The sequence below is a fragment of the Phyllostomus discolor genome, chromosome 1 (assembly GCF_004126475.2).
Source record: "Phyllostomus discolor isolate MPI-MPIP mPhyDis1 chromosome 1, mPhyDis1.pri.v3, whole genome shotgun sequence".
Classification (NCBI taxonomy): Eukaryota; Metazoa; Chordata; class Mammalia; order Chiroptera; family Phyllostomidae; genus Phyllostomus; species Phyllostomus discolor.
In genome coordinates, this window is record NC_040903.2 from 148,976,160 (window position 1) to 149,120,338 (window position 144,179).

The 144,179-nt window shown below is 42.1% G+C and overlaps 1 protein-coding gene and 2 long non-coding RNA genes across 8 annotated transcripts; 1 reads left to right on the plus strand and 2 right to left on the minus strand.

The window, feature by feature from the left end:
* Nucleotides 1–5,801: 5,801 nt before the first annotated feature.
* Nucleotides 5,802–99,940, minus strand: LOC114492624 (neuroendocrine protein 7B2). Of its 6 annotated transcripts, XM_036031409.1 has the most exons (15): nt 99,091–99,904; nt 95,928–95,998; nt 94,166–94,262; nt 91,549–91,802; nt 90,812–90,975; nt 90,285–90,431; nt 85,210–85,284; nt 84,282–84,455; nt 72,603–72,724; nt 65,852–65,860; nt 62,264–62,495; nt 20,915–21,064; nt 16,997–17,109; nt 10,467–10,520; nt 5,802–6,392 (listed from the first exon to the last, which is right to left on the minus strand). In XM_036031409.1, the coding sequence occupies exons 1-15, from the start codon at nt 99,217–99,219 to the stop codon at nt 6,297–6,299; spliced, it is 1,887 nt and encodes a 628-aa protein (XP_035887302.1). In that variant the 5' UTR covers nt 99,220–99,904; the 3' UTR covers nt 5,802–6,296. The 6 variants fall into 6 exon arrangements, with proteins under 6 accessions (XP_035887302.1, XP_035887295.1, XP_028362846.1 ...); XM_028507042.1 differs by lacking the exons at nt 5,802–6,392; nt 10,467–10,520; nt 16,997–17,109; ... (1 more) ...; nt 62,264–62,495; nt 65,852–65,860 and adding exons at nt 67,611–69,244; nt 69,636–69,774; nt 71,783–71,891 and having other exon boundaries at nt 72,595–72,724; nt 99,091–99,940; XM_036031386.1 differs by lacking the exons at nt 5,802–6,392; nt 10,467–10,520; nt 16,997–17,109; ... (1 more) ...; nt 62,264–62,495; nt 65,852–65,860 and adding exons at nt 67,611–69,244; nt 69,630–69,774; nt 71,783–71,891 and having other exon boundaries at nt 72,595–72,724; nt 99,091–99,925.
* Nucleotides 35,620–50,678, minus strand: LOC118501785. Its single transcript, XR_004904441.1, has 3 exons — nt 50,665–50,678; nt 45,365–45,370; nt 35,620–35,828 (listed from the first exon to the last, which is right to left on the minus strand). It is a non-coding gene; the product is annotated as an uncharacterized LOC118501785 (long non-coding RNA).
* A 284-nt stretch (nt 99,941–100,224) lies between the features above and the next one.
* LOC118501787 lies at nt 100,225–102,784 on the plus strand. The gene is made up of 2 exons (XR_004904446.1): nt 100,225–101,324; nt 102,390–102,784. It is a non-coding gene; the product is annotated as an uncharacterized LOC118501787 (long non-coding RNA).
* The last annotated feature ends 41,395 nt before the right edge of the window (nt 102,785–144,179 follow it).

The following is a 144,179-nucleotide window of genomic DNA, read 5'->3' on the forward strand; positions in this document are numbered from 1 at the left end:
TGTCCCACAAACTGAAAGGACAAAGTGGCACATGCCTGGGCTGCAGGTTCTATCCCTAGTTGGGGCATATATGGAAGGCAGCCAATTGGTGTTTCTCTCCTTCTTTCTCCCTCCCTTCCCCTTTCTCTAATGTTGAAAATTAAAATGAAAAAAAAAAAGAATTTGACACCTAAAATAGTTTAATGTAAGTTATTGCTGAACTAACAAGTGAATAGTATTGGGATGGTCCTAGCAAAGGAAGTGGCACCAATAGACAGAAGCTCATCTGATGGTCTGTGTAGGGGTAGGTCACTATGGTTGCTAAACTGGTTTTATTGAGATGTTTCTCACTCTTCAAGCCTTTAATTGCCTCTGCAATTACAAGTATTTTTTTACAAAGTGATCACAAACATTTTTCTGTTTCTTTTGCATATATTTTTGGTTTCTGTTGAGAGGAGTAGTTTATTGACAAATTCTACTGCCACATTAAATTCATCAAAGAATAGGACATTCAGGCAGTGAGGATGGCCTTTTAGGTCTATCTCATCCTATCCTGTAGTAGCTCTTCTCTGAGTCTTTCTGTACAAATTTTAAGGTAATGTTTCCAAACCCAAATTCAAGGACACACTTCTACTAGAATCTTTGCAAACATCTCGCCTTTGCTTACAGATTTTGGGAGCCATGGTGTAACATCCACGGTTCTCTCACTAGTTTTCTGCAGGGTCTCCTGTGTGCCGGTTAGCAACCAGGTTTTCCATTTGAGTAGCCCGTCTTCTCACAGGGCTCGCAGCCACCGAATCTGATATATCCCTCACGTGTGTGTTTTAGGAGGAAATTTGACACATATGTTTCTGATTCACCTTCAGAGAAGTCACCAAGCGGAGAGCAGAGAAAGTTCCAGTTATTACAGCCTTTTTTCCCTTTAGAGAGAGGAGTGAGGTATTTGAAGAGCAAGCACCCGGACACCGTGTGCTGAGGCTGCCGGTAAAACTGAGTCCCCAGGAGGCTTCAGGGAATGTTACTTTTTCAAGACCTTATCCTCTTCCTGTAGCTCTGTCAGTGGATGTCACGAATAACAAACGTCCTGGGTGTTGCTTTGGGAAAGTGGAACTGACCCCCTCTGCTGACTCTTTCTTGGGGCTCTCCTCCTGTGCTCTAAACAAGCTCCCGTTGACTGGCCAGCATTTCCCACAGTCTCTCTGTTCTAATTCCCAATGCTGTTGCCATAGCACCTGATATACTTAAAGGCTGGCATATGCCCTGTGAGCCACCCACATGCCTACTGGATATTCCCTTGGGCAAGAGGAACACAGGCAGACAAAAGCCCATGGCCTAAGCCACTCCGTCCTCGGGGTGAGGAGAACCCCTGCACTGGTCTGGTCTATTTCCCTAATAAATAGGTCCTGCAGAGACCTCCTTGGAGTACAGCAAGCTGAAGTATTTGGCTGGACACTTTCTGAATGGCCAACATTTGGGCAGTTACTCAGGGAAAAAGGGAAGAAGAGGGTTCTGTTGGCTAGTTTTAAAGGGACCTGGGAATCATACACAGAACTTCAAGTCAATCTGTGAAGCACACCAGCCTAAGAAGTAATACCTCCCTTCCTTCTTTACACGTAGTCTAAGATGCTCAATCTTTCCTTGTTTCTTTAAAAAGTTTTTTTATGTTCATTCATTCAGCAAGCAGTGATTGCCTTTGTCAGACCCAGGCAAGGTATCAAGGTAGAAAGAGAAATGAGACACAGCCCATGGCCTCAAAGAACTCATAAGCCAGTGGAGCCAGGCAGACACATAATAAGCAAGTACAGGTAGGTATCAGGTAGCAGTGTGGTACAGGGTTGAGAATCAACAGTGGAGATCAAGAGACTTAAGTTCAACTTCCAACTCTGGCTCTCACTAACTGTGGAATCTCGGTTGCATCATGCAACCTCAGCCTCAGTGGCCTCATCTAGCAGGGATGGAGGATTAAATAAACCCCGTACACGGAACCTGTTTTGCACATATAATAACTTACTATTATACCTGTTACAGGAACTGTACAGAAGTGAATGTGAATCCCAACAGGAACACAGGGGAGGTGATAAAAGAATCAGGGACACCAAGTTTGGGGTAAAGAGGGACCCCTGAGGACCTGACTGTATTACTAGGTGAAAATTGCTGGGAATGATATCTACCCGATACATTGGAGTTTTTTTCTCCTGAATTGACCTCCAATACTCGGACATAATGGGATGGAGACTGCACACACACCCAGCACTGAGACCAGCTCGCTTTACAAATAGCTCTCAGGGCTCATAGGACCTGGAATTTCTATGTGCCCTGAAACTTCAGCATTTCTAGTTTCTTTGCCCCCTCCTCCTATTCTTTCTTGTCTAGATTATGAACTTGAACAGATTTTGGTCTGGTCTGCATCCTGTTACCAGTGCTTTTTCTAAAATTTGAACTTGATAATGCCCCTTCCCCATGTGAAACCCTCTTGAGGTTTCTGATCTTTCAAGGTAAAATCCACACAGTTCAGCAAGGCCCATTCGGCTCTGGCTTTTTTTTGCCATGGTCTCCGCCTCCTTCACCAGACTTACCTCTTAGCTTTCCAGTACATGTTACCCTTAAAACTATGTCGCCATAGTGGACATTCCCATGTACTGTTGTCTCTCTCTCCCCCATAGGCTTGCACATGCATTTCTTTGCTTGAAATATTCTGCCTTCCACTCTCCTTCCTGATTTTGAAAAGTTCTTTATGATTCATCTTGGGTGTGACCTTCTGGCTTCCTTTCCCGACCCACTCACTCTGGGTCAGCTGCCCTGTCTTCCAAGTCCTCATCACACCTGCACAGGTTCTGCCGTGACTCCTTTCTCCCTATCAGCCTCTCTGCATTGTAGACTTCTTGGGTTAATAAGTCATTTGTCTCCCCACCTGGCTCAGTCCTGACTCACACAATGTTTCTGAATGAATCACAGAAACTTAGACACAATCTCAGCTATCCCACTTGTAGGTGCATGAGTGTCCTTTGCAGAGACTTAACTGGGTCCCCAGTGAAAAGGCTACTTCAAATGCCATCCTCTTCCCCTGTGTGTAGGGGCAAGTGGAAGGCCATCTGGAGCAGAGACAAAAAGTGAGTACCATTCCTGGGAGAAGAGCCACTGGTTCTTCTTGGTGGTCAGTCTACCATGGGAAGGTCCCAGTCAGACCCTGACAAAAGGGTCTACCTAGAACTGGTCTGTTTCTGGGTGGTCTTTGGAGAGAGAGGAGGGAAGAGGGAAGGAGGCACATCTTAGAGCCGCTCCACATGGTCCTGCAGCAGTAGGCTTTAGCTTCTTAGCCCAATTCTGGAGCACATGTCAGCTGTCTGGGACCTGAGCCTGGCATCTCGCTAGATAAGTGTGTGGGCTTTAGGCTGGACAAAGCTTCACCGAGGAGACTGTGGTAGCCAGAAATGCCCACACCTCAGGGATCCCAGCCCACCCCAACTTCAGACTGATGAAGTCCCTTGTTTGGAAGGGCCCTAAGTAAGGGGACTCTGGACCAGATGGACACATCTGGTAGCCAGGTGTGTGCTTGAATGACAATTGAAGACATAGAAGTTTATGGAGTGTTCATGTTGACTGCACCTTGGTGAGGAACCCAGGGACCCACCAGGAGCTCCTCGCAGCTCGATGCCCTGCTGTGGTCTTCCCCTCTTAAACAGATGTTCACTGACTCCCAGCACTGTCACCAGAAAAGGGCTCCAGATGAGGTCTGGCTGAATAGGATTCAGTCTCCAGGTGTCAGAGAAAGGGCAGTATCTGTTTCATTTTGTTTTGCTTTAACTTTGTAGTCATGAGAAAATTCTTAGAGTCCGGAAATGAGGGCCTTCACAGATGCGGAATTAACCAGGTTCTGAACCAGAGCTGCTACCCCATCCTGCCCAATCGGACCCCACTCACGTCCCAGGCCTCCATCATGTTTACTTCCCATTCCATTTGACTCCACAATGCCACTGTGAACACGTGGGTGCAGGCTCGTCTGAGCCCTCCTGCACCCGTGCTGAGGCAGTGACACCTTAATAGTCACCCTGTGATTCTATGTCAGATACGGAGAATTTCAAACAGAAGGAATTTAATATAAAAAGTCAGTAACACAAGTGATGGAAGAGCCAGGAGGCTACAGGGGTTAGTTAGCGAAATAACCCAGTGATGAACAACATGGCAGAAGCTGTGGCTTCCCGAGGCTGCAGGGAACAGGGGAGGAGCCAGTCTCACCTGAGGAGACTGCAGTCTCAGAGACATAGCTACTGGGAGAGTCAGCGAATTACCTTGCTTTCTCCCAACCTTTCACCTTCTCCTCTGCCTTCAGTGACCTCACGGTGACCTCACGTGAAACCCGGACAGATGTCAGCTGACACGGGAGCCTGCAAAAACCAACCTGCCATTCAGAGAACAACGAGGGTGGACACAAACCTGTCTGTAGGCAAAGAGGACAACCAGGCACGGCGACCCAATCTCCTCCTGCTTCACCCCTACTCCCCTCCTCATGATCTCCAAATGTCTCTCTTTAGCCGTTTTCCTTCCTCTGTCCAACCTTAGGGAAAGAGGTGTCTTTGGTTTTCCTGGAGCTAGAACTGGTATGAAATGTAACCAAAATACCTACAAAGCCCAGAATGCTAGGGCAGACCCTCCCAGCTCCTGAAAGCATGCTGTGTGAGGTGGAGACATGGCTTACAGAAGCTGTCTTGGAAAAACGCCTCCTGCTGTGAAAAAGGTGCCAATACCTTTCTTGATTTTTATAAGCCATAATAACAAACTCATATGTTAACTATATACGGTCAAGCTATTTCTACTGGATGAGCCACTGGCATAAATGTGCACTTGTTAAAATTCAAACCAAGAATGATGTTTCTCCCTGAGGGCTTCCTCACTGCTGTCTCTCTTTTATAGACGAGGAAATTAAGACCAACGATATCAAAGCCTGAAACTGTTGTCTGCTTTGGAGTGAGGAGTTGTAAAGGGCACAGAAATAACCTCAACAGTGAACTGATTCCTGCCAGCCTTCCACTGGGCTGCTTTTCTGACTTGGGAGGACTCGGCTGGAAGGAAATGCACACCGCTTCAGAAACAGGCAAGGCAGTGCTCCGGCACCAGCCATTCTAAACTTGAAAAGCAGAGCGGAGCCCTGGCCAGGTAGATCAGTCTGTTGGAGCATCGTCCTGCTATGCCAGGGCTGTGGGTTTTACTGATCCCCAGTGAGGGAACGTATAAGACTCAACCAGTGAATGCATAAACAAGCAGAAAAACAAATTGCTGTTTCTCTCTCTCTCTCTTAAAAAAAATCAATACATTTAAAAATGTTTTTAAAAAGCAGAATGTATGTGACTGACCTACTTGGAGCTCACAGAGAGGGTGGAAGCAAGGGAGGGAGTTGGGTTTGGCTGGTGGGGTGGGAGGTGGGTTTGGCTGGGGTGAGGAGAGGGAAAATGCAGACAACTGTACTTGAACAACAATAAAATAATAAAAAAAAAAAGAAATCAAGATCGTACGATCTGCAGCCTGAGGACCTCACAGATGTCAGATTGGCTCCCAGCCCTGTGCCTGGCACACAACACACACCCATTATGTACTTAACAAATACAATAACTCAAAGTCAGAAAACCTTAGTCACCAAGTACTGACTGCACCACCTTCAGCTGTCCATGGAAGCTCTCTGAGTCTCAGTCCCACCACCTGTAAAATGGGGATAATTATACAGTCCCGTTTACTTCATAGTATTGTCATTAAGATCAGATAAGCTTGTATGTGTGAGTTGCTTTTGTAAACAAAGACACTGTTTTAGAATGCTCTGAATATTAAAAAAAAACTTCCTATGCTAATGCTTGAATACACATTTATTAAGATACAGCCAAGTGAAATGTGTCAACTCGTCCTCTTGAGTACAGTCCTCTTCACTGGTGTGTAATGATGCCCAAGGGCTGGGTGAGTGATTTCATCAAAAACAAATGCCACTTTTTTACAGACTTGGCCCGAACAGTGCAGCCCAAAGCTTTAGTCCAAACTGCAAGAAATCTGAGGACATTTCATTCACAATCTTGCTTTGCACCATTATTGACACACAAGCTTTAATTTTAATGCTCATTTCAGGTCCTCATTTTAAAAAAAGCTTCTATTTTAATTTAGCAGAAAACAGAGTTATCAGCATGAAGGACAATGCACAGAAGTATAGCTGCTTGCATCCACACTTGCCTAAATTAGAAACATGTTGCCATTCAGGGGGCTCTAATAGCACATGCACAGAAGTGATGCCGTGGACAAATAAATGGTCGTGTGGGTGTCCACCTGGATTCTTCACTTTACTCTGGGTCCTTGTCCTCTTCTGAAAAATGGGGGACTGATTTCTTTGCGACAACATTGTCCAATCTCTGTCCTTGCAGATACGGGTTGACACTCTGAAACAATATACATGGTTTGGTGTTACACCTGAACCTCAGAGACAGACATCTCACAAAACAGGTGAGCAAGAATCATTTCTGGCCTACTGAATTAACTATAAGGTAACAACAGTAACTACCACCTAGCAAATGGTTACTCCAGTGAACTAAACAGCCCCTCAGTGGGAGGAGAGACGTTGTCTGACAGATGTGTCTAATTGTGTCCTTCGCACAGCTGTAAAGTTCTTATTGGGCGCAACATTCCCCCCTCCTTTTTCTGGCACAGAGATTTGGAATGAACCAGCTAATACACTCTCACTATTAACTAAATACATGAGCCCCATAAGAAAGAGAATTATTATTCTATGACCTTATTTAGGTGGGAGAGAGAATCTGAAATGCATTAGATGATTTTACAAGAAGAAGTTTCTAAAGATGACAGAGCAGGCCAAGTTAAAATTAGTATTTGCAGGCTGGCCACAGATCATCCTATTATGTTGATTCTTCATGCCAGTATTTTCCTACGGAGGATTCATCCGGGGCTCCAGCAGCCATTTCCACCTTCCCTCAGTCAAACTGAAAAGCTGAAGGAAAAGGAGGAGGTTGTATGGAAGGCTCCATTATGTTTGACTCAAGATTCCACAGTCTGAAATCTCTTTTATCTGTTGGTATTCTGAATGAGTCAAGGTTTTTCCATTCCTTCTCTAATACACACCTATTCTTTGAGGTTTGGGTTTGAACTAGTAACTAACTTAAGCAAGCAGAAAAAATTTGAAGTTGTGAAATATTAGTTTATTGAAGTCGTCTTCCAATAACTGAACAAAAATATAAGAAAAAAGCTGTAGTTGCAAATGATTGGCAATTCTGTCAGATAGGAAGTCCCCAGGAATGAACAGATGCAGTTCATAGGTGGGTCTCTCTTCCCCATGGGCCATGGTCTGCTGTGACTCTTTTGAAGGGTAAGTAGACATTCTCCAAAGAGAAACAATGGAATCTGAGTTTAGTGTTTGTAAATGTTTTTCCACATTTCAATGGGTAGTGAATCATGAAAGTCCCAACTCACGCTGCAAAAATGTTATCACGAATCAGCTAAGAATTATAAAATATGCAATGTCCTCATAGATCTGAAAAATGACGTCACAAACGATAATGCTTTGCTGGGAAGACATCTTTAAAATATTTAAAATAACTCACATAGCCCTGGCTGGTGTAGCTCAGTGGATTGAGTGCAGGCTGTGACCCCCAAAGGGTCGCTGATTTGATTCCCAGTCAGGGCACATGCCTGGGTTATGGGCTAGGTCCCCAGTGGGGGCCACATGAGAGGCAACCACACATTGATGTTTTTCTTGCTCGCTATCTTCTTCCCTTCCCTTCTCTCCAAAAATAAATAAATAAAATCTTTTAAAAAAACATTTAAAAAAATTTGCATACTTTCCACACCAGGAAGATTGTCAACTAGACGGGCTTGGCTTACCTTAGGGAACTATATTAGAATTTTTGGGTAAGTGGAGTAAGTGTGAACTGAAAAAGTATATTAAATATACTTTTCATAAATATTTTGAGTGACTTCTAGTAATAATATTTATTCTGAGCATTCTAATACATTAAAAAGGATATTATATGTTTGTAATAATTAGCAATGGAATAAAAGGTTGATAGCTCTTTAAATAAGATAAATAGTAAATCTCAAATATTAACAATATACATCTTAAGAGTTAAAAAAATTGCAAAGTCATTTACAGGTGAATTAACCTTTTACTCATGAAGCACAGAGGAATTCAACTGAAACTGAGCAAGTATAGAAAGTTACATACAACCATCAGGGGCTTGCTTGGACTCTGGGGAGAATCCTCCTGGATTATTTTATAGGAGACAGACCTTCTACCCAGACCCAGAACATGACCAAGACTGGAGAAAAAGGGAAGTAAGTGAGTGAGGAAGTAAAAGGAGCAATCAGTTGGACCTTTTTGATGAATGTTTAACTATTCATATTGAATCCTAACTTAAGAGCAATAATAATAATGATGATACTTGGTTTTCAGTACCCTTTGAAGAACTTCAGGTGCTTACACATGTATCTCCTCCTTCAAGTGAGAGACTGGCTAGGTCACCAAGGGAACATTATTCCCATTTCACAGCTGGAAAAACTATTAGAATTGAATCCCTACTTTCATGTCTTCTGGAAACCCACAGCAAATGCTGAGCTTCATTGGAGAAAGCCTTACTTAGTTCCAAAAGGAAGCCCATGATTTATACTGATTCATGCACTTGAGGTGGTAAAATCTTCAATCAAGAATGGGAACACCAGCCACAGCCTGATGCCCAGGGAGGCAAGTTCTGTTTCCCCAGCAGTCTCAGGAGGCCCATGGTTTATGGCATGAGCATGGGTATTTGCAGATGCCTGAGAATAGAAAGAACTTGATACTTACCAGTCAAAACAACCCTTATTTTCATAAATCCTAAGCCTCTCCTATGAGGAGGAAGTTGAGACCAAAGTAAAACCTTTATAGCATGTGTCCTAGCCAGAATTCTGATTTTCTGGTCTCATCACTGAACCCAAATCACGACCCACAGTCACTACTTAAGTCAGGACAAGAAGGGATGGTGAGCCAGGAAGTAGGGACGATTAAAGCTCGATTAAAGCTTTGGGCTGAGTTACTCATTTTGGGCCCATCATCAGTCTCATTTAGAAATGTCCTTGTTGTGCCATGGAGAGATATTCAAGCCATTTCACTGGTAAATTATGTGTACTCTGAGCTCCTACAATAGAATTTCTTGATGTTCTCTCAAGACCACACAACGCCCTTTGGACACTTCCTGCCACCATCTACCACTGGAAACTGTAATCACCCAAGAAAAACCCCTAAGAACCCTGGTGAGTCTCCCAAGAAGGTCTGTTTCCAGACACCAGAACTGTGTCTCACAGAGAGAACGAGCCGTGGGACCTCTGAATTCTTGTCAGGTAGCATTGGGACTTGGGACTTTCTGCTGTGGGAGCCTGAGATGTAGTGCTGAGTTCAAAAACGCCACACCTCCTTGAGCACCCTCTGACCGCACTCGGCAAAACTCTCAGCATGGCCACCAGGACCACTGTCCAGAGTCCCAAATTTTGCCAGGATCCTGGCACTTGCTATTCTAAATAATCAGTCAGTGGCTTTGGGTATATGGTTAGCTTTGTGTATTTTAACAAAAATGGTTACTTTCTGGCCACACTTTCTATATGCAATAGCAGGATTTTAACTTTTTCTTCCACTGACCAGAAACTGATGGCAGGTGGCGGGGCTCTTCAGAGTAGGAAGGCGCCAGAGGATCAACAGAGCAGACAACGATCACTGACCGAGTCCAGACGCCACCAAATGCACGAGAAACCCAAGGCAAATTCGACTATCCACTGAAGCGTTCCAGCCACTGAAGGTTATGGCCAGTCCACTGTCCTGACCAGAAAGCTCTTGGCTCCCCCAAACTTTGCACGAGGCAGTACTATGGTGGCTAAATGTGAAGCACCCAGGCCAGAGTCCCACCCTGGGCAGCCCTGGGGAGGTTGGTAAATTGAGTGATCAGCAAACCAATATAACAAAAATCTAGTCAATTTTTACATCAATCTGGCCAAGCCAAGAAAAAAGGTATGCAGGAAGAATGAGGTTTGTTCACCCCCTCTTTCGTCCCCACATTCCTTCAGAATCGCAGCCTGGAGCATCACTTCCTTGTTCCTCTCCTGTGCATTTATATAATTGATGCAGAAAGGTGAGCAGCTTCCCCAGTGGCCTGCAGGCCCTCTGAGGGAAGACACACCTCATGGACTCCCTGCATTTCCCACACCCGTACAGAGGTGCAATACACGTGTCCTGTGTGTGCAGTGGAGGTGACGGAATCACCACAAAGCTTGGAGGTGCACTAAGAGTCATGTGTGAAAGCTAGAGAAAGCCATCCCAGAAACCCAGGGCAGGCTCCCTGGGACCACTGCTCAGCCCTCCCAGGACTGCACGTGAAAGGATGCTGCTGCGTTCCAGCCACTGAAGGTTATAGCCAGTCAACCGTCCTGACCAGAAAGCTCTGGGTATCCCCCAAACAGCCCAGCCAGCTGTGTGTTACCCTCCGCTTTCGTCTCTGTCCTCCCTTCATCTTCTCATAGAGGAGTTTCTTGTTCTAGAGTGGGGAGAAAAGAAAACAAATGCAGAAATATGGATCAAATTTGGTGAACGTCTATTTTAAAAGCAACCCTTAGTGTGTCCCCTGGATATTTGCATACACATATTTTGGAAACAAAACTAGATGAAAGGAATGTTGTGTCAGAAAGACCACAAGGGAGAAGCCGGTGGTTGTGTAGCTCTGAATAAAGTCCTCTGCAATGCCCCAAGGCCCGTCAGTGTCACAGATAATCATGTAAACAGGGAAACACGACATTCTGAAACCCAAGAGGCGCTGGAAACCCATCTCCTCCCTTTGAATAGCCGTCGTTTAAAACAAACAATTTTATCTTGCTTTACTTTCGTGTCTAACTCCCTTATTATGAGCTGTACACATAAACTTTTCTCTAGAGTAGTGTCTGACTATGAATAACAATCTTCTAGGTAAATAAATGAAACACTGACTTTTGCAACCTTTCCTCCTGTGGCTGAAGTCAGGGTACCCAGTCAAGACAATTGGAAAACCATTTGGTCTATAATATTTTTAATAGACTGAACCTTTTAAAAATTGCCAAAAAAAAAAAGCCTTTTGGCAGAAAGAAAGTTATGTTGGGGGAAGAAAACGGGATCTGTTACCACAGTTTGTATAAGCGTTTCCACATATTGCTGTATTTCAAACACGTAGGGGACTTAAATGAGCTCTGGAATATCAGACACATGCTCAGCAGATTTCCCTCCTATTGGGATTGCAAAAGACAGACACGTAACCTGAAGGCACAAGGAGAGAAGAGGGACTGGGGGGCTATCCTTGTGTTGTTCTTTTTTAATTTGAATTTTAATGAGAAGGGAAATAATGTATAAAAAAGGTGATGCATCTTACTCCAAATAAAATACCCTGACATTGATTTAAAAAAAAGAGATGACAGAGTTTTGGTAAGGAACAAGTTTATGCAGCACTTGTATCCTCTGAACTGTCTGGGTAGAAGGAATTTTTATGGTAGATTTGGAAATGAAAATGACAAATGCCAAGAATGAGCTTCGTAATATTTGTGTTCATTAGACTCCACCTCACCCACAATTTACAATGCGTATCGCTTGCCCAACCTCAACTATGCAGAGAGCCCGCCAGGGAGGGAAGGAGCCTCTGCTGCCCAAAGGCCACAATGGCCACGGCCTTTTCTCATGGTCACTCGGGGAGCTGACCAATTTCATATCAGGTGAAGTTTTGCCATTTGTGACAATGTGCATGGACCTTGAGGGTATTATGCTAAATGAAGTAAGTCAGACAAAGCATATAGCTAATAGACTATGCTCCCGATGCTCCAAGAATGTCTTGGGAGTTTGCACCACAGCTGGGGAAGGCGTCTAGGGAAATGGAGGTGAGGACAGAAGCTTTTCTCGCTCACATCCATGTTCAGCTGCCTGAGCAGGAGGGAGTGAGCACACAGGGACCTGAGAGCTGGCACCACCGCGTGGGCCAGCCAACCAACTGTGGCAGAGCCCCACAGCGCCACCAGCAGGGTAGAGGCAGCATCGTTTTAGTTACCCTCCTTTAGAATGTCGTGGGCCAGATTATGCCCGTAAGGGACTTCATTCAAAATGAAGTGCAAAAGGTCTGGCAAGTCTTCCTCTCAAGGATGGTCCCTGAGTTTCCCAAAGGGCCACGGTTAGGACAGCAGGCTGATGCTGTCCCATCCCTGCATGAAAGTGGCTGGGGCATTGCAGTTAGCCCTGCTTTGTATGGGTTTACAGGCAGGGACTGGCAGGTATAGTATGGGTAAAGGAAGTCTGAGAAGAAACCAGCCCCTTCTCCTGACACCCATCCTTTGTCCACGGGGTGGGGAGGGGAGAGTGGTGAGCCTGGTTCCCATGTGAGTAGCAGGTTTGAGTTCATAAAGAGGGCTTTCCATTGTGCCATCAAGATTTTGGACAAGTGCCCAGATGTTGGTTTCAAATTCCACTCCTAAATGGAACCAGGGAGACTTCTTGCAGAAATATCTGCTTCCAGGGCTAGGGCAGGGAAAGCACAAGGATGGATGAATTGGGAATATTTAATTGGGGCAGAAAGTTAGGAAGTACTCAAAAAATGTTAAAAAGAAAGAGAAGCCATATTACAGATTGCCACTGGTGAAATTTAGGACAGCTTGAACACCAAAATAAATAATAATAGGCATCAACAAATCCATACTGATATTAAATAGGTCAACACAATTTTAGGTAAATATATACATGAGTAAATAAATAAGAAAGAAAGAAAGAAAAAAAGAAAGAGAAAGATCTTCATTTATGTATTTCTACTTTATTTATTTATCTACTCTTGCTTAGAGTAGAATGCCAACCAATAAATGCTCAAAAAATAACAGTGAGAAAATCACCTTCAAAACTACCACAGTTATAATTGATTCTGGTAAGGATCATCAATGGATACTAAAACTGTTAGTTAAAATTTTAATGCGAACAAAACATTTTATACAGTCTCAAAGTAGCTCCCCACAGATGAATTATTAATTTCAAAAGGAAAAATGTTAACGTTGCACTGGCGAAAACTGGCAGATACTACTTTAAGCAGGCTACCACCAAGTTGGGGACAAATTGGCATCACGTGCCTCCTGATGCAAAACACCACGAACAGGGTAACATAAAGGCTGGCATAACTGCAGCTGGATCACATGGGAAAATGAGACAAACGCCACCCAAAGAGCCTCGACTCTTTAGACACACCGAGGTCATGAAAGGCAAAGAGAGGCAGACAGGGTCCTTGTCTCTCATTTCTCCTCAGCTCAGGCTCTGGCCAAAACCAGCTGCTTCTGTTTAAGGAAGAGCCTCTAATTGCTGAAGCTGCTGTTGAAAAGATGTGATAAGCACTTGGCAAGGAGAAATATTTGCTGTCCTTACAACTCTTTCCTAAGTAATGCTTGGCGATTTAACATATGAAGGAGTGGAGTGACTGACCCCTAGAGTAGCCCGCTTGTGGTCATAGCCACTCAGTGCTGTGGGTACACACATCGTGTGAAAGGCAACCAGCCCTAGATAGAACTAGATGGGATCCCTGTCCAGGGCACTATCTGAGTAATGAGCTGTGGACAAGGTAAGGAATTTATCCAATATTCAAAGAACTCCTGGAGTCAGTTTGGTTCAAATCCCAGCTCTGACTATCGTCAGTTCTGTGGTACTGCACAGCCTACTCAAATTCCCTAAGCCTGTATTTTCTCATCTGTAAAATGAGAGTAACAGGGATGGGCAGAGTGAATGGGATAATTCATGTAAAGTATTTAACATAGTGTCTGACACATAGTATGTGCTCAATAAATATTACTATCTATTAGTGTATTACAAAAGACAATTACTATTCATCTTTGTATTCCAATCACCTAACACAGGCCTGGAGGGCATATGATGTGCATTTCATAAATGTGTCTAGACACATTAACAAAGACAAAAATGCAGGAAACAAGACACTGATATTTATATGGGAATCACTGCTAAAAACTAAGCTCAGCTCTAGGGAAACATTATCCGCAAATAAGGAATCAGGGCCTTGTATGCAGTTTCATGTGAAAGAGAATTATTTTGTTAACTCAAAGGGTGGTTGAGCTTAAGATGAGCTTGAGGCCATCCCTCTCTGTACACACTGAGGAAGCTTGTGGACCCCAGCCTAGAAAAGAAAGCATACCCAGTTCACACTTCCATGTGAAGATCAAGCAGACCATGTTTTACTGCTAAGGTGGTAATGAGAAAATAAATGAAAGGAACTTCTGTTTAAACAAACATATAGTCATAGATCATAAAAGGTATGGAAACATTGGTCCTTGGTCACAATCTGTAATAGTACTTCCCTTTCATTTAGTCCTAACTTGCATGGTTGAGCTCTGATATAGAAAAAGAGTAGAAATGACGGAAAACAAACTGGTATTTAGAAACGGATGCAAAGGAGATGAAGGGTAGTGTTGGCCTCTTACTGGAGTGTTGAGAGTGAGTGGAACTTAGTGAGAGAAATCTGTGAAAATTTTTAAGACCAGGCAAGGAAAGTTGGCAAGAGAGGAGTTTCCCTTTCTCCCAATTCCCCAGGTGGGGTCTCTGCCCTGAGTCAGACTGTCCGCAGTCTCCCTCTCGCTTCTGTCTGCTCATTTCCAGCCTGCCAGCTGTGCAGGCTGCCTTCTCGCCTTCCACCTTGACACTGCCCTTTTCAGCAAGTTTGACTTCCTCACTGGCTACTGTACATCAGCCATGTGAGTCCTCAATCGTGGATCTTCCTCTACCTCATCTTCCACTTGTCCTAGTAACTGCACCTGGTGCTCATGGGATAGCCAGAGCATGATGCTGAACAGTGCTAGCTTGGGTTCATTTTATTTTCATTTAGTTTTTCTCAACCAAAAGCCTGTAAGCTCTGTGAAGACCAGTACCATGTCTTGGTGACTATTGCACATTGAGAACCTAGCACAGTGCCTGGAACAAAGCAGGCTTAATATCTTCCATTTGGTCTTTGTTGAACCTGCCCCTTGCTTCCGTGCAGCAATATTTTTCTCCATCTCTTGTGGATTCTCTGTGATCCCCTGTGATGGTCTACTCTCTCCTTCCTCCTCTTGGCTCCCTCCTTCCCTTCCCACCTCCCTCTCTTCTTTTCCCCTTTCTTTCTAAGATCCCCCCAGAGGGAAAGTTCACAGCATCTACTTCATATAAACCTGACATATCTCTTCTCTCCTATTCATCTCTATTTTTGTCACATAGCAATTCTAGTCAGTTCCCTGGCCTCCTTTGAGATGTCTTAGCGTCTCATCATGTTGGGGAGATTCACCTGAATTCACTATGTCCACAGCCTTCATAGCTGGAATTACTGCTTATATGTTTTCCTGCCTGTAATGTCTTCTGCCACCAGAATACACTTGATAGAAGACTTTTGTAATTCCAGTCTCCTATTTAAGAACCTATAGATGTTTGCCAGTTTAATTCAACATATTTAAACTCTGCTGGTAGGCTTCAACCTGGCTCCCTGGCTCCAATTCTCCCTAACAAAACTGTTTATGGAAAAAAATGAAAATAGAATAATGCATATATGAGGAAGCAAAATTAATTTACAGGGTGTTATCACTTTGTTCATTTAAGACAGAAAGCATGTGCACGCTAAAAGCTGCATGTTGAATCAACTCAGTGTGATGTTAAAGCAAAATGATGAAAAAATAAAAACGGCTGTTAACGAGGAGAGACAGTTCTCTCTAAAACAGTGCAAAAGGAAGGGAGAGAGTTTGGTTCTTGAGACTACAAAATTCCAGGTGAAGTCTGAAGCAAATTCAGCTTCCAGTAAGGAACTGAGATGGGACGGATAGCTTTCGAAGGGCTTGGGCCCTTAGGGATTTCTTCTCATTCACTCGTTCCACAGACGTATTCACCACCTACCGGTATGTGAATTAACACTCCCTAGTATTGTGTTCTCCGCTTTTCTCACATGGCTTCAGCATTTGATTATATAGGCTCAGCCACAGAAACATAGCAGAGGTCTATCCCCGACTGGGGTCTTATTCGGCTCATTGTTCCAGCCTGTTACAACCGTCCTAAATCCCAGGTCGCTCATTCAGTGCTAGCCCTTCCAACTCTGTGTCATATTTTGAGAGTCTGATTAGTACATGTTCCATACTTTTTTATTACAAACATTGATAAAAATGTGGACATGTAGGATGCCATGTGAAATCCCTCTCCCGGTTGATGTGGACTCTTTATCAAGCTCCCTTCTGGGGACGTTCTCTTGCTGGGGCGTATCTCTCCACTGCGTGCAACAGGAGATCATGAAGGATCTCATCAAACCCTCTGCAGAGGTCCAAATGCTCCATGCTCACTTTATTTCCCTCATCAAGCTGGCAAGTGAACGAATAATGCTGGCAACGATTAATTTGACAAAACTTGTTTTTAGCAAACCTGTGCCAAACGGTCATGATTTCTCTTTCCAAGTACTTATAAACAATTTCCTTGACTGGCAATTATAGATTCTTGCCTGATATTGACAGCAAGTTCACGGATGCACATTTTGGAACTTTCTTCCCTCTTTCCGTAAACTCAGAATTACATACATCTGTTTCAAAGCTTCTGGCATTGTTTTTCCTTAGTTCTGCAGTGGTCATTACCCTCAGTCTAGAGATAAAATTTGCAAATTTTCTCAGTATCTTTTTTTTTAATCCTACCTGTCCTGTAACAACTGTGGGAAACACTGGTGAGACTTCAGGATGTGTTATGACCCAGATGGGGACAGAGCAAGGGGAGCCCTTTGCAGACTCTCGCCTATGAGAGGGCTCAGGCCATCGACTCTTTGGACGGGCTGGTATATTGTGGCCCCCACTGTGGTTTGGACTAGTAATTACTTAAAGTCCCTCTCAACCAGAGATTTCTGAAAAAGCAGCCACTAAACAACTGTTCTTTCTCCCCATCTGTGTTGCTCATCTCTGCCACGAGTGCCTTCGGAGCAGCAGAGCATAAGAGTACTCTGGTAACTAAAATTGGACTCACCCACTTGCCCAAGCCTGGGTAGTCGTGCTCTGGATCATAAAGGTGCTGGTGCAGCTGGAATTCTCGACTGAACTCTGCCGTGTCAGGGGTGTTTTCTAGACATCCATCATCAACTACAAAAGCAAAAGGTTTTTGAGAAACGGCCAAGGCATTTGTCATTATCTAAGAGTTAATTTATTAAAAACAACTAGACACCCAAAGGTCAGATTGTGTTCACATCAGTCACTCTAAGCCACTTTCCCTCTGGGATTGACTCATCCCCAATGCTCACTCATCCCCTTACCTGTGACTGAGACTGGTTGGCTGCCCACCAAACCCACTTCCCCTACCACCTCTGCACACAGCCAGGTTCCCAGTCATGCCTTGCAATTGGATGGTGTTGTATACTGGAGTTTCAGCCAACGGGACATGGGCAGAAGTGATGTATTCCACTTCCAGGTCTAGCCCATCAAAACCTCCTGGACGAGTCCCACTGCCTGTCCCATGCTCCCATGCCCGCCATGTTGCTCTGCTTGCTGCATGTGGCCAGCTGGGGCAACTTGGATGTCAGGTAGAAAGATGAAAGACTTTCATTGTCTGGGTTGCTGAACCTTCCAGGCCTCCATACCTCACCCACCTCTGGCAAGACTTCACAGGAGTAGGAACTAAAGTCCTATTGTGTTAAGCCACTATAATTTTTTATCTGTTGTAACAGCCAATATTTCCTTAACTAATATACTTCCATTCCGTATGACTCACTCTGTTTCCCCTTGGCTGAGTCATTAGCAACAGTTTCAGCTTTTGGAGATGCACCTTATACAAGAACAAAACAATCACTAGACAGTCCTTGAGGCTGTGTGTTCCGGTGGTGATGGGGTAAACTTTGAAGTTGGATGGACCGGAGCTCAGGGCTACAATCCTGGCTCATAAGTGACAATGCATTTAGCTCCTTGGAAAAGTTAACTTCGTCTCTCTGCATCCATTTATTCATCTGTGAGATGGGAATAATCACATACTTACCTTTCAGGGCTGCTATGAGAAAGATGACCACACACAGAGCCTCTGGCACATGTTCGCCTTGCTCTTTGTTTTACTTCCCTTCTCACCGTTGCTCTTTCAGTAGCAGTTTGTACTGTGGCTGCTCTTGAACATAAAGCATGTCTTCCATTCAAACCCAAGAAGGTCATCCCTCTTCATTGCTGCCATTACCTATGCCCTATCATTCATTACAAGACACCACGCTCTGAAAATGAGTCATTTCTTTCTGTCTCTAATGCTCGATAGACAGCTGTTTAAATAAGGGGACAGGGGAGGGATGGTGAATTCTGTGTAGGGCTAGGGAAAAACAGAGTCCCTTTTCACAGAGATAATGAACCACCAAAGTCAGTGCTAAAAGGGGTCTAACACAGTCAGTCAGGAGTCTAACCTCCTGAGACTGCTCTGAAGCCTTCCAGCACCTTCAGGCATCTCAGCTCTTAGCGACCGGAAGCTCGTGTGGGAGTGCTGCCTTCTGAACAAACCCCGAATGTGGCTCTCTGGGGGCTCCTCGCTTTCACTGAACTACCTATCTAACTTCTTCATCTATAGCAATTAACCTACCAGAAAGGCGGAGCAAATCAAGAGAATTCTGGCAAGAATTCTTCAAGAGAAGTCTGCAAAAGGCAGCTTTACAACCTTTTCATAATTTTTCTCAGGTGCCTCTGAGGGCCCCCAGACTGAGAGGTAAAGATAGAGCTCTGCCCCGGGAATCAAAGGCATCTTGGACCCAACAATGCACCCCAGAATTCACATCCTATCCCTGAGGATGGACTCTGTTTTTTTTGTCCCTGGCGACGGGCCATGATTCAGAGGAGAGCGTGGCATGGGAGGGGCAAGTCTAGGTTTTATTCTTGGATTTCTCACATGTGTGGTGTCATGATTCCCAGCAAGGCATATCTCAAGCAATTTCTTAGAAATAATGACCATGTCTACAAGTGATTTCTTTTTTAGAATGCAAATTATGGTAGAATGAAGGCTGAGAAATAAGTTAGCTTAATGGAAGGATAACAAAGGAAATGGCAGATAAATTGGGTCTTTATCCAACTCTTTCTTAGATTGCTACATCTTAGAGTCCCTTAATGCTTCCTTACATAGATCTGTATTTTTTTATAAGGATACCCATGTTGCATGTTTTAAAAAGGCATTGACTATGTGTCCATTTTAATAGATAAAGAGGCTGAGGTCCTGGGAAATAACATGACTCCTGCAGTGAGTGAAGACTAGAACTCAGGTCTCTTGGCTCAAACTCTGCTTCTCTGCCCACCCTCCTATACCAGCAGTTATCACACTTTAGCACAGACCAGAATCATGTAGAAAGCAGGTTAAAATATAGATTGCTAGGTCCTACCCCCAAAGTTTCTGATTCAATAGATCTGGGAAAAGGCCTAAACATTTTCATTCCCAAAAAGGTTCCAGTAATGCTGATGCTGCTGTGGTCCTAGAACCACACTTTAAGGACTACTGAACTATATCTAATCCATTTAAGCAAATCCCCATGGGGACAGTTGGTCTTCAAACTCCAAACTTGGCTTTCTTCCTACCCTCCAAGGCCCTACAAGCAAGTGAGAGGTAGCAGAAGTGGTTGGCACTGTGCAGTGACCTAGGTTTTCCTGCAGTCCTGGGCCAGCATCCCCAGCTTGGCCGGGTCACATCCAGCTCCTCCGGTTGCTCCATCCCAGAACAGAGGCTCTGTGCCCCATGAAATACAGAGACCTCACCCTGCATGAAAATGGGAATATCTTTGGGAGACAGCGCCTTCTAGACACAGCCCGTGTTGTGTTTAAGACAAGCTGAGGGGTCAATGCTGTCACGGTTTTCAGAGGAAGGCAGCTTATCCCTGTGGTTGTGCACATGGTGCTGAATCCAGTAGACCTGGGTATGAGTCTTGATTCAGCTACTTGCTGCGTAGGTAACCTTGGGCGTGTTATTCTCTGAGCTTCAGTTTCCATATATACATAGTAAAGATAATAAATACCAACTATTATTATCAGACTTGGGGAAAGGGACTACTTTGGTGCTAGAATTTAGCACAAGCCCAAAAAGAGAGATGCATTACTTCCTAGGGGAAAAGCTAATTACAATCTGGATGCCATGAGTCCTGAATTCTGTGCTAGGTGCTATGCCAAGTGCTAACACAGATCATTGCATTTAATTCCCACAATGACCCCCATTTTGCAAATGAGGAACCTAAAGTGAACATGGTTAATTAACTTGGTCAAAGTCACATATTTTGACCTTGGGTTTGAATCCAGGTAGTCCAAGTCTAGGGCCACTATCCTTAACCACCAAAGGAAGATGCTCGAAGGCCAACATAAGTGTAACCACTTACCACTCATTCTGTTTGCATTAGGAATTAGTAAGTGGGAAGAATACACAAGTAGCAAGGAAAGTTTCAACCTTCTTCCCCAGCCAACTTCTTATAATACTGGATCTCTCTCTTTCATGCTACCTCCTGGCCTCTTAAGAAATACTTCAGGATGAATGTTAATTAGTTGACACGTAGCTGAAGTGTTGATTGTCAGGAGAAGTAAGGAAAACAAATGGGCATGGATAATCCACAAAACTATATAACCACTTCCAAAGACACTAAAACTGGACAGCAGTTGTATCATAGAAGAAGGGAAAACAATTCTTCCTGCATAAAAGAGAATCAACTTCCACTTACAAAGAAGCAGAGAGACAGGTAATGCCTCAGCAGAGAAGTGTGGGTGCATCTAGATATCAGAACTCACCAAAGAATTTATTCTAGAATAAATTTCCCTTTCCCATCCACTTACAAACACATGAGGCATCAGTGGACTAGAAACACTATTTCTCATAATATCTGCAGCTGATATTTGAGTTGTTATTTTCTTCCCCAAACCCCTGGCATACAGGGGGACCAAAGGGCATGCCCATTACCTGTTTTTCCAGCAGGACAAGGATTTGGAGGGTCTGGGTAGCCCTGATCCTCACTGAAGTCCTTAGGAATGTTGTCACCAGTCAACTCTGCCACAATGTTTGGGATGTTGCCAAAAGGACCCAAGTGCTGCAGACCTTCATGAGCTCCACCTGCCAGGGAAGCAGAAGTAGTTCATTTCAGTGCAATTCAATTCACTTCAATGAATATTTATTCAGGCATGCTAAATAAATATCATCCATGCAATGCACTGCGCTCTGTGCTGGGGGAGAGAGAAAGAATCAAACAATTCCTGCCTCTACTAAAATTCGTGAATTTTAAAAAATTTAGTTTTGGAAACAGACACATACTATACCTACATCATTGCCACACAAAGTGCATTATATATGCAGTATAACAGGAATGTCAACACAGCATATGGGAGCCTAGAAAAGGGAGAGTTTCATTTGACTGATGTGAGGGGAGGGCTCCTGGGACCAGCTGGAACTTGGGTGGTGCTGACTCAGACGGGTAGGGCTGTGGAAGCTGAGCCTGGAGCTCGCGGGCTGGTTGAGGGCAGGTAGGGGGAGAGGGAGGGGAGAACAGGCTGAATGATAGCACATGTCCAAAAAAAAGGCAGGTAAGGAGAATAGCCACTATACTCCTGCCACTCCATATCAACCACTTCACACTTAGTATATTCACTTTAATCTGTTCTCCTCTGCACATCTCTTCATACACAAGTGTTGATTCACTTCTTACTTAATATGAAAACACAAGCGTCTCCCCACGTGGCTGCATGGCCTCTACGCCCATAATTATAAATGGCTAGTCGTTTCCTAGCCAGTGGCTCTGCCATGGCATATTAATCATTCCCCTGTGTGGGACATTTACTGTTTCCCAATTTACTCTCAGGCATTTAATTTTTTCCATAGTTTAGATTAATCTTCCTCGGGATAGTTTCCCACAAGTTAAATTACTAGGTCAAAGACTATAAATATTTTTATAGCTCTTTATATTAGATTGCCAAATTGTTATCCCAAAAAGGAGGTACCAGTTTATAAAGAATCATCAACAAAATATGAGAATATCACTTTTACAACATCCTTACCAGCACTGGGTTTTATAAAAATAATTCTTATGTTTTTTCTTGCTAATTTAAAAGACTCTTTAAAAATTCTGTTTTATTTCAAATGTCTTTGATTACCAGGTCAGTCAAATATTTTTCCATGTGCTTATTTACTAGTTTTAATTTCTTTTTTTGTGAGTTGTCTGTCCATGCTCTTGGAGTTTTAACATTTCTATTACAAATTTGTATGAACATTTTATATAATAAAGATATCAGGCCATTGGATGTCACATTTCCTGCAAATGCTTTCCCATGTTGTCTGACTTTGAATTCTGGATATTATAGTAATATTTTGTTAACATAAGGTTTTAATATTTAGGTAGTCAGATTTGTTGTTATTCTCCCTCATGATTTCTTTTCATCCTTCTAAACTTACAAAATTGTTGTGCTTTCAGAAGTACTACCAACATTTGAATATTTCTTTTAGTTTATTTTATTTTTAAAATGAATTCTTTTAGCTGTATGATCTCTGTTTTATTTAGTGCATGTAAAATAGTTAACCAATTATCCCACCAGGGTTTGTTAAGTAATTCTGTCCTTCCCCAGTTACTTCATTCCTTCAACAAATATCCAAGGGCCCCACACATAGCAACGCCTGTGCTGAGCACCAGGGCACAGCAGCGAGAATGAACAACGTACATTGCGTCATTTACTTTACTTGCTCATACAAATGCACATCAACTCCTGGAATCTTTCTTTTCCTGTAGCCTTAATACCCTGTAAGGTACAGGAAGCTTACTTTTCCAGCACAAGAGCAGATCATTTCTTGGAATGAATTCCTATCATTAACATTATGAGGACACAGAGGCCCCACACTCCCAGCTCCCATAACGCACAATCATCCTGTACACAGAGCCGTACACGAAGGACCAAATCGACATCAAACGGTGTGCAGGAAACTAGAGCCCAAATCAGGCTAACTAACTCCACACTTCCACCTCGAGAAGGACGGTCTTGCGAACCTGTCATATTATTGAATTCCAGCTGCTGCTCCTGAGAGGAGCAGGGGCAGCACCAGGCTGTGCCTTCTCACAGTTGCTTTTGTTTTTTTCCTTCTTTTTTGGCTGAACCAGCTTCACTTTGGATTGACACATATTTTTCTCCAGAAAGGCTAATGTATTTAATAGGAACATGGCTAGATCTTAGTGTCCTGAAAGTTACATTGCGTCTCGGAAGTGACTTTTGTCCCTCTGTCTTAATTTATTATGTTAGATTAAAGTTTATCCTTAAAAGGATAATCTTACCTCCTTTAATTCCAAATCCCTCTAGCCCCCAAATACAGCCAGTACCAAGTGGCTGGGTTGTTTTGTTTACATTTATATTATATCTCTCTGCTTTGTGATGAGAAAGAGTAGCCTGCAGATTTTCTGCATTTAATAAAAAAAAGATGCTATTTTTGTAAATTTTCCATGTGGACATTGAAAATATGATATATTTTTATAGAGTCCATAAATGTCTAAATGCAGCCAACTAGTCAGCATTCTTAATTACATTCTTTTATGTTCATATTCATATTTTATCTGTCTAAATGATCACAATCCAAGGGCTATCTGTTAAAATCTATCAATATCTACCAGTAAGAATCTATGAATCTACACTTATCAACACTTACCTACCAGTAAGCGTCTATTGATCTACTTTATTTCTCATGGTTTCCACTTTAGCATTTTGATGCTATGCTAATTAACGTGGCCCAGAGTATAAATTTTTCATTTTAATTGTTATTAATTGGCAGTAAAGTAAAAATTGACTAATCATATTTTGTTTCATATTTCCTCTTATTAGTATGGCACTCTCGGTCTGCCGTTTTGTGCTTGGTAACCCTTCGGTCACCCATTTCAGCTTTCTGCATCTCTCAGGTGGTTTGTCTGATTCACACTGCGGTGACTGCCTTCAGAAATATTCTAGTGATTCATATTCATTATGCCACATTAACCCAAGACCTGGGAAAGGTTGGACAGACCAGTACACCTGGTATTGATCCATCCGAAGCTTTGTGCAGTCTTGGCAAGCCAGCCACCACTGTGCTTGCCATAGGGCACGCTCTCTGGTGTGTCAATGCATGCCTCCACTTTTGAAAGCACCCCAGCCTTAAGTGCCGGGAATTATCCAACTTGGCTCAAAGGAGAATACATGTCTTAATGCTCCATTAGTAATTAATGAAGGAAGCAAACACAGTTTCCTTTATGGAAGGCCTGCCAAGGCTCTGTTTACTTCTGTGCACCAGTGCCATTAAAATGAATGCAGCACTTGTTAGGAAGCAACAGATGTTTAGCACCAGGCAGATACATTGCAACACAGGCTCTTTAAAAACTGCATTTGTGACATTGAATCAAGAAACACTCACTGAGTTAAGAACTGTGGGAGACGTGTGGAAGCAACAAATGCTATCTCTCGCTCCCCAGGACCTTGAATTTTATAGACAAGAAAAGTAACCACATAAAGAAAAGAATTTGATAATTACAATGAATTGATTAGGTTCATTATTAATTATATATCAGAAAATTATACAGTTCAGTATACAACCAAATGCTAGTTATCTGATTCATTGTATGGTTTAGATTTGCTGATCTATTATACCTGAAGCCAAGCCAACCAAAATGTTAGGATGCTATGGAAGTTATTTGGTCCCTTTGTCCCCATCTCAGCTGCACATATATTTTTAAATTACTAATTTTTCTATAAACAATATGTACTGAGCATATCTCAAGACCTGGACTATGTACTAGAGGGTGAGCCAGGTGAACGTGGGCCCTGCTCTCCTAGTGTTTGGTCTATAGGGGCTACACGGAGAAACAAACACGGAAAATGCAGAGTTTTGATGTACTTATAATGTAACTGGGAAACAGCAAGATGCCACAGATATGTGGAGGAGAAATATCTAACCCAGATCTAAGACACAGAGGACTTCCTGCAAGAAGCAACAGACCGATAGCTATGTTAGGTGCCATAGAAAATCTTTCACATTTATATCTTCTCGCTTTCTTGGTGGTTCCTCGTTCTCATTGGTTACTTAAGGCTAACAAAATAAGACAATGGTATGTAATAAGACATGTTCTCCAATATAATTTTCATTATAGTGTAGAGTATACATGATGTAGAAATATAGGAAACAAGGAACCTCCCAGGGAAACTTCCATGGAAAAGGTGACACGTGGGTTGAATCATGAAAGATAGAATCCATGCTTACAGGTGGCAAAGAAAAATCCACAACTGAGGGCACAGGGGTGGGTGTGAGCATGGAATGTCTGAGCATCAGAGTTGAACCCTGCTGGGAAAGGGAGGAGCTAGACAGGAGGGGAGAAGGCCAGTGCCAAGCAGGGAGGTATGGATGAATGCTCCTCTAGTGACAAACAGCAACCAAAGCTCTCTGGGTGGGAAAGCAATGTAGTAACTGGATATTGTGTAGAACACTAATTTAGCAACAGCTTAAAGCCTTTGTTTCTACCCAGGGGTGCACATCAGAATCACTTTTGGAGTTGCTTTGTTGTTTTTTTTTTTAATCCCAGTGCTCCTGCTCTGAAACCAATATATCCAAGTGTTTTTTTGAAGACCACTATGCAAAGGTAGGTTAGAGGAAAGTTAGGAAAGCCTGCTTTGAGGCTGTTGCTGAAACACAGGGGTAAAGAGGCAAGGATTGGGGTTAGGGTGGCCACAACATGAGTGGAAATATTAGAGATTTCAAACAGTGCACAAGGGAGAAATGAGTCACACATCCCAGAGGTTTGAGGCTCCCTGTTTTGGGAAAATAATGCTATTGGTAAAGATAGGACCTTTCACTACAGCTTTAAAATTATTCCAGGCAATTAATTAATTCTACCCTGTAATGATGCTTTATTTATCTGTTTCCATCACATCCATGCACTCCACAAATGTCTCTAGAATAAACAGAAAATATTTAATTCTTGCCAAATAAGTTTTAAGCCTAGCTTTGTTTATATAAATTTGCTTTATATAATAAAATTGGTACCAGGCAGCTGTTTATTTCTGAGCTCCAGATATCAAATTATTGGTGGATTTTCTTTGCATTGTTTTGGCAATGAAGTGCCAGGCAGTTGCCCTGTTCAGAGGCAATGCAGGGCAGGGAGTGAGGGAGAAGGGGAAGGAGACCTGGGTTGGTCTGATCTGGGATAGGGCCCCTACACCTCCTTCTTAGCCTGTCTTAGGAATGCTTCCTAGACATCTGAGGAAGCTCTTTTCCACATTCTGGAGTTTTTCTACAATAGCTTTCATTTCTTTTCTACGTTCCCATCCCCTGCTTTGTGCCTGCATTCTCCCTCCTCTACATGACAATTAAGCTGGTGGTTAAGCCTCATTTTAGTTGGCTATCTGGTCAACCACAGCTCCATGCTTTTCCACTCATGGACTAATCAGGTCTCAACATGACAGCTCCCAGAAAGACTCCTGAGCACTACCACCTGGGCTTCAGCACTTCTAGTACTTCCTTATTCAGAAAAGGGCACTAACTTTTCTGGTTTATTAAAAGCCCCTTATAGTTTCAAACCCATTTTCCAGCTGAGTGACGTTGAAGACCAGTTGCCAATACCTGGTAAGTGAAAATAGGAAATTGAATACCTACTGACCCCCAAAATTTTACCTGGCTCTGAACAGCCATTTTGATTGTTTAGTTGTAGAATACATCTCTGATACATCACCTTATCTTGACGTCATTTGACCCTCCTCTATGTACTGCATAGGAAACAAAATCTGAGTGAACTGAGGTTTCTAGTTAAAGTAACATCCCACTCATTTCTTTATTGGAGAACATGATTTTCAACATAGTATCCAGATCACTGATGCACCCCCTTAAACATCAATATCCAATTGTTTGACTACATTAAAGGACATTTTTCACTATGAATTTTTCACAAATAAACAGCAGCTTTGGAATATGACTTTAGCTCTTCATTACTGTACCGCAGCAGTGTGTTCTCACAGAGCATTAAGTGTGCACAGTGACACACCTGTATTCAATGGTCCCAGCTGCTACGGCTTCTCATGTTCTTTGCCTCTCCCTCCCATGTAAGTTATAAATACCAGTCATCCCAAATCCTTTGCATAACGAAGGAGAGTACATACATAAATAAATGAGGGTGGGCTGAGGTTTGTGAGTCCCGCCTTTTAATTTGCTTTACCGTGCACATGAATCACCTGAGGATATTGTCATAATGCAGATTCATAGTGAACGGGTGAGGGAGGGGTGGGCTTGAGACTCTGCATGTCTAACAAGCTCCCAGGTGATGCTGATATGTTGGCTCACAAACTGCACTTACAGTAGCAAGGAGCTGGAAAATGAGAGAGCCAGACTTAGTCATATCACATATAAAATAAGATTAAGTTAGCTCTGAGAGATCTTGAAGTGACCATCTTGGTTCACAGAGTTTGTGACACCCAGTGTGGCTGCTGAGAGGCTTTTTAAACCACCTGACACCCATTAGAATGACTGTTATCAACAAGACGAGTAATAACACAGGTTGGAGAGGCTGTGGAGAGAAAGGAACCCTCATTCACGGCCAGCAGGAATGTAAGCTGGTACAGCCACTATGGAAAACAAAAGGAGATTCTTCAAAAATTAAGAATAGAGGTAACATATGACCCAGCAACCCTTCTTCCAGGTATCTACCCAAAACATTTGAAAACATTTATTTGCAAAGATAGATGTGCCCTTAAGTTCACTGCAGCATTATTCACAGTGGCCAAGACATGGAGACAACCGAAGTGTCCCTTGATAGGTGACTGAAGAAGACGTGGTGCATATATATAATGGAACACCAGCCAGCCAGAGGGAAAGATGAAATACTGCCATTTGTGACAACATGGACGGATCTTGAGAATATCATGCTAAGTGAAATAAGCCAGAAAGTCAAGAAACATATGATTTCACTCATATGTGGGATATAAAACTGAAAACAAATGAACAAACAAGACAAATAAACATACAAAACCTCATAGACAACAGTATGGAGGTTACCTGAGAGAGGGGGTGGGGGGGTTAGTGATGGACAAAGGGGGTCAAATATTTGGTGACAGAAGCTTTGACCTGGGGAGGGAGACACAGTGCAATATACAGGTGATGTAGCAAGAACCGTACACCTGAAACCTATATGATCCTATTAACCAATGCCACCCCAATAAATTTAATTAATAAATAAATAAAAAGAAAGCTGAGTCAAAAAAAGAAATACCATTTGAGGTTTCAGATAAGAGAGCTATAGCTACAGTTGAAGTCCTTTTATCTGAGGTTTTATTCTAATTAAAGAGGCACTCCATCACATTTCACAAGAAAAGGACCACGTGACAGACACCCTTTCTCATTCCAGCTAATTCTGTAGGAATCGTAGGTAAGTGCCTCCCTCGTGAAGGGGAGTTCTCACAGCACAAGCGATGTTCTTGAGGATGCGAGGCTGGGGCTGGTGGAGATGGTTCTGATAGAAGTCAAGGCTGGCTGGAAATGAAGAAAACAAATGGCACCAGCACCACTTCCCTCATTTTTGGAATATGGTTTCTCAAGCTTCAGAGTACTTTTATACCCATATGAAAAAGGTTTCCATGAGTTCAGGAGGACAAGAATTACTACTCACAATGATAAGTGCGGAAGTGATCCTGGGGTTACGTTACTTGCCCAGAGCCACTCAGCACCTTGGTGGGACCGGAGAGCACAGCACGGTTTCCGCTCCATGATGGCAGCAGGAGAGCCCCCACAGGGGTGTGTGAAAGCCCTACACACCCTTTACACCGGCTTCCCACCTCCCAACGTGCCATTGGCTCTAGTTCTAGTGCAACTATTGGTACAGTGACCCATCAAAGTGAGAGGGGCCCTTATGTTTTCTAGCTCATTGTGAGGATCCAAAGTGTCAGCGACCAGGGCTGGGGGGTGGGTAGGGGCCAGCACCCCACTCCAGCCAGGCACCAGTGGTCTGCGGATGATGCTGAGATGGGGTGCCAGCCATGGTCCTCGCTGCTGTGGTTCCTTCGTGTCTGAGCGCCAGCCTTAAGCCAGAAGGTTCAGAGCAGAGATTTTTAACCTTTTTCATCTCGTGGCACACATAGTTACTATAACTCTGTGGCACACCAAAAAAAAAATCTATTTTTTGCCAATCAGAAACAAAAATAGGTATAATTTTGATTCATTCACACCAGACAGCCATTACTGTGTTGGCTGTTGGCGTTTTTTAAATTTGAAAATCTAAGAGGCCAGCGCCCTTGACTAAATAGGGAGGTGCTGCACGTTTTACAAGCCCTCGCAGTGCATCAGTTGAAGACTGCTGGTTTAGAGCGTGCAGACACAGCCCTGCCCTGCAGATGCTGCCTCACAACCTGGGGGCACCCTGGCCAGCTCACAGCCAGCAGCCTCATCTGTACCCACTGCTGCTCACGGCCCCGCTGGGCTGCCCATGGAACCATGCAACTGGGCAACAGGACTGGGCAATAAAGGAGAATTGTGGCGGGGCCGCCTGGTGCCAAGGAGCCAGTCACCCAGCTCATAAAAAGGGAGCTCCGTGAAGAGAGGCTGGCAGGGAGTGGGCACAGTCTCCTGAATACCAGCTATTCAGCTGAAGGGAAAGGATCCAGCAGTTTTCACTTATGTTACCACAAACAGCAGGCGCTAAAAATACCCTGTGGTCTGGGCCCTCATTCCTCCAGCACGTCTGGATACATCTTTTATTAAAGCAATGACCCGTTTTTCATTTGTTAACGTCTGGGCCACTGAAGCAGTCAGATAGGTTATTCTGACTAATGCTGCCCACCTTTGTTTTTTCCCTCAGACTCCTGACAGAGAGCTGAAGGCACAAAGGAGAGAGCACCTGAGGAAACAAGGGAAGAAAGTGGGGAGACCCAGGCTGAAGTGCGGCAGACGAGGTGTCTGACATCTGGTGTCAGAGGCTGCGGAGCGGGGGCAGGAGGGGTGAGGCACGACACCGTCCCCCGGGAAGTCGGGATGAAGAACCCCAAGTCCCAGGAAATCCTGAGGGTGGTACAGAAAGAGGTCTGGCTGGCCCCAAAGGTTTTGTTTTTTTCCATGACTTGGGGTAAACACATACACTTCTACAAAAAGTGCAATCACTTCTCAAAGGTCAGAGGGCCAATCTGTCACCTTCTGTACAATTCATGCCTCGGGTTTCTCCTTCTTGGTTCCACACTCAGGCAGTCTCACTAAATCATTGTCCGCCCTGGAGCAAAGAAGCTGGAGAAAGGGCTGGAGAAAGACAAATAAATCAGCCCTTATTAGTGTGTGTGTGGGGGGGGGGGGTGTGAGTGGGAGGGGGGGAAACCTGAAAGAAATGATCAACTTAAGTGTGGGATTTTACAATTTTATATGTCTAATACCCCTATGTCTACTTCCTTCAGTCCAAGTAATTTAAATGAGCTAAAAAGAACAAAATAAAAAGAATTTAGAGTACTTTTTGTACACATCCATCCTGAAAATCAGCTCTGAGTATTAAGACCTGTTTTGCATTGACTTCTGGGTGAAAATCAGAGTCCCAAAATTCAAACATAGTTATGAAAAGCAACTGACGTTCATTTACTGAGGACCCACAGAGAAGAGATAACCGTTCATACACAAATCCTTTGTGCAGCTTCCTGCTGCTAGGGTCCTGGGTTCAAGTCTACATCCCAATCTCTTCGGATCTCAATTTCCGTCTTTTTCACTTGGAGATGGTGTGCTTGTGGAAGGGTCACGTGAGATTGTACGTAAAACGCTCAGCTCCGTGCCGCACCTGGTACGTATGCAGTGAATAAGCACTCCACAAATGTTAGCGCCTTTATTACCCCATCAACATTTTCTAACAGCACAATTAACAGAGCCCAAATTCACGATGCTATGTATTTTTCATTCCGGTATTCAGAGTCCTGCGTTTGGGGCGGCAAGCAACAGGGACTCAGGGGAGCTGAGCTTTTAATGAGCAGTAATACCTAGTTCTCAATGTAAAATAATTAGATTAATACTTGAACTCATCCTACTCATTTTTCTCAGGACAGGCACCCCCCCGGCCCCACCCAGAAGACAATCCCTCTCTCAAGGATCTGCCGTCCAGTTACAGGGGGCAAAGCACATCCACGTCAGCACGTGTCGGATGTACGTGCCGGTCCAGTGGAAGAGATGGGGAGCACTACGGGGAGAGAAACGTGTGTCCTGGAATGAGGAAATGAGCAGATGGTGGCTCTCAATTAGAGATGGGTGTCATGGCCCCAACTTTCCTCCTCCCTGGTAACAGAATTTAGTTGAAGCTGTTTAGAATGGTGAGGACTCGTGTTGCAATACCCACATTCTCTAGACCCATGACAAGTGACCCCAAAGCACACAGCATTTGGTAATTGAGAAAAACAAAGGAATGATTCTATCTATGCTGAATTGGCTTATTCATTGATTTGCCCCAGGGAAGGGGGCTGGTCCAGATGGTTTGCTAGAGCCATCCTGGTACTCTGAGTGCAGCTTGGTCCCTCTCGGGGACTTCCCCACACGGCCCGCATCGCGGTCAAACATACCGCGCTTGTCAGGCCCCATCCTATACATGCAGGAGAGATCTGAACTGAGTGGAGCCTGCTGGCAGAGAAGCAAAATAAAAGTCATTGTTCAGATATTTCGTCTTGAATGGTATTTGTTTTCATTCCTTCTCTTTCTTCTTCCCTCCTTATACTGGGATCTGAAAAACTCAGGGTCCTTCGGGAGCAAAGGCAACATTATCATCATTTCCTCGGCAGCAGGCAAACAGCGGAGGCCGAGATGGGCGTCGTGCGCGCTGCGTTTGTAGCCTTCCCATCTACATATGGTCCCAATTTAGGATCACAAGCAGGGTTGTTTATTTTAGGAAAGCTTTTTAGTTCAGTTTTAAGGTATTTTGCTTAGGCATTGCTTGCTTTTTCAAAATAAGAAAATGTGTATTTTTCCCCCCAAAGTGGTGTTTGTTTTGGCTGTTTATTCATTTGCAAAAGTTCAAATTTTATTCTGTAAATTTAACTAATTTTCCTGCAGCCACCACAAGCCCAGTGCCTCCCCAACACATACACACAAAACCCAAAATGAAAACAAAATACATTAATTTGAAAAGGAGGCACTTTTAGGATGGCTGCGAATTCTGTAGGTTTTGAAAGTCATCTTAATAAGTAATTTGCAATAGCACGTTCAGCCCTGGTATTTGTTGCCTGAAACAAAGTCTCTGCTCCCAATCTGTGTGGAGGCCAAGTCTGTGTTTGGACTGACTTGGGGTCCTTTAAACCTTTATTCTATGATTCTTGCAGAAATTAGGACTTAAACAGCCGTCAGAGGATTAAGCTGAGGATCAACGACTGCTGATAAAATAATGCGGCATGAAACACCATTTTGGTGGAGGTGGAATTAGGTGAGGGTGTGACAAAACAGAGAAAAAGTTAAATTATAAACCCGAGTTCTTCTAGTGCCTCGTTCCGCCTGGAGTTCTGCTGCCTGTGAGTATTCAAAGCCCCGACTGCATCTTCCTTTCTGTAACTTCACTTGCGGGTGATTTCCTGTGTCCAGGGCCTGCAGCGCATCTCTGTTCTGAGTCGTGACAAGCCATGTGACTTTCCTTTGGGTAAGGTTCTCCACTAACGTGGTAGTGTGTACAGACTTGTGCACCCTGCTTCCGTAAAACAGAGATTTTCTGGGATAATTATTTTATTTTTTAATTAAATTATAGATTGCATACAGTATTATTTTGTATTCGTTTCTGGTGTACAGCATTGTGGTTAGACAATCATATACTGTACAAAGTGTGGAATGCTGGTTTTAACTGAAAGTAGTGACTCCATGAACAGGAATTCTAGGCCCCTCGGTGTCCCAGTGAAGAGACTCCAGGCTGGGTGGAGTTCTGCGCTCCGGGGGGGGGGGGTCGGGCAATGACGGTGGCGATCCTGGTGCACCGACGGAGACCGACCTAAGTAGGACATCAGAGCCCAAAACGGAGCCAAGTAAATGGATAAGAACCCATGATTAGTGAACAAGCGTCCATGGAGATAGCTTCCAACACAAAAGTAAATAGTAAAGGAGACCTGCAGAAACCTAGGAAGCCGGCACGAAATGAATGGGGGAGCGGGTAGATGACATCGACACCCGGACAGTGTGATACCAGAGGTGCTCTCTGCCCTGACTCAAAGCTTTGGGATGGTTTCCGTGAAGGCTGAACTCTCCCAGCCAGCCCGGGCTTTCCAGCGGGGGAGCCAGTGCCTGGGAACACCAGGCTAAGGAGGAGGTGTGACTAAGGGCAAGCAGAGGCCTAGATGGCCCCGAACTAGAGGGTGGAGGAGGGAGAAGCAGGGCCTGGTGCTGTTGTGCCAGCCCAGGGTCCCCTTCTGTCGACTGGCTGGGTGTTAAGTCTCCTTTCTGAGGTTCTTCTCTCGGCAAGGGGGCAGCACCCTGGCCTGTACTGGGGGGGCACTCGGCTGGGAAAGCAATGATAGCCCCTAGCAGTTCCCTCCATGCCTCTCTAGATTAAGACAAAGGGACTGGACTTGGGTCAAGGATGGTCTTCTGGGCCATTCTCATTTGGCCTTACAAATTCATGCCTGTATTAATTATTGATCCCCTACCTCCCTTTCTCCATCCAAAGCTGCTGTGAATAAGGGCACGTCTTTCATAAGTAGCTAGCATAAACATTTGTTTTTGGACAAACAGTGATCAACTTGTAGGACATTCTTTTCTGTTTCTGAGTTTCTGGCAGTTACCTTTCCCCCACCGGCTCCTTCTTCGGTTTTTAAATTCCAGCCTCGGAAGGGAGGGCAGGTGGTGGGGCGGGAGGGAGGGGGGAGCGTTTGCTCAGACTAAAACCTCTGCAAACTTCTGGTATAGCTTTTCTGGACTGTAGTTTTCCAATCCCACAAGAATATTCCCAACTTCTTCTTTTTGTATCCTGGGATTTTTGTTTTTTAATGGCTCCAACCTCTCTACACAACCTTCAACCAAAATTTTAACTAGAACTATTGATGAGAAGGCATGGTGGCCTGAGTAAATTTCACAGCCCCTCTTTATTTGGAATAACAAGGAACATAACATGAGCACAGCATAAAGAATACAGTCAATAAGTTGTAATAACTGTGTATGGTAGCAGATGGGTACTAGACTTATGGGGGGATCACTTCATTGTAAGTTATATGAATATCTAACCACTATACTGTATACCTGAAATTAATATAATATTGAATGTCAACTATAACTGAAAAAATATTTATAAATTTAAAAACAAATCAATAACCCCTCAAAAGAAATATAATGTGAGCCACACAAGTAATTTTATTTTTTTAAATGTTTTATTTTTCAATTACAATTGACATATATTCATTTCAGGTATACATCCTATCATATAATTTACTGAGTGATCATTCTGATAAAGCTCGTACCTATCTAATACCATCCATAGTTATTAGAATAGTATTGGCTATATTTCTTATGCTGTACCTTACACCCCCCATGACTCCTTTTAACTACTAATTTGTGCTTCTTAATCCTTTTACCTTTCACTCATGCTCCCAGCACCCCTCTTATCAGGCAACCATCAGAATGTTCTCTGTGGCTATGAGTCTGTCTCTGTTCTGCTTATTTGTTATGTTTCTTAAATTGAATTGAAATATATGTATTTCCATTTTATTGTTCATATTGTTTTTCTTCTTCCTATTCTTCTTCTTCCTCTTCTTTTCTTCTCCTTCCCCTTCTCCCTCTCCTCCTTCTTCTTAAAGAAGACTTTTTAACATACCATGAAATACTAGTTTGGTGGTAATGAATCCCTCTAGCTTTTTCTTGTCTGGGAAGCTCTTTAATGTCTTTCAATTCTAAATGATAGCTTTGCTGTATAGAGTAATCTTGGTTGTAGGTCCTTGCTTTCCATCACTTGGAATATTTCTTGCCAATACCTCTGGCCTGCAAAGTATCTGTTGAGAAATCAGCTGACAGCCTTATGGGAACTCCCTTGTAGGTAAGTAACTGTGTTTCTCTTGCTGCTTTTAAGATCCTCTCTTTATGTTTAACATTTGGCATTTTAATTATGATGTGTCTTGGTGTTGGGCCTCTTTGGGTTCATCTTGTTTGGGATTCTCTGTGCTTCCTGGACTTGTATATCTATTTTCTTCAACAGGCTAGGGAAGTTTTCCATCATTATTTTTTCAAATAGGTTTTCAATTTCTTGCTCTCTCTCTTCTTCTTCCAGTACCTTCATGATGCAAATGTTGGTACACTTAAAATTGTCCTAGAGGCTCCTTATACTACCCTCATTCTTAAAAAGATTTTTTCCTTTTTGCTGCTCTGATTGGGTCGTTTTTGCTTCCTTCTATTCCAAATCACTATTTTGATTCTTGGCTTCATCCACCCTACTGTTGACTCCCTGTAAATTATTCTTCATTTCAGTTGGTGTATCCTTAATTTCTAACTGATTCTTTTTCATGGTTTCCATATCCCTTTTTTTACGCTGTTGAAGTTCTCTCTAAGTTCATCTATTCTTCTAACTTTACTGAGCATATTATAACTAGTGTTTTGAACTCTGCATCTGGTAGATTGATTACATGTCTCCATTTTGTTTAATCCTTTTTCTGGAGTTGTGTTCTGTTCTTTCATTTGGAGTGTTTCTTTGTGTCCTCATTTTGGCAGCTTCCCTGTGTTTATTTCTGTGTATTAGGTAGAGCTGCTGTCTCCCAGGCTTGGTGGTGTGGCCTAATGTAGTAGGTGTCCTGTAGGATCCAGTGGCACGGCCTCCCTGTTCCCCCAAGCTGTGCGCTCCAGGTGTGCCCCCAATGTGGGCTGTGTACACCCTCCTCTTGTAGCTGAGCCTTGATTGCTCTTGGCACATAATGGGAGGGATTCACTCCCCACCCAGTCAAGTGTGTGGACTGGCTGTGCCCACTGTGGAGCATCAGCTGTGCAGGGGCCCATGCGGTGGAGCAGGACTTCCTTCAGCCGGGCTCTGGTGCCTGCTCGGTCCACTCCTTGAGCCATGCAGATAATTTTAAATTGTCTAATAGCTTCATTTTAAAAAATAAAAAGACGTGGGTAAAATTAAATTTAAGAATTTATTTACTCCAATATATTCAAATTATTCTAATTTCAACATGTAATCAATATAAAATTGACTGATGAGATCTTTTGAATTCTTTTTGTTCATATTGCCTTCAAAACCTGGTGTGTAGCTTACACTGAGAACACATCAGTCACATTTCCAGTTCAGCAGCCTCGTGGGACTGGCCCCCACGTGGGGCAGCTCAAGTGTGCAGAGGCTCTGTAGCCCAAGTGTTGGAATTTGCATCTTGGCTCCATTGTACTAACTCCATGACACTGTCTGTAAAACAGGGTACAGGTAATGCCAAACTTAAGGGGTTGGTATGAGGACAAAATAAAATAACATAGGCCTTGGAAGGCTTTTTGCATGGTAAACTTTAAGTGATTGCCATGTCACAATGCACAAGCTGTAGACTTATGCGATCCTGGACGAGTCATCTTACCTCTCTGAATATTAGTTTCCTTCTCCGTAAAACGGGGTGATAATAAAGCTTCATTGAGAAGATTAACTGGGGCAAACATAGCACTTAATAAATGTTCATTTCTTTCCCCTTGGATTTAGGTGTCCATAAACAGGGAAACAGCCAAAGGGCCAACGGAGCGGGAACAGAGGGAAACGGGCCTGGGTAGTTGGCACGCAGGATGGTCACAAGGTACCTGTGCCTCTGGCAAGCATCCAGCTGGCTCCGACCTGCCTCAGGCAGCTGGCGGGGTGCCCATTAGGTATGTTTCCTTGGTAGTCCCTTCGCTAGAGGCCACACAGCAGCAAGCAGTTTCCCTGTTTCACAGGCTGAGGGAGGCTGCATCTGCATCTTCCACGATGGACCCCGATGTGTGCCTAATCCAACAGACAGCCACTTAGGGTTTTAAAACTACAGCAACGACTCGACTCCCTTGGTGATGAGAAGGAGAAAAACAAGGAAATTATTTGTGTATTATATAACTCAAAATCTCTAGTGGTAGTGGCCTTGTCTGCTTTCCTACCCAGAGGTTTGTTTTTCATATCTAATGGCTTATACAAGATTTTGAGAAAGAAAACTTAAAAAAATTTTTAAAGACTTTATGTATCTATTTTTAGGGAGGGAAGGGAGGGAGAAAGGGAGAACGAGAGGAACATCAATGTGCGGTTGCTGGGGGTCATGACCTGCAACCCAGGCATGTACCCTGACTGGGAATTGAACCTTGCGACACTGGTTTGCAGCCTGTGCTCAATCCACTGAGCTACGCCAATCAGGGCAAGAAAGAAAACTTAAAAATTTTAATTAAAACCATATCCTAAATATCCTTCAAATCCTCTGCATATTTGTTTTTTTTTTCTTATGATTGATTTGTTAAGAGTTTTGGAATTACGAAGGAAGAGCTTGTAGGGATGCTTGAAATCCATGATCCAACAGGGAGGGACACGAGTGACAGGATTGCTTGGGACATCAGAGGTAACTGGCCGCTCCTCCAACCGCCAGCTTGGGACCCTTCCTGCTGCACTTCAAGGAGATGCTGTAAACCCTTTGCAGGTTTCAATGCCCGAGGCGTTCCAGAAGGCTCATTTCCAAATGACAGCAAAACTGCCATGAAAACAAAATGAGTTTTGGATGACACGGAAGGCTCAGCCATTTCTCCCACCAATGAAAAGGGATTTTTTTTAAGTCCTCACCCAAAGATATACTTATTGATTTTAGAGAGGTAGGAAGAGGGGAAGAGAAAGAGAGAGAAATATCAGTGGGTTGCCTCCCATACGCACCCTGGCCAGGGATCGAACCTGCAGCCGTTTGGTATACAGGCTTATGCTCCAACCCACGGAGCCTTCTGGCCAGGGCCAGAAGGGAAATTCTGATAAGACACCAAACAGTGCTCGGTTTTACCTAAAGGGCCTTGCGATCGATCGATTGATCGATCTCGCAGCTCTTGACTTTTTACTTTTCCACAGGAATTCACTAAACCTGAATGTAACAAAGAAACAAAATATAACAAACAACGAAACACCCTGCACTCAACTAGACTATCTCTATCTCCATGTTATCTTCCAGAAAATGGCAGAAACCTGGCTTTCTTTGTTCTTAAATGCAGGAGCAAATGCTAACGTGAGGGTTTAAATAAACGAGAGTTGAGTAAAGATGCTGTCTTACCAAAATGGAAACAAATTTCCTGAGAATATGTGTAGAGACTATTCACGTTGTTCTAATGATTTCGGTGGTATTAGACACATTTTAGGGAAAAGTGGCCCTGATGAATAAATGTACTTTTAATTTATTTCGAAGCAGTGATTTAAGACTTAAAGGACTTGGGGGAGGGAGGATGGGCATAACCACAAAAATATTACTTAATCCTTGAAAAGATTTTCATCCAGAAATGCCAAAGGGTCTTATTTATTCGATGTTCATTCCCCATGTGACAGAAGGAGAATGACTGAGAGGAGAAGAGTCTCTGAGACCAAAACTGGGGACAACGTACAAAAGCCAGTCTCCTTCAGGCATCACTGGCCCAGGCTAGAGCTGGGAAGGATGACTGGTGTCAGTACCCATTGCTATGCCTTTGAACCTCATCTCCTGCATTAAATCATTGTGTCCTTACCTGTCTGTACCCCACCCAGGGTTCTGTACGTGGAGCAGGTACTTGACACATATTTGTTTACAGAATGGCTTCCATTTCGTGCCACTGGAGATGACTCAGTGTTCTCAGCAGGACACGTTATTTATACAACTAAAGGCATCTAGCAGAACACACATGACTAGGACTCGTGCTATGGCTATTCCTAGACGTGGATTTACAGCAAAGTGAATGAAGCTTAGGATGCAGGGCCTCTCATTTGCATAGACCGGTTCCAAGGCCCTGGACCTAATTTTGTATTTGTAATTTCATGTTCTTCTTAAAGACGGTTTCAAAATCACATACACTTCAGGCCTCACAGAACTTGGATCTGCTCTGGGCTGTTTCTAAAAGCCATCCATAAATGAAATCTTGGAGTTTTCATCTGTCTTTATTTTAACTCCTACTCAACCACAGCAAATATAAATCAACTAGCTCGGTAACCATGGACAAATTAGGTCTGTGTTTCCTCGTCTCTGAAAATGAAAGGCGATTGGATATGATTCCTTGGGTCCCCAAAGAGAGAGCTGTGGACGAGCAGGCAGAGTGGAAGAGAGGAGGCAAATGATCCGACCCCGGGTCCTTGACTGCACTACCAACAGCTGGTATATGACCTTCTGCAAGAAACCTCATTTCTTGGGACCACAGTCTTCTCTTCTAGGAAATGAGGCAGGCAGGCAAGATGCTGCCTAAAGTGCCATCTTATCTGTAATTCCAGCTCCCTGGTTTGTGCAGTGGCCACATCTCATAGCCACTCTCACCGGTGCTCATGGAGCCTTAGGGAATACTCAGTGGAATCTTCTGGCAAGCTTCAGACTTCCAACTCAGTGTTCTTCCTGTTATACCACATTGCAGAGACTTGCCAGCTGAAGAGTAAATAGGGCTGATGTCATTGGTTTTGATGGCCTTCAAATAGCATTGCTGTCATGCTGAGTCAAAGATGACACTGTGACATGAACCAGTGTTGTAGCGTGTCCATGTGGCAAAGGATGAGGGGGGTGCATCCCTCCCACAGGGGGAGATACAGCCAGTCTCCAGGGAAAGGCAGCTTCTTCGCATGCCTGCATTCAGAACCAGGTCTGCTCTTCTCCACGACTTGACTGCGCTTGCTGACAGTGAGGCAAAGATTAGAAATCCCTGGGGCACTGGAAAAGAAGTCCTAAGCAGTGATTCTCCAGAACTACCAAATTTAAATTCCTGGAGAGACAGCAGGAGGGGGGACGAGGACTATTTAATTCTGAAAGCTTCCCAGGTGATTCTGATTATCAGGTCAGATAATGGCTGTTCCAGGTCGTTTTCTCCGTCCTGACAAGCCTGGAAACATGAAAGCCCCTGAAACAGTCCATCTAGCGGCCCTGGTGCCTCCTGCCACACAGGAAACAGGGGTAGTGTGGGCTAAGTACGTAATGCCCAGAATGCAGCCCTACCACAAAAGACTACCTGTTGGATGATTCCCTTTATAGGGAATGTCCAGAGCAGGCAAGCTCATTGGGACAGAAAGATTAGTGTTGTCAGGGTCTGAGGAAAGAAACGGGAAGGAGGGGGAGGGGGAAGAGATAGGGGAGGTGATGGTTAAGGGGAATGACAGTTCTTTTGGGGGGTCATATAAATGTTCTCAAATTGATTGTGTGATATGAATACAATAAAAACATTAAGTTATACTTTAAGTGTGTAGTATGTGAATTATATTTCAATAAAACTTTATATATATATATATATATATATATATATACACATACATATATAATTTCAAACCGGCCCTAACCTTCCCTTCCCTTCCACATGCGCACACACACATCCCATGCCAATTTGTGAACATTGACAGGTCAATTACAAATTCCCAACTAGTAAAAGTCCTACATGTGTGGCTGGTACTCAGTCTCCTTACCACCCCACTCACCTTATGACCACTAATACCTGTCCCCAGCCCTGGGAGACCAGAGAAATGAATTCATCCCAGGCCAGTGGCACCACCTGGTGGCCATCCTGGGAAATTCCTGACGAGATATTTCTGCACCACCTCCTCTGTCACCGTCCTCCTCTTGCACAAGCCCTCTTCCCTCTTATCTCCTTCCAACTTCAGGGTTCAGTTATTCCAGTTTAGGTAATCTCCAATTTACACACAAGCATTCCCTTCCACCTCTTCCCCTTAACTGTTTCCCAGGGTCTCCCACTACTACTGCTAAAAAGCAGTTGTAAGTTTCCTCTGTGTAAAAAAAAAAGTAGTAAATCATAAAGTGGGTAGTCACAATTAGAGCTACTAAAGAGGCAATCCATCTCATGAACAAGTATTTGCGAGAATCAGAAAGGCAAACAGGTAGATAACAGGTGGAAAGACGGTCGGTTTTGTTGGCGTCAAATTAAAACTATGAGATGCAATGTCTGCCTGTTAAATGAAATGATTTCTTAAAAGGTGAAACTCCTAGTTAGCAGGAGAGACAAGATCACCATGAACAAAGAGATGGAGAGGGAGCAGCCACAAAACTGCGACACTGACAGAAAGCAACCTGGCAGACAGCCTGCAGGGCAGGGCACTAGAAACCTTTGGGGAGTGCGACCGAGTGTCTGTCTGTCTGCTTGTTTGTTTTGTAGACACAAATGCCCTAGAGAACTCGTCAGGAGCCCACACAGAGATTTACATGCCAATAAGGTCGCTGAAGCGATGTTTATGATGGGACAAACTGGAAACACTCTAAATGTCCAACCTTTGAGGAGTGCTTAATGGAACTATGGCACAAACAGATAATTGAACGTAATGCAATAACTGAAAGCAACAGTGACTTTCTATGATATATGAAACAGCTCTTGATATAATATGAAGTAAAAAAATCAGATAAAAATATTTTGGCATGGTCTAAAAAGCTATGTAAGTACATGGAAAAGGACACTGAAGGAAACACACCAAATGTCGAAAGTGACTATCTCTAGGTAAGATTATAAATCACTTACTTTCCAAATAATCCAGATGGTCTTTATTACTTTATAATAATGAAACATACTGTAGGCATAAGTAATCCATATGACCTAGTCGTCTTTATTGGTAACCTCAAATTTCCTTCTGAGTGTGCAGTGGCAGGGAAAATGAAACCTGCAGAGCAGTCATTTTCCACAGGGGGCGCTGTTGACTCACAGAGGACATTTGACCACGGAGACATTTCTGGTTGTCACAAGTAAGGGCATTCTCCCGGCATCCAGGGGTGAGTCCAGAGATGCAGCCTCCACAAAAAAGAATTCTCTGGCTCAGTGTCAACCACACTGAGAGTGAAAACCCTGCTTTGCAGTCAAACATACAATTGGAATCCAGATCCCAATCTTTTCTTTACTTCTCAATTATTCATTTCAAGCATAATCTTGGAGTCAAGTAAGCTTTGATGTGCTCTCCCCAGATTCTAGAACTTTAATATTCAGGCTGATAGGATGAAAAATGAATTTGGGCCTATAATAGTGGTAATCCAAAAATTCATGGAGGCAAAAGTTCTCTAGGTATTGAGCTCACACGGGTGAGAAGCTGATCTGTCCATCCCGACATCACTGAATTGGGTTCGCCCTGCAGTTGAAAGGCTGAGCCTGGAGGGGGCGCAGTGAACGGGAGGACACACGCATAGATGTTCTGCGGGCACCTCTCACTAGCGACCAAAAGTTACAGGTGAATGATTTGGGGCTCATCCATCCATCTGTGCTTGTCGCACTCTTCCCCTCCACTGAACGATTCAAGCTCTATTTATAAATCTGCTCATAGAAATGAATTATGATCCAGACAGAGCAAAACTCTAGACCCAAGAGGCCTGTGTTCCTCACAGCTTCTCCATCAGAACAGTTTTGGTACCACCTGCAGTGATGGGACCTCCTACCAGTGGCCTCTCTGCTCCTTTGCTAAATCAGAGGGAGGCTGGCGGTCATTTGTGCAGTGTCCTCAGCGCTGTCGCTGGGGCAGAGGGAGGTGATGTGACTTGCCTCGGAGGGTGGATGAACACCACACTGGGGCAGGGGCAGGAGGCAGGCTGTGGGGAAGGCTGCACCAGGACTTAACTCCAGTCCCAGCCACGGACCCAGTGAGCTGGGAGCGAGCTGACCACTCCCACCAGCAGGCACTTGTGCGCAGCCCAGACCCATAGGCACCAAAATTGCTCATAAGAAGCAGGAAGCACTTACCAGTCTCCAGTGTGCTGTATACAGACCTAGCTACGTGAGAATCGGCTGCCAAAACTCTCTTCACTGACCATGCATGTGGAAAAAACACCCTTTTCCATATTAGTATAATGCATCATTTACTGTCAGAATAACTCCTGTCCACCCCTACCCCACCCCCTCCGTTCAGAAATGTTTTCATACCTGCAGGGTTGCCATATTTTTGCACACTCCAGAGACTAAGGACTATTCCAGAGTCTGGACAAACCGAACAGCGTAGCTGAAGGAGATATATTTTTTCTTTTTCTTTTTTTTTTTAAGGAACAAATGCAAGAGACAGGACAAGAGACCCGCTGGTTCAGTCCAGGAGACAGGCGTCTTCGGTAGTCCGGCAAAGGAATTCTCCCTGGCAGGCCAGTCGATCCCGCTGCTCGGGAGGAAAACCTTAGTCACCACATCTGTCCGAACCACACAGAGCTTGTGGACACAGGCCTGAAGAGCTGCCGGACCACAAAGATGGCATCGGGAAGGCCCCCTGGGCCACTGCAGGGCCCACCCTAGCCACAGTCTCTGTCTCACAGAAAGAACGACTTTGACAGGCTCCTGGGGGAGATGACAATAGAGATGAGTCTGCCATGAATCCCCACTGGAAGGGCATCACCATGGTCAATTTGGACCAAGGCCAAATGCCAGGTGACAAATTGTCTTCCCGCTGCATGGGGTGCCACCACCCATTGTACACCCAGGTACAGTGTGCACAGCTATGTGAGGTCGGCGTCCAGTCCTCTGGGAACTTGCCACCAGATGGGTGCAAGCAAACAGCCACGCTATGTCTCGGTCGTCCACAAATGCTGAGTGACTGAAGAAACCCCCACCTCCGTCCCCTGAGATCCCAATGGTGCTGGTGCTGCATGTGCGTGCACTCGACTAACACAAAAAGAAATGCCCCCTGCACCCTGCTGCCCAGTGTCACTGCCACCACTGAGGGCGTCTCCAGATCTGGGACAGCCTTTTAGTGTTTGAGGAGGTGACACGCTATGGGGACAGCAGCCTCCCTGGGGCAGCAGGGAACCTGATGACAACCTTCAAAGTTTCCACCTTCCTCGCCACCATGGCCCCTCCCCATCACCAACCTGCACTCCACACATCCTGGCTAAACAGTATGCTGCTTCCCATTTCCTCCCGCCTGAACGTAAGTCCCCATGATCCACATCCTACCCCTCCTCAAGTCTAGTTCAAGTAGGTCAAGTTCAACTGACCTGCAATTCTTTTTTGGGGGGGCCGGCACATTGCCCCCCTCCAGAACCCCTTTTGTGGTGACTATCTGACCCACACCCTGGGCTCTGAGCTTCTATCCCAACGTGCTCTAGTGACACATTTCAGTGTCTGTGGCCCTTTCTCCCCCCTAGATTTCAGCTTCCTAAATAAGCCTGCAAGTTGTGGTAAGAGAAAATGGGCCCTGCGCTCCTGGCCACTCTCTAGACAGCAGAGCGCCTGGCAGCTGACCCGCCGCACTGGACTGAGGCGGTGCTCCTCACTCCCGCTCCCTCCTCACAGTGTTCCCCTCACACCTCTGGATGCCTCTGCACCAGCGGGAACTGCAGCCAGGTTGTCGGGGAGCAAGGAGAGCAGAGATCTCGTCCTGCTCCACCCCTGGTTTTCTGCAAAACTCAATTCCTTTGGTCAGGGTTTAACTTCTACTAACAGGTGACACAAAGATAACGTCCAGCCCTTACCTTTGACCCTATGTCACAGGTGGCAAGCACAAGGCCCATGAGCAGGATCTGGACCTCCACCTTGTTTTATCCAGCCCTACACTTTGTTTCTACCCAGCCACAACACTGAGCTCTCGCTTAACTGTTCAGGAGGAGTAACATTTATACAGTCCTAAAATTACATTCAGCATTTTGAAGGCAACTGTGAGGCTGACGTGGTCCCCAGTGAAAATGAGTCTGACAGGGACTTCTGGCCAAGATGGAGGCATAGGTGGACACACCGTACCTCCACACACAACCAAGATAGGGATAACAACAATTTGAAACAGAATAACATCCAGAACTGACAGAAAATTGATCTGAATGGAAGTCAGACAACCAAGAAGTTGAAATAGACCCGTTCATCCAGACTGGTAGGAGGGGCGGAGTTGGGCAGCCAGGTGCCGGTCAGGGTGCGGAAAGCAGAGAGAGTTGGGACCGGGCACGTAAGGCATCCGGGGGGTGCAAGACCACAGCGGGTGGACCCTGAGTATGCAAGCGGCAGCTGGCAGACCCTGGCCGAGGGGTGGCGACCAGCAGACCCAGTGAGGCAGAGATTGTGAAGCAAGGCACTGTGTGCAACCCAGGATCCCAGTGCTGGGAAATAGAGCCTTGGGGCACTGATTGAAAACACCTGTGGGGGTTGAGGAGCATGGAGGGACTCCCAGCCTCACAGGAGAGGTCCTTGGAGGGTCCCATGGCATGCACAAGCCCACCCACACAGGAATTGGTACCAGAGGGGCCCAGTTTGCTCAGGGGAAGCAGCAGAAGGGAGTGAGGTCCCACAGAGAACAGAGCAACTGCCATTGTTCCCTCTCGACCCTGCCCCCACATACAACATCACAACCCAGCGACTGGGGTGCCCAGCCCTGGTGAACACCTAAGGCTTTGCCCCTTACTGTAACAGGTGCGACCAGACCCAAAAAAGAAAAAAAAGAGAGAGAGATGGCTCAAACAGAAGAACAAATCAAAGCTCCAGAACCCATCCTTTTAAGCAACCGAGAGATAGCATAACTATCAGATGCACAGTTCAAAACATTGGTGATCAAGAAGCTCACAGAACTGGTTGATTTTGGTCGAAAATTAGATGAACAAATGCAGGCTATGATAAGAGAAATGAAGGAAAATGCACAGGGAATCAATAGTGATGGGAAGGAAACTGGGACTCAAAACAATAGAGTGGGCCAGAAGGAAGAAAGAAACATCCAAACAGGAAAGAATGGAGAAATAAGAATTCAAAAAAATGAGGAGAAGCTTAGGAACCTCCAGGACATCTTTAAATGTTCCAAAATCCGAATTATAGGGGTACCAGAAAGAGAAGAGGAAGAGCAACAAGTGGAAAAGTTATTTGAACAAATAATAAAGGAGAACTTCCCCATTCTGGCAAAGGAAATAGACTTCCAGGGAGTCCAGGAACCTCAGAGAGTCCCAAACAAGTTGGACCTAAGGAGAAACACACCAAGGCACATCATAACTACATTAGCCAAGATTATAATGAAGGAGAGAATCCTAGAAGCAGCAAGAGATAAGGAGACAGTAACCTACAAAGGAGTTCCCATCAGACTGTCAGCTGATTTCTCAGAAGAGACCTTATAGGCAAGAAGGGGCTGGAAAGGAGTATTCCAAGTCATGAAAGGAAAGGACCTACATCCAAGATTGCTATACCCAGCACAGCTTTCATTTAGAATGGAAGGGCAGATAAAATGCTTCTCAGATAAGGTCAAGTTAAAGGAGTTCATCATCACCAAGCCCTTATTTTATGAAATGTTAAAGGGACTTATCTAAGAAAAGAAGATAAAAAAAACATGTATAGTAAAAGGACAACAAACTCACAATTATGAACAACCACACCTAAAGCAAAAACAAAATAAACTAAGCAAACAACTAGCATGGGAACAGAACCACAGAAATGGAGATCACATGGAGGGTTAGCAACAGGGGAGTGGGAGGAGAGAGGGGGAAAAGGTATGGAGAATAAGTAGCATAGATGGTAGGTAGAAAATAGGGGGAGGGCAAGAATAGTATGGGAAATGTAGAAGCTAAAGAACTTAAAAGTATGACACATGGACATGAACTAAAGCGGGGGAATGTGGGTGGGAGAAGGTGTACAGGGTGGAGGGGAGTGAAGGGGGAGATGGGACAACTGTGATACCATAATCAATAAAATATATTTACAAAAACAAAAAAAAGAAAAGAAAATGAGTTTGACAAATGAATGTCTGTTGGTTGTAAAAGGCATCAAGTTAACAGTTCCTGGCACACAGTAGGCACTTAATAATTACCTATGGAGTATGTGAAAATGGAAGCAGGTTAGATGGTGTTTTGACAGCACGCACAGCTCAAGGAAGTGCCTCAATCACATCCTGGGAGCCGCACCAGCCCATGCGGTCTGCCCGTAAACCTGGGGACACCCTTCCCAACCCCTCTGCGCCCCATCTCACACCGGCATCTCCCACACCCATGTCAGCACGCTTCCCTCTGACTGGGCAGCGGACTGACTGGTCTTCTTGACTTTAAAGATGCTTCTGTGATGTATTTCATGGCAAATCGCAATACTTACATAGCCACAAGGGCGAGAAATAAAACAGCACAGTGGAGTGTGCAAGAGTTGCTTGCTATCAGAACGCGCAGGAAGCATCCACCATCACTGCGGGAGCCTGAGCCTGACCTGCAGGGTCAGCACCAAAGGGAGCAGAGTGCTTCCATCGCCAGCAAGGAACCTGGCTCCCCTAAAGCTGGATGTGCAGCTACTGGGGACAGTTTTCTGATGCCAAGCTTAGGACACAGGCACAGGGAACACAGGGTATGACCCCAGATGGCGACAACCTTCCAGCCATGAAGCCACATCTGCCTGGAAAGGTATGTGGTCAGATGAGAGAGGCAGTGACCACAGAATGATGCTTCACATTTGTTTGACGCTCTAGATCATCCCAAACATGTCTATATATACAGGGCGGGGCAAAAGGGGGTTTACAGTTGTTCCTATGGAAAACAATAGAATAATCGATAAACAAGATAAGAATAAACTGTGTTCCATGTACTCACAGCTGTACACCCACCGTTGCCCACCTATGCATTATTTGGCCACCACATCGGCCCTGTGGGACAGATGGACTGCTCACGTCCATTCTCAGATTGGAAATACAAACTTCCCAAGGCCTAGAGACCTGCTCGGTGCCATTCAGCAGGGCTGAGTAAGGACTAGAACACCTGGCCACCTGCCTCGGTGCTCCTCCTGCTGCTGCTCAGCGACCCCCTTCCCACCTCGGGCCCCATCTGCGCCCCGGTCACATGGCACAGTGCAGGCAAAAGTGCACACTTAGTTTTCATTGCGGTGCCAATCTGTGGTCTGCCAAGCCGTTCCCACCTGCCTCAAGAGCTTTCTTTATGAACCATGGTGCCCAAGGTGTTTGCACCGACTTGCTCCAAGAGGAGAGTTTGTCAGAAAATTGGCTTCCTGAAGCGTCCTTCATGTCCCTGAAGCACCACGTGCAGGAGTCCAGGTGTGGCTCACCGCCACCCCCACATCACAGCAGCCTCTCCGCTGAATGTTACAGAAGCAACAAGTCTGTGGGGACAGAGGCAGCTGGTTGGAGGGAGGCTTTCAAACCTACCCCAGCTATTTGTCAAGCAACTTGTAAAGCTCAAGCCACGTGATGTGGGTGACTTTCAACTTAAAAAAAAAAAAAAAACTGTTATAAAGGTTATATCAAATGAGACAGGGTACAGGAGAGAATTTTTGCAAACCATAAACTGTTGTATAATCTGTAGCTACCGCTGTCCCATTCCCACACGTGCCTGATGCACTTGGCCAATTACCTGTGGAAAATTGTTCACTGGGGCTCCCCTAGGGACACTGCACACAGCTCCAGTTCCTGCTGCCTCGGCCTTTCTCCAGGTGGCAGGTCTTCCAGCCTGAACCTGCTCTGGGCTTTAGGTAGGGCAGCGTGCCTGGGAGGACCCCTGCCAGAACCTACTTGCATGAGGAACTGAGATGCCCCTGGGGAAAAGCTCCCAGGAAAGAGGAGGGGAGTCTGGCTTGCTGAGCCTGAGGAGGGGCAAACCACGCCCTTCCTGAGCAATGGCAGGGAGAGCGCTTTTGCTCCTGTGGTGCCTGATGATCAGATTTGCCTCCATGTCCAACTGTTCATGGGAATCCTACGGAAAGCACAAGGCGGGGATGGAGGGGTTGGAAACAGTGAGAAATGAAATGGAAAGCTCTGTTTTCCTAAAAACTACGATTTAGGGGCACAAGTTACACTAAGGGACCACTCTCTGCCCTCACCGCCAACACTTTACAACAGAACTCCCTGGGGCTGGCCCTGGCCTGATAGCTCCGTTGGTTAGAGCATCATCCTGATATGCCAAGGTTACAGGTTCCAATCCCGGTCGGAGCATGTACAAGAATCAACCAACGAGTGCATAAGCGTGTGCTCTCTTTCTCTCTCTCTTACCCTTACCCACTCCCCACATCTCTAAGATCAATAAATTTAAAAAATTTTTTAAAAGAACTTCCTGGGCTACAACAGCTTACTGGAAAGAGGACAAGGGGGTACCCAGCTAAAGGGAACAGAAACAGCAAGGGGGGAAATGGGGAACTTTCCTAAGGTTGCCAACTAACTCATCACATTCAGGATCACACATGTAGCATGCCCTGGGGGTCACATATGGAGTGTGCCCAGGGGGGTCACACATGGAGTGTGCTCTGGGGAAGCCAGAAACAGTCAGGACGCTTCACAGGGAGTGAGGTCCTGAGTGAGCAGTTAAGAAGAGCCAGTGAGGCTTGAATTATTAGGTTAAAGTGCTCCAGTAAAGCCTGGCGTAGGGAATACAGTCAACAATATGGGAATAGCTGTGTAAGTGCACAGGTGTCCAACCCGAGGCCCACACGTGGTCCAGGATGACTATAAATGCAGCCCAACACAAAATCATAGATTTCTTAGAACCTTTTTTTTGCTCATCAGTGTTCTTAGTGTTTGTGTATTTATTTAATGTGTGGCCCAAGACAACTCCTCCTTTTCCAGGGTGGCCCAGAGACGCCGAAAGGCCGGCACCCCTGGCTGCGGGGCGTCAGATGGGCCCTGGGCTGACCGGGGCGGCCACTTCAGCAGTTACACAAATGCCTAGTCAGCATGCTGTGCACCGGGAACTAATGGGGTGCTGTCTGTGAATTGGAATTGAAAACTAATTTTAGTTAAAAGACAAAATAAGCCAAAAGAATAGAATACAACAAAAGGCCTCAAATGTACTTACAGGTTGTGTTACAGGCTGGACGATCTTGACGGAAATGGCACTCATCTCCCCTGCTGGGGCCTCAGAGCCAATGTTACTGCGACTAGTGGGTGTCCGTTGTGCGCCTGGCCTGTCCAGGTGCTACTGACAAAAAGTGGGGCGGGCACGGCGTCTGCACAGTCTGGGGGGAAGGTGAGCTGTGCTTTGTCCTGAACGCTCATTCACAGAGACTCTGTGCGCAGCAATTCAAAGAGGGATTGACAATGAGCCCAGGAGTGAGGATCCCCCTTAAAGAGAAGCCTGTTTCACAAGTTGGTCTCAGATCGACCCTGTCCACGTCTATCCCTTTCATCGACCAGCCTACGAGGCAGCGTGCTGTGTTGTACAGAACGGAACAAACACCAGGGCTCTGAACCCACAGGCAGATGCCACCTGCATCCCTGGGTAAGTCACTCATCTGAGCTTCTCTGTTGCCATCTGCCGCACGGCACTGCGCGGGGAGCCACTCTGAGATCCAGAATCCACACAGAGGCATTCGGAAGGGCTGCATCGCCTCTATGTGGGTGAAAACCACTTTCCTTGGAAACTAGTGGCTTGATGGCACCTGTGTTCTTGTGTTCTTCCTCCACTCTGGCGTGACGGTGAGCTAAATGTGGCAGCTGGGCTGGGCTACAGTGCCCAGCTGCTTGGTCAAACCCCAGTCTAGATGTTGCTGTGATGGTGTTTTTTTTAGGTGTGATTAACATTTAAATAAGAAGACTTCAGGGACTGAGCAAAAAGGAAAAAGGACTCATGGACATGGACAACAGTGTGGTGACTGCTGGGGGAAGGGCAGTACAAGGGGACTAAAAGGTAATGTAAGACAAGTCTATACAATGAAGATTAAATTTTTTAAAAAGAAGACTTCGAGCAAAGCAGGTTACCTCCCAGAAGGTGGGTGGGCCTCACTGAATCAGCTGCAGGCCTGAGTGAGAACACTGAGGTCCCTGAGGAGAAAGGCACGCCGCCCTCAGACTCACGGTCCCATCAGCTCTGCCAAGGGACGCGGCCGGCCGGGCAGCCCCGAGATTTCAGGTTCTGCAGCCCGCCCAAGTGCATGAACCAGGTCCTTAAAATAAGTATCTCTCGTCTGTATGGTTCTTTCTTTACAACCTCCATAACTTTACTTGGCTGCATCTGAGTTAGATAGCTTACACATTTCCAATCCCACTAAACCTGCCTCTCCAAAAAAATATGGGACAAGAAAAGAAAATGACCCAGCAGTATCTCGTCTTCAGACGGTGCGCCCACATTGCAAGGTACTGATGATATTTTCTAGATACTCAAACCTGTATCGGATGTTAACACAATTCAGAGTTCTGTTTTTACAAGCCTGAAACATCACTGCAGTGACGTCACAGTGTACAGGCAAGCAGCTCCAATGCAAGCCTATCAGTTTGCACCTGCGCTCCTGGCGGTGACGGACTTCGTGATTGTTAGATATGTATTTCCAGTCTCATTCATTGCAGCCCACGTGTGGTAATGTATGCATGTAATGTAATGTATGTATATATGTATGTATGTAATGTATGTATATAGAGAAAGACAGATTTATTTATCAGTATAAATATGTATAGGAGTGCACAGGGTATATGGATATGGATACATAGTCTGTTGCTTCTCTGGACAACCCTGACTAACACACCTGGGCTCTGCTGACTTCCCTGGTGACACATCGAGGCTCCGACACGCCCAGGCTCCTGCCTGCCTGGACGTGAGCACTGCACAAGGACTGTCCGAGCGGCCAGTACCTGGTGTGGCAATTATTAGCTGTTACACAGTAAACTTAATTTCAGTAACTGTGTTGGTTTTCCAAGGACCTCTGCCATTATAAGACAGTCCCATGTTATTTAAGAGATGAACTGAAGATCTCACAGCATTCAATATTCACTAACTTCAAAACAATCCTGATCAAGGATGACAACCATTTCTGCTTATCAGCTGACAGGCAGAAAGCATTGTTTACAATTACTAACTAAGCTTAATACTCAGACATTGTGATTCTTGACAAATTGTTGCTTTGCGCAGGTTCACATTCTTCACAGTTTGTCCATGAGGTAAAACTACTAATTTTTGATACTGCATTGTTGCAAAGTCACTTAAAATGCACATGAAGATTATTAAGATTATTTTGCATTTTTGTTCTTTTTTTTTTTTAAGAATTTACTTATTTATTTTATAGAGGGGAAAGAAGAGAAAAAGAGAGGGAGAGAAACATCAGTGTGTGGTTGCCTCTGGAGTACCCCCCACTGAGGACCTGGCCTACAACCAGGCATGTGCCCCGACTGGGAATTGAACCAGCGACCCTTTGGTTCACAGGCCAGCACTCAATCCACCAAGTCACATCAGCCAGGGCACATTTTTGTTCTTCTTTTATGACTCAGTAAAATATTTATTGCTATTAAGTAAAAACAAAAATAGACAAAGATGACACTCTAAATCTTTTGATCTTGGATTACACTTTACAAGATATCTAGGAGTTATATACTATAAATATAAAAAGTTTATAATATGATTAGCATGTAACTAGCAGATTACATTATAGAAAGTTAAACCAGTCTTGTCTGAAATTATAAAATATCAAAACCACATAGGTCAGGTGTATGAAATGTATACAAAAGAACGGAGATTTGGGAGGCCGATGACATTTCATTCTGATTTCAGTTCTGGGCAGGTGGCGTGAGAGGACACAGAATGTCTACAAATACCAAGCCCAAACCTCTGAACTCAACTGCATCCCACCCTGCCTCTGCCCCCAGCAGAGCAGAGACCTGGCCTCCAACTGGGCCCCAGTGTCTCACCCCAACCCGCATCCTCGGGAACTTTCACTACTCACTCATCTGCTCTTCACCCCCACCCTTTCAACCCTTCCTCTCCACCGGGTGGAGGTCTTGCCAATTAGCACTTAGACAAAGTTTACTCTCTAACAACAAAACCTAAACAAAGCCTCCTTCCTCAGTATCACATCCCGCCCCGCCCACATCCTTCCACACCTGGAAGAAGGCTCCTCCCCCTTCCCTGGAGGACTCAGGTAACATTTTCACACCTTGCCTTCCCTGCATCCAGCAGTGTGGCCTCTGACCACCGCCCACAGGGCCCTAGTTCCGTCCGTGCCCCCAGCCCAGCGACTTCGGTGTTGCTCCACCCAGTGGTTTTATTTCGCGTGACCTCACCGCTTTGACGACAGGGACCACTGCCCTATCTTGAAACACTCTTTCCTTGTTCTCTTCACACATCACCTTTCTGGATTTCATTATGCCCAGTCTTGATCGTTTTCTGTCCAGATTCTTTGATCTGGCCCTATGTACTGAGTCTTGAAGGTTTTTTTCTTAGGTGCCCTGATCCCCTGCCTGATACTCACCGGGGGTCACCTCGCCCGTTCCTACAGCAACAGCCGCCATCAACATGGGACACCCCAGATCGCCCCTTCCCTAGATATCCCCGCTGTGTTCTAATCGGCCAAGGGCCTTCGACACCCGCAGCTGGATGCCCCAGGGCACCTTACACACCACGCAAACATAGGCCATCCTTTTCGTCTCCCTCTTCTGTCCCTTCCCCCAAACACCCCATACATCCCCCTATTCTTTTTCAATTTCTTATCATTATCTGCGCAGCTTTCCAAGAAAGAAAACTGGAAATCATCCAGGGGCATTTTTTTTTTTTTTAAGGATTTGAGTTCAGTGTGGGCTCAACAGAACCCCCAAGGACGTGGGCCAAGCCGGAGGCCCTGGCCCACTCAAAGCCAGCCCTCAAACCCACTGCTCTATTGGTTTCTCAGGATGGGGAGAACTAGAGACAGATTTTCGTCAGAATACCCGGAGCAAGAGTCAGCCCCACTCCTTCCTCCAACTGCAGCGAGAGGCCAGCCAGAGAAACCAGTCTCTCACCCTCCAACCTGCAAAAGGAAAGCAACGGTTTCCCCCTTGTGGTAGAATGGAAGCACTGCAGCTCCTTTACCAAGGCCAAAGGTTGGCTAAGTATAAGCCTCTTAGAATCTGACTCTTCAAGTAGGCTTTACCTTGCAAAGGACCCTTTCTCCACTTGTATTTATTAAGAAAATAATCTTGGTTCTCCTGGTTTTGAAATGAAGTAATTGAGTCCCAAAAGTTAGTGTTATAAAAAAAGGATTTTGGTATTTTTATGTTTGCCAATAGAGTATTGGTTTCCATGGTGGATGCTCGAGTCCCTTATATAAAATGTAGTATTTGCATATAGCCTATGCATATCATCCCATATACTTTAAATCATCTCTAAATTACTTATAATACCTAATACAATGTAATCACTATATAAACAGTTATTATATTATATTGTTTAGGGAATAATGACAAGAAAAAGTCTGTATATGTTCAGTAGAGACACAACCCTCACAGGCCTAACTACGCAGTACCCATCAGCAGCAATGCAACATTTTTGCAAAAATGTTTTTCACCCATGGTAGAATCTGCAGATGTGGAGTCCCAGGATTTAGAGAGCCAGCTTTAAAGATTTAAAATTATTTGGCACCATCAATGCCAATATTTATAAATTTCTGTCTCAGTGGTTTAATGCCTCCTGTTATCACAAAGCTAGATATCTGGTGGTCTAGAATGGTGAAGAAAGCGAACCTGTGGCAGTAAGGGGAAGACCTCTTTTACCTGAGGCTGTTAACACTCTGAAAACAGCACATTTTCAGATTGGACTCATCAAAGGCCAACAGTGGTGACAGCTGGCAGAGCCAGTTCTGACTCCCAAGAGTGTCTATCCCTTTGCAAATGGCTCTCAGAATCAATCCCTTGGACAGCGGTGGCTTTCCTTGTTTCCAGGGATCATATAACCACCAGTCATTTACCTGTGTCTATAGGGACCAATAAGCAACCACACGCTTGGGGGGAGTAGGCACTGCTGAAATACAAGGCACACCAAAGCCTCTCTGTCCTGTGCTGCCCACCGAATTGGTCATCACAAATGGCATGGGGAAAGCCATTCAAGATGGAAAATGCACTGTGGATAATCCCAAAGTAAGAAGAGGCAGGCCCACGATCAGTCACTAACAGCAGCCACTTACTGCATTCGCGAGGGAGAGCCGGAAGCCCCACCTTACAGGTGAGAAAACTAAGGGTCGGGAGAGTTGCCAAGATCACCCACAGCTAGTAATCGTGCAGCCAAGACTCAATGACCCCAATTCTCCTCGCTGTTAAAGCACACATTTCTTCTCTATAAAACAGGCTGATCGCTGTTTTGTCTTGACTTTGCAGTTGGTTTTGTTGTTGTTGTTTTGCTTTGAGCTAAGAACTTACACATTTAAAAGATGCTCCTTACCAAGTCATGTGTAAAGTGCCTAATGGGGAAGTGAAAATAACCCCTAGGCCTCTCTGGATGTTTTTGGTAAATGCTTCCTGCCCAGCGAACACTTAGAGCAATTAACTACCAGATTGCAGGAATCTTGGATACACTGAGTGTGGTTCGCCCCCTGCTGGTCGAGTTCCAGAACTGCAGAGTGCCCTTCCTGTTTCTCAACAGGCAGCTGAGCCCTGCGTGGCACAGACCTTGCACCATGGTGACCAGTCACAAAGTAAACAAGTATGTATCACTGAGCTCTTGGCGAAAATTTCTAGGTAGATTTTTTTAAAACACAGAATAGAAATGGATTATTTTTCTTGAACTGAAAGATAAAATGTCAACAGATCCAGATGTCAAATAGCGTTTACATACTTACTGCCTCCAGATATATTTATTTTCCCACAGATGTGGTATAGTCAGTCTTCATATACTTACTGAGTACTGAGCGGGTTCTGAATGAGTCACCCAACACGTGCCTCTGTAGGATGCAGATTATTTTGGGCTAAGGGCAACAGAGACCCCTTGGACTCAAGAGAAACTCCTGCCCCCGCCCCCTTTAAATACCTGGAAGAACTGGAATTGGGGGCCTTGCCCATGATAGGAGATTATCAGAGGCAACCTTTGTGGCCTAGCTGCATGGCACAGCAAACCACTGATTGCTGAAATCTGCCCTTCCTATCCTCCCCCAGTGACCCCTGGAACCTCCAAGGCACCCTACCTTGCCCTCAGCTCAGGGTGTCACAGGCGCCTCACTCTGTCTGTCTGTGAACGTCCCATATCCGTGGGATCCCTATGCATACACATGTGATTCAATTTGGTTATTTTCTCTTGTCAGTCTGTCTCATGCTGACTGACTGAGGATTGATTTTTTTAAATAGCAACCCTGAGTTAGGACCCTCCAACGCCACTTGCTTGTTCTTGTAACTCTTCTCCCGCCACACCAGAGCTGTTGGTTTACTTGTGGGTCTAGGCCTGGATACAGAGAACGACTTCAGAACCGGGATTTTCAGCCTTGTCTTTTGTCTTCACTTCCGTTCTGTCTTCACTCATTAAATCTCTGAGAAAAGGAGAGTGTAATGATTGTGTACAAGATCACCATTTTCAAAAGCCTTGGGGGATTTTCTCAAATCAGTTCTATCTTTCCTGTTCCTTACTTTTTTTTTTCAGGAATAGTCCCAGAAAATCTGGACTGTCTCTTCCAGGATGTGTTTTAGGTCTGCTGCTACTCATGTGCCATGAAGCCGTGAGAAGTTCGGATCTGGAGGTCTGGAAGTCTGAGTTGAATTCTCAGAGTCATTATACTTGTGTGACTTTGGGAATATCATATAACCTCTTCATTTCTTGGTTTTATCAGCTGGAAAATAGGAACATCTAGCCCACAGATACTGCTTGGCAGTAAATAAATGAGAGTGTCTGTGAGAAGTAATGACACGTAGTAAATACTCCATAAATTTTATCTCCGCTCTCATGTTGATTTATCAGACCAACTGAAAGAACCAAGGAGGGTACAGGAAAGCTTCTTCCTCCCCCACAGTGCCTACTATGTGTCTGGGCATACAGCAGGAAATGAATAGACACAGTCTCAGGGAGCTTCCATTTCAGTGGGGAGGAAACAAAACCATTTCAGTAAGTGAGGAAACAAACAATTATAACCTCCCCCCCCCAAAAGAAATGCTAGGGAGCTTAAAAAACATGGTGACAGAGAATGGAGGCTCAGGTGACTGTCAAGGCAGGCTCGTCTGGGTGACGCTGAGACTGCGGCCTGCAGAGCAGGACACAGCAATCCCATGTGGAGAGGGAGGAACAGGCGAGGCCAGAGCCAAGAGGCTAGAAAAGGCTGGTGTGACTGAGGGGCTAAAGGGGAAGCCAGATAAGGGGGAGGGTGCAGGGGAGCTGTGGGGCCTTCTGGGTTTCAGCAACAAGGGCTGTTTGTCTCCAGGTGCAAATGCAAAGCCACTGATTGGCTCTTAATCAGGGGAGTGATACTGATCTAACTTAAACTTTTAAAGTTTAGATGTGCCTCTTCTGGGCAGAATAGCCTGAAAGAAACCAAGAGTAGAGGCAGGAAGATCAGACGATTTCAGAAGTCCATGGCAGGTGCATGGATCTTGAACCAGAGTGTGGAAAGCAGACTCAGAAAGAAGAAAAAAAAGGCCAAGTGACAGATGCATTTTAGGGACAGAAATGAAATACACTGCTTATAATTTGAGGAGGATGTATGATGCAGAAAATCTAGGTTGTTTTTTTTTTTTTTACCTTGTATATAGGTCGATGGTGGCACTGCTCATTCATGCAGAAAAGACTGACAGAAACTGGTTGAGGAAGGTGGTGGCAGAGAGAAGCTGACACATGGTAATTTATTGATCGACTTAGCCTACAGGGACACAAGAAAGAAGCTGGGATGCAAAAATACAAATGCTGGAGTCATAAGAAATAGCTTTTTGAGAACTGGCAAGAGAATGAATGAGACCATCCAGTCAGAGAACTGAGAAGAATCAGAGAAGTGGGCCCAGCCCCAAGCCCTGGAGAACTTGGCAACTAAAGGCTGCATCACAGGAGCAGGGGAACAAATAAAAACGAAACCAAGAAGAAATGGTTAAAGGGAAAAGGAAAAGGTGAAAAGCCAGAAGTGTGCCATCTTGGAGTATCTTGACATTTTGGCGCCAAAACCAAGAAAGAAGAGGGTTTTCAGAAGGAAAAGGTCGAGCGCTGAATGCTGCTGAGAGGCTGAGACACGAAGGCAGAGCCTCGGCGAATGGGACCAGGGCGTCGCTGGCCTTCACGAGAACAGTCTAAGACGCATCTCAAGGTTAACATGTGCAAACCCCAACTTGAGAACTTGCCTCCAAAGATCCTCAGTTTGCTGCTCTGTGGAAAACTGTACCTTTCTAGCCTTCAGTCCAAGACCCCTCTTTCTTTCCATTCCCACCTCCAGCCCGCCAGCATAGCCTGCTGGCTCAACTTAAAAATATATCCCGAATCTGACACGTCTCACCACGTCTCCAGCTATTAGGCTGGCACGTCTCCCCTAGATTGTTACAGCATCCTCCTACCTCATCTCCCCGCGCCCAGCAGGAATACTCCCTCCCTGCAGGAACACTGTGCTACGCCAGTCAGTGGTCCTCTTCAAAGGAAGGCTGATGGCATCGTAGGGCTGTCAGACCCTGTGCGGTCTGCTCCCACACACCAACCTCCTCCCTCCGCTCCCACCAAGACCTGTTTCCCCTCCTCCTACTCCCCTGGGTTTCCGGCTCCAGCCTCACTAGCCTCCTGGCTTCTGTCTTAGCGTTTCTGCACTTGCAGCTCCCTCTGTTGGGAGTGTCTGGCTTCAAATACCACACAGCTCACTCTCAACTCTCCGGGTTTTGCTTACCTTCCCAGCGAGGAGTTCCCTGGCCACATTTTAAGTCATCTCCTCCAGGCCCCTCCTCTGCTTTCTATTTTATAGCACTTACAACCATTTGACTTATTATATATTTTGCTTTATTTGTTTATGTAAGGGCTATGTCTCTCCTGCCTTGCAAATCTCTGAGGTTCATGTTTATTTCCTCAGTACCTAAAACCATGCCTGGCATTCAAGAACTACTTCTTGACAAAGGGGTGGTGGGAACAGTGAGCTACAATAAACTAGGGGATAATGAGAGTGAGGGAATGCAGCCAGTGTGCGTCCAAAGGTTGCTGTGAGGGAGCAGAGACGTGGTACAGCAACCAGGAGGGATATGAAAGTAAAAGAGGAAATGTTTTTAATGAATATGAGTTCAGAAACCTAATGGCACTTTAAATGCTACTATATCCAGACTCAAAGGTTGGTTTGTAATACTACAGTTGAGAGCTAATATGCCTCTTCAGTAACAAGATTAATCCAAGGATCATACAATTAATTGATCAGAATAGACAGGAGAGAATTGTCTGCTTTGTGCCATGGATTAGATAAAGAACAGCCCTGCTTGCAAGGAGCTCAGACTCCAGCCACTGCCATGGACAGTGATGACGCTGCTTCCTTTAGGAATGGTCTCACAGCATGCTGAAGTGTTATTCTGCTTCTCTAGCTCCTACGTCCAAGCTAAACGGAAGCTTAGAGAAGTTAAATAATTTGCCTGAGCTCACATCACTAATAAGCAGTGGATCTGGCATTTAAATCCAGGTCTCTTTGGAAAGACTCTATGTTAAATGTGGGTTAAAATTCACACCAGAATACATGTATTGCATGTACTTTTCAATAAAAAATTAGAAAACAAATAAATTTTCTAACTTGGTCCTTTATAATAAAATCCTAAATTAAGTGTTGGAAGGAATGTGGAGAATGTTCCATGTATGTCAGAAGCCTGAGAATGAGCAAGGGTGAATGAGCAGGGACAAAGCAAATAAACAGAGGAGCTGAAACAATGCTACATTCACTTGAGTGAGTACTAGACTCCCCTGGGCATCAATGCCAAGGTGCAGGGCCTGGAAACATCCAGCCCTTTTGTTTGGTTTCCTTTTTTCTCTCAAGCCTGTGGGCTATTTTGTCTGTTAAGCTCTCACCAAAGCTTAACAGGCAGAGCTCTAGAGCAACCCCCAAGGAGATCCTGCTCGCAGCATATGTCATCAGTTGGGTTCAAATAAACTCATAAAAGTTATTTTTAAAATAAAAACTAAAAAATAAATAAATAAATAAAGTAACCCCCCCCCCCTCCACCCAGATGCCCACCACCTGGTGAACATGCCCGCGGAACCCTCTGCCTTTGATCGTGGGAGGGACCTGTGAATAAAACGGGACATCACCACCTCCTGTTCCACGACACAGGTGTTGGGATAGTCACTCCTGTAAAGACGACATTGTGTTACAAGTAGCAGACTGAAGGGATGGTCTCCCTCTGCCACCTGTGAGAGGGTCACCATGTGGCTTACAACTTCAGGGTGGCCTCTTCAAGCTGAGGGGGACCCCAGCTAACAGCAAGAAAAAGGGGACCACGGTCCGGCAACGGTGAGAAACAATTCTGCCAACAACCTCAATGCTGGCAGAGGACCTCGAGCCTCAGCCAAGGCTGCACCTGTGGTCAATCCCTTGACTTCAGCCTGCTGGGACTCTGGACAGAGACAGCCAGGCAAACCCACGTCCCAGCTCCTGACGGGTGGAAACCACAAGGTTTCTACTGGTTTCTGGCTATTGTGTTAAGCTGCTAAACTTATGGTAATTTGTAACAGTAGCAGAAAAACTAAAACACAAGCTGATACTCATCCCTTACACAGACGCTGTTAGAGGAGACCTAACAGTGGCTGTGACCTCACATTGCCCCAAGGGTAATAATAGAAAAAATGTCTAATTCTGAGTTGTCCTAATCCTTGTTCTTTCAAACCTGCATGCCTTTTCACTTGCCATTACAGATGAATTCCTATTCAAACTTCAACACCCGGGTCAAAGGTTGCTTCTTCAAAGAAGCATTTCCTTCCAGCCAACCCCATGCACTCCCCAGTAGAACAAATTACTTCTATTTGCTTCCAAGGCAGCAGCTTGTCTGCACATCTAGAAAACACTTGCCATGATGCATGGTGATGCTTGTCCCCCTCCCAGCCCCTGACAGTGAATGCTCAGGGCAGAGCTGCCCCAGTCTCCTGCACAGTACCTGGCCTATCGTGGCTGGAAACAGTTGGCTATCCAGAGAAGAAAATGAGGCTGGAGATTACCACGGGCTTCTGATGTCAGGGAGCTGCTGTTTCTTTTCCACACAGATGATCAGGCCTCGGGTATTAATAGAAACTCAGAAAGCTTCTCCGTGACAACAGCTGGGTGACGAACCTAGCACAGACTGCATCACATGGGTGGGTATTTACTGTCTCCACAGAGCTGGATAGGCATGCTGGAAGCTGGGAAGGTTTTAAACTCTCCCCACAAGGCATGAAGCCCTGTCTGAGTTGTTCCGATCCAAGCCCTGTGCTAGGCTGGTATGCTTGTTGAGTCATATCATCATCCATGTTAACCCATTCCTAAAATCAAATGTCAGCCTAAATAGACAATTACCCCACAGAGTTAGTTTTTCTCAATGGCTTCAAACTATGGGCATCAAGCCAGACGTGAGAATCGTGGGTGAACAATACCCACGGCATCCACAGGATCCCAAGGTAGAAAGCACTTTCAGGAAATTAAAAGTTCAGGCAACATTATGCATCATCAGTCCACAGGGAGTGGCATCTGTTGTGGGGTGGTGTGTGTTATATATATTTTTTAATTGTGTTTTTTTTCCATTACCCTTTATCCCCTTACCACTCCCCACCATGCGTGTTTTGACAAAATGCAGGGGAAGAATTCGAGTTTTTCCTTAGGACCCACTCCGTGGGTGAACACCTGAAGTGCCCCTGCAGCTAACCTGCACTGACCAGGCTACTGCTCTAGGGCCCCACCTAGAGAGAGAGAGAGACAGAGACAGAGAGAGAGAGAGAGAGAGAGAGAGAGGAGAGAGAGAGAGAGAGAGAATCACCAGTCAGTTGCCTCCCTCACAAGTCCTGACCAGGAATCAACCCCACAGCCTAGGTATGTGCCTTCACTGCGGATCGAGCCTGCAGATTTTTGGTGTACAGGACGATGTTCCAACCAACTGGGCCGCCCAGCTAGTGCCAAAGTGCTGCTTGTTAATGAAAGTATTACAACCGCATCCACAGAAAGTTAGAAAAGTTCTGGTAGGGAATGGACTGGCTCCATGAAAGCAAGTTAATTAACATTTGTTATATTTTTTCAACAGTTTATGACATAAACTCTTAATGTCAGTATCTATTTTGGCTCTTTTGGATCTTACATGAAGTCATCCCTAAGAATCAAATCAGATCCTATGCATCTACATTTTGAGGATCTTTTTCAATTCCTTGCCAACAACAACTCAAGGACACAGCCAGCTGGGGACACACTTTCCCAAAGACCCGTATGGGAGAAGTGGGGCTGGATTCTAATCTGTAGACATAACACTAGGTTCTCCTTCCTGCACTCAATAAACATGGAAATACCAGGCATTGTGCTGGGTGCTAGGCCTACAGCTGCCAATTAGACAGACAAGGTCCCTGCTCTCACAGGACTTACATGCTCATAAGGATGTATATACTGTGTAGGGTGAGAAGAAAGGGAAAACAGAGAGAGGAAGTAGCTTTTCTTCACTATGTATTAATTACTTTAAATACTAATGGAAATTTCAAAGTGGCAGAACATGGTAAATACCTTCGATGCTCTGTGGGCCCACGAGGTTCATGGCCTGGTGAGCCGGGTACTCTACCCGTGGCCTGGCAATGCCCAGCTGCTCCATAACGCCGTGGAGCAGCCTTTGGATGTCTGTTTCAGAGACCCGGTCAGGGGTTCTTGGGCTATACGCAGAGGTTGCAGTCCACCCAAATGTCAGCCAAAACATTAGGCCAGATAGCATGGTGCAGACCACCCTGGAGACCATTTTTACCTGCAGAAGTAAGACCAAATTATATCGATGGGCCACAGTTGGCAACTGTGATGATGCAATCACACAAGGGACTAATTCGAGAACCACCCAGAAAGGGATGGCACACCTAAGGGCTTGCTTTTGCTTTAAATACCTACTGCAGCCCGGACACCTGCTGTGGGAAGGTGTTAAAAACAACAAAACAACAAAGCTGGAGAGAGCCAATTCCTTCTGTCCTTTCGCTGGGGGGAAGACAGGGATGGAACAGCAGTTCTCACCAGTTTCTATCCTCTTCGCAGCAAGCTGGAAGTTATGCATCACCCATAACCCCACCACTCTCCTCCTTTCTTACCAAAACAAACAACAATAACAACAAAAACTGGTTTCAATTTTGAGGAAGGGAGAGGGACATCTTGAGTTTTCCTAAGTCTCTGGCCAGGATGGGAGGGTGGGGAAGGCTCACAGGAAGGAGTTAGGGAGACATGATAGCTGAAGAATCACAGAAGGGTTTGAGTGGTGGAAGGGACACATTAGCTCAGCAGAAGTCCAGTACCAATGCACTTGAGATCCTGAGGGGACTGAAAACCCACACAGCTCTGTCTGCCCTGCAGGCTGGACGGGGAGAGGAGGCCTGCTGGCTCCCCACGTGCTGGCTGGGTGCTCTTGGGCAAAAGCCGCAGCTTTCTTGTCTGCAAAAGGAGATTAGAAAAGCAAGTGTCTTTCAGGATTGTTGCAAACAGGTGCATGGGAATACCCGTCAGGAGGTCAGAAGCATGCCAGTCAGAGCACCCACATTGCTATCAGTATGTTGGCAGTATTATCTCAGAGTTCTGGGGTTAGAATTTGGGGAAGCGAGTGATGAGAGAGAAGACTGACAGGTGAAAGAGAGGGAGAAAACTAGCCTGGGGAGTTACTGTCCTAAGTGTTAGCTTCTGTAGAGCCAGTCGCCTGCAAAACAAGGGGACAAACATTCATGCAGTGACCCGCTGCAGCTTCTGTCTGGCCCACGCTTCTGACCATTCTTCTATGCATTTTCTTCCCTGAGACTGAAATACTCATAACCCCTAATATCTTCTTCTGTATAGAAAAAGGCCTTTTCAAGCCGCCCCTGGATACAAAGCTGTGTCACCCAAAGGGCAAAGCCTGCATTTCTGACAGAGAAGGCCAGAGGCGGCGCCAGCATCCAGCCCTCTCCATCTTTCCCTCCTCTGCACTGAATGCAGGAAGTCTTGCTGCTTCATTTACACCCCCGGCGAATACAGTTCTAATCTGGTGAGCTACACAATCTCCTCCCTCGGTACTCTTTCCCTGGAATCTATAGCCGAACCTCCTAATCTGCACCCATCCTTTGTCTGCCCCCAGCTCAAAGATTTCAGGACGCCCTTCCCGACTCCCGACCGAAGAACCTCCTCATCCAGGATGGGTCTCAAGAGGTTGAGCCGGCTTCAGCAAGGGACTCACCGGGGGCTGGAGCCTGCGGCAGGTCTGGGTCTTGCTGGGGGTCGAGCTGGAACAGCGATCCTGGTCTTTGATGCGTCACCTCCTCATCTTAGCTCCGCCCCGGCCCCTCCTCCAGCAGGTGGGGGCCGTCCGGCAAGCACTCCCCAGAAAGCCCCCAGATGCTGGTGCCTCCTGCCACGAGCTACTCGGCATTCAGTCCACGCATTCCACATGCTCATCTCCTACAGATCCTCCGCTCCACCGACCCCTTGCCTCAAGCAAGTATCTAAACAGTGTGCCAGGTCGCCACTGTGTACTTTGCGCCTGATAGCCCATCTTTAATCCTGCCACCTTCCAGCATTTTGTTTTTTTAAGTCTTTCAGCTTTAAGAGGAAAGAGGAAGTGAGACAATGGTATGAGAAACAAAAAATGAAGAGATCCTAAGAACATTTAATGATGGCAATTACAGGGCATATCCTAAGGGTGTTTTCAGAAGCTCTTTCATTGAGCAGGGAAACTGAGGCTATTAAATATTACAAAATGCTAGCAACTTCTATTAAAGTAAAACACCCCAAATATGGGAACACCTCTAGGAATATAAGTTCTGAGTGTTAATTTTCAACGTCCACACCAACTTACCCAACAAAATGCCTTTGGCTTCGAGAAACCATACTCCCAGCACACTGCAGAAATCCATCTGGGTAGACCCAGAATTTTAAGTTTTTATAGAGTGAACTTGTGCATTTGAGTTTTGTTCAAACACAAAAACTGAAATGTAAAACTGCACAATGTAGTATTGCAAATTTCCTTTAAGACTGGAGGTGACTCGAGTACCTGGGGGTGACAATAACTGAGTAACTCGAGGTTAGGATCCCGGTTGCCTCAACCCAGGTCTACGCAGCAAACCTGTGGGCACCCACAGCAATCATATGCAACGCAGAGGCGCACAGAAATTCACTGCCACATGCGGCCTGGGTTTGAGGCCAAGCCTCCTTCCTAGCCTTTTCTCCCATGGATGCTCTTGTTTCCAACTTTTGTTTCAGGCTTTGCTCAAGCAACAGTGGAAACAGTCTGTTGGTTCTAGGTTCAAAGGCCAACCTGGGGCTTAATATTATTAGGCACACATGATTTTTTTTTTCAATTCTGAACTTTACTTTCACATTGCTCACTGTTACCTTCATTTTGAGCTTGGAAAAATAGAAGAGTTGTGAAAATTTACTGCTGTTGTGATAAATAGAAATTTGGTTGAAATACACCAAAATGTGAATGCTGTGTATGAAATATTTTAAAAACATCTACCATATGTATCTTGGACTTGATAATTATGAAAATCCTATATTAAATTTATATTCCTAATTTAGTTCTATGTAGTTGTGTTGTTTCTCATAATATGCAAATTAATATTTTTACTCATAAGAACAGTGAAAGTAATCTTTTAAGTTTACTGCACATATCCAGACACTTTTTACCCTTTAACAAGGGTAACAAAGTGCTTATCATTTGATCAAGTATCTCCAGAGTTTAGGAACATTATCTATTTTGCATAAAAAAAAATGAAAATGTAAATTAAATCAAGTCTAAAACTTAACTTTCTTGACTTCCTCCAATTACCATACCACCAAGCTATTCACTTTCAGCTAATGAAAATGAGAATGACGTATGGATATATTTTTTTAAAATAAGTATCACTCATTATCGATTCCTCTCTCAGAAAAGCCACTAATTCAGGTAATTTGTACCGTTAATTTCCCATGTCTTCTTTCTAAATTAGTCTTCCAATTCAACATTTTGCCCATCCCCGTGGATATAAAAGGACATTAATGAATTTGGGGGTTAAAAAAATTTGTTTCAAAAAGACAACATATCTCAAAGCTCATGAATATTTTCTACCTCTACCATTAAATACCATAAACATCTGAAATGCATACCCAGTCAACACTACAAACCTGTTTTGATGTCAGATAAACACCATGTTATATGTCAATGACTTACTAGTTCAGAGAAAGGGTTCATTCCTAGGTAATGAATATAGAGACTGGAAATGTCTTTGAAATAAGAGATGTCTTGCTACCATGTAGAACTTGGCAAAGCAAACATCTGATGACTCTGAGGTCCTCATACACACACACAACGGAGTCTGGTTGCTCTGAGTGGGTGTGCAATGCTGTTCGATTCTGCCCCCACATCTGAATGTGACATTCTAACAGCTGACCCACAAAACTGTTTTCAGTGGTTGATTCTGCCTGCACATTCCTTCCTGTAAAACTCACAGTATCGTCTATTCCTTCCTTAAAGATTTGTAATTTCTAATAATCTGAAATATTAACAGTTTTACTTGACAATTTGCATCGAATTCTAAAAGGTATTTTGAATTTCATTAGAGTCTCAGGCAAGTAATTTTTCAGGAAGTTATCTTTAATGTCTATGCTAAATAAATAACATGTATACACAAGACAAAACCACCATTGGCTTTTATAAAAATCCAAAGTACAAGAATCCAAGGAAAATGTGGAGGTGGATCAACTCTTTCAAAGTCTAGAATCGAGCATCTGCATGTAAGAAATCACCTTGATTAATTTTTTCAAGCTTAATTATTCCTCATTCTTAAATTCTACATGGGGCAAAACAGATATAAATGTATTTGTGCAAATTAACTTTAAAAAATACAGTATGGCTTAAAAGTCATCAGTCGTTCCTGCAGCATCATACTACATAAGCACACTTCAGTCGCTACTCTACTTTAGCCATTATTCTGAAGGGACACCCTGTACACATCTACAGGCAACAGAAACCTAACTACTATGTCCCAAAGAGGAATGAAGGATTAAGATGCTATTGAAACAAGTTAATTTCTAGGTGCTTGGGTAAAGGCAATAAACATTAATATAATTCAAGAAATAAAATTTGTGCCCTGGCCAGTGTGGCTCAGTTGGTTGGAGCATTGTCCTGTAAACTGAAAGGTTGTGGGTTTGATTCCCAGTCAGGGCATAAGCCTGGGTTGCGGATTCCGTCCCGTCGGGGCTCATACAAGAAGCAACCGATCAATGTCTCTCTCCCCCTCTTCTTCTCTCTAAGCATGTCCTCTGATGAGAATTAAAAAAAAAAAAAAGATTTGCAAGGCTTATCTATTCCCTTTATATGTTAGAACTATCTTGTAAAAATATTATGTGACTTAGGAGGAATAACAGGAAATAGACACAACTCATTCTATTCTTCCTATCACACTTATGAAATAAAATTCATGCAATTTAAAAAATCAAATTTTTATAAACCCAGTCAACAATTTCTTTTAAAAAGTGTAACCGGTTTTAAGAGATCACAATAAAATTAAAAAGTTTTAAATATTGCCATAATCAAGGAAAACAAAGTAGTCATTTATACAAACACAAAAATGTAAGTTGCTTGTGCAGTGAAATTAAAAATCTGGCCCTGGTTGGTGTGGCACAGTGGATTGAGTGCCTGCCTGAGAATCAAAGGGTCACCAGCAGTTCAATTCCCAGTCACAGCACATGCCTGGGTTGCAGGTCAGGTCCCCAGGGGGACCTGGGGGCATGCAAGAGGCAACTACACACTGATTTTTCTCTCTTTCTTTCTTCCTCCCCCCTTTAAAAATAAATAAAATCTTTAAAAAATAAAAAAATCTATCATGTATCATCCTGAGCTACAAATTGACATGTAGATTACTTTGCAAGCACATCACTAACAGCTGATTTTATTTACATTAATGACAAACATAACATTCACCAATTACAAGTCTACAGGTTTACTTGTTGGTAGTAGTTGAACTTTTCCTAAAGGATTTTTGGGAGAACCTTTATATGAGACCCTTTCTTTTTCTGACAGTTTCCTAAGGACCCTGTTATTTATCCCAGAATAAAAGCCCACATTATTATTTACAATAGGTTTGAATACAGCATGATTTGTCAGATCCTCCAAGGGAACCTTAATCTGGCCTCCAGATATCTCTTTCTCTGTAAAAACTCTGGTTGACCCAAGAAAAGTATGCATGGAGTCTGGGTGCCTCTTCATCTGTGGGAAAGATTTAGAAGTTAATTCCATGCTTGACTTTGAAACTGCCTCAACAGTTGACTGCTCCTGTGATACAGACTTCCGTTCTCTTGGACCTGCTTGAGTACACGAAATCAAGGAATCTTTTGATGTACTTCCTACACAAGAGGCAAAAGCACCGTCACAGCTCACTGCTTTAACCAGAGGAGAAGCGGCATCATCAAGATGTGCCGATTTATGCCTTATAGGTTGTCTGTTATACTCCAACAAAGTACTAATTCTTCTGACAGACTGACGGACAGGCGTGCACTGCAACTTCAGAGGTGATTTAACTTTTGTCCTATTTGGTTCATTTAAAGAAAGCTTATTAAACCACTGTATGTGGTCTGAAACCTTACCCTGCGCTGTTACTTGTACACCTTTATAAACTGTTGTGTCACATGTTTCCACTAGTGAGAGTTGTTTAACCATTCTCACGGGCCTAGGTTTTGACAACTGGGTTATATTATATGCAATTCGCTCTGAGGAAGAGGTGTTAGCTGCATCCTCTCTACAAGCTGTGCATTTCGGTAAGTTCTCTTCCATCATATTCTCCTCCTTCAATTTAGTATTTAGTTCATCCACTGGGGACTGTTGTGTTTTTATTTGTTCATCACTGGGCAATTCTTGCTTGCTTAAATAATTATTTGGTATATCTGAATGAATGCTTCTGTCATGTTCCACCTTCACCTCAGTTGAGTAACATTTTACAGTTGCTTCTCTACCTAACTGTTTTTTAGTTTCATGCAGTGAAAAGTCTCTTTCTGAAACACTGTTTTCACTTTTATTAGTGTGGTGTTCACTTGATTCTATTACAGTCAAATTATTAGTTTTGAAGAGAGTTTTCCCTGGGCTACCTGCTATAGAAGATGTTTCATTTAATTTTTCTTTCCGCACATCAGTTATTGATGACTGCCTGTGATTGATCAATGAGTGAAGATTACTTCCAGATTCAGAAAATGCTTTCTGAATTTTCACCAAAGTCTCTGTACTCAAATTATTTTCATCCCCACTAAGAGAGTTTGCAGTTATGTTGTTATTATGCTTATTGTGGGCATTAGAAGGGGTCAGTTCATATAAATTAATAGATGACTTTTCCATCATATCAGGCTCCAAAGAGGAGTTTTCCACTTCAAGACTTCCCTCTATCAGAGAAGCTCCATTTGCTTCTATTTCTTGAAAACTTGAATGATTAGGTCCTGCCCAAGACATTCGGTAGCATGTTCCATCTGGTTGCTCTGGAGTTAGTAAGTTTTCCTCAGACTTACTGATCTTTTTTGAACCTAAAATAAAGCAGTTCAGGATTTTTAATCATTTACAGTTGACGTAGTTTTGAAATATTATCCAAATACATGGTAAATAAAGGTACTAAGCACTTAATTACAACAAATTAAAGATTTGTGTAAAAGAAGTAATTTTTAAATGTCAAACATTTTCATATTTTAAGCATCCTCCAATGGTTCACAAAATATACACTGCCAATTCAGGTATTTTTATTCAAACATGAATATCAAATTTCTAGAACAATAAATTACTTAATGCATTTTATCATTAACGAAGCAACTAAAGGTTATGTATCAATTTTATTTCAATAAAGTTGGGATTCTTTTTTTAAAAAAGCAACTAAAAAGTAGGCCTTTTGAGTAAAACTCTAACAATATCATGTACCTTTACCTTTCTTTGTTAATCTTTCATCAATATCTGGGCTAAAAAGCAGACCTGTTTTTACATATTCAATACTGTTTTTTAAACTTTGTTGATTTGCAAGTCTTCGACCAACATTTTCATGTCTATTGACACCAGAACACCCATTCTGCACAGGCAAAAGAAATTAAAAGAGTTGGTTAAAAAAAAAATAAACCAGTTGATTTTCCAAATATTAAGACAAGTTAAATTTTTACAGTTATCAAAATCCTCTATAGTCAATTAAAAATAATATTATGATCGAGAAACAATTTTATAGCAAACACAAATATATCTGTTTGCATGCTGATAAGCTGTAAGTATTTACAACTTACAACTATTAGTTGATGGCTATTTGTTGATTTTATGATCCAAAATAAAAAATAGCCTCACATATTCATTAAGTGAAAAAATAACTTATGGTATGTTGAATCTGTGCCAAGGCCTATTCACAACAGTGAAAAAAAAAAAAAAAAAGAAAAGAAAAGAAAAACAAATGTAACCCAAGCCCCAAATCTTACCTTCATGGAATTTATATTCTAAGTGGAGAGATTAAGACCAGAACAAAATAAACAGTCAATTATATTGTATAATATAAAGCAGGGCTGCCCAATACCCAGCCGCAGACAAGTAACAGGCTGTTAGGAACTCACATCATGAGTAAAGCTTGCCTGAGCCCTGCCTCCTGCACCCTCCCCCGCCCACTGGTCCCCTGGTGCCAAAAAGGTTGGGGGCTGCTGATATAAAAGATGAAAAGTGCTATGGAGAGTAGTAAAGTAGGGTAAGAAGAATATGAAGTGATAAAAAGTAGGGGTGTAACTTTAAACATAGTGATCATAAGGAAGATGATTTATGAGTAAAGAAAAATGGGGATGAAAGTCATGAACGTATAAGAGGGAAAACATTCTGGGGACAGAAAAATACCAGTGCAGCCTCTAAGGCTGAAGCCAGGTCTGGCATACTTGACCAACAGCAAGGAGGCAAGAATGGGTACAGCTGACTGAGCAAGGGGCAGTGGCAGGAGGAGGGCTCCGAGAGGAGGGCTGAGGACAGGTAATGGGCAGGGCTGCAGTTGATGGAAGAAATTTTTTTCTCCACAGTGAAATAAGGAGTCACTGGAGGATTCTGAACAAAAAAGTGACATGACTTCACTTGGGTTTTAAAAGGATAATTTTCACTAGCTTACTGCAGCAAGGTATAAGCAAGTAGATCTACTAGTAGAAACTTATTGTAGTAATCCAAGTTTGAGACAATAGGACTTAGAGAAAGTTAAAAATGTCGTACTGCTGAGAATTGGTCTGAATATACTTGGAAAACAAAAGTTAGATAGAATTCCCTAATGGTAGACGCAGGGCATGCAAGAGAAAGTGTTAAGTCAAGAATACCTGCATGGTCTTTGACCATAACTGAGATGGTGAAGACTGGAGGTAGAAGTGTGGTTGGGGGGAAGGGGAGGAGCAGAGAAATAGAGGCAGTGAAGAAATGCATCTCAGAGCTCTGTTTGCAACAGGTTACACTCTAGATGTCTACTGGACCGACATCCAAGTACGGAGGCCAAGTAGGCAGACATTAAGAAACAACCAAGTTGCTCAGGAGAACATTCTGGCCTGGAGATAGAAACGTGGAAGTCTGAAGTACATATGTGGTGTTTAAAACTGATGATCACCTTTGAGTGAGTGGAGAGAGAAAAAAGAGAAGTCCAGGGATGAACCTTTGTGCACTCCAATGCAAAGAAATTAGAAAAGTAACCAACAAAGGAAGAAATCATGAGTGCACTGTCCTCGAAGCAAGGAAAGTACATTCAAGTGGAGGAAGTGATCAGCTAGGACAAATGTGGCTGGCAGGTGGAGTCAATCAAGGACTGTTATTTGTCCAGTGGCTTGAGCAGCAATGAAATCATGGGTGCCCTGGATGAAAACAGTCACCATTAGTGTTGGGGATGACAGCCTCACTGAAACTGGTTGAAGCAGAGCAGAAAAGGAGGAATTAGAGACATGCAAGTATAAGAGGTTGGTATACAGAGGACCAGAGGATGAGAAAGCAGCTGGAGGGGAAGCAAGGTTGAGAGGGTCTTTCAGCATCAAGTGTACGGCTTTATGCTAAGATGAACGTCAATGAAATAGTGAAAGGCAACTTACCACATCTTTGCTACTTCTCCCCAGACTAAATCTCAAACGAAGAGATCTTCGAACTTTTTCTGTACGACTGATTTTAGGAGATAAGCAGCCTGCTTTTTTTGATTCCACCCTAAAAAGAGTGAAATTAAAAAACGTCAGCTTATAGCACAAAAACTGGAGTTTTGCAAAAGGAAATTTGAGAATGTCCACAGCAAATCATATTGCTAGTAATTCAAGAGTAATAATTTTCTAAAATCAATTAAGCTTTAAGATACCTTATATGAACACATTGTATTTGCATACAAAAATGATTTTTCCTATTGATCACAAGAGTTAGTCATTTATAAACCAGAATCATTAGAATAAACTAGCTTTTTAAATAACCAGAAATTTAAAAATTACCCACAAGAACATGAAATAGGATTTTAAGCAAGCAAATGATTCAAATTAGGAATCTTTCCCTGGAAGATACATAAAGGGCACCCAAGTAATTACAACTATAAAGGCAGAGAAAAATTTGAAAATTATAATTCCTGGGATAAAGACAAGGTATTTTATTACCTATTTTTCGGACTGTAAGATGTACTTTCCCTTGCAAATTTGGGGGGAAAATGGGGGGGTGTGCCTTATAGTCCGAATGTAGCTTTACATTTACATTGGTGAAATATTATGTTATTTATGTGAGTAAATATTTTACCACATTTTTTGCTTCAAATTTTTTTTTCCTATTTTCCTCCTCTAAAACCTAGGTGTGTCTTATGGTCCAAAAAATACGAGTAACTATCTACAACAAATATTTATCCAATGAAAACATAATATCCTGGATAAATTACCCGCATACTGTTTTGCTTGCAATCCTTTTACTTCGCCTTGGTGCATCTATGCTGATCAAATGATTCCCACCGATGGCTACAGGAGAAACAGAACTCTGAGATGACCCTTCTGGGCTTGCATCAAAGTGAACTATAAAAATAAACACATGTAATATACCATACATATTTATTTTCTTCTTCAAAATACAAACTATTGTTAATAACAATCAGACTTAAAGCTTTTAACTTCTACCCCTAAGCCACAATAAAAATCATATAACTTCTGCTTCAAAATTTCAGGGGCCAAATAACCCAACTCAACTAAAAAAAAAAAAAAGTATCAATTTTCTACTTTTTAGATGCCAATGAAATTTCACATTAACCACTACTTTCACATTGGAATTGTGCTTTAAATTCATTTAGGAATACAAGGGAGGATTGGGCACTGTTGGAGAATGGAGAAAAAGCAAGCTTTAGTGACAGACAGACTTGAGTTTGTTCTACTACCTACTAAATAGCTTTAAGCTCTGAAAATGGATTTCTATAGCATATACAACTATTACTGTAATGTATATAAAATGTCCAGCACAGTACTTGTTATATAATACTAATAATTTTCCCCAAAATAAACTATTGAAAAACAATGTAAAATCTGAGTATCCAGTATGCACTTGCTAACCAACCGCAGTCCCTCTGACTGGAATATAATTTGTTCAATATCTTTGACAAAAAATGTTTTATAACACATGCCTAATTACTTGGCTACTGCCACGTTCCATGCTTAAAACTGCTGGTTACAAGTTATTTGACACTTGTCATGAAACTGACTACAGTAAAATAGTTATGAAAAGAAGCTCCCTAAACTTTTGACTTATATTTGAATCATTCCCAGGTACACTCCACAAACATGAACCCTCTTAACTCATCACTGGTATCAATAAAGAATTCACATAGGTCCCCAGAAACCCCCATGTTTTAATAACTGTAGCCCTAGCTGGTGTGGCTCAGTGGACTGAGTGCTGGCCTGTGAACCAAAGTGTCACTGCACTGGATCAGTTCCCAGTCAGGGCACATGCCTAGTATGGGGCGTGCAAGAGGCAACCACACATTGATGCTTTGCTCCCTTTCTCTCACCTTTCCCCTCTCTCTAAAAATATATAAATAAAATCTTTAAAGAAAAGAAAAAAAAGAAATCTAGAAAAAAATAACTGTAATAACCATTAAAGTGATCTTGGGGTGCATTTGACTAAAGAAATTTTGGAGGCCAATATATCCAATGTGACAGAGGTAGCTTCATTCTAAGGCTGCAGTGATCACAAGCAGGCACAGCCAGAATACATGGCATAGTGCAAAGTTATCACATATATATGAAAGAAATTATATATATAGATGGTACTCATGTGTTGGGAACCATCCTACCTGGTTTCTGGAGCTATAACCCCACTGACAGGTGAAAAGGTCTCACAGCTAAGGTACCTTGGGACCATAAACTACTAAGGAGATAAAACTTATCCTCCTGGCAGGGGTACAGCCTCTGCCCCCTTTACTTCATTCACTCTGCTTGGCCCCTGGAGGATGGCTGGATAGTCAATGACAGGTAAGATTCCTCAAGGAAGAAACAACCTAAGACCGGCACAGTTGGAAAGGGGCAATCAGGGGAGGACTTAGGGGATTGTGGAGGGACAAAAACCCTCACCCCTCAGCTTTATCGTAGCCTGAGTTCTCATTCTATCTGTAACAAGTCTCCTACTCTCTTGGCTGCCTTGTTTCCTCCTCCTGACGCAGGCTTGTTACAATGCCGAAGAGGAGTGCAGCCCTGTGCCAAACCGGTGGTTCCTGGTAGGGAGCGATCAGGCCTAAGAAAGAATGCGGGAGAAAGATGGTGGCTTTACTCTAGGCAGCGTGTTTCTCGGCTTCTGTGAAGAGGAGGGAAACTCGCGGATGGGTGGAGAAACAGAGCAAGTGGCCTAGGTTACCGAATCATTTTTGAAAGCAGGACATCAAAAATTATTGTGATCATTGAAAAACCAGACAGTAAGGAGACTGCTTCAGGACAAAAGGGACCCAGGGATCAGCACGGGAACCAGGGGTTTGCAATCCCAGGCCCAGTGCTCCCAGGTCTGCCTCAGGGCTCCCAGGAGAGGGGAGTCAGTGCTCCCTCCCCCAAATATGAGGGTTGACCAACTCCAGGGGAGAACTTGTTGCTTGAAGGCACAGAGAGGCCAGTTGGACTGTGAACACCCACCCAGAGCCATGTGAAGAAGTGAGGGCGTCCACCCGGCACGACCAGGGGCAGGCTGGAAGAGCACCCACACCCCTAACCCGGTGGGAGTGTGGATCGGAGGAAAACCCAGAGCTGGGAAAGGGTGCGGGCGTTCTCAGGTTTAGGGAGCCTGAGGTTCTGAACTGTGGAAGCCCGCGCCCCATGGGGAATCCTGACTCTTGCGCTGTGATCCTGGAAGGGACGCGGCACTTAATGCGTTCCCAGAGCCGGAAACTCAAAAATTTCCAGCCAGCCCGACCAGGGGTGGCCTGGAAATGTGCCCCCACCCCTAGCCTGGTGGGAGTATGGATCGGTTGAAAACCCAGTCATCGCAATCCCGATCCAGGAAAGGGCGCAGGTGTTCTCAGGTTTCCGGAGCCTGCGGTGCGGAACTGTGGAAGCACGCACCACATCGGGAATCCTGACTCTCTCGAGGTGAACCCAGAAGGGAAGGGACGCAGCGCTTAGGACATTCCTAGAGCCTGAAACTCAAAAATTTGGTGGAGGGGCACGCCCTTTTGCAATTCCCAGGGAGGGCACAGTGAATCCCAAAACGTCGCGGGTGCCTCCTGAGATCATAGAGCTGGAACCCTGCAGGGACCCCGGACTCCGGAAGAACGCGACAGTGTGATCCAGAGAGTGAGTGAGCTGGGGAGTGCCCAGGGTACCTGAGAGACTTGCTGAGATTTGGCTGGGAAGAGTGATAAGCATTTCAAAGGTCCCTCAGCCAGCTGAAGCCAGCAAGATCAGAAAAACTGGTCTGGCCAGTTAGACACCAACAGGGTTTTTTTGGTTTGGTTTGGTTTTTGTGGCTGTTGGATGATTGATTTTATCTTGTGTTTTAAGTGACATTTTATCTTTCAATTCTTATTATTTTTATATCTCTCAATCCCTTATGTTTCTCTTCCATTCATCCTAGTATTATTCTTTCCACTCCAAATTTATCTCTCCTGCACTCCATCTTCTGCTTTTTCCTTTTTTTTTTTGATCTTGCAAGTTACTGTAAATTTGTATTATCTTTTTCTCACTTTTCTGACATTTTTTATTTTAATAGTATTTTGGCATTCTTTTTCTTTCTGTATAATCTTCTTTGCTTGGCTAGTTATACTGTCATTTGATAGGTTCCCCCCAGTATCTCAGTCACAGTGTGTTGATAATTTACTATCCTTCATCTGTGTTCCATTAATACACCTCTCAAGGTTCTATACTCTTTATTCTTGTTATCTAGACCTCATCGATTCTGCCATAAGACTGTCACTTTACTATTACTGTTAATAAGACCTAGTCCATACAATTGTAAATACCACTCAATACCCCTACCTGATCTCAGCCCACTTTGCAATTTCCTAAACTATACTATTGTGGGGGTTGTCTCTATTCTTTTACACACTACTCCTATTTACTAATCTTTTATCTAACCCTCCCTTAGAATCTGACCTCCCACAGCCTCACAGCTTTCTAGATCCAACAAACAATCTTCTCGTCCCCAATAAGAGTCTTACCTTCTTTCCATCCTTTCTAAAACGTGGATAGTGGGGTGGAGGATCACGGTTAACACTATAAGGAGCCATAGGACAACCCATCTCTTCTCTACTGGCTGCTAATGTAAATATCATAGTATACTGTCTTGCTGTCTTAAACCATTTCACCTTACTCCTCCAACCGATCACAAAAAAAGAGTAGGGGGAAGCTGTGAACACCAGGATACACGAAGGAGATTGCACCGCTGAATCTCGCAAGTATTCTACCACAGAAGTTCACATCATAACTACAGGGAACCAGAACAGATCAATTTAAGAAACAGAGGCTAACAAGAAGAAACCCACGAACAATGAGAAAACAAAGAAACAATCCCCAATTGAAGGGAACCAAGGAAGCCTCAGGAAAAATGCTAAATGAAATAGGGGCAACTCAACGATCAGACAGTGAGTTCAAAACAATGATTATCAGGAAGTTCAGTGAACTCACAATGAGCTCACAATGAGCTATCAGAAATTAGAGGGAAACTACAACAATCTCACTGCAAACTATATAAACATGAAAAAGGAAATAGAAACTCTCAACAAGGGCCAAGAGGAAATGAAGAATACAATTTCTGAACTGAAGAACACAATAGAAGGAACAAAAAGCAGGATCGATGAAGCAGAAGATCTAGAGCGAGCTAGAGGACAAAGTAGAAAACAATACCCAGAAAGACCAAGAAAAGGAAAAGAGGCTCAGAAAGAATGAAGAGGGATTAAGAGAAACACAACACAATATGAAACGTAATAATATCCGTATAATAGGGATACCAGAAGGAGAAGAAGAGCAAGAGATCAAAAACCTAGTTGAAAAAGTAATGAAGGAAAACTTCCCTAATTTGATGAGAGAAAAACTCACACAAATCCAGGAAACACAGAGTCCCAATCAAGAGGAACCCAAAGAGGCCCACCTCAAGACACATCATAATTAAAATGGCAAAATTTCAAGACAAAGAGAGAATCTTAAAGGTAGCAAGGGAGAAACAGGAAGTAACATACAAGGGAGCCCCAATAAGGCTGACTTCTCAATGGAAACACTTCAAGCCAGAAGAGAATAGCAAGAAATACTCCAAGTAATGAGAACCAGAGGTCTGCAACCAAGGCTACTATATCCAGCAAGGCTTTCAATCAAGACAGAAGGCCAAATAAGAAGCTTCCCAGACAAAAGAAGTCTAAAAGAATACACCTCCACCAAACCAGCTCTGCAAGAGATTCTAAAGGGACTGCTTTAAGGAAGGGAAGGAAAAGAGAGAGAGAGAGAGGAACACACGTACATAAAAGACAATGAATAAGTACCTATCAATAATAACCTTAAACGTAAATGGATTAAATGCTACAATCAAAAGACATAGAATAGCTGAATGGATAAGAACAAATGACCCACATAGATGCTGTCTACAAGAGACCCACCTCAGGATAAAAGACCTGCACAGGCTGTAAGTGAAGGGCTGGAAACAAATCTTTCAAGCAAATGGACAGGAAAAAAAAGCCGGGGTAGCAATACTCATATCAGACAAAATAGACTTCCAAAAAAGGTCCATAAAGAGAGACCCAGAAGATCACTTCATAATACTCAAGGGAAGAATCCACCAAGAAGACATAAATATTGTAAATATATATGCACCCAACATAGGAGCACCAAAATACATAAGGAAAATCTTAGAGGACTTCAAGAAAGATATGGACTGCAACACAATTATAGTGAGGGCTTTTAATACCCCACTATCAAAAATGGACAGATCTTACAAACAAAATATCAACAAAGATATTGTGGCATTGAACAATACCCTTGATGAAATGGACTTTACTGATATATACAGAGCCCTCCATCCAAAAGAAGCTAAATATACATTCTTTTCAAATGTACACAGAACATTTTCAAAGATTGACCACATGATAGGACACAAAACAAGCCTCAACAATTTCAAGAAAATTGAAATCATACCAAGCATCTTCTCGGACCACAAGGGACTGAAGCTAGAAACCAACCAGAAGGGAAAAAACCCAAAACACTCAAAATCATGGAGATTAAATAACATGCTATTAAACAATGAATGGGTCAAGAATAATATTAGGGAAGAAATCAAAAGGTTTCTGGAAACAAATGAAAACGAACTCACAACAACCCAAAACTTGTGGGACACAGCCAAGGCAGTCCTGAGAGGGAAGTTATAGCGATACAGGCCCACCTAAAAAAAGTTAGAAACATTCCAAACAAACAACCTAACCCTACGTCTACAAGAACTCGAGGAACAACAACAAAGACAGCCCAGAGCAAGCAGAAGGAAGGAAATAACCAAGATCAGAGCAGAATTAAATGACATAGAGACTAAAAGCACAATTCTAAGGATCAATGAATCCAAGAGCTGGGTTTTTGAAAAGATAAACAAAATCGACAAGCCTTTAAGCAGACTCATCAAGAAAAAAAGAGAGAAGACCCAAATAAACACAATCAGAAATGAAAGAGGAGAGATTACAACAGATACCACATAAATACAAAGGATTATAAAAAACTACTACAAAGAAGTGTATGCCAAGAAATTTGAAAACCTAGGTGAAATGGACAAATTTCTAGAAAAATATAATCTTCCAAAACTCATTGAAAAAGAAGCAGAAAGCCTGAACAGACCAATAACAACAAAAGAAATTGAAGCACTAATCAAAAAACTCCCAGCACACAAAAGCCCTGGGCCAGATGCATTCCAGGAATGCAAGGATGGTACAATATTCGCAAATCAGTAAATGTAATACATCACATAAACAAAAGCAAAGACAAAACCCACAGGAGGATTCTACAAAGCATTTAAGGAAGAGCTAACCCCTATCCTTCACAGACTATTCCCAAAAACCTAAAAAGATGGGAGACTCCCAAACTCTTTTTATGAAGCCAACATCATCCTAATTCCAAAACCAGATAAAGACACAACAAAGAAAGAAAACTTCAGGCCAATATCACTGATGAACATTGACGCTAAAATCCTCAACAAAATACTGGCAAACCACATCCAATAATACATTAAAAGATCATACACCATGACCAAGTGGGATTCATTCCAGGAATGCAAGGATGGTACAATATTCGCAAATCAGTAAATGTAATACATCACATAAACAAAAGCAAAGACAAAACCCACATGATCATATCAATAGGTGCAGAAAAAGCATTTGATAAGGTACAGCGCCCATTCATGATAAAAACACTAGGCAACGTGGGAATAGAGGGAGCATTCCTCAACATAATAAAGGCCATATATGAGAGACCTACAGCCAACATCATACTCAATGGGCAAAAAGTAAAATCTTTTCCACTAAGATCAGGAACAAGACAAGGCTGTCCACTTTCACCACTTCTATTCAATATAGTACTGGAAGTTTTAGCCACAGTGATCAGACAAGAAAAAGAAATAAAAGGCATCCAAATCGGAAAGGAGGAAACAAAACTGTCACTGTTTGCAGATGACATGATAGTGTACACAGAAAATTCTATAGACTCCACCAAAAAACTGCTTGACCTAATAAATGAATTTGGCAAAACAGCGGGATACAAAGTTAATATCCAGAAATCAAAGGCATTTCTGTACACCAACAATGAAACAGCAGAAGCAGAGATCAAGGAAAAAATCCCATTTGAAATAGCAAAAAGAAAAATAAAATATCTAGGAATAAACCTAACCAAAGAGGTAAAAGACCTATATTCAGAAAACTACATAACGCTCAGGAAAGAAATCAAGGAAGACACAAACAAATGGAAACATATACCATGTTCATGCAGTAGAAGAATTAATATCATCAAAATGTCCATACTACCAAAAGCAATTTACACATTCAATGCAATTCCTATTAAAGTACCAATGGCATATTTCACAGACATAGAACAAACACTTCAAAAATTTATATGGAATTATAAACGACCCCAAATAGCTGCTGCAATTTTGAGAAAGAAGAGTAAAGTAGGAGGGATCACAATACCCGACACTAAACTATACTACAAGGCCACTGTAATCAAAACAGCCCGGTACTGGCATAAAAATAGGCACATAGACCAATGGAACAGAACAGAGAGCCCAGAAATAAGACCAAGTCTCCATGGTCAATTAATATTTGACAAAGGAGGCAGCAACACAAAATGGAGTAAAAATAGCCTCTTCAACAAATGGTGTTGGGAGAACTGGACAGCCACATGCAAAAATATGAAACTTGAGCACCAACTTACACCATATACAAAAATAAATTCAAGGTGGATAAAAGACTTAAATATAAAACATGACACCATTAAAGTCCTAGAGGAGAACGTAGGTAGGAAAATCTCAGATATTTCACACAGAAACTTTTTTACTGACTTGTCCCCTAGAGCAAGGGACATAAAGGAAAGAATAAACAAATGGGACCTCATCAAAATTAAAAGCTTCTGCACAGCTAAAGAAAACAGTATCAAAATTAAAAGAGAACCAACTGTATGGGAAAACATATTTGCCAATGATACCTCAGACAAGGGTTTAAGCTCCAAAATATATAAAGAACTTACAAGACTGCACTCTAAGAAGACAAAGAATCCAATTAAAAAGTGGGCAAAGGACTTGAACAGACACTTCTCCAAGGAGGACATACAGAAAATCCAAAGACACATGAAACGATGTTCAATATCGCTAGCTATCAGAGAGATGCAAATTAAAACCACAATGAGATACCACTTCACACCAGACAGAATGGCCATCATAAACAAAGCAACAAACAACAAGTGTTGGAGAGGTTGTGGAGAAAAGGGATCCCTAGCGCACTGCTGGTGGGACTGCAGACTGGTACAACCACTATGGAAAGCAGTATGGAACTTCCTCAGAAAACTAAAAATGGATCTGCCTTTTGACCCTGCAATTCCACTGCTGGGACTCTATCCTAAGAATACTAAAACACCAATTCAAAAGAACCCATGCATCGCAATGTTCATAGCAGCACAATTTACAATAGCTAGATGCTGGAAGCAACCAAGATGCCCACCAGTAAATGAATGGATCAAAAAACTATGGTACATTTACACAATGGAGTTCTATGCAGCAGAAAGAAAGAAGGAGCTCCTACCCTTCACAACAGCTTGGATGGGGCTGGAAAGCATTATGCTAAGCAAAACAAGCCAGGCAGTGAAAGACAAATACCATATGATCTCACCTTTAACAGGAACCTAAACAACAAAACAAAGAAACAAGCAAAATATAACCAAAGACACTGAAATAGAGGACAGGCTGACAATGACCACAGGGGAGAGAAGAGGGAATTTCATGGGACATTGGGAAGGGTTCACGGGAACAAACTTAAAGGACACATGGACAAAAATTAGGGGGAGGATGGTAATGGGAGGGAAGTGGGGAGGGTTGGGAAGGGTGGTGGATTGGGAGTAAAAGGGAGAAAACTGTATTTGAACAATGATTAAAATAAAATTTAAAAAAAAGAAAGAATGCATAAAGTCCTATGAAACTTGCTTTAGTAAGAATGTCCTCAATTTAAATGTTAAGGGTCCAAACACAAAATACCTTTGTTTTCCAAAGATTTATGGCTGATTGGTATCACCCTGTCTACCAGACCCTGACTTAAAAAGACCCCCATTATCCCAGAAATGTTATCGGTAAACCGTATCTCCTTTCTTTGATATGCATCCCTATGCAAGCTAGCTCAATAAAAGCCCATTGAGAGAGAGACAAAAGACCTTTCTCCTCTGAGAGACTCGTGAGCGGTTTCCTCACCAAGCAGATCTTGTCTTGGTAGACTTATTCTCATCCATGGTGGCCAGGGGGAGCTCTGCAGGTGGAGCACCCCACACTCATGGATTTTAGATTCATATTGTTGCCTTTATACATTAAAAATATATATTTTGCTGATAGAACATATTAAATTATACCTGAGAAAGTAGGGTCAAAGAAAAATGGTGAGTTAAAATAGGATTACTATTGTTGAACTTTTTGACTTTTGTATTTAGAAAAAAAATCCGTTTAAGCCCTGGCCAGTGTAGCTCAGTTAGTTGAAGCACTGTCCCACAGACCAAAAGGTCACAGGTTTGATACCTGGTCAGGGCACATAATCCAGGTTGTGGGTTAGACCCCTGCTTGGGGCACATACAAAAAGGTAGTCAGCCAATGTCTGTCTGTCTGTCTTTCTCTCTCTCTCAGCAATGAAAAAGTCCTTGAGTGAGGATAAATTAATTAATTAATATTAAAGACAATTCACTGATTAAACAGGCTTGTAACACAAGAATGTTTAACCTATTTTGGGGGAACTTAGAGAAAAAGAATCAACAGGTTCATCCTTGGGGAAGATGCTGTAATGCTAATAAGCAAAGGCTTTAGATGTGCCATTTGGAAAAAGCCCCCCAAAGTAGAAAAGGCTTTTTAAATTTAAAGAAAATACAAAGTTACTTTAAAAAAGTTGAAGTCTTCAAGCTCTGAATAATGAAAAAGCTACAGATGCAGCCTCAGAGTTCTTATTATTACACTTGAATGAACCATGGAGAACCTGTGAAGGACCAGAAAACAAACTGCTCTTCTGTTTACTTTTTTAATAAAACAAACAAGGAACCTGGCTGGCGTAGCTCAGTGGATTGAGCGCGGACTGGGAACCAAAGTGTCCCAGGTTCGATTCCCAGCCAGGGTACATTCCTGGGTTGCAGGCCATAACCCCCAGCAACCACACATTGATGTCTCTCTGTCTCTCTGTCTCTCTCCCTTCCCTCCCTAAAAATAAATAAAATCTTAAAAAAAAACAAACAAGGAAAATATAAACCTTTTAGACAACAGAAACAAAAAAAGAGGCTTTCAAGATCTCATAACTAAGCTAAGGAATTCAAAATGGAACTCTTAACATTGTCAGAAACCAATAATATTCTAAAAGAATCAGAGATCACTCACATTTTGACTAAATGTGAGACAAATATGAGACGGAGGACCCCAGGCTTAGTGACAGTTTCATTTCATTTTGGGTTGACCGTAAGGGTAATATGAGCCAACTGTAGTCTACACATGCTAAAGAAGCCAATTCAACCTAGACCACATTAACAAAAGTCTGATATTCGAACTGACATGGTAATATTATATTATTTTCTGGAGGCTCTGGTTGGCCACATTAGGAACATGTAGCACATTTGGAAGAAAATGGCAGGGCAGGTAAGGGATCTGCAAACCATGCTACAAGAACAGTATAAGCAAAGTTGTTTACAAAAGCTAATCCAGCATAAAACATTGAAAATATTACCTCCCCTGCCCCAAAAAGTGCAACCCACAATGGTACTCCATTGGTAATACCCCCACTCTGGATTCAGAGATGACCAAACTTCTGGCAACCTCAAGTCAACAGAAGACAGCAATATAGTTATTGCTATAGATCCAGGAGTAACTAAAGTAGAATTTAGGAATTTCAATTGTATAAAACCTGACCATCAATGCTATCCACGGAAGCCCAAACTTCCATGTCCCTCCGAGTTATTTCTCATAACTTTCAATGGGCATGGCCACAAAACACATACTCATTAATCATACTGACCAGTGCCCATTTTAAAATTTAGAGATCTTGCCCTAACCAATGTGGCTCAGTAGGTTGGGCACTGTCCCACAAAGCAAAAGGTCATCAGTTCGATTTCTGGTCAGGGTACATGTCTGGGTTGCGGGTCTGGTTCCCAGTTGGGGCACATATAAGAGGCAACTGATTGATGTTTCTCACATCGATGTTTCTCTCCCTCCCTTCCCCTCTCTCTAAAAATAAATAAATATTTAGAAAATAAAACAAAATATAAATAAAATTTATGGGACTTTATAAAAATTCAGATTTGATTTAAAAAAAAAAGAATTAAGCTCTGGTTTCTCAAGGATGGCATTAATGTGAAATAGCACTATGCCCAGAATAGGCACTCATGTTAATATTTACAACCCAATTATATAACTTACATTTGCTACCTGGTACTGGTGTAGAACTGGTACTGAAGAGATTACTTGGCAACAACTCAAAGTTAAAATTGTGCTTGATAGACTTCCTTTTCTTGCTTGAGAAGCCACAAGAATCTACTGGCAGTTTACGCTTAGCATTTGGTGTAAGAATCACTGGTGACTCGGATAGCGGGGCTGAAAAAAAAAAAGAAAACAATTTATCATTTCTTCCACAAAGTTGATAAAATAAAAAAGCTTTATAAATTTAATCTTACAAAGCTATTACCTAGAGCTAAACAAAGAATGAGATGATATGTTTACATTATCAAATGTTATATAAAACTAAATTAATACCTGCAATTCCATAAAATATAGGCAAGATGCAAAGAGGCAAGATTCTTAACACAGTATTGACTTAAACCAAATAGACTAAAAGGTGCATGTAATTCATATTAAAAATATTAACATAGGGAAGAAAACTATAATCAAGTAGTTAAAACAAAAACTGATCTAAATATTGTTTTTGCTTTTCATTTTAACTGAGTATTAGTTAATTTATTTAATCTGGAAAACAAAACACATGATTATATTGTCTGTTACTGAACTAAATAATTTCAGCCATAAGCAAGCTAAGATAAAAAAAACTGGAATATTCACTAATAAACTTCTGGCTCTAAAGTAAAAATATGATTGAGTTATTTTCACATGTTCAATAACATCTAACTTACAAGCAACAGGAAAGCATAATTTTGAAGACTAAAGATTTAACAATAGACTAAAAGAAATTCTTACTTAAAATTTTAGCTTCATTATATCCAATGTAATTAGCAAGACACTAACATAATAGCGCAGTATTATAGTATGGTATCCCCATTGAAAATAATGTTGAATTTGATTAAACCAAAATAATTCAGACATTTTCATTTAAATAAATATGTATAATACCTACCGATTCTTTCTTGTTGAGGTGTAATAGAGGGTGTTCTGTTATATTTAAGTTTATTTAGTGCTCCACTGACAAAATCTGAAATGCAAAGCATACATAATCATATAATCAATGATAATTTAATACTTACCTATCTTTCACCAATAATTCATATTGATATTTGTGGTCTTTTAGCATCTAGGTTTGTATCAACTTACATGTTTTGAAGGTAATTTAAGGTCATTTAAAAGGAATTATTTCAAAATAGGAAAAAACTAAATGATATATTTTTATTCCATTCCACTTATACTCTCAAATCTCTCTCTCAGAAAAGATATATGTACCAAATGAAATGTAAAGGAAATATTTATGATGTACAGAACAGTATGGAAGAGGAAAGCATCACTTGTTGAGGAAGGTAGGACATTGCAGCAAGAGAGAAAGCTTTGCAGGATAAGTAAACCTTGCCTGTGTTCTGAAGGATCAGCAGCTGCTGATTTGGGCTAGGTGAATAGCATATGCAAAGGCACATAACTAAAACAGGATTTATGCATACCAGAAACCAGTAGGTCAATGTTGCTAGAGCAGTGAGCAGTGGATGTGGTAAGAGATAAGCCTTCTATATTAGAAAGAACAGGGCCTGTTTGTCATTTTGAAAAACTTGAACTTCTCCAAAAGCAAAAGGGAGCAAAACTGTCTGATCTGCATTTCAGAAAAATTACTCTGGCCGCAGTTTAAAAGACAGACCTAAGGCAGCAAGCTTCCTTGGAGGCAAGCAAACTAGCTGAAGGTTCTTCTAAGTATGTCACTAAGTCATTAATCAAGTGTGTAATTTGTACCTACAATGTGTCAAGACCTGCCAGCTTTAGAGATACAACAGTGACCAAACCAGACATAGTCTTTGCCTTTAGGGAACTTACTCTCTGAGAGAAACAAACAACAAATAACCTAAGAAAATACTAAATGTATAATAACAAATGGATTAAGTGGTCTGAAGTTAAAATATAACAACAGATTTATACTAGGAAGTCCAAGGTGTCCCTTAGGTAGTGATATTTGAAATCTGAAGGAAGAATGAAAGCAGCCAGACAAGAGATGAAGGTCTGAACAGAGACAGGAACAGTGGAAAATGGAGGCAGGAATAAAGGTATTTAGGAGATCAAAGTTACAAGAGTTGAAAAGTACTGAAATGTAAGGATGAGGAAAGAGTAAATATAATAAACTCTTTTAAATATAAATATAAAATTCTGATTTTGATGACTGAGTAGACAAGAGAGCCACCAAAAGAAAAAGGAGATTGTAAAAGGAAGAGTTAGCATGTCTCTGACACTGCAATGGATATGAATTCATTTGCAGGACGATCCAGGCTGGAGAAGTAGATTTAAGACTTGTCAGCCTAGAAATAGTAGTTTTTAAAAAGGACGGTGAATGAGATCATTTTAAAAAGGGACAAAGAGTAGGAAGATCAGGTATGGAAGAATGGAACATTTAAGAGATGATCAGAAAAAACAAATCCAGAAAAATGAGACAGAACAAATGGCTTACAGAGGTAGGAAAATCATGAAAGCATAGCATTACAAAACAAAATCAAATAATGAAGAAAGAAAAAAAATTAGTAAGGAAAGGAAACAGTCAAGTGGTCAAAGAAATTCTCAATAATGTAGACCAAAAATATATACACTGAATTTAGCTATTGGGAAATTGTGATTTCAACAGGAATATTTTCATACACAAATATGCCCCCTAATTTTCAGTCACAATGAAACACAAAAATCTTCTAAATATGCAAATTTAACTGATTAAACACCAAATATCACTCAAAATAGTTATTTAAATTCAAGCTCAGCTATAGCTAGCTCACTTATGTATTGAGAAATCTTACACCCTCAAGTGAAATATGTACAAACCAGAGGAGAATGCTGAAAACCTCAATGAAGAGCCAAAATAGGCAATGCTCTAACTCGCAGGCAATGGATAACCACACCAACCTTTGTGAAACCAAGGCAGATAAACAAGATTAATATGAGAGAAGGGGAAAAAAGTGAAAAAGGCAAAGAGGAGAAACAAGTGCCAGAGCAGGAGAAGAAACAATGGAGCAACAGACTCAGCCACAGCAGATAACACAGTTAGACCAGCACAGCAAAATCAGGAGTATAGAAAGACAAGCCGTTCCCTCTACAATCTGAAACTGTCCTGCCTGCTTAAGGGGCCACACTGAAAGTACAGACCATCTCTCTAGAGAAAAAGAAAAGTGATGTCCTAATCCCTTTAATAGTCCCATGAACTCACTATTATGTATTTCAGGGAGTACCACACTAAGAATGGCATCACATTAATTAAACCAGCTCAGCACTGCATCACTGTCCACGAAAGACATTCGTTAGTACAAAGACAATGCAGAGGAACACACACACGCTCACATTCATAAGCAAGAATGGGAAAATCAGGAGAGACCAAATTCCTCTTACTTATTTTAAGAATTTGCTCATGGAATTCTGTATAGATTCTGGAACAATGCAATTATTGAGAATAGTCATATCTAGCATAAAATTAAGTTAGAGTAAATAACTCATATAATACACAGCAAAATAAAAGCTCTAGAGATTGGTTGTACAATGGGAATGTACTGAACACTACTGAAATGTATACTTAAAAATGGTTCAAATGGTCAATGTTACAGTTTTCCACAATTTAAAAAGAAGTCAAAAGATTCTTCAAAAGCAACTGCAATCAGATCACACTGACGTTTGTGTGGCATATGAAAGTCAGACACACAAAAAAAGGCAGCTAGCTATGCATAAAATAAACAGTGATGGTCTAGAACTCCTGAACAGTTTCAAATTGCTAATAAAATCGATGTATTTTATGATACTTAACAAATGCTATCAAACCTGTTTGAATAAAGTACCTCTGAGTTTAAGACAAATGTCAGTAACTCAACTTACTGTATTTATTCAGTAGTTTGTCTATTCAGTAAAAAAAAACAAACAAAAAAACTCTGGGTTGGATGCAATGATGTGTAAAACATGGTGCCTACCTTTAAAGAGCGTTAAATACAATAGGTAAAAGAGTTACGCACAACGAATAAATATAAAACCAGATGAAAACTATTAGAGTCTAGAATATTATAGAATGTTGAAGAAATTTCCATACTAAAAAAGGGAGGGGGAGGCCTGCTTGACAAGACATTTAGGCTGAATTTTGACAATTGGATATAATTTGAACAGCAGGAGTAGATGGAAGTAAAAAACATTGTATCAGTAAACAGTATATGCAAAAGAACAAAGTGTCTAGAAAATGATATAGAATGCAGTTTGACTACAGCATAGATTGCATAAAGGAGAAACAAGAAAGTACAAAGGCAGGCAAAGCTGCCTTTAATGTCAGGGTATAAATATCAGCATTCATCGGTGAAGGTTTCTGAAGAGGGTGTATGTGAGATACAGGATTAGAGTTACACATCAAGCATGTCAGCTTTGACAGCAATGGCAGGGCAGATTCAAAGAGGAGGCACAGAAACCAAGAAGACTCTTACAGAAAAGATGCAGTAAACACTGCAGGTAGAATCTTATAGAACGTGAAGACTGTGGAAATACAGATAGTAAGGTAAGAGCTAGGCATCAATGGCTTAAAGTCGTAAGTGATTAGAGAATGGCAGTGCTATTAACAGAAAGTGGAATTCAAGTAGAATCAACTTTAAAGAAGGTAAAAATGATTGTTTCAAAATGCTACCAAGGAAAAGCAGAAGTGAAGGTATATATCTAGCAGTTCTTTACTGAAGCAGAACTGATGCAGTTAAATAAAAAATTGTTATTAAATAAAGAATTTGTATGAACTGTTAAAAAATAGTAAAGTGGAACTGAAATTTTCGAGACAACAGTGAAAGGTAGAGATCCAGTGTGGATCTATTTAGATGAGATACCCGAAACTATAGGAATGAATGAAATCATAAAGGGAAGTAGAGTAATAAAGACATTCTGTGCCTGAGAATAGCTACATTTGGGGTAGGAAGTTTAATGGGTTGAATTGTGTCCTCTAAGACATATTTAAGTCCTAACTCCCAGTGCTTGTGAATGTGACCTCATTTGTAATTAGGGTCTGTGCAGTTCTACTCAAGTTCTGTTTTCAGCCACCTAGTTTGTGGTACTTTGTTACAGTAGCCCGAGGAAACTGATGCAAAAGGCATAAGAGAACTCTACAAAGGAAACAAAGAAGAAACAGAAGGCAATGCCATATAAGCCAAAAGATTAAAAAACTAATGCAATAGTTAATAATAATTTGTTCCGATATTCAAAACTAAATTTCTAAGACAATTAGGGAAGGTGTGGTCAGATTTCTTCATCAAGGAGATAAGAAGTCTTATAATTGATTTCACCACAATGGCATTCTGGGTCTTTTTTATTCTTCCTTGGTAATGTAATGTTCATTATTTACTTCATATTCCTAACTGATTCACATCACTTTAAAATCATGATCTCACACCTGGATTACTGCCACACATTTGTGACTGTTCTCCCTTCCTCCGAGTCTCAATTCTCCACACCAGGTAACTTTCTAAATTCTTTCAATCATATTATTCCTCTACTCATAAACCTTCAGTGGTTCTCCAATGGCCAGCTTAATATTCTAATTCTTTAGCCTGACATTAAGCTCACCAAAATATCATCTTAATAAATACTTCAATCAAATCACACTGGTTGTTTTACATAGTGACTACTTTTTCCTTACAAAAATCTTTTTTCATAGCATCCTTCTCATCCAGAATAGACTACAAGTACTCTGACCCTCTACCCAATCCCCCTAGAGCCTACTCATTCTTCAGGAAGGTTCAGTTGGACCTATTTGAAGAGTCCCTGACCATTATAGTCCTGGGAACTTTTCTCACTTGAACATATCTGATTTGTGCTAAGATCTAGCACTTAATATTAGATTATATTGCCATTTTTACTTTTCACATGTATATGTCATCTCTCCAACTATGCTGTAAGCACCAAAAAGGCATATACCATGGCTTCTGCTTCTTTATGTTCAAACACATTTCAGATAAAAGCAAACTGCTGTAGCTCCATAAAACAGACTGTTACTGCTACACTACTTACTTCCCACACTTTGTCTTCGCTTTCTCTTATAATCAATAGGTGTTTCATATTCGCCTTCTTCAAAGCCTTCCAATGATGGAGTAGCACAGAGACCTTCAACACCCAACATAGCTGGTATCTTTTCCAGAATAAAATCGGGAACATGCCCTAATGGAAAATGTTCACAATAAGATCTTTCCTCTACTACCCCTTGAAATGCCTAAATAGTACATAACCAATTTTCTAATAGTTGTTTGCATAGTTCATGGAAGGGGGGATCTCCCTCATTTAAACAAATCCCATTACTTAATAATGCAACTACAGCTCTGGCGGGCATGGCTCAGAGTGCTGGCCTGAGAACCAAAGGGTCACCTCAGGTTTGATTCCTAGTCGGGGCACATGTCTGGGTTGCAGGCCAGGTCCCCAGTTAGGGGCATGCAAGAGGCAACCACACACTGACATGTCCCTCCCTTTCTTTCTCCCTTCCTTCTCTTCTGTCTAAAATAAACAAATAACATCTTAAAAAAAATAATGCAACTACATCTTACCAATATCTGATGCACAATCAATAAAAGTCTGCACTACTGCAGCCTGTAACCGTAGCTTTTTTTCTGTGTTGGCAGACATTTTTTCATGTCCTCCACTTGTCTGAAAAAGGTTTGGTGCAAATATCACTGCAAGATTGCTACTATTCATCTTATTCTCACTGGACCTTAAATTAAAAAAAATTTATGAGATGGCGCCAAAGATAAAAAAAAAAAAACAGTTAAAATAACGTATTAAGTACATTTTGAAGATCTCTTACTTTACCAGTCAAGCACAAGTTAAGACACAGTTACCTTTTATCTACCCATCTTAATAATCGGCTTGAAATAAGACAACCAGAAATATACAGCTTAAATACATATATATCATAAAAATCATGCAAACCAGAATCTACACTTTGTTTTTCCATACAAATTGAACATGTTTGATTTTCAAACATACACACAGAAAATCTGAAGTATTAGAAGGCAGGAAGTTATGTCTAGAACAATCATGCTCACTGACAGCAGGGAAAAGAGACAAATTTGAAAAGCAAAACACAAACATTTTAAAAACACAATAATCTGAAACCATTCAGTGGACAAAGAATCCTATAATCACCAATAAGCTATTAAGGCATTCATAATGATCACTCTATGACAGTGAAGAAACAGTAAAATTGAAATTTATTATATATAAGAATAAATCCAGCTAACTGGGAAATTAAACTCATTCCCCAAGACTTTTAATTACTACTTACCTAAGAGAAACATTCCTGAGGAAGTTGAAGAAGTATCTTACTGTATCAGCAGTGTGGTCAGGCATAAGACAGGAGAGCAACAACGTAGCTTCATTCTTTTGCTCTGTTCCCAGCTCTTGAGCTTTGAGAAGTGCTTCATGCAAATCAGCTGGGAAAATGGGCTCTGGCAATTTCCTAAAAAACTGCTTAAGAAGTCCTGCAATATCACAAGGCAGTGCAGAGGACAGGCCACTGTCACCATGATCCAGTTTATTCTGAAATAAATAAAATAATCTTGAGCATTTGGGGGCTTAAGAGTATATTGCAAATAAAATATCCTTTCTTATACTCTGAAGAGATTTCTTTAATAAGTTTCTCTGAACTCTTGTTTTAATATATATCACTCCTTTTCAGAAGGCTAAAAATAATAAAATTTATGTTTTTTTCAGGTATAGGAGCAAGGACCATGAATGTGAAACTAAACTTTTAAAGCATTATATAAATAGCTTGACTGTGGTGATCATTTCACAATGGAGATGTAACTCAAAACATCAAGTTGTACATCTTAAATGTCTTGTGGAGAGACTTTTGGCCAAGATGGAGACGTAGGCAGACACACTGTGCCTCCTCCCACAACCAAAATAAGGACAACAACAATTTAAAAACAAAATAACAACCAGAACTGACAGAAAATTGAACTGTATGGAAGTCCTACAACCAAGGAGTTGGGCAGCCAGGCAGAGAGGGGTTGGTGCACAAAAAGCGGTGGCACCGGGCGCACAAGACACAAGCGGGCACCAGGACACCAGGAGAGGCTGGGGAGCGAGACAGACCATGCAACCCAGGGTTCCAGAGCCAGGAAATAAAACCTCAAGGCACCGACTGGGGACACCTGTGGGGGCTGAGGAGCAGGGAGAGACTCCCAGCCTCACAGGAGAGTTTGTTGGAGAGACCCACAGAGTCCTAGAACATACACAAGCCCACCTACATGGAAATCAGCACCAAAAAGGCCCAGTTTGCTTGGGGGAAGTGGCTGAAGGGACTGAAATCCAACAGAGAGCAGAGTCAGCGCCATTGTTCCCTCTCAGACCCTGCCACCACATACAGCATCACAACCCAGCAACTGGGTTGCCCAGTCCTGGTGAACACCTAAGGTTCTGCCCCTTTGCGTAACTGGTACAACCAAATTAAAAAAAAAAATGGCTCAAACGCAAGTACAAATCAAGGCCCCAGAGCAAATACTTTTAAGCGACCAAGAGATAGCCAACCGATCATATGCACAGTTCAAAGCACTGGTGATCAGAATGCTCACAGAATTGGTTGAATTTGGTCGCAAATTAGATGACAATATGAAGTCTACACTAAGTGAAATGAAGGAAAAGCACAGGGAACCAATAGTGATGGGAAGAAAACTGAGACTCAAATCAATGGAGTGGACCAGAAGGAAGAAAGAAACATCCAAACAGGAAAGAATGAAGAAACAAGAATTCAAAAAAATGAGAAGAGGCTTAGGAACCTCCAGGACATCTTTAAATGTTCTAACATCCGAATTATAAGGGTACCAGAAGGGGAAAAGGAAGAGCAACAAGTGGAAAAGTTATTTGAACAAATAATAAAGGAGAACTTCCCCAATATGGCAAAGGAAATAGACTTCCAGGAAGTCCAGGAAGCTCAGAGAGTCCCAAACAAGTTGGACCTAAGGAGAAACACACCAAGGCACATCATAACTACATTAGCCAAGATTATAATGAAGGAGAGAATCCTAGAAGCAGCAAGAGATAAGGGGACAGTCACCTACAAAGGAGTTCCCATCAGACTGTCAGCTGATTTCTCAGAAGAGACCTTATAGGCAAGAAGGGGCTGGAAAGAAGTATTCCAAGTCATGAAAGGCAAGGACCTACATCCAAGATTGCTCTATCCAGCAAAGCTTTCATTTAGAATGGAAAGGCAGATAAAGTGCTTCTCAGATAAGGTCAAGTTAAAGGAGTTCATCATCACCAAGCCCTTATTTTATGAAATGTTAAAGGGACTTATCTAAGAAAAAAGAAGATAAAAAAATATGTATGGTAAAATGACAGCAAATTCACAATTATTAACAACCACACCTAAAACAAAAACAAACTAAGCAAACAACTAGAACAGGAACAGAACCACAGAAATGGAGATCACATGGAGGGTTAGCAACAGGAGAGTGTGAGGAGGAAAGAGGGGGAAAAGGTATGGAGAATAAGTAGCATAGATGGTAGGTAGAAAATAGACAGGGGGAGGGCGAGAATAGTATGGGAAATGTAGAAGCTAAAGAACTTATGACACATGGACATGAACTAAAGGCGGGGAATGTGGGTGGAAGAGGGTGTGCAGGGTGGAGGGGAACGAAGGGGGGGAAATGGGACAACTCTAATAGCATAATCAATAAAATATATTTTAAAAATGTCTTTGTGAATTCTATCTCAATAAAACTAGAAAAAAACATATAAATGATCTCTCTTTTGGAAAAAAAGTTCTTTTGCCATTAGAAAAGCTATTTTCAAGTTCAATTTCTGTCAATAATTCATGTAATACTTCTAAATAGTTCATTTGTACAAACCAAACCAAAAAGTAGTACAAAAGAAAAATTACAGTTCAAGGATATGCTTACCTTTAGAGCTTTTAGACGAGGAACAGATCCTGATTTCCTAAAAAGCCCTTCTGTATGAATATGCTCTTCTAAAGATGTGCAAGCATCAACAAGAAAACTAAAAGAAAGAAATCTTCTCAGGTGGCCAGGTACACGTCTTTCTAAGTCCTACTATTCTGCCAAAGTACATGGGCAGACCAGGCACTACACCTCTTTCAGAAGCTCTGAGGTCACAAATCTCTTTAATCAGTGATATCTTGCTCCCTCAGTTCATCTCTAGGACCCACCTAATTACCCACGACAACTTCAGTGAACCCACTCAGTCCTACATCCTTCCCAATCCTCCATTTTTCTGCTTCCACTAGAGCACAGAATTTGTCTTTTGCACTGTCTCTACTACTCCACTTCGTCATACCCCAGCCTCTACTGCACCCTCTCCAATCAGACTCTCAAACCTATTACTCCAACAAAACAGCACCTGTCAGAGTCACCCATGGCTTCTGCCTTGCCAAATCCATGGTCAATTCATTATCTTCATCTTCCTTGTCCTACCAGCATTTGACACACTTCTTCTGGCTTTCCTGCTGACTCTCTGACGGCTTATTCTCAAACTTCTTTTCTGGATCCTCTTTTTCTGCCTGTCCTCTACATTCTAGGATGACCCAGAGCTGGATCTAAGGCCTTCTTTTCTTCATTCTCTCTCCATGTGTGATCTTACACAGCATACACAGCTTCAAGTATCTACCATCTACATTTGCCCAAAAATAAGGCAAGGCTTTTTTTCCCCGTCACTCCAACATTACCTCTTAGAGAAGTCATATATATCCCAGTTCTTATAATCCTTTTCATATTTAAAGGTGTGTGCTCAATTTTTATATTGAACAATTTTTAACAATCAATGTTAGCTTTAGATGCTTAGTTAACAGCTGGTATCATCAAATTAGAATGGATGTCAGCTGTAAGCAACTGATAAAGTTGCATTGGCACCCAGTGGCTGAAAGCAGGAAAAGAAATTACAACAAAGATGCAGTAATTATTACTAAGAATATGACTTTCTAATTCTAAATGTTGAAAATCATAAATAAACCTTTTATAGATTATTTAAAAAGCAAAATAGTAAGTGGTTGTTTTACTAAGATTGTGAATGTACACTTACAGGCTGAGGAAAAATGGTTCTAAGGCAGCAAGATGTTTAATAAAAAACCTAATTTAATCGGAATACACTATCCAGAATAAACCCTACTTTGGACAAAGGAAAAAAATAATTAGACAGAGTTAAAATAGTTTCTTAATATGCATTTAAACTATTTTCTTAAGATATAAATTTCCCAGGTAATTTCTGATACAGTTAGTTCAAGATTATTTATAAATAGTAAGCAACATAGAAAGGCCCAAGTTTTATGTAATTTATATTCATAAATACCCTCACATCTCAGCATAATATTCCTTTATCCAACTGTTCTTAAACACACAAAAATATCAATACTGTAGCTGAATTGGTAAATCAGCATATTACTGAGTATAATCAAAATTGTGGGAGAAAAATGGTATAGAAGTGAAAACTCTAATTTGATAGAACAAAAATAATTTGCTTTCTAGCACTCATTCATTATTAAACCTTAAAATTCAATCCTAGGAATGAGTACAAATTAAAAAGTTAAAATACGTAAAAGCTTAAATTTTTTTTTACTATTGAGAAATGAAATCATTTGCTAGTTTAAAACAAATGTGTGAGTCAAATACCACTTTGAAATACTTATTATTCATGTCAAACTTTATTTACCTTGGAATGTGTCCATATTCTGGTACAAGAGAATGGGGCAATGCATTAAAAGGTACTCCAAATATTTTACCCTAAAACGACAAATTTAGTTCTTCTATATTAAACAAATATTAAGCATAATATAAGTTTTCTTAAACACTAGGCAAATTTAAAAACCTCGGGTGGGGGAAGATAGCAGAAATGAACTATCAGTCAAGACAACAAAAGCGATTATTTTAAGCACCTTTGGTGAAAAGTAACTATACTATGCTAGGTACTGAGAGTACAGTGATGGTAAAAGCAAAATCACTGCCCTCCAGGGATGTGGTAAGCTCCATCAGTTTTCAATGCCACAATAGAAAAATCAATCCAGTCAGTGCTTAGTCAGGAAATTCTTAAACAGAATTTGTCCCAAAACGCTAACATTTCCCTCAAAGTACTACCTGTTCCTTCAGCGACCTTATAAACACTGACCTTATATCTTACTTTTGTCACCTTACAAATACTAATTTGAACAAAAGGCTAAGTCAATTGCTAGGGTACTTTGTAAAATTACAGTTGATCTTTTCCACACTCCATGGAAAAATGCTATTCAAACTATGTTCTGAGATACCCAAGGCAGGGATTCTGCAAACATTTAATTCAAATTTCATTTAGCTACTTTGAAAATCATCTTAAACAGTCACATTGAAATGTATTACTCAATTATTCACATTGTAATACACTGAAGATCCTCAGAGTAAACTTGTATATGTTAGGTAACTTGCATGCTTTTATACACCTTGTCACTGTTTGTGCAGGCATTCAAACTTAAAAATGTGTCACTGATTAAGAAGGTTGTAGCTTTTCACTAAACTGAAATAATTAAAGCCTGTATATGTCTACTTATACAAAATTAAATAAGTGGGTATACCTAATGTTACAAATGTTAATTTAGCTTAAATGCATCTGCTCTCCAAGAATGATCCTGAAGCACTTATGTTTTAAGAGCATCTTACTTAACCTTATATTTACAATAAGAAACCATTCAGCATTGTCAATGATTCAACAAGACTAACAAAATCTCACTAGTCCCTTTTCAAGCATCTGGCTCTATTTAACTGACAAATATAGAAAAGACAGTGCAGTACAGAGCTAAGAGAGCAAGCTCCTAGAGGCAGGACTGCCAGATTTTAAGTCCTGGCTCTTCCACTTATCATGTGACCTTGACCAAAGTATCCTTCTCTATGCCTCAGCATCCTAACATAGGTCATCCTAAATCATAGTTATATAAAGAATTAAAAGATGTAAAACATTTTTATCAGTGTCTGACACAGAGTAAGCATTCAAAGAACATTTGCTGCTGTTACGATTACCATTTCAAGGTGAACTTCTTAAAAAAAATGTTAGTTTGGGCAATACTTCTTTTGGGTAAATCAAAATTTTTTTGATACTATGAAAGCAAATAAAATGCAAAAATAAACCAGATGCTGAAGCTGACTCTAAGTCTACAAATGTCATATGTAAGTAGAATTCGGGTGGTTTTTTTTCCCTTAAGTCTCATTATTCTAATACTTGGCTTCAAAAGTAACAGCTAAATTTAATCTCATAAAATAAAGAATATGCTTTTTTAAATTTTATATATTGGAATATCATTTATAATACCATCGTTAAAAGATTTCTAGTACTTTTCTTAAAATGCTCAAAACTATGATTAGCCAACCAATACCAAAGAACTAAAGAAATCTAGTTTTCAAACAATTACCTGTCTTGTTAGATTCCATTGATATAATACTACAGTCCTCTGAATTTCTTTATCAGAATACGTTATTAGTGTTTCTAGCATGACTACTGGGATGCAGATCATTTATTAGCATCAGTTTAAGTGGCATGTCACAGGCATTGTGCTAATCCTATGTACAGATCTTAACGTTTTCTAAACAACCCGAGAAGAGATACCATCATTCGCACTTTCTAGAGTGGGAATCTGAAGCTTAGGAAAATTGAACAAGAAGTCCAAGATCACACAGCTAGTGGGGGTAACAACAGGATGCAAAGTCAGGTCTACCAAAATCTACAGACAAGCATCAGTTTTTCTTAAGTTTTTCTTAAAAAAAATCCTTATACATATTCTTTCATATACTTACAGAACCAACAATATTTGATATCTTGGAAAGCCAGTTTTACAACCAGAAAAAATTGTTTCTTTTTAAATATAAACAAATATGTTGCCATTAAGTTGCAAACAACAAAAATAATTCCTCCAGAATTTATTTATAAGAGGTATACAAATTATATTTGCTATTTTCTTTTCCAGGTACTTACTATCTTTCAGAAAATAAACACTATTTAAGAGTTAGTTTTATTAGTTTTCAGCACTAACTACTTAGGAAGCACCATATAATTAGGCAAATAAGTTTAAAATAAAATGCCTTATATTCTATTTATGTTTCTTAATGAGATTCTTGATGATGCAATAGAGAAAAATCTCATTCAAAATGAGATTTTGACCCCCTTGACCTACCTTGACCACCCAAAATCAGCAGCTTTTTAATCATTCCCCTCTGGCTTCTTATTTAAAAAAAAATAGCTTTGTCTCAAAATATTATATAGTCAAGTTGTAACGTTGTTATTTTTTTTCAAACTGGTGAATACAGAGGTATTATCTGAAGCCTATTCCTAATGTTCTATCACACCACCTGATTCATTTAGAAAATGTACTGGTCCCCCTTGTGGCCCCTCCTCAAATCGTACTCTTCAACAGTGGTGCACTGTTTGTCTCCCTTCTCAAGTGCTACTTGTTCAAAATACAGTAAACTGGCAATATCTGGAAATATTTTTAATTGTCACAACTGGGAGGTGCTACTGGCATCTAGTGGATAGAAGTCAGAGATGCTGCTAAACAACCTACAGTGCACAGGACAGCTATATATGCCACACACACACCCGCCCCCCATTATCTAGCTCAAAATGTCAAGCTGCTGAGACAGAAAAATCCTGCAACTTTCTATCGATGACCAAAAATCCCTGTTAAAAAAGAAGTCCCTCTTTAAATTTCAGCAGTTGGTCATTCGTATTGAATTAGACATACTTAACCACATTCTCTTTTGGATCCACGTAGAATGACCGTTTTGGCATGCCCTGGTAATGATAGTACAGGAGGTGTTCTTTTTTTTCCCTAACCTAAATATTCCCCAGAACTTACCACTATTTCCGTGGCTGCTGTTTCTTTCCTCTTGTGATTGCACTGCCCGCGGCCACCTTTGACCTTGATGCCATAGACAGCCCGAAGGTGCTGCAACAAGGCCAACCTCACCAGCCTCTTATTCCACATTGCGGATACGTCACCCACTGTCCGAGGCAGGATCTGAGCCCTGAACCTCGTTCGCCACCAAATCTTCCAATTTCCGAACACTCTCCGGTTTGCGCTCAGCTCCGCTGCGCTGCGGTCTCCTCTGGTGTAGTTTCGGCCCCGGAACCCAGCCACTTCCACTTCTTTTTCCTCTATCTGCTTCCACCAACCGTCTTCCCTCAACCCTTTGATCCAGCCACACCTCCCCTTTCCTTCACTTACACGGACCTTCTTTCAACGACTTACACAGCAGACCTTCCTTATCCTTTCGGCCACGCCTGTCACCAGCTTCTCCCGCTTCCAAAGAGCCCCTTTCATGCAAACCTAACTTTGCCCTCGTCTCTCTCCGAAGTGTACAGATGACTCTTCTCGCCTCTCCTGTCCCGGCAGGGTCAACTGAGTGTGCTCGTCTCTGTCCCCACACCCCCAGCCCCAGCCCAGCCGCCGGACCAGCCGGCTGCCTTGGCGTCTCTTCCAGTCCCGGTCCCCGCCCGGGCTGGTGACCACCGTCACCCCGTTTCACAGGCTGCTCCTCCCCTCCCCCATTAGCCTGCATGCGGCCCTCGGCCGGCACATCCCGGTGCACTCACTGAAGCCAAAAAGCTGTCCTCATGCCTCCGCCCCCACTGCCTCTGCAGACAACCGGAGCCCAGCTGGCTGTCTCACCCTCAGTTCTAGCCCAGGCTCAAATGGCCGCGCCAAACAGCGTTCCACTCTGATTGGCCCGCTCTTCTTTTCAAAATCAGGCCCTCGGAGGGTGGCCAAAAGGTGCCTGTCTAGCGAGGTGCGGGAGAAGGGTGTGGCGGGCAAAATTTTATAAAAAACATGAAAAGAAATGTGAGTTCCACGTGCTCCGTCATAGCCATATTTTTAGAGGAAAATACTTTATAGAGGGTACTTTAATACACTTGGCCTGCGCCTGAGACAATATATTCGGGGAAATGTGATAGACACCTCATTATAATTTTTTGCCCCGAGCAATGTTGAAGCTGAAGGCCTCCTTTAAGAGAAACCGCTTCTACGGAATCCGAGTTGGATCCAGTTGGGTCAGGATTCGCAAAGTCTAATAGTAGCAACCTTAAACTAGGGGCCTTGGTGGAAATTTCGGATACGGAAGCTGTTTCATTTCTGGAGGACTGATGGTGGCCTTCAAATCTTAGCGCATAGGTAGTTAAATATAGCGAAGAAAACACTATGAGAATAGAGTGAGGGAAGAACCGGAGGCGGCAAGTACGGAAGCTCCATTCGGTGGGATTTGGAGTTTGGAGACTGGGGGGAGGAACCAGGCTCGAGGGCCATGCATTGCTGAAACCGTGGTTATCTCTTTAACGAACGGGACGGCACACACGCGGCTCTTGTCCCCTCATCCCCGCAGCTTTTCCATTCTTAGACGTCAGCGGGCGATCGCATCGGGGTGTTCTCTATTTTCTGGGATGTAATTATTTTAGGTCCCCTGTTGAGGGATCTATTTGCACGCCTTACCTGTCCTCCTCTAGGTCTAAGTCCCTTTAGAAGGCTGGAGCCAGGTTCATATTTACTTCCCACAAAGTGTAGCCCAGAAATAAAGTTCTTAAATGCTTTTTGAATGAATGAATGAATGAGGAATCCCTAGTAACGAGAAAAGCTTTCAGTTACCACCCATACAAATAGGGTAAACAAACAAACAATACCCCTTGAGAATGAAAACTCGAAGACTAGATTTGGGGAGAGTAAGCAGGGAAACCTATATACCAACATGGCTACGTGCACGGACTCCAGATCCCTAGTTCCGAAGGGCGTTAAAAAGCAAATACCTCATCAGATAAATGGGGGTTTATACCAGTTTCTTTGCCTCAGATCCTCTAGGGGCCTTTAATACATCGTTGCGCGTTGGGACTTACCAGTAAGAGGAGGGAGTTAGGCTACCCTTCCTAGTGTTTCCTGAATTATTTTTTCGTGTCATTATTTCAGATCACTTGGTTGGTGTTTGATGAATGAGCTTTGCTGCTCGCTGCACTGTGTTCACGTAACTCATTGGGAACACCCTCCAGGACTGCTGTTCTCATATTCGGTGGCCCTTCTTACTCCACATTCACACTGTCTCCGAGGTTTGGTCAAACTTTTCTGTGGTCCTAAGAAATCTGGACACGGTTGTAGACCATATGTATTTTTTTTTTCATTAGCTGGAGGAAATAGAGTGGCTATGAGGAAAGTAATAGTTTGAAATCAGCAAAGGTCTTTGAAAAATGCACAGCCCATCAGTCTAAAATGTCACTGGCAATTCTTGCTTGACCCATGAAGTAAGCAGGTAAGGACAGAGGTTTATGCCACTCTAATGAGGGTAGCATGTTGTTTGAATTCTCCAAAAAGCATGTGCCCAGACATGATTAGATGTGCAAGAGCTTTATTGGGGGAAATGCTTGTGAAAGGATAAACGGGAGGAAGCAGGAGTAGGCAGAAAGAATCTTTAGATCTTAGCAGGTCTGATACCTGTGAACAGGGAGAAGGAAGGAAGGAAGATGGATAGGAATAAGCTCAACTACAGCACAGTTCTAAGAAATTTTGGCCGGACTGATGGGGAATTCCTTACTTAAAGTCACGTGTTGGAAGAATCTTGTCTCCTACAGGAATGGGCCAGCACTAGGAATCCACAGTCATTGGCTGGGAACAGCTCATGGTGCAAATGCCTTGGTGGATCCAGAGGGCCAGCATCTGGGGGTGTCAGTCAGCTATGCTCTTTGCAGCAGGAAATCTGAGTGGTAAATTTTTATGGACATGAGGGGGAATGATGTAAAATGACCAGGGTATGAATTTCAGCTTTACCACTTAATTATGGGAAGTTATCTAACTTTTTAAAAAATTGATTTTAGAGAGGAAGGTAGAGAGAAACATCAATTTGCCTTTCCACTTATTTATGTATTCATTGGTTGCTTCTTGTATGTGCCCTGACCAGGGATCGAACCCACAACCTTGGCATATGGGGATGACACTCTAATCAACTGAGCTATCCAGTCAGGGCCCAAAGTTGTCTAACTTAATACTTCATCCATAAAATGGAAATTATTAAAGTATCCACCTCAAAGAGTTGTTAGGAGAATAACATGACATGAAATTCTGAGCATTTTGCCCAGAACATTGAAGATTTCAAAATGTTAACTATGTTATTATTACAGGTACTTGTAACTGGTACAAAGTCAAAAGTCTCAGCCTTGAGGGAATTCTGACAGCTGGATAAAATGCTGAAAGGTGGAAGAAAGTCTTTACCCATGTATCATACTGTGTGTGTAGAACAAAGTACCATACTACACTCCAGGATCTTTGGTATATGATCCTTCTTCCTGTTCTTCAAAACAAAGTTATTCTCCTCAATTTCACTTCCAAACACTTAATAAAAGGGAAAAGGACAGCATCCACGTTTCCCTGCTACATTGACATGGTTGCTCTGGGGACCACCCCCACCTTTGCAAGTATCCCTTGAAGAGTTTAGTGTGTTTGTCTACTCTGTGTGCCTGCGGTGGACATCAATACTGCTATAAACAGAGGAGAGTTCCTGGCTCAGTGAAGCAAATTAGAGAATATTGAAAAGGTCATGGCAGTAAAGTATATCACTATAATCCACAGAATGTATGAAGCTTTAAAATATTAATGCCTTGCCGTTTGATGAGAATTTACAAAGGATGAGAAAAATGAACTACCTCAGTGTATTTTTATGGCTAAAATTAAAAGAGGGGTGGATACACCTAACCCCCGCTAGCAATCTTAAATTCATTGAATTACCTTCTGTGTTCATAGAATTCTGTCTCTATGGAACTCAGTGTGCTGGGGAGCTGTGAATGCTTTGGAACGTTCCCTGAAGACAAAAGGAGAGAGAATAGGTGGGCAATAATAGAACCAGTTGGTGAGATGTCTTCACACATGAGACCAGGCTAACAGCCGAGTGAGTGTTGATGGTTTCTCCAGGATGTGGGGAACTTGACCCCCTGGATCTATGATGTTGATTGGCCCAAATGCATGACTTGTCCTTTCATGGATCATGCAGCAGGGACAGCTCTACACAGATTCTGCTCCTCTGCACCACACGGAGCAGAAGTGATTGTTAACTAAAGACAGTGGCTTTGCAGCTCATGAAAAGAGTAGAAAGAAACATGAAACTATGTGGATATCTTACATCCAGAAGAGTCCTTGATACCTACAGGAATTCTGAGTGAAGCAGTCATGAGCTTGATTTGGAACTATTTCTAGGGAATACTCTATGAAAAATTACCTAGGAAAGAATTTACTTATATAATCTCATAATGAAAATTACAAGTGGTATTACTGTCTAACCTTCTTCAAAACTTAAATTACTCTGCCATCTGAGTAGCTTCATCAAGGGAAGAGGCAGGGGAAAGCCGCACTTATTGTATACGGCGAGCCTAGTGTTAGGGTGGTTGGTGGTTAGGGTAGGATGGCTAGGAAAGAATTTGCAAAGAGAAGAAAAGGTTTTACTTTACTTTCCCAAGACAGGGAGAGGGCTGGGTGTGCAGATAGGCACCAGCATTGAGGGATAGGGTATTTGAGCCTTTATTGGCTAATAATTGGGTTAAAGTCGATGAGGGAGTTGCTACTGTGTGGCCTCTGGGCTGCTGGGGTGTTTTAACACCAGGCTTCAGTTTGTTCCAGTGTCATCTTCTGCCTGTGGCTGCAAGGAGCAGTTAGTGCTGTTCTTGCTTTCCCATAGTTTCCGGTCCCGGGGACATAAACTCAGAAGAGTGAAATGGCCATCATGTTCAACAAGGTCATATGTCTGCTCGGCAAATGGTACCACATAGCAAATGGAACTGACTTCATCTTTTCACCAAGCACTAATCCCCACAGCAGTCCCAGGAAGTGGGTATTATCCCTATTTTACAGATGAGAAAACGGAGGCTCAAAAAGGTTAAGAAAATTGTACAAGATCCTAAGCTAGCAAATGGCTGGACTGAGATTCCAATCTGGATCTGCCTGGCTCCAAAATCCAAGCTCGCTCTAAACCACACAATGCTAATGGTGACACTTTTCCTGTGGAGGAACACTGATGACCTTGAAAACAGCCTCTATCCAAAAGCCGCCCCTTTTTTACTTGGGTGGTAATTGAAAACCTTTCTGTCTAAAATGTCTTGCTCATTAATATCTGTAACTTCCTGTGAGGAGCAGGTTGCTTTGGCTTTAGTTCTGATTTTCTTTCAAAATATAAATTATTCTGAGCAATGAGACACTGTGAATAACTGTTTCCAGCACTTCATTTCTTAAGGGGGGCCTCAATAGCCTTAGACATGGGTCACCTGGGAAACAGAAGTTATAGAAAAATTGGCAGACAGTGGAGTTGGATGTGCCCAGTCAGTTAAGTCTATATCAGGACTTAGCTGAAACCGAACACAGTGATCCTTTTTGCTTTTTTTTTTAAGGAAAAATAAGTTTAATGTTTTACACTGTGCACACCTATACCATGATATTGCTGTGAGAAATAAATGAGATATACATACACAAGAATGCTTTGTGATGAAAATGGATTAATAGAAACAAGGTGTGGTTTGGTACTATTTCAATTTGTAAATGAGTTTAGTTTTTATGCCTAAATCACCCTTTCTATTCCTTGTGGCTCTATTTCCTTGACCATGCATCAAACATAGGTGGGGCAAAAAATAATTGGACTGCAAATAAAATAAAAAATTAAGAAAAGCTATCTTAGAATTTACCAGCAGAGGGGAGTAAAGGAACACAGAACGTCTTTCAGTTTCGGATAATTTTTGTGACTAAATAGGGCAGCAAAATCCTCAAATCCATGCTTTTTAAAATTAGCCAAGGAATCCACATGAGAACATTACATTTTGTGAACAGCTCAGTCTGTAATGGAGGCAAATGAATGGATCTGTAGGTCACAGAGGCATTGACTTGATCAGAAGTTACAGGAGATGAGAATGAGCTACCTCAGTGTATTTTCATGGTAAGTTTGCCAAGCGTGAAGTTTTATTTTCCAAGTTTCTTTAAACAATAATGGAGTCAATTTTACGATACTAAATATTTTTTCTTAATTTTTCATGACTATTTCTTTTTTTCATTTTTAACACTTTTATTATACTACATTATCACCACATCACTGAAAGAGTTAATTACATGCATAATTAGGTTACTTTTTTTTTATTGTTGTTCAATGTCTCCATTTTCCCCCCTCTACCCCCTTGCCCCACCCATCCCCACCTCCCACCCTTGATCATACCCTCCTTTGGCTTTGTCCATGAGCCCTTTAAACATGTTCCTTGACGACCCTTCCCCTCTTTTCTCCCACTATCCCTCTTCCCCTTCCCCTCTGGTAGTGTCAGTTTGTTCTTTATTTCAATGTCTCTGGTTATATTTTGCTTGCTTGTTTCTTTTGTTGATTAGGTTCCACTTATAGGTGAGATCATATGGAATTTGTCTTTCTCCACTTGGCTTATTTCACTTAGCATAATGCTTTCCAGATCATTTCTTAATATTCACTTAGAATGACATTCCAGTGAAATGAATTTTCAAAGGCAGCTCTCTGTGTATGTCGCTGTGAATGGAAGTTTGACTTTTACAAACTGTATCTCGGACATGTCATCTCTATTTATATCGATGTAACACACATCCAAACCGCAGAGAATTTTTATGAGTTTATCTGAGCCAAACTGACAACATATGCCAGGAAATAAGATCTCAAATGCTCTTGAGAATAATAGTTTTACAGCTTCTTTTATGCATCTGTATTTAAGGAGGGAATATATGGAAAATTGGAGAAAGTAAGGTGGGATAGTTAGCAAGATTATGTGCTTTCTTCAGGGTTGTGCCTTTGAGTGGTATTATTCTGACATCTCAAAGGTGAGCTAACCTCAATGCAGAAGAGTAAAGGACAGGGCTTACTTTAATACCTTTCACTAAAGAAGTTATATGTCTGGGGCAGGCATGACTACCCACCATGACCTACCCAGTTAAGAATTTGTGATTTATTACAACACCTTTTTTTGGTTCACATTTAGATGAAGGGTATATGTGGCAACATAATATGATGCTGGCTTGAAATGTACCAGCTATACACACACCTTTGAGAATCCAGTTATTTACCTCTAGATAGATGGTAGTTAACATTCCAAAACTTCTTTTTCTAGACCTTCAAGGAAGGAGACCTGACAAATTAGAATATATGAACCCTTACCTAGAAGGAAAGTACCAAAGCAATCATGGTCAACAACCTCAAATATATATTGAGGGATTCCTGAAGTAGACATTAGAGACACAAAGATGTTTTTGTAAAGATTCTATTTATTTATTTCTAGAGAGAGGGGAAGGGAGAGAGAAAGAGGGGAAGGGAGAGAGAAAAAGAGAGGGAAAAATCAATGTGTGGTTGCTTCTCACACCCCCAGCTGGGGACCTGGCATGCAACCCAGTCATGTACCCTGACTGGGAATCAAACTGGTGACTGTTTTGCAGGCTGGCACTCAATCCCCTGAACCACATCAGCCAGGGTGAGACACAAAGATATTGAAGAAGACGCCATTGCCTTGAGAAAGAACAATGTAGTTGAGGAGACAAATGAGAGTGTATTTTGCAACAAGATATCTCATAGGACAGACAGTCTATTACTAAAAGATTAGAATTCCAATATCTACTCAAAGTATTATTCACTAAGTTTCTCCCTCACATTCATTCAATTCATAGTTTACATAATGTAAATAAAGTTAAAAGATAAAGTGAGCCCTGGCCAGTGTGGCTCAGTTGGTTGGCACATCATCCCATGACCCAAAAGAGGTTCAGTTCCTGGTCAGGGCACATGCCTAGGTTGCAGTTTTGATCCCCAGTTGGGCATGTGTACGAGAGACAACCAATCACTGTTTCTCTCTTGTATCAATGTTCCTTTCCCCATCTCTCTCCCTCCCTTCCTTTCTCTCTTAAAAAAAAGGAAAAAAAAAGGAAAAAGTGTCCTCAGGTGAAGATAAAATAAATAAATAAAATAAGTAGCACCTAGCTTTTAAAAAAAGATTAAACTTTATTAAAAATTTTAAGATCAGAAGAACCTACACACCCCTACGTTCATAGTAGCATTATTTAAAATATCCAAGGGCTGGAAACAGCCTAAGTGCCCATCAGTAAATAAGTGGATTAAAAACTGTGGTACATTTACACAATGAAATACTACACAGTAGGAAGAAAGAAGGCACCCCTACCCTTCAGGACAGCATGGATGGAACTGGAGAGTAGTATGCTAAGTGAAATAAGCCAGATGGCGAGAGACAAATGCCATATGATCTCACCTATAAGAAGAACTTAATGAAGAAAACAAACAAGTGAGCAAAACAGAACCAGAAGCATGGAAACAAGGAACTGACTGACAGTGACCAGAGGGGAGAGGGGTAAGGGAGGAAAGAAGGAAGGGTATAGTCAAGGAACATGTATAAAGGACCCATAGACAGGAATGACAGTGTGGGGATGATGGTAGGGACCAGGACAGGGGAGCGTCATTGCGGGGAAAATTAGGACAACTGTTACAGAACAACAACAAAATAAAATAAATTAAGTACATTTGTAATGTATCTGTGTACTGGGTAGCAAAGTAAAATCTTATTGTGCAAAAAAATTTAAAAACTAGTGCTTTACATTATAATAAAAATAAAAATAATTAGCTGGAAAAAAAAAACTATAATTGAGTAAAAATGGATTCCTAATGAGTGGTGCCAAGCCGGAAGTAGTTAGGAGCACTCCACTGACAGGAGCTGGGGAGACTTCTACAGAGAAAAGGCAGAAGCAAAGCAAGGAAATTATTGATTGGCCACAGTTTAAAGTGTAGTTGGCTGTTTGTGATTAGTTGTCCTTAGGTTTTGATTTTATAATCTTGAAGCATTGACGAGCTTAGATTTTTGTTTGCTTACTTAGGCTGTGAAGGCATTAGAACCACCTCAGTGTAGTGGCCTCCTTAATTAATTTAACAGTGGAAACCAGAGTTTTGTGCTCTTAGGGGAGAGTTCTAATCTGGTAGACTGGAGGAGGAAAATGTCAGCTTTAGGTTTCATTACATGAAAGATCACTCATTAATTTCATCTTCACTGGCTTTTTAAAATTTTATTTTTATTGTATTTTTTTCTATTACCATTTATCCCCCATATATCCTATTCCTTCTGGAATCACCCCACTGTTGTCCATGTCCATGAGTCCTTTTTTTTTTAATGCTCGATCTCATTGGTTTTTTATACAAGATCTAGGAGATATACTATCCTTTTTGCTTTAATTAATATACTACATACATTGGTACTTTTCTTGGCTTAGTAGCTTTGAAGGTCTTCTATTCATATTGATATTTCCAGTTCCAGAGCTTCAAGTCCTGGTAGAAGGACTTGATATCTTATCAGTTGATAAGATACGGTGGATTTGTTACTGGTCTTAGTAAGAGCCTTAGAGGTCATAACACCTGGCAGTCAAGGAATCCAGGGAGTGTTGGGGAAGGCCTGATGAGAAAACGGAATTGTAGAGGGCTTCAAAGAGAAGGTAAAAATAAGAGCATTAAAAGGGGAGTAAAAAAGCAGTCCAGATAGGAGACAATGCTTAGTAACAAAGCAATTTGATAAAGTTAATTTGTATTCTGGAACCCAGAAAAGGGAGGCCGACCCAGTGGCGTGGCGCCCGTCACAAATCTAAACCTAAATCAGCCTGCAGCTTGGGGAAACACCTGCTCCAGCCTGTTAAGGAAACCCAAGCCTCCTGTTCAATCATGCCCTATTTTCTTGTTGCCTTTTTTTAATTTTGAGAATTTTTATTTATTCATATTATACAGGGGAGAAGGAAAGAACCATCAATGTGTGGTTGCTTCTTAAGCACCCCTCACTGGGGACCTGGCCCACAACCCAGGCATGTGCCCTGACTGGGAATCAAACTGGCAACCCTTTGATTCGCAGGCTGGCCCTCAGTCCACTGAACCACACCAGCCAGGGCTCATGTTGCCTTTTCTAAAGCTCTGTAAAACTCACTCTTGCCCCAAATCTGTCAGCAAGAATGTTCCACTGCTTGTGAGGTTCCGCACTCTCTCAATCCATGGATTGTTTTCTCTTGAATAAAGGACATCAAATTCATTTTCTAATTGTTTTAGTCTTGTCATTTGACAAGTCACATACTATAAAGTACCTGATGAGTTTAAAGAATGACGAGTACTGAGAGAGTTTAAGTAGTAAATTTCATTTAGTCTTCCAGAGTTTAAGGGATGCCCTATTAGAAAACATGCAAAAAAGAGAGGGAGACTGTCCTGGATCTAAACCACACACCTGGGAGCAACTTCAGTGGTTTCTCTCTCCCCAAATTAATAAATGTAGATGTATTGAGTAGCTAATGAAGTAACTCTTTCACAGGTTTGGAGAGAAATATTAGGTGTGCAAGATTCCTAGACTACAGTGGATATTGAGTCAATATTAGCTCTCTTGTCATTTCCATCATCATAATCCATCTTAGAAATAACTATTTTTTAAAAAATAGCAGTTGGTAAGCAATAAGTGTTACATAAAGAACATTATCATCAAGAATTTTAACAGTAAGCCCTAGCTTGTGTAGCTCAGTGGATTGAGTGCTGCCTGAGAACCAAAGGGCCACAGGTTAGATTTCTAGTCAGGACATGTGCCTGGGTTGAGGGCCAGGTCCCCAGCTGGGGGCGTGAAAGGCAACCACACACTGATTTTTCTCTCCCTCTCTTTCTCCCTCCCTTCCCCTCTCTCTAAAAATAAAATCTTTTTTAAAAGAATTGTAATAGTAAATATAAGCATAAATAATAAATGTTGTATTTCTCTATTATTTTCTCATACTTTGCTCAAGGAAATTGTCTCTTAAAACTCATAAAACTGTTCATACTTCATTCCTATTTATAATTCTCTGTGACAATTTTTTTTTCTATTTTTCTCTAGCAACCAACATAATGCAACTACATAAATGGGTAGAAGTGTTTCTAAATAAAATCACTCTAACAACCTTTAAGAATCTTCTCAGTTTCTGTCCTAGAACGGACATAGGTATTATTTGTGCATCATGCACTAAATGACTTAACTGATTTCAGTGTCAAGAAAACAAGTATCCTTTGTGTTTTAAGGCAAAATTTCCCCTTCACAAAGACTGCCAAATTTATGGCAGGAGAGAGAACAAATGTATGGAGCTACGTTTGCGCTTTTAAAAAATATATTTTATTGATTATGCTATTACAGTGGTCCCAATTGTTCCCCTTTGTCCCTTCCACCCAGTACCCCCATTCCCTCCAGCACTCCTCCTCCTTAGTTCATGTCCATGAGTCATGCATGTAAGTTCTTTGGCTACACCATTACCTTACTCTTCTTAATACCCTCCTGTCTATTTTGTGCCTAACAATTTGTGCTTCTTAATCCTTGCACCTATCCCCCTATTTTCCCCCTTCCCCCTCCCAACTGATAACCTTCCAAATGATTTCCATATCTAGGATTCTGTTCCTGTTCTGCTTATTTGCTTAGTTTGTTATTTGGATTCAATGATTGATTGTTGTGAATTTATTGCCATTTTAATGTTCATCACTTTGATCTTCTTTTTCTTATATAATTTCCTTCAGCATTTCATGTAATAATGGCTTGGTGATGATGAACTCCTTTAGTTTTACCTTGTCTGGGAAACACTTTATCTGTCCTTCCATTCTAAATTATAGTTCTTCTGGATAGAGTAATCTAGGTTGTAGGTCCTTGCTTTTCATCACTTTGAATACTTCTTGCTAGTCCCTTCTTGCCTGCAAAGTTTCTTCTGAGAAATCAGCTGATAGTCATATAGAAACTCCTTTGTATGTAATTGCTTTTCTCTTGCTGCTTTTCCAGTCAAGTTGGAGGCGTAGGTAAGCATGCCTTACCTCCTTGCACAACTATAGTAAGAAAAACAGCTACACTACAAAACAAATACCACCCAGAATTGTCAGAAAAATTGAGCTATGTGGAAATTTGACAAGCAAAGGTTTTAAGAAGCCACATTCATCCAGGTGGGTAGGAGGGGCAGAAACACAGAGAAGCATGGGGATGTGTAATGGTGCAGAGAGGCATGGAGATGGGAATCAGTGGTTCCAGTCCATATGTGGTAGATAAAAAATGGGAGGGATATGTCAGAGCAAGGAATCCCAGCCCCAGCCAAACCACCCAGCCCAGGGTCCCAGCACCAAGAAGACAAGTTCCCATAACTTTTGGCTGTAAAAACTAGTTGGGGTTGGAGCAGCAGAAGAACCTGCATCCTCTTCAAGGTTCCGCAGTGGACTCAGGACTCACACAGGCCCACCCACTTGGGATTCAGCACCAGGGCAACAGCTGGAAGGGCATCAGTGGCATAAGCAGAGAAAGTGAAGTGCGAGTGGGGAAACGGCTTCCTCCTGGGAAAAACTCCAGAGGCCAGGCAGCGGCATTGTCCCCTCTGCCCCACACAGAGCAACAGAGTGGTGACCTGGGTTGCCCTGCCCTGGAGGGTACCTAAGGCTTTGCCCCATACAACTTAACAGGTGTGTTAAAACAGGGAGTCAAAGCAGCTCTACCTAATACACAGAAACAAATACAAGGAGGCTGCCAAAATAAAGAGACAAAGAAACATTTGCACTTAAAACAAGTTAATTTCCAGGTCAGATCATTTTGGTAGATAACATTAATGACCTGGTTGCTTAGCAACCCTATCATCAATGAACTCAGGATTCCTGTTTTGCTGGGAAATCCAAAGGAGCAATACCTAGGAGCATTCTGCTATTGTTTTTTGGATCATTCAAACTAAAACATGATTTTTATAAACGATTTAATTGGAGTTTAAATGGCTGAGAGAGTAGAAATTTAGGCTATAGGATTTTTATTTCTCTTGTTTTAATCATGGAGAAAGGTGTTGATCCATGTTCCATCTTTGCTGAGACTTACTGTAAAGCACAAGAAGGAATGATTCTGCTTATGTAAGAGAGACATGAGCCCAGAGCCTCCGTCCTTGCCTTCATTTGCCCAATGCCAATGTCTCCACTTGCACTTCCGAGCCTACCTAGATTTTCACTGCAGGATCGTGTTTCATTAATTTTCTCCCATTTCCATTGGTTTCCATTTCCATTATGCCTTCTCCCTGGTTTCTTTCTCTCAGTATAAAATGTTCTGGAGATCCATTGCACAGCAATGTGAAATACATCTAACACTACTTAACTGTATTTTTAAAAATGGTTAATATAGTACATTTTATTGTTATTTTGCCACAGTAAAAAAAAATAAGAGCACAATAGATAATGCATTTGAAATAGAACAGATGATGTTGGAAGGCTAAGGACTTGGTAGAAAGGCTAAGCATTTATAACTTCTGATTTTATGGATTATATCAACCTGAATGCCTTCATATCATCTATCTGGAATGTTTTTCATTGTGAAAATTCTGTAATACAAATAATGTAATATTTTAATGTAATAACAAAGTATGGCAGTGTGGATTAATAATATGAACTATAATATATGAGTAACCCAAAAATTCCATCTTCCTTTTTGGGAAAGTTGTTCTCTTTTCACCATCTCTATCTGCTTATGTTTCGAGCTCACATGATAATGAAGTTCAATATAACAGATCTCAGAGTAGTCCTCTCAGAGCTTACATTCCAAGCACTATGACCCCAGTACAGGCAACTGTCTAGAAAACTAGAGAGTTGTCCAAAGGGTACACATGAAAATATACACACATGTGGGTAAGCACATACATACACAGAAACACACACACACCATTTGCTAAAGCTTATAAAGCATTCGTGAGTCAGTTTTTTTTCATTGTATTCATTTATTTATTTTATTGAATTTATTGGGGTGACAGTGGTTAATAAAGTTATACCAGTTTCAAAAGTACAATTCTATAATACATAATCTGTATATTGTGTTGTGTGTTCACCACCCCAAGTCAAGTTTCCTTCTATCACCATTTATTCCTCATTACCTTTTCATCATTTTTGAATAATTAAATAATATTGAAAAATAATCAAATAATTTCATAAAAGGCATGTATTAACAAAAATGTTTCTAAAGAAGAAAGTGAAGCTGGAACTTCAAAATGTCTCTACTGACCTTCAGTGACTTAATAAGAGTTGACATAAACCCTCTGAACAGCCATCCCTCATCAATCAAAAAGTGGACCTCAGTTTGAGCTGATTTTTTGGTCTTTAACGATACATTCAGTAGCAGGAAACATCTCAAACTTTCTCATTAGGGTTTCAGAAATTTCCTTTTTCTGAACCTACACATTTTTATCTCTCCCATGGAAAACATAAACACCAGGGGTGAAATGGAATTCACGGTTCTTAAATGATTCCCTTATTCTATCTAATAGGGCTCATTTTCCATCATTGAACCTCTGGGGTTACTACAATAAAAAATCTTGTTAGCCACTGAAATTGAGCAGTTGATTCAAACTGGTGAAACTGACAAGGAGAAGACCTGTGAAAATTGCCACGTGCCTGGGGTGCCATAGGCAATCCCTGATATAATACTACTTCCCTCTATACCTCCAGCTGGGGGACTGAGCACAACCCTCCTCACCCCTTCCAAATCTGCAGGAAGTGCATCTCTGCTAGTTTGAGCCCTGCCATTTCTAAGTTGCCTGGGAGCTATAGGAAAACATCATTAACTCAATCTGCGTTAACCTGAAATGCTGAAAATAAAAATAGCATCTAGGAGACTACTTCCCTAGATTCCTGTTATTTCACGTAAAGATTTTATTCCTCCTTAAGCTACTGTTGCTTGCTGGCTATCTTCCTCATTACAGCTGCTCTTTTCTTAATCCAGCTTTATTGAAGTGTAATTGACATATGACATTGTGTAAGTTTAAGGTGTAAAATAGGATAATTATATATATGAAATGATTACCATGCTAAGGTTAGTTAACACATTCATCACCTCACATAATTATATAAATGACAACATTTAGGATCTACTCTTTTTATAGTTTCCCTTTAAAATTTTTATTTGTATGCAGTTCTGCCTGGAAGCAAATTTACTTGGGAAAAGGGGAAATATCATCCTCCCCTCTGTGCAGAGGCAGGAAATGGAAGGCAGCAGGTCCGTTACACAACAGCATTTCTTCCCTAGGACCACATGTATTTGTGCAGATGGAACCAAATAAAACCGAATTTCTTTCAAAAGCAGGCTTAGTGGGAGAAATCACAAAAGCTCAAATCCTTTAGAAACCCCTTGAGAAAATAGGGAGGAAGAGAGGTCAGGTGTGGATGCAACCCCATGCACTTAGACCTGGGGATGGTAGAAGGTTTCTAGGCTGATGGAGTGTGTGTCTGTTTGTGTGTGATACAAAGGCCTACAACAATGTAATAAATCTTGCTTTTGATTTATTTGCTTGCTCATGTGTTTTGGTATGAGCTTGCCACTGAGCTGCTGACATGTGGCTCTTTTCCTCCTTTAGCGCGTCATCCTGGGAATCTCTTGCTTGGTTTTCTGATCCCAGCTGAAAGAGATTTCCTATAGAGAGTCATGTTACCCCAACTTACCTATGAAGATGATCATATAATTTATCATATAAACCAGGACACATTTCAAGTGGGCATTAAAAAACTTAGTAGGTAGTAACTGACCTACGAAAAATGAGAACCAGGATATATGGTTAATAGTTCACCCTTAGGCACCTGGGTAATGGCAGTAAACCAAGTCCAGTTTCTCAGAAGGTTCATGGGGGATACTCTTTCCCTCCAAATACATTGGCAGCCAGGGTGAAACTGGAAGATCATTGGGCCATTCTATTTGTGTTTCACACTTTAGCCTCAAAAAATCTCTTGTTTATTCAAATGCTTATTAACAATCGTCTATTATTGTTTGTATTGGTTTGCTAGGGCTGCAAACTAGCAAAGACTGGGTGGCTTAAACAACAGGGATGTCTATCTTACAGTTCTGGAGGCTAGCTGTCCAAGATCAGGTTGGAGGCAGGGTGAGTTTCTTTGGAGGCCTCTTTCCCTGGTTTGCAGATGTCCACTTTTTCTCTGTGTCCTCACGTGGTCATTCCTCTGTGCATGTGCATACCTAGTGTCTCTCTGTGTGCCCTAATTCTTTTTTCTTATAAGGTCACCAGTCAGATTGGATTAGGGCCCATCTTAACAGCCTCATCATAACTTAATCACCTCTTTAAAGGCCCAATCTCCAAATACAGTCACATTCTTAATACTAGGGGCTAGGGCTTCAATATGTAAATTTTGGGACAAACAATTCAGTCTACAACACTGTTTCTTCTCAATCTATCTCTCCCTCATATGAGGACATAGCAGGAATGCAATCATTTATGTATCAGGAAAGGGACTCACGCAACATTGGATCTGGTGGCACCTTGACCTTGGACTTCCCAGACTCCAGACTGAGAAATAAATGTTTTGCTATTTAAACTACCCAGCTTCTGGTATTTTTGTTAAAGTAGCCTGAATGGACTAAGACAAGATTTGATCATTTTGCAAACTGCAAATATGTGGATTTATTGAGAAAATCTGGATGAGGTGGCATGGTGCTGTGCCAGGCCTTCAGTGATAGTGCGATGCCATCGGAATTGAGCCAGGGGCTCAGATGTAACAAAATGTGAACTGGGGGACAAAAAACACCAAACAATACTGCAGTCAAGTTTCTCGAATGTCCAGTGCCTGCTGAAGTCTGAAAGTCCGTCTGTTTCATTAGAATAAGGGCCCCCACTCAGCATACACGCTGAGGATGCCTCCATGCTACTCAGTATCCACACTCATTATCCCCAGGGGGTGGCAGCAGGGAAGCCCCAGTGACATTTCCTGCTTTCTGTGAGAGAGAGTGTCAACACAGAAAAGTGATCTACTGGGGCCAGAAATTTGAAAAGAAATGCAAAAAGTATTATTTAGCTTTCATTATTTGTAGCATTTATGGGCTGCAGATAATTAAATCTAGAGATGGAACCGTGAAGTCACCAGAACTGGAGGAACTTTGGTAGGTTTCCAATTCATCTTTCTGCCTTCAAGGACTGCCAAATCATGACTAGTGAGGGGGGATCGGGGAACGCTGATGTCGAGGTCTTTTGGCCTAAATAGCCAAATGTGATACAGCGGTGGGTCTGATGTATACTTTCCAACAACACCAAGAAATTCTCCAATTCTCAGCAGACTGAGTGTCCTACAGTTTAACTCAGTTCTGACACTACCTGGAAACAGCATCATATCCCACAAAGTAAAAGCTCCACCCCCAAGACTGCCCTCACTTCAGAGGCATTCACGGGGCCAGGTTGTTATATGTGCTTCTGACTGACTGGCTATAAATTGGGAGTTCCGCTGACCCTTCCTTGGATTTGATTCATTATCTTGAACAGCTCAGGGAACTGAGAGAAACACTGCCTGACTTTTACCAGTTTATTACACAAGAGATCATACAAGGTGCAGATGAACGGCCAGATGAAGAGGTACACAGGGTGGAGTCCACAAGGACCCCAAGTGCAGGAGCTTCTGTAACCAGAGTGGTGTGTTTGTTCACCAGCATGTAAGCTCGGCAACTCTCATTCGGGAGTTTTTATAGAGCTTCATCTGAAGCAGTCCCCCACTCCCCTTCCCAGAGGTAGGTGTGTATGACTAAAAATTCCAGTCCTCTAATCCTTTGGTCTTTCCACTAAACAGCCCCACTCTGAGGCAACCAAGAGGCCCCACCCTAAGTCATCTAATTAGCATAAACTCTGGTGGCTCAGAAGCAGCTCAGGCTCCTAGTGACTGACAAAAAGACACTCCTATTATTCAAGAAATTCCAAGGGAGCTTTGTGCCAGGAAAAGATCAGCTGTATTTCTTCTTATACCATAGGGAGAGAGGAAAGGCATAGTTTTTCCATTCAATTGTGCTTTGAGGCAAAAATAAACACAGAAACCTTTTATTCAAACAGGTATGTAGAGGCATTTGAAGTTTGTGTCAAGGGCTGAAAAGAATGTCCAAAATAAGGAGTTGGTTGGAGAGGTGGGTGTGAATGCTATGGAAGTAAGGCATGCAAACTGGGAAGGGCCTGGAAGCCTCTGTTTTAAGGGGGGATCCAGAGGTGCCTTTCAGCTGAGAAGGAGCAGATTCAGAGTCAGCAAGCTGGAATCAGAGCCTAAAGTGTCTGGCAAACCGAGAGGAAACACACCAGGAAAATAAACCAAAGTTTGGATCCAGCGAGTGTAAACAAATTGTCTGCAGTTGGCATCTAAGGATCAGGGATCCCCGGGAGATGGGCAGGGAGCAATTTCCCAAACCTCCACACAGACAGGTGAGTTCCACACTGCCAGTTTAATAGTTGTGTGAGTACTGATCAAACTAGCTGCCTTTTTGCTCACGGCTCATGTATTTTGCCAAGGTTTGGTAGACAACGCACTTGTGACTTGGCCTGACTCCACTCACCCAGACTCACCTCCCAGCCTGCCCTCTCTGCTTCGGGATCTAGCTTCTGTTTCCTCAAGGCCCCCCCACTGCTGAGGTGCAGTTCATTCTCCCTAGAGGTCCTCACCCTTCTTATCCGCCTGCAACAATCCTCCCTCAAGAGTTACTTTTTGGGTGAAGACTTCACACAAACTGTATGCGCCACAAAGTTAAAAATCCTTTTCTCAGTACTAGCAAGGCAGGTTGACATGCCTCTACCGTTATATAGCACATATAATTTTAAAAAGGTAATTTTCTTAGACTTTTAATTAGAAGTCGTACCCAATTAGAATGCTTCAAATGGTGTGACTCACAGAATGGTTTGCCACCACTGCTTAATCTGACCCCCAGCCCTGCCCTCACTCAAGGACCCTTGCACTGTAATAGTTTTAGGATCCAAAGTTGATGTCAGTTTAAAATCTGTTACAGATGGGAGGGAGGAAGCCACAAGCTCTCGACAACTTCTGATTTAATTAGAAAGATTTGCTTTCCATTTCCTTGGTTCAAGTAAAAAGATCTCTGGCACATGAATAAGTAAATCAACAAGAAATGCCATGGCTTCTTTTCTTCTGTTAGAGCCGGAGTGCTCGGCCTCCAGTGTGCTTCTCTTCACTTCAGTGCTTTACCCCCTGAAGCTTTGCTATTTCCAACATGACACCAAGTTTCTGCTTAGCAACATCTCAGATGGGATCAGATTTATCCATTTTCTAATGAAGATTACTTCTTTATTTAAAAAAGAAAGCATTTCTTTTATAATTACAAATGTGAGACCAACAGAACATGATTTCAAAAGCAAGCAAAAGTAAAATGCAGCTGTATAACCCGATCTCCTCCAAGTGGAGGTCTACTAATACCTTAGAAGGTATAACTAGCCTACGGATAAAGTCACCAATGCAATAGCCACGAAATGGCCAAAAAGCAGGCTATGAGAATGAGTAGAAACCAGAGAAAAGCAAGAAGCCTCTGTAATTAGTCCTTGAGTTATCTGAAAACCCAAGCCTTATCATAAATGTGGAATTTCAGTGTCTCTTCTGGAAAGAACATGAGGATATTACATCCTCTCATTCCATTTAGGGTCACCCTGAATGTGAGCTCTTTCTAAGGGCTGATTTTAAATACCTGCAAAGGCAGAACAAGGTTTTACAGTTGTGGATTGGAGAGGGGCTGGGTGCTCCATCTTCTAATTCATTACCACACCTTATCTATGGTGTTGGGTAATCGAGCAAATAATGTCCTTGACAACTATTCTTCCTCTTTAACTCCAAGGCAAGGTAATTAATTAAGGCCAGAAGGGGATTGTTAATGGCTGCTAATGAACCACAATGGAAGGAATTACTTAGGAGAACACTCTTAGAGCCCATAAAATACATGAACAAGAGGAGCTTGGATATCTAACATTCTTTGTCCTTCCTGTCAGTGTTTGGCCATGGAAAGACACCCTAAATGTGAAACAGCTGGGGAATTTCCATGCCCTAGCCCTGTCTGAGTATGCTTGTATAACTTTAAGTGGCTATTTATTTTCAACCCCATGATAATTTCTAGAGAAACTTTACTAGGTCACACACTTAACCTGTAGTCCACACCAAAATACAATGATGGAAACAATGAACTGATTACCTGGGATTTATTCAGCGCTGTGTGATATAATCGGAGCATCACACACACGTATTTAAAAAGGATGTGAGGTACTCTCTGTGCTAAAAAAGTCATCATCTCAGGGGAGCCAGGTGACTCCCTGGCTTGTGAAGACCAGCATGACATGATAGTATACAGTTAAGGGCTAAAGACACTTAGAGAATGAGACAATTATGTGAGCAAAGCAGATTTAAAAGGAGAGGTGGAATCTAAGCTGGGTCCACAAAGAAACAGAGTGTGCAGAGCAAAGCAGAAGCAGCATGGATAAAGGCAGGGGGAATATGGCCTATAGAAGAACAGTGACCAACATGCCTGCCTAGAAAAGGATTTCATACCTTTCATAAAGGTCTGCAGATTTATCCTTCTTTCTTCTTCTTCCTTTCCCCCTTCTTCTCCTTCTGATGTTTCAAGAGACAATTTGAGATTACCAAGTTCTATACCCCGCCACACACACACCAGGAGATGGGCTGAGTGGCTCACACAGGTGTTTGGTGACTTGGTGACACAGCATGGAACTAGACTCAGACAAGAAATTAGATTGTGTAATTGTGAGTCTGGTGTGCAAAGCCTTTCTTACTAGGGCATGAGGTTAGCTAGATAATGTGAAGATAGATCATAAAAGGGCTGAATTTCAGGCAGAGGAGCTCAGGCAGATGATACAATAGTGAAGGAGCCTCTGCAGGAAGAAGTGTTGGGAATAACTGTTTAATAATGCCTAAAATTTATTAACAGATCATTATGTGTCAGGTTCTGCTAAGGATCTCACATGTATATTCTCATCTAAGGCTCACAACAGCTCTCTGGGGTGCTAATAAAATCCATTCCCATTTATAGATAAAGAAACAGGCTTAGAAAAATTAGCTGTCTTGCCCAAGGCAAAAATAAGAGTAAGACCAGAACTACTTCTAAAACCCAAGTTCCTACAGATTATGCTTTATGGTATCTCATTCTCATATGAGTCTAGCTAGTTGTTTTCATATGTTTTTGCTTCAGAAGCCCCTGAAACAATGGTTCTCAACTAGGGGTGATTTTGCTCTTCAGAGACATTGGGCAATATTGGGAGATACTTTTGATTGTCACCACTGGGGAGCAAATGCTAGTGGCATTGTGGGAAGAGACCAGGAATGCTGCTAATAAACATCCTACCAGACATAGGGCAGCCTCTCAGCAAAGACTTATCCAGCCCCAAATGCCAATGGCGCCAACATTAAGAAGACTGGCACTAAAAGAATGCTGAAAAATTATGGCTCCTTCACACATATCTAAGTTCGCATGTAAACACTGCATTATGAGTTTAAACACTGGCAAAAGATGTAATGTCTGGAATGTCATTAACACTGATATTTAAAAATAAATACATTTAAAAATAAAACAGGATATTTAAACACCCTATCAAATTGGTATCTAATATCATCCTTTTAAAAGATACATGAACAAATTATATTTCCATTCCCCTTCCTTTTGTGGAATGTTATTCCAATGTAACATAGTTTATGCTTATCAGTCTTAATTACACAACCATTTTCTCTGTAACAAAAGAAATATGTAAATTGAAATTTCAAAAAAACATTTCCTGTGAACCTAAGGCTCTAAGTCTGCCACTCCCACACTATTTACTCAGGTGTGCTGGGGCTGTTCAGTGAATTTGCAGGGGTACAGCAGGGTATTTTAAAATTTTGAGGTAAACAGAGTATGAACTACCAGTTTGGAAGTAGTTCACAGCTACAATATTAGATCGAACTATAGCCCCTTGATAATGTCATAATTTAGGCAAAGCTGGCTTTTTGGCCAATGCTGTGATTAAAAAGTAAGTTGGCACACATGTCAGTGTGGAACCTGAAGTGAGGGTGGAGGCACCTGGTCCGATTCCCAGGTTTGAGGGTTCATGCAGTGTGAAACAGGGGCACACATCTCCTTGGTGAGTAGTCCTGCTTCCTTAAGAATGAAATACAAGGGGGAAAAAGAGGGAAATAAAAATATTAGTTTTTTTCTTTCACTTCATGTGTTTTTATTTTTGCAAATGGCTATTTATATTGTTCCAGTACTTAATATGTTGTTGTATCTAAGCAGTTCGTAAATGGAGCTGATAGGTATTTGTTTTGGTCAGGGCCATACTAGAAATAGTACTGGTTTATTGGGGATGGTGTGAAACTAGAGAGGCTGGGAACCTCTAGTCTAAGTGTTAAAAAACAGTCTTCTGGCCCTGGCCAGGTAGATTAGTTGGTTGGAACATCATCCTGATATGCCAAGCTTGTGGGTTTGATCTCTGCTCAGGGTACACACAAGAAGCAAACAATGAATGCATACATAAGTGGAAGAACAAATTGATGTCTATCTCTCTCTAAAAATCAATAAATAAAAACTACAACAAACAGTATTCTGAGATGAGGTATTACTGCAATGACTATTAGTATAGTATATGATACATCAACAAAGTTATATATACATTTTGATGAGTTTAAAGATAAAAAGTAAAATAATTGGGGTAAAAATGGTGGTGTGGGTAATATAGCTTGCCTCCTTCCACGACCACAGAAAAATGACGACTAAACTACAGAACAACCATCATCCATAAATTGAGCTGAATGGAAGTCCTACAACTACAAAATTAAAGATAAAATCACACTGAGACTGGTAGGAGGGGCAGAGACACAGAACAGGCTTGTCCCACACTCACATGTGGCAGGTAAAAATCAGGAAGGATATCACGAGTGAGGGGTCCCAGCCTGACACCAGCCCCCCAGCCCAGGTTTCCAGTGCCAGGAAGACAGGTCCCCATAACTTCTGACTGTAAAAACCAGCAGTGATTGAGACTGTGGAACACAGAAACTGTTGGAGTCTCAGGATGTTCCTCCTAAAGAGCCCACACTCAGACTTACCTGGACTCACTCTCTCTGAGCTCCAGTGTGGGGCAGCAGACTGAAAGGCACCAGAGGCCTATGGGGAGGAATTGAACTTCTGGCACCAGGGAGAGAACTGGGGAGGGCAGTTTTCTCCTAGACAGAAATTTTGGCAGAGGTCATTGTTCCTTTTCTGAGCCCTGCCCCAAAAGGCCTGCAAGTAGGTGCCATATCTGAGACTCCAGCAACCTGGCTGACACTGTTTTGCCCCACCCTGGTGATTCCCTGAGATCCCACCCCACCCAACTTTTTAGCCCACTTGAGCTGTTTCCATTGGCTTTTCCATATGAATGTCTCATCTTGACTCATGCTTCAGATTTTCCTAAATTCTCTCAAACAAGCAGCATCTGGCCTTGCGAGCCTTGTACCTCTTGGTAGGTAGACCCAGGCCCAGAACCAGTAGCAGCCAGCCTAGGTTCACAGCTTGGCTTCACCTAGGCACCTCTGAGCCCAGCTCAAAGAGCAGCCATCTGCAGATTGCTTTGTAGCACATGTTGGATGGCCCCAGACAGAACACAGGTGGTGCCAACAGCAATCAAACCTCAACTACAAGAGGAGAATGTACACAGCCCATGCAGTGGGAACACCCTGAGTACCCAGCTTGGGTAATAGGGAAGGCTGTGCCACTGGACCCTATAAGGTACCTACTGTATTAGGTCACTCTACCATGCTTGGGAGACATAGCCGCTATATCTAATACATAAAAACTAACACAAGGAGGCTGCCAAAATGAGGAGACAAAGAAACATGGCCCAAATGAAAGAGCAGAAAAAAACTCCAAAAGAAGAACTAAACAAAATGGAGACAAGCAATCAACTAGATGCAGAATTGAAAATACTCAATGAACTCAATGAAAATTTTCAATGAGCTTAGTGAGGACCTCAACAGCATAAAAAAGATTTAGTCAGAAGTGAGGATACACAAGTAAAGAACAATTACAAGAAATGAATACTAGAGTGGATGAAGCCAAGAATCAAATTAGCAATTTAAAATAGAAAAAGGCAAAAAACACCCAATCAGAATGCCAAGAAGAAAAAAGAATCCAAAAACATGAGGATAGTGTAAGGAGCCTCTGGGACATCTTCAAGTGTCCTGACATTTGCATAATGGGTGTGCTGGAAGGAGAAGGAAGATAGCAAGAAATTGAAAACCTAAATGAAAAAAATAATGAAAGGAATTTTCCTTACTGGAGAAGGAAATATACATACAAGTCCAGGAAGCAGAGAGTCCCAAACAAGATGAACCCAAACAGGCCCACTTCAAGACACATCATAATTAAAATGCCAAATGTTAAAGACAAAGAGAGAATCTTAAAAGCAGCAAGAGAAACACAGTTACCTACAATGGAGCTCCCATAAGACTATCATTTGATTTCTCAAAAGAAACTTTGAGGGTTAAAAGGGACTGCCAAGAAATATTCAAAGTGATAAAAAGCAGGGACCTTACAGCCAAGATTGCTCTACCCAGCAAAGTTATCATTTAGAATCAAAGGGCAGATCAAGAACTTCCCAGACAAGAAAAAACTGAAGGAGTTTATCACCACTAATCCAACATTATATGAAATGTTAAAAGGTCTTCTTTAAGGAGAAAATAAAAAATATGAATAATAAAATGGCAATAAATACATATCTATTAGCAATTGAATCTAAAAAAACCCAAAATAAATGAACAAACAGAACAGAAACAGATTCATAGATACACAGAATGTATTTATGGTTGCCAGATGGGAGGGAGGTCAGAGGGAAGGGTTAAAAACGTGAAGGAATTAAGTACAAATTGGTTGCTACAGAATAGTCATGGGGATGTAAAGTACAGCATAGGAAATAGAGTAGCCAAAGAACACACATGCATGACCCATGGACATGGACAACAGTGTGGAGCTTGCCTGAAGGAATAGGGGGTTCTCAGTGGAGGGGGCAAAGGTGGTAAAATTGGGACAACTGAGATAGCATAAACAATAAAATATAACTTAAATTTTTAAAAAAGTAAACATTTTGGAAATGCATTTCTAATGAATGGCCCCCTCCTCAGTTTGTCATATACATGTGAATGAACAGTATTATATATCCATGAGTAAATATTTAAAGTAAATGTAAAATTATATTCCTATTTCCATTTTAATAGGTGTAAGCACTAAATAATTTTGTTCATATAAGTATCGAATGGGCTTTGTTATAGCCATGTCACTTGATTCTTGAATTCTTGAATTATTTACCAAAAGTCATATAGTGCTCCAGCATCAACAGTCACTTTTAAAGACCTATCAGCTCTGTTAGGTAGTATTTCAGTGTTTCTGAAATCAAAGAATTGCAAACATTTGATTTCCTAAAGAATATGTTATCCATTCATTAAACTTGCTCACTTTTTCAGTTCTAGAATTTTAAATTGTTCCTTGTTTGGTGCCCTAAAGGCTGGAACCCAAGGTACAATCAGGGACAATGCATCTTATCAATGTTTGGGAAGGGTAAGTAAGAGGTGTCCTTTTCTGTTGTAAATTGGAAGAAGGACTAATTGTGGAAGGGAATTGAGTTGAGAACTTAACTGCCAACACTGGTAAGTTCTTTTTTTTAAAAGATTTTATTTATTTTTAGAGAGGAGAAGAAAAGGAGAAAGAGAAGGAAAGAAATGTCAGAATGTCAGTGTGCGGTTGCCTTTCACGTACCCTGCACTGGGGACCTGGTCTGCAACCCAGGCATGTGCCCTGATCGGAAATGGAACCAGCAACTCTGTGATTCGCAGGTCTGCACTCAATCCACTGAACTACACCAGCCAGGGCCGACATTGGTAAGTTCTTAAGAAGATTGCTTTTTGGAAAAGTACACATGAAAGGTAAGAACATGGAGACTGGTTCCCTTAAAACTGACCGCACCTGTATAACCCTTGGAAAGCATCTGTGTACACTAAGGGACCCTCATTCCCCAATGTGAAGACCACTGTGTGCCCTGGGGAAAAGCAGTTTTACTCCCAGCTTGGACACCTGCATTTGGAACCACATCCATGTGGGGGCTGGGGCTAACAGGCAAAGCATTCAAAGTCAGACCCCTAGGTTTAAGTTCCAGTTTTCCCACTTACCAGTTTTCCCAATTTGCACAAACTACTTATTTTTTGCTTCAGTTTACTAGTGTGTAAAATGTGAATGATAATATTAAATATATATCGCATAGGATGGGTGTGAGAACTAAATGAGTTCAGGCACATAAAGCTCTCACATAATAGCGCCTGGTATATGACAAGCACTCAGTTAATGTAATCTGGATAAAAGGAGCCTTCATGAGTTTCTAGCAGCTTGGAGCCAAATCGCTGATCACTAACAATCATTGGGCATTTTGCTCACATTGAATGCACTTCAAATAGAACTGGGAAGTCTATACTGGGCTCCTCAGTTAAGCTACAAGATTGGACCTAAAGCTGCAGGTTAATGTTTCTCCCCTTTCAGTCTCCAGCATTAAGCATATTTAATCCCTATCTCATTCTGCACTTTCATATTTACTCTACAAAGCAAACTGTTCTGGTTTTGTTTCCATTTCCTTAGAATAGTTTGCATTTGGCTTCTGCCTAGTTAATACTTAGCATTTATGTAAAGTTTGCATTTGTCCAGTCTGTTGATGCGGGTGTGGGGAAGGACAGAGGAGATAACTTTGGTGCCAGAAGGTAAATTAAATGGAGGAATCCGTGAAAGAACTTTATACGCTGCTGAGGTTCCACAAGGAAAAGGACTTGTAAAGACAAACATCTTTGAATTGGTGACAAAGATTGCACTGATAGACTGACTCTCATTCTCTTCTGCTTTCCCCTGATTCTTTGCTTGGCAGATGGGCAGTCAGGAAAAGAGTTGAAGTTGGGAAGGAAATAGGAATTTTTTGCGATCAGAGAAGGGTTTTTGTGGCATATGTTATAAACCTTAGTCAAATATCCCCTTTGAGCAAGGAGATAGGTGTTCATGCTTTACTCCCATACCAGCAAGAATCAGTAAGACTGAAGATTTGGAAGCTTAACCTATTTTTGCCTTCCTTATGTTACCCCAAGACCCAAAGGAATCATGCTGATCAGCTGGGGGAGACAGAAACAAAATCCCCAAACCTGCCACAGTATGGAGTCAAAGAGAGTGAAGTGACAACAGTAGTGGGTCATAAGTTGCGGACTTGGAGGTCTCGGTTCTGGTTCTCTTCATCACAGCTAAAAGATAGCTCTGTGAGTGTCATCAGTTACTGCAGATGCCAATGGAAGAAGGGTTGTAGGAGAACTGGCCTGGAGGAGTCACGACCAGGGAAAGGCCAGCTGTGGAAATGAGCACCTGGGTGAGACTGGTAAGTATGAATATGGTTGATTTTAAGTCCACTGGGTGGTGGACTTTAGATACTGCTAATTTTAAAGCAAAATATACTACAGTCCAGGAGGTTTGGTGCTTCTCCTCTAGACAAAGAATGGGTTGTCAACACACCCATTCTCCAGCCAAAGAATCCCAGAAACACATTTGTAGTTGAACAAGTTGGGCTTATTACTCAATGTAGCAAAAGACAACACACACCACAGAGAACCGGAGGGCATCTCAGTAAGACGGTGTTATAGAGAACCCGTTGTAAGGTCTAGGCTTTGGTTGGATGATTCAGGGGAGGGTCCAAGCAAGCGGGAGATTCACTGTAGACCGGATGTTGTCAGCGGGGCTGACTCTGTGCTTGGGTATCTCAATAAATCCCATGAGTAGGGAACAGAGACTATAATGGGTATAAAGTTGTAATTAGCAAAGAAGTAACAGTCACTCATTTGGGCCGAGGGAGGAGTGTTCATATTTTGTGTTTGGCAGAGTGACCTTGTTTTTGTATGTGCTTAGACAAAATTATGAAGTAGCCTTGTTCATCATGATCTCAGAGTAACCTTGTCTGAAGCTGGTATTCTGTGAGACTGTTTCTATCTAATGGGAGAACAACATGGCTCACCTGTGAGTAGCAGGCCAACTTCTGAACGTCAGGGGCTATGTCCCCCAGCCCTGCACATATACACTCATATTAGGCCAGGAGGAGCTGCTCCTTTGAACTAAGTTGGGAGCTCAGAGTACTGAGACAGAGGCTGCTCGAAGAGTCAGGTTAGACATTGTAGAGTGCAGGACTGGCTGGTACCAGACAAGTTCCAGATGTAGCTGAACAGGAGGGTCACACCGGTGACAGGTGGAAGGGCTAGTGATATGTTTGAGTCAAGGCAGTTACAGAGCAGGGACATTTCCTATGGGCTCCTGTAGAGGCTGTATTTGCTAGGTTTTCAATCCCTGGCTATCCCAGCTTCCTCGGGTTTGTACTGTTCTCAAGGCACAACACTCTGGACACTAGAAGGCATTAAATGTCTGTTTAACTTTTGATCCTTTGGTGTACAGAATCCTTATCCCCTCAAGACAGCCAAGTCCAAATTGGCTTCCAGAAGATTAGAATTGGAAAGCATCACAGAGGCATTCTTTCTATCACTATACAGCCCATCATTTGTTTGACTGTGGTAATTTACAGAGATCCCTACTAGGTTAAGTGAAAACAAAAATCCTTTCTATAATTTTAACACATGGGTTCTGGTTCTGCCCTTGGGAGCCACACAATCTGCTCTGTCTTTGTGTGTCAGCGTTCCATACATTGGGAGATGGTAGGCAGTGTCTCCTCAGGGACCTGCGGGAAGCGCCGGGGTTGCCTCACTGTGGAGTCCAGACGTCCTGGTGGAGCTGGCCTGTCAGCAGAGAAACTGACATCCTCTACGGCAGGGAGGGAGGCCATGTTAACTCCATTCATGGCACAGCTGGATGGTGTTTCAGAATTCTTAAAAAAAAATAAACTTCTGCTCTGGGGTGTTTCTAAACCTGACTGAAAACCTGAATGCTTCCGTGTTGCCTCCAGTCATGATCTGGCCTCAATGCTTTCAGTTCAGCAGAGCCAGGATGGAAGTGTATTTTCGGGGCTCACCCTCTGGCTCTGGCATCAGGGCTGCCTCTGAAGTGTTGAATGTGCTGGCTCAAGAAAAGGGGGTGAGGCTGGGGTACGCATGTGAACTCAGCTCCCAGGATGCTGGCTTTGCCAGCACTTGTGTGGGGACTGTTCACCTCACTGTAGCTGAACTGACTCTGCAAAGCCTGCTTATACCAGGGCTCTGCATCAGGCGAGATGATTCCTCAGAGCCCTTTGTCCCATTTCCCGGGAACTGTTTCCTGATGTTTTCTTAGGATAAGAATCATTTATTGAATGTTTTCTATTGGTTGGCACTATGCTAAATATTTCTTTAACTCACACAATGACCCTATGACCTAGGTGCTATTAGGACATCCATTTGGAAGCTCAGCGAGGTAAAGCAACTTGTCTAGTAAGTGGAGAAACCAGAGAGGCCAACACACCATGACAGGAAAGCTTAAATAGTCAGTTTCATAGGCTAGGTATGCTTTTGTGGCGCAGATAACCAAGTGAAAGGATGTGGGCACTGGGAAGGCTCTCAGTCAAAAGACAGGATTGGGCTGTGGTGGACTGCTGTTCTTGAAAAGAGATTTTGGAGAGTATAATTATTGCAACAAGATCTATAGCATTCAATAAATCTCAGGCTTATTGGACCCTTCATTCCTCTTCAGATATGAATTTTGGATGCCAAAAAAAACACATGACCAAGGAAGTCATCTATGACCTTTTTTTACCCTTTTCTTAAATTTAAAAGGCAGAACCATCACAGATGAGCCTTTAAATTTTTTTATAGTCTAGAGATGCATTTATTGAGCACATCTGTGCAGGTGAGCACTTTTGGTTTAGCTTGCAGAGTGGAGTAGAAAGAGAAGGAAGGAGTGAGAGAAAGATGGATATGTGGCCCTTGAAAGTGGAAGAGGAAGACTAAAATCATTCTCCCATCACAAAAAAATCCCCGAAGTCACAAGCAATTACAGAGTATACCAAGCAGAGCCCCCACAAACCAGCTCCATTTGATAATGTATGTTGTGTTATTCAGACTATTTAAAAATGGTTTCTTAGCTACTGATTGGGAGGTAGAATCACATGAGCTGGAAAACCAGACTGTCATAGTTTAAATACTATCCCTACCCCTTTTCAGCTTCATGATATTGGACATGTGCCTTAATTCCTATGAGCCTTGGTTTCTTCATCTATAAACTGGGGAGAATAGTATCTACTTATAGTGCTGTAAAGATTAAATGAAATAATGTATGAGGGGGAACCCCCAAAATGCAATTTATTTATAAAAAATTGTGTATTTATTCTTACATGTTTAAACTTCAGTCACCTTCCGAGAACTCTCCACTTGATGCAATATACCTATTGAGATGTGTTTTCCACTGCTAAAAACAGCTTTTGAACTCATCCATTTTGATGCTTTTTAGTGCTTCTGCTGTTTTTTTTGTTTCACCTCTTCTATATCAGCAAAATGTTTCCCTTTGAGTACTTTTTTCATCCGGGGAAACAAAGAAAAGTCAGTTGGGGTGAGATCCTATGAATAGGGAGGGTGGGCCATGGGGGTCATGCTGTTTGGTCAAAAAATGCTGAACACTCAGCACAGTGTGGGCAGGTGCATTTTACCCAACATGAAATGGACAAAGGCATTGAAAGAGTCTTTTAAAAAAAAATCACAGAAGCCAAACACAACCTCTCACAACAATGCCAGCTAGTACACAGATATAAATGGGTTCCTAGAACACTCACCTAGCAGGGAAAGCATGTACTACAAAGATGCCCACCCTCCAGAGGATAATTCCAGTTTTTCTGGGGGTTCCTTCATACCTAAAACAACTAGCACAGTTCTGCTAAAGGTGTTATTAACTAACACCTTCCTTCTCTTTGTTCAAGCTTATTTTAAAGCTCACATGATCTAAATTATATCAGTAAAGTTTAACCTTTATATAGGCCTACACATAAAAAAAAAAAACAAAAGAAAATGCCTATACTATCTACTGTTTATTTTGAAATTTTAAAATATATATTCTAGGGATAGATATAAAACACATGAAATGCTTATTTACTGTTGACCTAGCCCAATTAGTTCTGAGTTCGTGATCTTAAGATTCAGAGAACACTAAGCAGTATTATTAAAGGATAATGCTGCAGAACTTATGAGGAAAACTAATTTGATTTATTTGGCCAAGGAAAGAAGGCTAACGAGGGAGCTGAGTTCAGACAGGCACATCGGGACCATCAGAGGTGGGTCTGCAGTGTGGGCGGGATGAAGAGCACAGGCTCTGGAGTCCGTGCAAGAGATTCATGTGAAACCGTGGGCTAGTTAGTGTACAGGTTGAGGCATGCAGTCTAAATATCTTAGGGTTTCATCTTGGAAGTGTAAGGATGAAAATTAGGCATTTTTTTCTCCATAAAACTCCCTCTCCACAGTTGAAACAGAACCAACCACCTACAATCTTCAGAGGTGATATGTCCAAGTGATACAGAGGAGGTGTTATTATTTCCACGTAAGACATTTCAAAATCTGACCTGCCCATTCTTTCCTCCCCACCCATATTAGTGTGTGTTTTTTTGTTTGTTTGTTTGTTTGTTTTTCTCCATTATTGTCAGAGGCAATAGCATTCTCCAAATTTCCTGCAGGCTTTGTGATTTTTTTTTTTTTAGAGAGGGGAAGGAAAGGAGAAAGAGAGGGAGAGAAACATTAATGTGTGGTTGCCTCTCATGTGCCCTCTGCTGGGGACTGGGCTTGACAGCCAGGCATGTACTCTGATTGGGAATCGAACCTGCAACCCTTTGGTTCACAGGCTGGCACTCAGTCCACTGAGCCACACCTGCCAGGGATTTTTGATTTTTTTATTCTACCTCCAAATTCTGATCCTATCAAAATTACTCACTCTTTCTTCAATGTCCTTTTCAGGTTTGACATTTTTCTTCATCTGTACATTACTCTTCACCAGGCCCTTGGCCACTTACACCTAAATTACTACACATTCTCCAAGGGGTACATCTTGAGTTCTTGTCCTGGGCCATGCCATGAATCAATTCCATGATTAACCTCCTTTGATATCTTTTGATATGTGATTCACCCATGGAGGAACTCTCTGTGGCATTGCACCAGAAACCCCTAGCCTGATATTCGAAGTTCTTTGTGGCTGGGCCCACTATACCCTCCACCCTCTCTCTCACTGCTTTACTGGGGAGCCACCCAGTTGGAGAGAAGCCAGTGTCTGAATTGTCCCTTGTTCACCTCCTGTTTGTCTTTGCTCCTGAGGGTCCCCTATCTTTGAAAATTCCCCCTTCTCTTCTCCATTGAGGAATCCATATCCTGCATTTTTTCCAAGGCTCAGTTTAAAAATCAGTTCTTCAAGAAATCTCTGATTGGTCTTGCCCACTACTTTGCTTTCCCTTCTCTTGCTCATCTTTAGTGCTTAGCCATGCAGTGTCAGCATGCGATGACATATGGAGCTTTGTAATTATTCTCTAGTGATCTGGGAACACAATACACAGTTAATAGAGACATTTGTTAACTTGACTTCATGTCTTGTCTCCTCAAGGCAACTGTAATTTCCTTTAGGTTGATGCCTGTGTCTTGTATTTCTTCTGATAACCCCAGAGAATTGAGTATAGGGCCTGCCAGCAACAGGAACTTAATTAACACTTGAAATAAATGCGTGGATAAGGTGAAATAGCTGGACCCTGAGGTCCTAGAGTCCCCCCAAGTCCCTTCTCCCCTTGGGGGTGCTGATCAGATCCATCCACCTCACACTGTTAGCTCCTGTCCAGATGGGGAGCTGGAGGACAGACCTAGACTGGTAGGAATCAAAGGTTGCTCACTTGTCTAAAATGGGCTGACTGCAGGGCAAGTAGATAGTTCTCAGCAGGGTACATCTTCCTGATGTGTTGTTTACAAACAAGAATCCTGGTTTATACATGGTACTCGATAAGTATTAGGGAGAGGTGGATGGTGGGTCCCTCTTGTATTCTTCTCCCTTCTCTTGCTGTATCCTACCCCTATCTCGGTGGCCCCCAACCCCATTCTGCTAGCTTCAAAGGAGCCCCTGCTGTCTACTTTAGAAAAAAACATAACAAATTTTTGTGAAGTTGTGAATATCTGCTGGTAGCAAAATATCACTTTTCTAAGGAATATTTGTTTTTGAAAAAGAGCAATTAGTGTAGAGTTTAAAGGAACAACTCCATAATGGTGACATTTTGGGTATACATTCCAAGTGTGTAGGGTGGTATTTTATAGAACGGAAACTTCAGTAGCACTCCTATACCACAGGATGTGGGTGACCACTGAGCTGTCTGCTTGTAAGGCTGATTCCACATGTGTATAGTGCTTATTTGCAAGGTAATATGTTGGGGATTTTCTATGTGTGTTTGAAGGGTAGAAGGACAGCTGATCTGTTCAGAAAATGAGGCGCTTCCAACAAATGGAATTCCATAAGAAAAAAATGTTTTTAGTCCCAACCTTTCAAGAAATTCATGTTCCTGTACATCAAATGTCTCCTGCTCCAGTGCATACATCCTTTTGTATGGGGCAAGAGGCAATTCTTCCCTGGGGAGCTGACTCAGTGGTCCACTTCCCAGTTTCCAGTCAGCTAAATGGCACATATTCCTGTTTGGGTACTAGGTGAGCACATAAGGTAAAACAAAAGTCAATATTTGTAGGGTATATGAGTAGAATGATATTTTGTGACATGAAAATTACATGAAATTCCAATTTCAGCATCCACAGTGTTATTGGGACACATCATATTCACTACTTCACATGTTTATCTCATGTAATCCTTACAGCGATCCTGGGACCTCAGCCCCATTTTGCATATGAGGAAGCTGAGGCTGGCGGAGTCAGGTGACTTCTCAGTGAAGTAGAGAGACATCCAGAGGGATCCATCCTCAGTGCCCATGCATGTATTTGTTCTGCTGGAGTTAAGTGAATTTACCAATAGATAAGGAGACCAGGGAAAGACTTTGATGGCGAAACAAGGCAGCCTTGCAGCATAGTGCAGGGCCAGCAGCAGTGGCGCATTTTCACCTGGTCTTGAATGTTTTCTATGCTGTGAATCATCCTGAGCTCGTTGACTAGAGGAGATAATTTTGACAGTTCAACCAGTATCCAGTAGCCCACGTCACCCAGTTCAGCTTTATTTTTTGCAGTGGGAAGACCGATGTGCCTTTCATTTCTCCTTGCTTACAGTTCTGACATGAAAGTTAGTCTTAATCTGCCAACACATTCAGATGAGATTGCTTTGGAAGTCACCCCAAAGTCACCACGGCTAAATGGGATGTGGCTGTTAAGACAGAAATGCATTTCAGTTAATATCTCAGCTGCACTGAAGCTAAGCCAGTGCCAGCCCTAATTCCTAAAGGAAAACAAATCCACAATAATCCATCTTCTAATTCTGTGCAGACTGGCACAGCACCAGATCATGCCAGTTGGGAGGCCTCTTTCCCTCACAGCGAGGCCCAGTCCAATCACTCACAGGCAGTCACTGAATTTGAGGTCAGCAAGTCACACCTGTAGAAGTGTGTGGCCCAGGCAACATCAACAGCCCCCGTGGTTAATCTGAAATGAAAACACTTACTCTCATGAGTAAGTGAGCTTGTTCTTTTCCTATGAGCAATGAACTTGACCTGAGCAGCAATAGAAGTGGGCTCTGTTTTACAGGTTGCAGTTAAGTCTTTGTTGGGTTAAAGTTGGCTTTGTTTTGCTTCCTTTGACCATCCTTACTCTTTATTTTCTACCCAGTCTCTCAGAAAAGGCATTGATAATTACTCATTCACACTGAGCTGTAAATGACCAAGGAGAAAGGCTATCAGTTTCTAAGAAATATTCACATTTGGAATATCATTGTTTAATTGAGGTAAGAGGAACAGGTGTGAAGGGGAACAGACAGAGTTGAGGGGAAGATACTAGTTTAGAGCAAAGTCCATCCCATGGGCCAATCTGGCCTGCCATTTATTTTTGTACAGCTCACAAACTAAGAACAATTTTTACATTTTTAAATGGTTGGAAGAGAATCAAAAGAAGAACAAAATTCTATATTTCAGGGTCCAAAGTTTTATTGGAACACATCACGCTCAGTCATTTACATATTGTCTGTCGTTGTTTTTGCACTGCGATGGCAAAGTTATAGTTGGAACAGAGACCACATGGTCCATACGGCCTGAAGTATTCACTCTCTGGTGCTTTACTGAAAAGGCTTGTTGCCCCCTTTAGGATATACCGTTTATAGAGCAAGTAAGTAGCTCTCAAGAAGAAAGCAGTTCAGAAGGCGAAAGGTCTGTCCTTTTAACAATAGAAGTGAGTGAGCAAAGCTTTTACTTTAGTCACTTCAGTTAGTATCTCCCTTGCTAGTATTCAACAGTAGGCTCCTCCCATGGATAGGAGGCCATAGGAGATTTCCTAAGGCAGTAGACCATGAGGCATCTACCCTCCAAAATACTTGTTAAAGCAGGATGCGATTGTCTCACACATCCATGCTGGGCAACTGTGCAATGGTTTACAGGTGGCTCCACCCTGGTGCCTAGCTGCCACCGCTCCTTTGACTTAAAGGATGCATTAATCATTCTAGCTGGTTATGTCTACATTTTCCAGGAAAAAAACCTCCAAACAGTTTTTTTAGCAATTTATTCATTTATTAAATCATTTATTGTACAAACAATTATTGAGCACCTACTATCTGCTAGATGCGAGGCATTACAGAGAAGACTGAAATATAACCACGGTCCCTGCTTCTGAGGGGTTCATAGTCTAGTGGTGAAGAAACAGATAATGATTAAAATAGTTTCAACATAAGATTTAGTTTTATGATAAAGGTACAAGTTAGATTCCTGTGGGATCTCAGAGGACACATAGAACTTAGGGTGGGAATGGTGGGAAGTAATGGTTTTCACTGCATGCTAAGTAAATTTCATTGATGAGTCACTTGATTGCACATAGAATTTTGGAGAAAATAAGTTTGGCACCACATAATGAAATCCTCAATACCACTTATGGTTTTCCGAAGCACAGCTTCAGGCACCGATCAGTGATTGGCATCTTACATATAAGGCAGTTTATTTGGGTGAACAGAGTAATGTTAAATATACGATTTAGAAGGAAATAACAGCATAATTAAAAATATCCATTAAAAGAAAACTCTTGGACCCCTAAGGATACACCTATGGGTCTAGGCCTCATTTTTTCCTCTTCTCTTTACTAAGTTCTTTTAATTTTGTTTTTAAATTATAGTTGCCATAAAATATTATTTTATATTAGTTTCAGGTATACAGCATAGGGGCCCCATTTTGACAGGACACATTTGGTTTATCACAACCCATCCAGAGAGAGGCCCATTTCCCCAAACGTCTGGTGTCCTTCAAGGAGGGCACTTGGAGGGCCCCGCAGGTGGCCGTGTCTCCTGCTCTGCAAAATTGAGTGCTGACTCTTTATTTTCTTGAAAACCCTGTTTAACATGTTAATACCTAGTCCTTGGAAATGAGAAGTAGATTGTTTACTAAAAAATGTTCATTTCCTGTGATGTTGAAATTAATTTCTTTTTATTGACTTTTCCTACTTCTCCTTCATTCTGAAAAGTTTTTGACCCTGCCTTAGAATATTTAAAATCAGCCATATGAAGGACCAGTTGTTTGTTGGGGACAGGCCATGTATTTGGTTTGAATGCGCCTATGGAAAAGATCTGTCCTCTTGTTATTCCATTAGAATTCACAGCTGTTGGCCTCTGGGGCATCACACCAAAACCATCTGCTCCACTATTTGCCAGGGGGGTTGGGAGTACGGGTGACTGGGACAGAGAAAGGGTAAGTTGGAAAATGTTCCTTTGGCCTTTTGGGGTGCTGAGAGACACCAGGCTCAGCTGGTGCCTGAGATCCACAGAAGAAATGTTCCTGTCCTCTTTAGACTCAAGTGAAGGTGAAAGCCATGCTTTGGGGTGCTGCACAGGCTACATGATTCTCTTTCCCTTGTAAATTAAAAAAAATTGAGAAAATACTTGAGAACGTATAGATACCTAAAGTTTTGATCCTTCTTGAATCAGCCACAAAAAGTCAAATATCTCAGGTGATCAAGCCACATGTGTGAAAAATCTCAAATAGCTCTTGGTTCTAATGGTCAATGTGACCTCTAGAAAAATGGAGGTTCAGTTTCTACATTGAGAGCAACATCACTAACTCAGTTAGCAACATTACTAACTGAGTCTTCTGTGCATGCTTATTATAGAAAGTAACTTTTCCATTTACTTTGACTTATGGTGCTCATCTCTGGTTGCACATGAGGATCATTTGGAAAACTTTGAAACATATTGCCGTCAGGCCCCAGCCTTGGAGATTGAGATTTAAGTGGTTCAAGGGTGAAGTCCAGCATCACAGAGATTGAAAGTTCTCCCAGATGATACTAAGGGACAGAAATGTCTCTGATTTGGAGAACAATTTGATATTTTTCTGCAGCTGCTGGCAACCTAGTTTCAGAAGCTAATCATTTAAAAGAAACCATTAGGCCAGAAGAAGAGGTATTTGAAAAATCAAAAGTGTATGATTCAATGAAGAACAAGAATAATGTCAAGCAAGACCAGCCTGGGTTCCTCAAGTATGGTATTCTTAAAATGTTGGATGCGATCATTCTTTGTTGTGGGGGCTGCCCCGTGCATTGTAAGATGTTTACAGCACCCATGGCCTATACTCCCTACCTGCCAGTAGCAGCACCACCTCCCTGCTCCCACCCCCAAGCTGTGACAGCCAAAATGGTCTCTAGCCATTGCCACAGGCTCCTGGTGCGTAACCCTGCCCGCCGGCAATTTGAAAAGCAGTGGTCTAGACCAGGAGAGTGCAGGTTTTCCCCCGCTTCTTTATTTAATCTGATCTGTCTTTCCTAAAATTAACAAGCCTCGTAAGTTCTTAAAACTCCTCCAGAACTGGCAGAGAAGTTAACAGATTTGCAGGAAGGCTCTGTTCAATGATGGAAATAGCCAAGTCCGTGGATGCTTTGGAATTAGGGCAGCTACCAAGACAAAAGAGGTTTATTTTTATTTGTCTTTTGAAATGAGAGGTCATTAATCTTACTATATATCTATCTTATAGAGGGAAAGAAGATCTTACATCCAAAATTAGTTTAAAAAATGCAAACCATTGTAAAACTATAGTATAGTCAAGGTAAGAGCTTTTGAAACATAGAAATACATATTTCGAGACACCAGAGAATAGTTTTGATGCAATTCATCTTAAATCTACTTCTTCCTATTTTGTTTAATTAATTAATTAATTAATTTTTTAGAGGGGGGGAAAGGAGGGAGAAAGAGAGGAGAGAATCATCGATGTGAGAAATACCCACTGGTGTCCATGCCCCAAGCAGGGATGAGACCTGCAATTTAGGCATGTGCCCTGACTGGGAATTGACCTTTTGCTTTTCAGGATGATGCTCAACCAACTGAAACATAATGATCAGGGCTAGAACTTTGTTTTTTTATCAAACAGAATAAGCAATTAATATAAGGAGAAAAGCCCCAACAGAAGACAACAGTGAAATCATTTATATAGTGCTGTGACAAACTTCAGGAGATTGGTAATTTCCTGGATTCAGAATGACTTTGTTGACACCAATTATCACAGGCATTACAACAGTTACCATGACAACGGCATCTGATTTGAGAAACTGTAGGCTTAAAAATGAATTTGAAGCTGAATAGTTAGGGATAATTATACTTTTCTTATGTTTTTTTCTTCAGGGTTCTGTGGATTTATATGTGCCAGTATTTACTGATCACTTACTATTTGCCCAGCCCTGTGCTAAATTCTTTACATTAGCCCATTTAACCTTCACAATAGCCCCCAAGGTAGTTAGTCTTATTATCCCTATTTTGTAGTTGAGAAACTAGTGGCTGAGTTTGCAGTGTTAACTTTTCCACAAGCCTTACCAAGGCCACAGCGCTGGTAAGCTATGTTCATGTCCATCTCAGAAGTTCCCAAAGTTTTCTGTTCACAGTGCATATTGTGTCTCAGCAATTTTTTTTACAGTGCACATAGGCTAGAAGATATACCTATCGGTTCTGTTTACTAGGTAGATAGGTCCAGACAACTTTATAGATACAAGGGTGGCAAAAGTAGCCTTACATATGTTTGAATGGAAAAGGGATTCAGGTTATGATGACGATAGCTTCATTAACTCAAAAGAATAAACTCTTTCACAAACTCATTAACTGTAAACCTACTTTTGCCCATTTCTGTCCTTCTGTCTTGACAACTGTGTAGTCATATTAAAAAATATGCATAAATTGGAAGAAAAAACATATTCTATTTTATATTTAAACAATCGATCACTTAGTGGGGTGGGTATGCCCCTTTAAGTATGTGCAACTTCTCAAACTTGGAATCCAAGCAGACACCACTACCCTCATTTTCAGTTCTGTGTTGAGTTTTGCCCGTTACTTGCTTTTTAGCACAACAAGTACCCCAAATCGAGCTTTGCAAAGATGTGGCAGCATCAAAAGGATAGTTTCAATCTCAAGTTGAAGCTGTGAATTGCTTTGAGTTATTTATTTGTGCTGTGTCTGACAGATGTCAAATATTGCTGTGTTTTACTTGAAAATTTAAAAGGCGCTCACAGTTTGGGAACTGCAGGTCTATCAGTTTCCCTCCACTAGGCTGTGAGCCTTTTGACAGGCAGCCCAATTCGCTCTTTCATCCTGTGTATGCACCTCTAGCCTAGTGCCTGGCACATAGCAAGGGGTTAGTTCGTGAAAGTAGAGGTCTAAATTGTTCCTGATTCTTGGTTCCACCTCTGCTCTCTGTATAAAAGATCTGATCTCTTTAGGGTTTTTGAGGGGTCTTTTTTCCCCAAAGCTTGTACATCCTAGATTCTCCTCCTAAGGATGAGAACTCAAACTAATCTCCAAGGGCCAGGAAACCCAGAGCCCCATCACCAAAACCTGCCTGAGCAAGCAAAGTCAGAGTCGAGGGAAACTATCCACACAAAGCCAAACTCCCTGTGACCCCAATGATCTACACAGCTGTCCCCCAAAGCAGCAGCAATGACAGTCACACATGTTTGCCTCCAAGGCTCTGATGCAGTGCTTTGTGGGGAATGAGAACAGGGAGGGAGGTGAGGAGTTTGCAAATGGACAGAGTGACCTTAATAGCAGTGACTGCTCTTGTATCGGTGTCCACAGTCCTGATACACCAGGAGACTATTGGAATGGCAATGCATACTTTCCATCTATCTGTCAGCATCCCACAGTCCCATTCCAGGGTGGGGCTGAAAACACCCACCATTTACTCTCTTTTGAAATGCTGTCCTTCATTTCTTCTCCCAGAAGCAGAGACTTCTCAGCTGATTCTTTCCATTAGTTTATCTTCTGGCCCTGAATCTTCCTTCACACCTTTAATGCTGGTAGGATTAGATTAACAGATATATCCATGGAAAACTCATTATTTTTTGCCCTGTAATCCAATGCCTATTTACACAGATATACTCACATATGTGAGAATGATACATGTATTAATATATCAATTCACCAGCAGTATTTGTGATAACAATAGATTAAAAATAACTGATGTATTTTTAATAATGGGCTATTAAAACAAATGACCATGCATCCTACATAGAATATTAGACAGTCGTTTAAGGCAGGGGTCAACAAACATTTTCTGTAAAGGGTCATAGGGTAACTACTGTAAGCTTTGCAGATCATGCATTCTTTGTTGCAGTATTCAACTCTGTCATTGTTGTGCAACGGCAGCCACAGACAGTAAGGAAATGAATGAACGTGATTGTGCTCAAAAAAAAAGAAAAAACCCACCTTTATTTACAAAAATAGGCAGAGACTGGAAGGTCAAACAGTTTGACCTGTAAGCTGCTGTTTGCCCACTCCTAGTTAAAGGAATAAGGCAAGTCTACCCATAGTCCTATGGAAAAAGTTCTAAGATATGCTGTTGAGTAAACCAAGGAGGAAAAAAGTGCAAGCACACATGTACACACACAGAATACTCTAGAAAGCTATACAAGAGACTGTAAGTGTGGTTGCTTCTAGGGTTGGGAACTAGAAGCCTGGGAAAAAGGGGAGACAGAGAGGCTTCCCACTGCATGTCATTTTGTCCACCCTGGAATTTGTATTGTGTGCATGCATTACTTACTCAGAAAAAGCAAACTGTTAAAAAGTGGGTTTGCAGGAGCAGAATCCCAATTTGAGATATTAGGCTGACCCTTTGTATCCCCTTTCCACAGCTAGCATCCCTCTGCCTGACATCTCCATAGTATAGAGCACATTTGATTTCCCACACAAATTGCAAACCCTTTTGAGGGCTCTTTTTCTATTTTCAGCCTTTCCTGTTCCCTGCCACAACACACAATCCATTACAGTATTTTGCACAAAGTAGGACTTCTCTATATACTTATAACACATCTCAGTATCAACTAATGCTGACACTACAGCAGCACCTGGGCTACCTCAGGCTGGTAACCTTCAGGGCCAAAGTGTCACCCCCCAAATCCCAAATTCAGTTACTTTTGTGTGGGTAGAGTCAAATTAAAATAAACTTCAAAGGCTGAAGGAAGCAGTGTGTGCAAACACCTGGGCCGCAGCAGGTGCCCATTTCAGGCTGAACATCCACAAGAGTTTCATGAGCATTGTGGCAGAGTCGCTGCTCTGCAGTCGTCGTACCACTTCTTCCTGGGCACATGTAAAGACATCCCTCAGCCTCCCTCCTCCAGTGTTCAGGTCATCCCGGGGGCCACAGTGAAGGTGTCTACAAACCCAGGGGGCTGCCAGCTTTCTGGACACCTACACACTAGGCGGGTATCACGGCAAGAAAACACCCCACTCTCTCTCAGAGGAGGGCTATGTCCAGTCACAGAGGGCCCAGCTGTGAGGTGTTTTTGCCTTGAGGAGAGGTGGTGTGGGTGGGCAGTGAAGAAGCAGAGACATTTGCTGTGACCATATTGACTGCTGCCCTCTCATTCTCCTGAAATGATTGCCCAGTCCCCTGCTGGAGAACTGCAGGACAGATAATGCAGTTCTCAGATGCTTGCTTTCCAGTGATCTCATGACCCTGGTGTGAGTTGCCATGACAATAAGATACACATTCTTTGGGTCTCTTTGTGTCTTTAGTGGGGAACAAAGCTTGTGACATCCAGTGTTGAAATTCTCTCCATCCCTAAGGACTCCCCAAGTCAGAGGTTCCAGCTCCCCTTGTTGGTGGCCTGTGGTTGGTATATGAACTGAGTCCTGGATATGGATTCACCCTGACCTTGGGAGAGGACACAAGGAGAGAATAGGTTGTCATAAGAACAATAAAATCATCCATTGAGGAGGCAAGCACAAAATCTTGGAAGGATCATAAAGATTGTCCTGTTCAGGTTCAGCATTCTGCAGGTGTGAAGAGAACACAGAAAGGGGACATGACTTGCCCAAGGTCACAGAGGCATTTAGTGACAATCAGGGGATTAGAGCTTGAGTCTCTTGACTTCTCCAGCTCAGTAGAAAAGGTTCTAGGTGATGTGAAATAGGAGCATCAAATAATGTGGTAGAATTTCTCAAAAAGTGGAAAAGAGGGCCTGCCTTCCTTTCATTTATTGCTGAAAACATGTTATTGCTTGGGGTTGACAACCAAAAGCAATAATGAGGGACATTCCTAGAAATACTAATGAACTCTTGCCTCTTCCATCAACTATGACACAGGTGCATGTAGGGTTAATTTAAGGGAATTGATTTTGAATGATCACTTTTCCCACAGTGTTTAAAATGTTAGTTCTCTTAGAGCAGGCCAAATCAAAGTACACTTTTTTTTTTTAATGTAAAAAGAAGGCAGTTATAACAGCTTGATTGCAAATTTGCTGACTCTGAGAATTCTTCCACTCTTCACTGCATCTTCATATTCAGGACCTTGACAGGTGTCACCTACGTATAAGGTGATGGTGATGGCGATAATGAAGACAAAGGGAACACTTCTTGAACATGTACCAGGCTAGTCAAATAGCTAAAGTTAAACCACATGCTAAAGACTTTACATTTATTCTCTCACTTAATCTTCTCAATAACCTTCAAGTGTAATATTGTTACCTCAGTTGTACAGATGAGTAAACTGAGTCTTAGACACAGTATTCACATTCAGACAGGCATTAGAGATTGTCTGCACACTGAACGTCACGTGAATTGGGAACACAGCACTTCAGAGCTGGAAGTCGCCATCTCATCTGATGCCTTCCTTTACTAGATGAAGAAACTGGCACCTAAAGAAGTGAAATGGTCTGTCGTAAGTTACAGGATTCATGACAGATTCCAGGCACCACAGCTCAGAAGAAGGCCCTGTACTGGATCACCAAGAATGCTTTCCTTTTCTTTTTGATGTCACCTCCGACCATGTGCTTTGTCAGCAGCTCTCCAGACCTTTAAGGGGAGCCATTTAGCTGTGGGTTAGTACAGATCAGCTATACAGAAAAGGGGCAGTACTGTGTGATGGTTATGAATTCTGGTTTCATCACCTACAATCTTTAGCTATTTATTTAACCTCTCTATGCTTCACTTTTCTTGTCTGTAAAGCAAGGATAGCAACTTCATAAGGTTGTGAGTATATATGTATAGTGCTTGACACGATGAAGTCTCTGCCCAAGTATAAGTGAGCTTACATAATGATCTGTTATAATAAATATGGGGGGAAGTAGAGCTGGAAGTAGGGGAATAGGGGTTATCTTCATACTGTGCAAGTAGCACTCTAGCTGGACATGGAAGCCAGGTGGCCATGCAGCCCTTCTCTCCAATGCCTGCAGAACGGCACCCACGCATCCCTCTCTCCAGCCTGTTCACTGCCTGAGTTCCAGTCCTCCAAAGCTAGCTTTTGCGTCTGCCACACAACCACCAAGCCATTCCCTGCCTTCACTTCATTGAGAGACTGGGGTTGGGCAACTCACAATGCTAGTGACTCCCTTTCATTGGGTCTTGGTTTATTCATCAGTTAAATGAGGAGCAACAAGTGAGAGTAATATGTGTGAATTAGTTTAAGGATATGTTTAATAGAATTTTATGGGTGAGTCAAAAAATCAGACATTATTTTTCTGGGAAATAGGTTTTGAGTTCCAAAAAACTAATCAACAGAGTGATTTTGGAATACAATGCTTTGTAACCTGGAAATAGCCTATAACAACCATGCAGGTAGAAAGGAAGCGCTTGGCACCTGAAGGTGGGAGGTGGGGGAATATAGTGTTTTGGTCCAGAAACTATATTTTGAATAAGAGATTTTGGAAGCTGGAACCTGAGCTGGAACCATATGAGAGGCTGGGCCCTGAGCATTCTGCTGCCTTTCCACACAGATAATTGCTTGAGTGGCCCAGGACAAATCCAAAGTGACAGCCGACATGATGCTGTGGTCCTGAAGGTTGCCAACCTGGAGTAACCTTGATGCTGCTATAGTATCAATGTCAGGGGATACATGAAACCAGATGTGTGGGGGAGGGGATAAAGAGGGGGAGTGTTTTCAGAGCCTGGGGTCAACAAGCTCCTACCATTCTTTTAGGGAAGCCCCACTTTCCCCACTTCCCTCTGCTCCAGGTTGCTGTTTTCCCCTCATTTCTGTTGTTGGTTAACTTAATGGTTGCTCAATCTGACTGATGGCCAAAAGCACCTGGGGACCCAGGAGCTGTATTGCTGAATGTCCCCTGGGCCTTTCAGTGATTAGCTAGCTTTGGCAATAGATGGTTGAAATTATGGATCTGAATCCAGGCAGATTTGACTGCTGCAGTGTGAATGCAGGAGTGACTGGCTGGGTCATTGAGAAAGTAAGGATGGTGTCACTTGCTGCTGCTTTGACCTTGCCATTACACCCTCCAGAACAATCTGGTGTTGTCTAAAAATCTATTAATTAATGAGCCACCTGATTAAGTAAATATATTGAACCCAGCTCCACACTAAGCACTGGGACTACTAGATTGAAGAAGACTCAGCCATGCTTTTGAGGTACTCCCCTCTTCATGGTTATGTCCAATTCTGCTCCTTCCCGGTAAATCTGACCTTTTTCCCTTCATCACTTCTAAGCTGTGGTGCTGCCTGTTCATAGAGCAACCTCTCTTTTCCTGCTACCTCCCTTCACTAAGCTCTCATTTTCAAGTTCTCATACCTTTCCCTGTGAAT

Excerpts from the sequence above, each read along its gene's own strand:
- LOC114492624 (XM_036031386.1), bottom strand. The coding sequence starts at position 99,219 with ATGTGGAATAAGAGGCTGGTGAGGTTGGCCTTGTTGCAGCACCTTCGG. Across the intron at positions 90,432-90,811 it reads TGATTGTGCATCAGATATTG|GGCATGTTCCCGATTTTATT; the intron begins GTAAGATGTAGT and ends ATTTTCCATTAG. Across the intron at positions 71,892-72,594 it reads GCAAGCAAAACAGTATGCGG|GGTGGAATCAAAAAAAGCAG; the intron begins GTAATTTATCCA and ends CACTCTTTTTAG.